Below are 127,500 nucleotides of genomic sequence, written 5' to 3' on the forward strand. Positions count from 1 at the left end.
TCATCACGCGATTTATGGTATTAACGGCTTAGTACACAAGGGGATGCCCAAAAAATACTCTAAATTGCCCATTGGGCATCTATTACCAGAATGCTAAAAAAATTAGCACAATTACATGCGAATTTCAACGGTGGCTGATAGCTAAATATGCTAAGGAGCATACTGGGGCGGCAGGGTAGCTTAGTGGTTAGAGCGTTGGACTAGTAGAAGGTTGCAAGTTCAAACCCCAGAGCTGACAAAGTACAAATCTGTCGTTCTGCCCCTGAACAGGCAGTGTTCCTAGGCCGTCATTGAAAATAAGAATTTGTTCTGTAATATACAAGATCTGGGACCTAGTTAAATAAAGGTTAAATTAAAAAATATATATATATATCCACCTGAGTTTGTGGGATCTTGTTTTCGGTTTAGTTTTTTTGATCTGTGCGCTTTCGTTTTCACTTTTGTTATTTTGTTTGAGTGTTTTTGCATATTAAAATCATGAACACTTCAGACGGGGCGAAGGTTCACCTTCCAAAAGGACAAAGACCCTAAGCACACAGCCAAGATAAAGCAGAAGTGGCTTCGGGACAAGTCTCTGAAGGTCCTTGAGTGGCCCAGCCAGAGCCCGGACTTGAACCCGATCGAACATCTCTGGAGAGACCTGAAAATAGCTGTGCAGCGACGCTCCCCATCCAACCTGACAGAGCTTGAGAGGATCTGCAGAGAAGAATGGGAGAAACTCCCCAAATACAGGTGTGCCAAGCTTGTAGCGTCATACCCAAGAAGACTCTATGCTGTAATCGCTGCCAAATGTGCTTCAACAAAGTACTGAGTAAAGAGTCTGAATACTTATGTAAATGAGATATTTCAGTTTGACATTTTTGATACATTTGCAAAAAAATGTCTAAAAACCCGTTTTTGCTTTGCCATTATGGGGTATTGTGATGCCATGATGGGGTATTGTGATGCCATGATGGGGTATTGTGATGTCATGATGGGGTATTGTGATGTCATGATGGGGTATTGTGATGTCATGATGGGGCATTGTGATGTCATGATGGGGTATTGTGATGTCATGATGGGGTATTGTGATGTCATGATGGGGTATTGTGTGTAGATTGATGAGGAAAAAAACAATTTCATGAATTTTAGAATAAGGCTGTAACGTAACAAAATGTGGAAAAAGTCAAGGGGTCTGAATACTTTCCGAATGCACCGTAGGTAGGAGCTACCGAATGTCATTTTTGGTGAGTTTAGATATTTACAAGCGTATGTGAATCAGAGGCATTGTGCAAATGAACAAAGTTTCGATGCATGCTTGTCTAAAGGAACAACAGTTCTGGCTCCGTGTGTGTACACTCTGGATCTGTGTGGAGTCGCTAGGGCAACAGGCCTGACTGATCTGTGGGAGGTGCAGACAGGCCAGAACAGAGGAGAAAAAAAATCAAGAAAATCAAGAAAATCAAGATAGCAGTGTCAGCTGTACAGATAACTGATCCAAAGGGCTTTAACTTCTCAAACACGGCAGAAAGCTAACCCAATATGATGCCCCGTCCTTTATAGCCAACCTGGTCCCAGATCTGTTTGTTCTTTATAGCCAACCTGGTCCCAGATCTGTTTGTTCTTTATAGCCAACCTGGTCCCAGATCTGTTTGTCCTTTATAGCCAACCTGGTCCTGCCTAACCTGGTCCCAGATCTGTTTGTTCTTTATAGCCAACCTGGTCCCAGATCTGTTTGTCCTTTATAGCCAACCTGGTCCTGCCTAACCTGGTCCCAGATCTGTTTGTCCTTTATAGCCAACATGGTCCTGCCTAACCTGGTCCCAGATCTGTTTGTGCTGTAATATACAAGACCTGGGACCAGGCTATAGTCTAAGCCTCAATAGGCAGCCATCCATTCCTATAGCCGTCATCATCTTATAGCTAGCTATATCTGTCTCAGGGACCATAGGCCTATAAGCCTACACTGCAGTCCAATACCCATATAGTCATTCTATAACTAAAAATATTCTTCCGTCTCTTAGATGGCTGAGCAGGTCACAGACTTCGGCTCCCCTGGCTTCTGTGATCCCCTAGTGAATGTCAATAGAACGTGTAACAGTAGACAACAGGCTAAGTATAGAGGAAGGTGTAACAGTAGACAACAGGCTAAGTATAGAGGAAGGTGTAACAGTAGACAACAGGCTAAGTATAGAGGAAGGTGTAACAGTAGACAACAGGCTAAGTATAGAGGAAGGTGTAACAGTAGAGAACAGGCTAAGTATAGAGGAACGTGTAACAGTAGACAACAGGCTAAGTATAGAGGAAGGTGTAACAGTAGACAACAGGCTAAGTATAGAGGAAGGTGTAACAGTAGACACCAGGCTAAGTATAGAGGAAGGTGTAACAATAGAGAACAGGCTAAGTATAGAGGAAGGTGTAACAGTAGACAACAGGCTAAGTACAGAGGAAGGTGTAACAGTAGAGAACAGGCTAAGTACAGAGGAAGGTGTAACAGTAGACAACAGGCTAAGTATAGAGGAAGGTGTAACAGTAGAGAACAGGCTAAGTATAGAGGAAGGTGTAACAGTAGACAACAGGCTAAGTATAGAGGAAGGTGTAACAGTAGACAACAGGCTAAGTAGAGAGGAAGGTGTAACAGTAGAGAACAGGCTAAGTATAGAGGAACGTGTAACAGTAGACAACAGGCTAAGTATAGAGGAAGGTGTAACAGTAGAGAACAGGCTAAGTATAGAGGAAGGTGTAACAGTAGACACCAGGCTAAGTATAGAGGAAGGTGTAACAATAGAGAACAGGCTAAGTATAGAGGAAGGTGTAACAGTAGACAACAGGCTAAGTACAGAGGAAGGTGTAACAGTAGAGAACAGGCTAAGTACAGAGGAAGGTGTAACAGTAGACAACAGGCTAAGTATAGAGGAAGGTGTAACAGTAGACAACAGGCTAAGTATAGAGGAAGGTGTAACAGTAGAGAACAGGCTAAGTATAGAGGAAGGTGTAACAATAGAGAACAGGCTAAGTACAGAGGAAGGTGTAACAGTAGACAACAGGCTAAGTATAGAGGAAGGTGTAACAGTAGACAACAGGCTAAGTACAGAGGAAGGTGTAACAGTAGACAACAGGCTAAGTATAGAGGAAGGTGTAACAGTAGACAACAGGCTAAGTATAGAGGAAGGTGTAACAGTAGACAACAGGCTAAGTATAGAGGAAGGTGTAACAGTAGACAACAGGCTAAGTACAGAGGAAGGTGTAACAGTAGACAACAGGCTAAGTATAGAGGAAGGTGTAACAGTAGACAACAGGCTAAGTACAGAGGAAGGTGTAACAGTAGACAACAGGCTAAGTATAGAGGAAGGTGTAACAGTAGACAACAGGCTAAGTACAGAGGAAGGTGTAACAGTAGACAACAGGCTAAGTATAGAGGAAGGTGTAACAGTAGACAACAGGCTAAGTATAGAGGAAGGTGTAACAGTAGACAACAGGCTAAGTACAGAGGAAGGTGTAACAGTAGACAACAGGCTAAGTACAGAGGAAGGTGTAACAATAGACAACAGGCTAAGTATAGAGGAAGGTGTAACAGTAGACAACAGGCTAAGTATAGAGGAAGGTGTAACAGTAGACAACAGGCTAAGTATAGAGGAAGGTGTAACATCAGTATAAGTATAGAGGAAGGTGTAACAGTAGACAACAGGCTAAGTACAGAGGAAGGTGTAACAGTAGAGAACAGGCTAAGTATAGAGGAAGGTGTAACAGTAGAGAACAGGCTAAGTATAGAGGAAGGTGTAACAGTAGAGAACAGGCTAAGTATAGAGGAAATTGTAACAGTAGACAACAGGCTAAGTATAGAGAAAGGTGTAACAGTAGACAACAGGCTAAGTATAGAGGAAGGTGTAACAGTAGACAACAGGCTAAGTAGAGAGGAAGGTGTAACAATAGAGAACAGGCTAAGTATAGAGGAAGGTGTAACATCAGTATAAGTATAGAGGAAGGTGTAACAGTAGACAACAGGCTAAGTATGGAGGAAGGTGTAACAGTAGAGAACAGGCTAAGTATAGAGGAAGGTGTAACAATAGAGAACAGGCTAAGTACAGAGGAAGGTGTAACAGTAGACAACAGGCTAAGTATAGAGGAAGGTGTAACAGTAGACAACAGGCTAAGTACAGAGGAAGGTGTAACAGTAGACAACAGGCTAAGTATAGAGGAAGGTGTAACAGTAGACAACAGGCTAAGTATAGAGGAAGGTGTAACAGTAGACAACAGGCTAAGTATAGAGGAAGGTGTAACAGTAGAGAACAGGCTAAGTATAGAGGAAGGTGTAACAGTAGAGAACAGGCTAAGTATAGAGGAAATTGTAACAGTAGACAACAGGCTAAGTATAGAGGAAGGTGTAACAGTAGACAACAGGCTAAGTATAGAGGAAGGTGTAACAGTAGACAACAGGCTAAGTAGAGAGGAAGGTGTAACAGTAGAGAACAGGCTAAGTATAGAGGAAGGTGTAACAGTAGACAACAGGCTAAGTACAGAGGAAGGTGTAACAGTAGAGAACAGGCTAAGTATAGAGGAAGGTGTAACAGTAGACAACAGGCTAAGTATAGAGGAAGGTGTAACAGTAGACAACAGGCTAAGTATAGAGGAAGGTGTAACAGTAGACAACAGGCTAAGTAGAGAGGAAGGTGTAACAGTAGAGAACAGGCTAAGTATAGAGGAAGGTGTAACAGTAGACAACAGGCTAAGTATAGATGAAGGTGTAACAGTAGACAACAGGCTAGGTACAGAGGAAGGTGTAACAGTAGAGAACAGGCTAAGTATAGAGGAAGGTGTAACAGTAGACAACAGGCTAAGTACAGAGGAAGGTGTAACAGTAGAGAACAGGCTAAGTATAGAGGAAGGTGTAACAGTAGACAACAGGCTAAGTATAGAGGAAGGTGTAACAGTAGAGAACAGGCTAAGTATAGAGGAAGGTGTAACATCAGTATAAGTATAGAGGAAGGTGTAACAGTAGAGAACAGGCTAAGTATAGAGGAAGGTGTAACAGTAGACAACAGGCTAAGTATAGAGGAAGGTGTAACAGTAGACAACAGGCTAAGTACAGAGGAAGGTGTAACAGTAGACAACAGGCTAAGTATAGAGGAAGGTGTAACAGTAGAGAACAGGCAAAGTAGAGAGGAAGGTGTAACAGTAGACAACAGGCTAAGTAGAGAGGAAGGTGTAACAGTAGAGAACAGGCTAAGTATAGAGGAAGGTGTAACAGTAGACAACAGGCTAAGTACAGAGGAAGGTGTAACAGTAGACAACAGGCTAAGTATAGAGGAAGGTGTAACAGTAGAGAACAGGCTAAGTAGAGAGGAAGGTGTAACAGTAGACAACAGGCTAAGTACAGAGGAAGGTGTAACAGTAGAGAACAGGATAAGTATAGAGGAAGGTGTAACAGTAGACAACAGGCTAAGTATAGAGGAAGGTGTAACATCAGTATAAGTATAGAGGAAGGTGTAACAGTAGACAACAGGCTAAGTATAGAGGAAGGTGTAACAGTAGAGAACAGGCTAAGTAGAGAGGAAGGTGTAACAGTAGAGAACAGGCTAAGTATAGAGGAAGGTGTAACAATAGAGAACAGGCTAAGTACAGAGGAAGGTGTAACAGTAGACAACAGGCTAAGTATAGAGGAAGGTGTAACAGTAGACAACAGGCTAAGTATAAAGGAAGGTGTAACAGTAGACAACAGGCTAAGTATAGAGGAAGGTGTAACAGTAGACAACAGGCTAAGTACAGAGGAAGGTGTAACAGTAGACAACAGGCTAAGTATAGAGGAACGTGTAACAGTAGAGAACAGGCTAAGTATAGAGGAAGGTGTAACAGTAGACAACAGGCTAAGTATAGAGGAAGGTGTAACAGTAGACAACAGGCTAAGTATAGAGGAAGGTGTAACATCAGTATAAGTATAGAGGAAGGTGTAACAGTAGACAACAGGCTAAGTATAGAGGAAGGTGTAACAGTAGAGAACAGGCTAAGTATAGAGGAAGGTGTAACAATAGAGAACAGGCTAAGTATAAAGGAAGGTGTAACAGTAGACAACAGGCTAAGTATAGAGGAAGGTGTAACAGTAGACAACAGGCTAAGTACAGAGGAAGGTGTAACAGTAGACAACAGGCTAAGTATAGAGGAAGGTGTAACAGTAGACAACAGGCTAAGTACAGAGGAAGGTGTAACAGTAGACAACAGGCTAAGTATAGAGGAACGTGTAACAGTAGAGAACAGGCTAAGTATAGAGGAAGGTGTAACAGTAGACAACAGGCTAAGTATAGAGGAAGGTGTAACAGTAGACAACAGGCTAAGTATAGAGGAAGGTGTAACATCAGTATAGGTATAGAAAAACATTAAAACCACTTAAAGTGCCACCACTAATACCACACCATTTGACAGAATAGGACATGACAGAACAGGACATGACAGAACAGGGCATGACAGGACAGGACATGACAAAACATGACAGAACAGGACAGGACATGGCAGGACATGACAGAACAGAACAGGACATGGCAGGACATGACAGAACAGGACATGACAGGACAGGACATGACAGAACAGGACATGAAAGAACAGGACATGACAGAACAGGACATGACAGGACAGGACATGACAGAACAGGACATGACAGAACAGGACATGACAGAACAGGACATGACAGGACAGGACATGACAGAACAGGACATGACAGAACAGGACATGGCAGAACAGGACATGACAGGACAGAACAGGACAGGACAGGACATGACATGGCAGGACATGACAGAACAGGACATGACAGGACAGAACAGGACAGGACATGACAGAACAGAACAGGACATGACAGAACAGGACATGACAGAACAGGACATGACAGAACAGGACATGGCAGGACAGGACATGGCAGGACAGGACAGAACAGGACATGACAGAACAGGACAGGTATTGACAAATTTGGAAATTACAGAACAGGACATGCCAAGACAGAACAGGACATGACAGTACATTACAAAACAGGACAAAACAGGCCATGACAGAACAGGACATGACAGGTATTGACAGAACAGGACAGGACAAGACAGAACAGGCCATGACAGAACAGGTCATGACAGAACAGGTCATGACAGAACAGGACCTGACAGAACAGGACATGGCAAGACAACACAGGACCTAACAGAGTAGGAACTGACAAAAAAAGGACAGAACAGGAAATGACGGCGGCAGGTTGCAGGTTGCAAGTTCAAACCCCCGAGCTGACAAGGTACAAATCTGTTGTTCTGCCCCTGAACAGGCAGTTAACCCACTGTTCCTAGGCTGTCATTGAAAATAAGAATTTGTTCTTAACTGACTTGCCTAGTTAAATAAAGGTAAAATAAAATTTAAAAAATGACAGAACATGACAGGACAGAAGAGGACATGACAGGTATTGACAGAACAGGACATGACGGAACAGGAACTGACAAAAAAGGACAGAATAGGCCATGACAAATCTGAACATGACAGAACAAGACATAACAGAACAGGAAATGACAGGACAGGTATTGACAAAACAGGAGATGACAGAACAGGACATGGCAGGACAGGACATAACAGGACATGATATGACAGAACATTTTATGACAAGGCAGGAGAACACAGGACCTAACAGAACAGGACCTGACAAAAACGGACAGGACAGGACATGACAGAACAGGACAGAACAGGACATAACAGGAAATGACAGGACAGGTATTGACAGAACAGGACAGGACATGACAGAACATTTTATGACAGAACATGGAAGGACCAAACAAGACCTGACAGAACAGGACCTGAAAAAAAAGGAAAGAACAGAACAGGACATAACATGACCTGACAGAACAGGAAATGACAAGACAGGACAGGTATTGACAGAACAGGACAGGACAGGAAGTGTAAATCAATAATCCCTCCACAGCCAACGAAGGGCCACCAGAATTACACTAAAATCTCTCGCTATCTCGCTCTCTCTCATAAAACACATCACACACAAACGTCACCTGTGTCTACATTCCACAGAGGCATGACGGCTTAGACCCAACTAGTGTTATGAAAAACAGACAGGCTGATAAACCCCCCTCTTCACTCTACGACCTTCAAGACCACACTGTGGCCTTTATAGCTGCTGTGTCCTGATTGAGTGTCAAGAGGACACTAGGCTATGCAGCCGTGATGCACATAGGCCAAGCTGCCAACCAGACGAATCCATGTGAGAGGAACAGTGTAACAGCAGGGATGGTGAATTGTGTTTTCAGATGGCATGTCTTTCTTTTAGCGTCAAAACATGGAGAAGACAAGGCCAAATGTCAAGGACCCTGAGAACTCAACTGCCCCGAGACAGGTAGGCACCGTTAACAGACCTGAGACAGGTAGGCAACGTTAGCAGGACTGAGACAGGTAGGCAACGTTAACAGACCTGAGACAGGTAGGCAACGTTAACAGACCTGAGACAGGTAGGCAACGTTAGCAGGACCAAGACAGGTAGGCAACGTTAACAGACCTGAGACAGGTAGGCAACGTTAGCAGGACCGAGACAGGTAGGCAACGTTAACAGACCTGAGACAGGTAGGCAACGTTAACAGACCTGAGACAGGTAGGCAACGTTAACAGACCTGAGACAGGTAGGCAACGTTAACAGACCTGAGACAGGTAGGCAACGTTAACAGACCTGAGACAGGTAGGCAACGTTAGCAGGACCGAGACAGGTAGGCAACGTTAACAGACCTGAGACAGGTAGGCAACGTTAACAGGAACCGAGACAGGTAGGCAACGTTAGCAGGACCGAGACAGGTAGGCAACGTTAGCAGGACTGAGACAGGTATGCAAAGTTCAATTTGGAGACATTTGCCTGTGTCATGACGTTGGCCTCTTTGGGTATAGCAAGCCCCATCCCCCTCTCCCTGCCTCCCCCTTTCCTCCTTCAACTAGGTTGCTGTGGTCAGAGAGACGTCGTAAATTCCTGAGGATCTCCTCATGGACACACAGTATAGAGAGAGTACATTTTCATAGAGCACAAAGCAATTCCTTCCACCTCACAGAACTTGAGGTACGAACAAATTTCATGTTCCGGAGAAAGTATAAAAGATCGGTGAAGAATCCAGCTATGAACTGGTCCGTTTGTCACAACTTGGGGAAGCTCATGGGAGATAGTGTGGCAACATTACCATTAAGCTGTTTATATAATAGCCTCAGATTTGAGGTTTACATCTAATTGTTGTATAAGATGAATGAGTGAGTATGATACTGTTTGTAGAATTGTGTAATATGATTTTGGACTGTTTAATGAAGGAAAACTCAAAAGGGGGATTGGAGTTAACTAAATCAGAGGACCGCCCCTGAGCCCAGTTAGGGTCAGACATCCTGGGACAGCCCTTTTCTGCCTTCCGAATAAAACCCCCAATGGGGTTTTCGATCAGCAAACCGAGCTTACCTCAATTACGAGATGGGTAAAGGTTGCAGACCATGTTTTTCTCCATTAGGAGGACAAAGGTTGTAGACCATTGCTGAATCTTTTAACCATACCACGTGGTTAAACTCTTAGACTATCGATACCGACAGAATAAGAACAAGTCTATAACAAATGAATGAATGTCACTCTGAACTATCCACTATAACCACGACAGAGAGAGAGGGAGAGAGACGGACAATTCTACGAAAGACGATACACTGAGCGTAAATATACAGTGCCTTGCGAAAGTATTCGGCCCCCTTGAACTTTGCGACCTTTTGCCACATTTCAGGCTTCAAACATAAATATATAAAACTGTATTTTTTTGTGAAGAATCAACAACAAGTGGGACACAATCATGAAGTGGAACGACATTTATTGGATATTTCAAACTTTTTTAACAAATCAAAAACAGAAAAATTGGGTGTGCAAAATTATTCAGCCCCTTTACTTTCAGTGCAGCAAACTCTCTCCAGAAGTTCAGTGAGGATCTCTGAATGATCCAATGTTGACCTAAATGACTAATGATGATAAATACAATCCACCTGTGTGTAATCAAGTCTCCGTATAAATGCACCTGCACTGTGATAGTCTCAGAGGTCCGTTAAAAGCGCAGAGAGCATCATGAAGAACAAGGAACACACCAGGCAGGTCCGAGATACTGTTGTGAAGAAGTTTAAAGCCGCATTTGGATACAAAAAGATTTCCCAAGCTTTAAACATCCCAAGGAGCACTGTGCAAGCGAAATATTGAAATGGAAGGAGTATCAGACCACTGCAAATCTACCAAGACCTGGCCGTCCCTCTAAACTTTCAGCTCATACAAGGAGAAGACTGATCAGAGATGCAGCCAAGAGGCCCATGATCACTCTGGATGAACTGCAGAGATCTACAGCTGAGGTGGGAGACTCTGTCCATAGGACAACAATCAGTCGTATATTGCACAAATCTGGCTTTTATGGAAGAGTGGCAAGAAGAAAGCCATTTCTTAAAGATATCCATAAAAAGTGTTGTTTAAAGTTTGCCACAAGCCACCTGGGAGACACACCAAACATGTGGAAGAAGGTGCACTGGTCAGATGAAACCAAAATTGAACTTTTTGGCAACAATGCAAAACATTATGTTTGGCGTAAAAGCAACACAGCTGAACACACCATCCCCACTGTCAAACATGGTGGTGGCAGCATCATGGTTTGGGCCTGCTTTTCTTCAGCAGGGACAGGGAAGATGGTTAAAATTGATGGGAAGATGGATGGAGCCAAATACAGGACCATTCTGGAAGAATGATGGACCTGATGGAGTCTGCAAAAGACCTGAGACTGGGACAGAGATTTGTCTTCCAACAAGACAATGATCCAAAACATAAAGCAAAATCTACAATGGAATGGTTAAAAAATAAACATATCCAGGTGTTAGAATGGCCGAGTCAAAGTCCAGACCTGAATCCAATCGAGAATCTGTGGAAAGAACTGAAAACTGCTGTTCACAAATGCTCTCCATCCAACCTCACTGAGCTCGAGCTGTTTTGCAAGGAGGAATGGGGAAAAAAGTCAGTCTCTCGATGTGCAAAACTGATAGAGACATACCCCAAGCGACTTACAGCTGTAATCGCAGCAAAAGGTGGCGCTACAAAGTATTAACTTAAGGGGGCTGAATAATTTTGCACGCCCAATTTTTCAGTTTTTGATTTGTTAAAAAAGTTTGAAATATCCAATAAATGTCGTTCCACTTCATGATTGTGTCCCACTTGTTGTTGATTCTTCACAAAAAAATACAGTTTTATATCTTTATGTTTGAAGCCTGAAATGTGGCAAAAGGTCGCAAAGTTCAAGGGGGCCGAATACTTTCGCAAGGCACTGTATATATTGATTGCAATTGTTCCCGATTGAGTGAGCGTTCATGTGCAAAGGATTAACATTTCAATTGTTATAATTATCACTTTGTAGTGACTTCTTAGTCGACCCCCACTTCCCCTTTTGTCTAACAAGCCGCCATGCTGGTTTAGCCCACATTCTCCTATCATTGCTTGTAACCACATTTACCTTGTTTGTTTGTTTGTTTATGCATTTCTGTGAATTACTTAGTTAGTAATAAATAAATGATTTAAGACAATTGATGTGTGGATGACTCATAGTGAAGACTGGGTTCGTGCAGATAACCAACAATTTACGACGTTTGGAATGAGACTAACGTGAGGTAAAGTAAATAATTAATTAATTCAAAGACTAATTGATCAGATAAAATATCTGAAAAGTTATTTTAGGAAATGATAACTTTGTAATCTGAATATTTTTCCTTGGTGCCCCGACTTCCTAGTTCATTACAGTTACATGATTAATCAGTCTAATCGCGTAATAACTAATTACAGAGAATCTTTGATAAAAACTATCAGTCTTCAGTTAATGATAGTAAAGACATGACACCTGCATCACAAATCTAATTCCCTTTATGATGTACTAAATCTGTCGTTCTGCCCCTGAACAGGCAGAGAACCCACTGTTCCTGGGCCGTCATTGAAAATAAGAATTTGTTCTTAACTGACTTGCCTAGTTAAATAAAGGTAAAATAAAATTCAAATTAAAAACTTGTTTTGACCAGGGCTCGTTGGGCTGTACAGACGTTCTAAATGTCAGGACATTACTTCAAAACGAGCAAGAAAAATGTTCTTGACCAGTCAGTATGGATGTGCCAAATGTCTCCGTTTATCGCTACTTTCTCTCAGTGTTAAATTACTCCTACGCTGATAGTCAAAACACTGTGTGAGCAGCATAGCACTGCAGCACGACACATTCAGTACTGTGTGAGCAGCATAGCACTGCAGCACGACTAGGGTCGGAAAAAAAATTCTGGTAACTGTCAATAAATTCCATGGTTTTTCAGAAATCCCGGTTGGAGGATTAGCGGAATCAGGAAGGAAGAAGCAGGAAATCCGGAAGCCTCCAACCAGGATTTCTAGAAAATCAGGGAATGTATTGAAAGTTCCCATAATTTTCCAACACTAAGCATGACACATTCAGTACTGCTGGTAATGGCAGACATAGAGAGGTTACTCAGCGGAATTGGTTCCAGAATAAACATTTCTATAAATAGAGTTACTGTGTGGTATCAGTGTACGAGGCACCAGAACCTTGCTCTCATTAAAGTTTCAAGTTCCTCAGTGTCTACATCACCAACAAACTAACATGGTCCAAACACATAAAGACAGTTGTGAAGAGGGAACGACAAAGCCTATTCCTCCTCAGGAGACTGAAAAGATTTGGCATGGGTCTCCAGATCCTCAAAAAGTTCTACAGCTGCACCGTCAAGAGCAACTGGTTGCATCACCGCCTGGTATGGCAACTGTTCGGCATCTGACCGCAAGGCACTACAGAGGGTAGTGCGCACGGCCCAGTACATCACTGGGGCCAAGCTTTCTGTCATCCAGGACCTCTGTACTAGCCAGTGGCAGAGGAAGGCCCCAAAAATTGTAGAGGTACCAGAGCGCCAAGTCTAGGTCCCAAAGGCTCCTTAACAGCTTCGACCACCAAGCCACTAGACTGCTGAACAATTAATCAAATGGCCACCCGGACTATCTACTCACTGTTTATTTTCTATGCATAGTCACTTTAATAACTCTACCTACGTGTACATATCTCAATTACCTCAACTAACCGGTGCCCCCACACATCGACTCTGTACCGGTACCCCCTGTATATAGCCTCACTATTGTCATTTTATTGCTACTTTAAAAAAATAAAACAAATATTGAAAATATAACGATATTTTCTTAAAACTGCATTGTAAGTTAGCATTTCACAATAAGGTCTACCTACACCTGTTGCATTCAGTGCATTGTGACAAATTGAATGTTGATTTGATACAAGACCAACAGAGACAATAGAATAGACTGTACATTAACATAACATCTCTTTCTATGGCTATATGGTAGTCCATTCTGTGTGTTCTTTAAACACATGTCAATTACATGTAATTGTAATTAATAAAAATGTATTAACTGTATACTAAAATGTCCTGAACTTGACCTCGACATAAACCAAAGTGCAATGTACCATACGATTCTATCACCAAATAAAGTAGGTTGAACGTTACAGAAATTGTTACGGCTTTCTTCCGTCCAAGGAGAGGCGGACCAAAATGCAGCGTGGTTATTTCAATACATCTTTTAATAAAAGATAATAAAGACAAACAATACAAAAAAACATAACGTGAAAACCTAAACAGCCTTATCTGGTGCAAACAAACACTGAGACACGAACAATCACCCACGAAAACACTCAAAGAATATGGCTGCCTAAATATGGTTCCCAATCAGAGACAACGATAATCACCTGCCTCTGATTGAGAACCACTCCGTAGACTTTTCTAGACAACCCTACTAACCACAATCCCATACCTACAACAAACCCCTAGACAAAACACACCACAAAAATAACCCATGTCACACCCTGGCCTGATCAAAATAATAAAGAAAACACAAAATACTAAGACCAGGGCGTGACAGAAATCTAAATGTCGGAGAACATTTCCTAAGAGGTCATCTTTCATGATAAGTGACAACAAAAGACAAAAGCATGAATAGATGTAATATAATAATGAATCCATTCTCGGTCACCTCCCAGGAGGTGTGTTGTGTAACTATAGTGGGTAGATTAATAAAGAGGAGGGAGTGCTATTGTGTGCACACAACACGCACACACGGACACACACACACACACACACACGTACACACAGACATGGACACATAGACGGACACACACACACACACACACACACTGGAGATTCGGTGGGTGAAACTCAATTCCATGTTGTGGCTAGTGACAGTGTAGTGACAGTGTAGTGACAGTGTAGTGACAGAGAATACACTAAATATGCCTAGAATTACACTCCCAACTTGCATAACTGTCCAATTTACTGTCATGTGGTATGGAGAGAGAGACCCCGGTTGGTATGGGGAGAGAGACCACGGTTGGTATGGAAAGAGAGAGAGACCACGGTTGGTATGGAGAGAGCGAGACAACGGTTGGTATGGAAAGAGAGACCACGGTTGGTATGGAGAGAGAGACCACGGTTGGTATGGAGAGAGAGAGAAAGAGACCACGGTTGGTATGGAAAGAGAGAGAGAGACCACAGTTGGCATGGAGAGAGAGAGACCACGGTTGGTATGGAAAGAGAGACCACGGTTGGTATGGAGAGAGAGACCACGGTTGGTATGGAGAGAGAGAGAGAGACCACGGTTGGTATGGAGAGAGCAAGACAACGGTTGGTATGGAAAGAGAGACCACGGTTGGTATGGAGAGAGAGACCACGGTTGGTATGGAGAGAGAGAGAGAGACCACGGTTGGTATGGAGAGAGCAAGACAACGGTTGGTATGGAAAGAGAGACCACGGTTGGTATGGAGAGAGAGACCATGGTTGGTATGGAGAGAGAGAGAGAGACCACGGTTGGTATGGAAAGAGAGAGAGACCACGGTTGGTATGGCGAGAGAGAGACCACGGTTGGTATGGAGAGAGAGAGACCACGGTTGGTATGGAGAGAGAGAGAGAGAGACCACGGTTGGTATGGAAAGAGAGAGAGAGACCACGGTTGGTATGGAGAGAGCAAGACAACGGTTGGTATGGAAAGAGAGACCACGGTTGGTATGGAGAGAGCAAGACAACGGTTGGTATGGAAAGAGAGACCACGGTTGGTATGGAGAGAGAGACCACGGTTGGTATGGAAAGAGAGACCACGGTTGGTATGGAGAGAGAGACTACGGTTGGTATGGAGAGAGAGAGAGAGACCACGGTTGGTATGAAGAGAGCAAGACAGCGGTTGGTATGGAAAGAGAGACCACGGTTGGTATGGAGAGAGAGAGACCACGGTTGGTATGGAGAGAGAGAGAGAGAGACCACGGTTGGTATGGAGAGAGAAAGAGAGAGAGAGAGAGAGAGACCACGGTTGGTATGGAGAGAGAGAGAGACCACGGTTGGTATGGAGAGAGCAAGACCATGGTTGGTATGGAGAGAACGAGACCACGGTTGGTATGGAGCAAGAGAGAGAGAGACCCCGGTTGGTATGGAGAGAGAGAAAGAGAGAGAGAGAGAGAGAGAGAGAGAGAGAGAGATCACAGTAGGTATGGAGAGAGAGCGAGACCACAGTTGGTACGGAGAGAGAGAGACCACGGTTGGTATGGAGAGAGACCACGGTTGGTATGGAGAGAGAGAGCAAGACCACGGATGGTTTGGAGAGAAAGAGAGAGAGACCACGGTTGGTATGGAGAGAATGAGAGAGACCATGGTTGGTATGTAGAAAGAGACCATGGTTGGTATGGAGAGAGAGATACCACGTTTGGTATGGAAAGAGAGACCACGGTTGGTACGGAGAGAGAGAGACCACGGTTGGTACGGAGAGAGAGAGACCACGGTTGGTACGAGAGAGAGAGAGAAAGGCCACGGTTGGTATGGAGAGAGAGAGACCACGGTTGGTATGGAGAGAGAGAGACAACGGTTGGTATGGAGAGAGAGAGAGACCACGGTTGGATTGGAGAGAGCGAGAGACCATGGTTGGTACGGAGAGAGCGAGATCACGGTTGGATTGGAGAGACCACGGTTGGTATGGAGAAAGAGAGACCACGGTTGGTACGGAGAGAAAGAGAGAGTCCACAGTTGGTATGGAGAGAGAGAGTCCACAGTTGGTATGGAGAGAGAGAGACCACAGTTGGTATGGAGAGAGAGAGACCACAGTTGGTATGGAGAGAGAGTGTCCATGGTTGGATTGGAGAGAGCGAGAGACCACGGTTGGTATGGAGAGAGCGAGATCACGGTTGGATTGGAGAGAGAGACCACGGTTGGTACGGAGAGAGAGAGACCACGGTTGGTATGGAGAGAGAGACCACGGTTGGTATGGAGAGAGAAAGAGACCACGATTGGTATGGAGAGAGAGACCACAGTTGGTATGGAGAGAGAGACCACAGTTGGTATGGAGAGAGAGACCACAGTTGGTATGGAGAGAGAGACCACGGTTGGTATGGAGAGAGAGAGAGAGAGACCACGGTTGGTACGGAGAGAGAAAGAGACCACGATTGGTATGGAGAGAGACAGACTATGGTTGGATAAACAAATAAATATTCTATTGGACATGTCTTTTGTTTTAGAAAACCATAACACTTATTTATCTTCCCTCCTCACTACAGCAAAATAATGATTTTTTTTAAATAATTGCCATAATCCATGTTCAACTTCAGTGTTTTAGATAGTCTTATTCACTATTTTGACCCCGTAAATCCATCTTCTTACTCAAGACTTTAACACTCTACAGGTGTCACAGTTTGACCACAGCAGGGAGCCCTGGCTCTCAGCCTCTCACATGAATTCATAACACAGAGATTTATTTTCCATAAGAGTCGAGACCACATTCCTCCCATATCCAGTGTGTTTAAAACCCGTAATCACAAAGAACATCAGAGCAGGAATGCTGATCTAGGATCAGATCCCCACTGTTCATGTAATCTTATTTATTATGATCTAAAAAGGGAACATTTATCCTAGATCAGCACTCCTACTCTCCCTGCAGACTGAGGCTCTGGGAAACTCAGTCCACATATTGCCAGGTCTAAGAGGGGCTCTGCAGCAATAAGTTCTGGGTTGTATAAGGCTCTGTGATGTGTGTGTCCCAAACAGCAGCCTAGTATTCCCATATGGAAGCCCTGGTCAAAAGTAGTGCACTATAACAAGGGAATAGTGTGTCATTTGGGACGTATCCCTGGCTGTCATGCTACAGTATAAACCAAAGACTTGGGTTGTATACATTCTTGGGATACTAATCATTCAAATCCAAACAGTGCAGTACAGTGCACCTCAGTCAGTGCAATTGGCAATTAGAAAGTACTCAGTCCATATATTGTCATGGCTAATCAAGAGGTTTCAACTCTCAGCAGTGATATGTTCTGTTTTTAATGAATCCAAACCCAGAACTAGGTCTAAATCTTACGTGCGCAGGCTCCAGAGTGGCGCAGATGTCTAAGGCAACTGCATCTCAGTGCTAGATGCGCGTCCCTACAGACCCTGGTTCGATTCCAGGCTGTATCACAAACGGCCGTGATTGGGAGTCCCAATAGGGTGACGCACAATTGGCCCAGCGTCGTCCGGGTTTGGTCAGTGTAGGCCGTCATTGTAAAATAAGAATGTGTTCTTAACTGACTTGCCTAGTTAAATAAAGTTTAAATAAAATGTTAGATAAATGTTAACTAAATGTTGAATAAAGGTTAAATAAAGGTTAAATGTTAATAGTCTATCACAGTATGCATCGTAAATGGCTCCTTTTTGGCCATGGCCCATAGTGCTCTTGGGGAAATGCCATTTGGGACCCGGATACAATCGAGAGTTAAATAAGCTCAGTGCACCTCAGTCTATTGTTGCAATGCACATCCCTCCATGATATTGAAGCGAGTGTTTCCTCCTATAGCAGCCTACTGTCCTCCCTTCACTATACTGGCTCTGTCTTTACTGAAACACTCTGGGGATTCAACTACTTAGTCTCTAGCGGTTGTTGGCAGAGTTTTAAAACCATTCCAATCCTGATTAAAAGACAATAGCAGTTTAACATATTAGGGCTGGCTTTAGGACCATGCAGATGCCTTAGAGCAGGCAGGAAGGATCAGCAGGACTTTCCCTTCGAAACAGTGCAGAGGTTAAAGATGGCTGTAAAATGGCTAGGTAACTGCTGTTTGACTTGACATGAAACGAAACTAGAGTTTTTAATCCCAGTGCAGAGCTAGTGTTGTAGCAGCTAATTGCTGTAAAACATGTTGTCGTGGGAATGTTATTTATGTCCCTTATCAGCTAATTGCTGTAAAACATGTTGTCGTAGAATGTTATTTATGTCCCTTATCAGCTAATTGCTGTAAAACATGTTGTCGTGGGAATGTTATTTATGTCCCTTATCAACTAATTGCTGTAAAACATGTTGTCGTGGGAATGTTATTTATGTCCCTTATCAGCTAATTGCTGTAAAGCATGTTGTCGTGGGAATGTTATTTATGTCCCTTAGCAGCTAATTGCTGTAAAACATGTTGTCGTAGAATGTTATTTATGTCCCTTATCAACTAATTGCTGTAAAACATGTTGTCGTAGAATGTTATTTATGTCCCTTATCAACTGAGGTGAATTCATTTACAGCAGCCAAGGTGATCATAGCTGAAGTCAATTGTGATTGTTTTTGCTGTTCTCTGAATAGTATTTTAGAGTTTTTAAATTGTGTAGAAATACAGTAAATGAACTTCAACACTGTCATTTTGCCATACCCTAAGTTTATGTGAACTGACCCCACTTTGCCATACCCTACATTCATCTGAACTGACCCCACTTTGCCATACCCTGTTCAGCTGAAATCATGTCCCAATTTAGCTGCATTTCAAAAATAACTGGCCAAAACAAACTGGCTACAATTGAGAGCAGGGGTGCAACTTTCCCTGGCCACATGGGAAAGACCATCTCAGAGCGGTCGAGTAGGCTGTTTGGTTGTTTCAGCCACCTGGATTTAGGACCACGTGGACACCACAGAGCATGCAGACAGGCTGTGCAGCTTCTGACCAGCACGGTGCTGCTGTCTGTGTGTTGCACTTTTCCTCAGGGTTGTAAAAGCAAGCAGAGCAGAAACTGGCTAATCTTTATTTGGCTGATGTAGCTGGCAAGGTAACAGCTGTTTGACTTAATTGGGGAAAAAAAGTATTTATTCCCAGTGCTGAGCTAGTAGTGTAACTAACATGAAACGTTAGCGGATGAAACATGGCTAACGTTAGCTAGCTAGCTCACTTACTTTAGGTATTATTTAACGTTAGAGGATGAAACATGGCTAACGTTAGCTAGCTAGCTCACTTACTTTAGGTATTATTTAACGTTAGAGGATGAAACATGGCTAACGTTAGCTAGCTAGCTCACTTACTTTAGGTATTATTTAACGTTAGAGGATGAAACATGGCTAACGTTAGCTAGCTAGCTCACTTACTTTAGGTATTATTTAACGTTAGAGGATGAAACATGGCTAACGTTAGCTAGCTAGCTCACTTACTTTAGGTATTATTTAACGTTAGAGGATGAAACATTATCTCTCGACTAAAGTTCTCTCTGAAGAAAATGAACTAGCTAGCTAGCTAATAGCTACCACAGCCAGTTCAGCTCTAGCTATCGGTCAGTGTTGTAGCCTTTTTGTCCCGTTTCAACAAAAGTAAATTAACTTGGTTAGTTTTCACCAGTAGATGTATCATTAGAGCTAGCCAAAAGTTGGCTAACGTTAGCTAGCTAGCTCACGTACTTTCGGTATTATTTATGCCTCAATCACACCACAGTAGACTTGAATCAAACGATGAAACCTGAGGTCAAACGATCAAAGACCGATATTCAGACGTTTTTTTGACAGCGCAATGTGAGTTTTTAATTAGATTCAGTATAGCATTGTAATGTTATTGATCTGTCAGTTTCCCTAGCTAATTCCCTAGTTTTCACACTGACACGGCATAAACAGCTCTACAGGCTTCACTGTCATGGTGCACAGTCAGTACACAACGCAATATTGATGATGATGAATGGATACAGATACTGTATGTTTGAATGCCCAGTCCTGTTCATATAAATTCAGACATCAAAGACTGCAGTTTCAGGCCATCCATAGAACATACTATAAGCAAGTGAAACTGCATATCATGCCCACAGAAATGTTATTCCTCTGCTGGAAGTGTAAAACACAAAAGGGGACATGCTGTATTTGCATTATGTGAAGGCTGGAATATTTGTTGTTGTTGTAGAGCAGTACCAAATAGATACACACCCCCCCCCCCCCGACCCCATGGCACACGAGTCACCCGTGGGATTTTGCCCCTGTCCATTGAGGAGGCCCGCTGGGGATGCCACGTTCCAAGGAATATGGGGTTTGTGACCCTAGATGCACAAGGCACGTCTCTCTCTCTCTCTCTCTCGCCTCGAATGAGCTCTCTCCCGCCATTTCATGGCTATTCATTGTTTCATGACATTCATTGTGTACAGTGTTTTTTGCTGTGTCTGTCAAATCACCAGTAGTGAGTCTACATTTACCGTTAATTCCCATCATTTATCATCTGCCATGCTTGTTTGGTTATGGTAATTTATGTTAATGCATTCAATATAGTACTAGTACAGTCATTTACAGATGTCATTGTCGGGAGTAGACATGTATTCAGCAGATGTTAAATGATACCCTCTTGAGAAACACGTTTTGTTTATTTCATTTAATTTACAAGTTTTGTCAATTTATTTATTCATTTTTTTTTGTTTGAAACGCGCCTGTCATTGTTGAGTAAAGACGCACACCTGATTATGCATATAGAAGTAGGATTAGTCTACCTGGCCTGTGTGCAAATGCAGGCCTATAAATGTGCCCATTTGAGGATGTCTGACAGTATTTCTAACTGTCTTGACGAACCAACACTAATGAGCTGTGGAACTTCTCAAAGTCATTTTTTCTTCACCTCAAACAGCAAGTTAACAAAGTCTGTTTTTAGAATGAATTGAGAATGACAATAGTTTCGAACTCTCTCCCTTTTGATAACCCCTCTGCATAAAAAGGGAAAAATGTAATGTTCTGATCCAGTGGAAACGTCATAAAATACCTGATTACCTCTTATCCTTTGCACAAATAGTCTACAGCTGTGTCCTGCCTCAAGCTCACTGGAGCTGGAAACTGAAGGCCCAGAATATTTGATATAATGTCTCAAGATTGCTAGTGCTAGTTTTGGGGCCACCCAGTTGATACAATGTTTCAAGATGGTTGAAACATTGGTTATTTTCTACCTGCTGGCTGAAATGTTTTTTGTGTTGGCTTTATGTAGGTTATTATTACATAGTTGGCAATGGCAATAAAAATTACTTTTAGATTTGGTATCATTTTCATTTAGATTTTAGATCGTCTGTGGTTAATCAACGTCCTGTGATTTCGAGATACAAAGACTATTATAAATTAAAGGAAACTGTTCCAAGAAAAAGTACATTATGCAAATCATAACTGGGCGAGCAGATGGATAAAAATGGCGAGATAAATTGACACCGCAGATGGAAAAGGTTGCCGACTGTTGGTGTAGCCTTTTAACCGGCAACGTCAGGAGCAACGAGAGGGTTGGGAACAGGTTTTTTTTTTTTCTGTTTCTGGTTAGGCTATCTCGATCTCTGGCTCCCTCGAGTCATTTGTGTGTCGTCATTATTTAATCAAACATCGTGCTTAAAGCATCAGACAAGGTCAGTACAAGTTCAAACACACAGGATGTGTCTATATAGGCCTGTGGGAAAAAAATAGACATTTTAAACTTTTGACTAATCGGTTGGAAAAGACTACACTTGGTGGATCAATATTTATTTTATTCAGGGACAGTCCTAGTAGAAATGCAGGAAATTAGCTTGAGACAATTCTGAACCCCCCCTGAGAGATTCTGTCCCGCCCAAAACCAAAGTTACATGCCTGATTAGGAGTATTGTAGAGTTTGGTCATTGTTTTTGAAGTAGCCTACTGATGAATAATGCAGTTAATTAATTACAATTATGCAGAGGATTAGCTTGTCTATCTGGGTCTGAGTAATAGATAGATCAAGATGCTCACTGCTCAGCTGGGACACTGACTGGTAGCACTTGCATGGGTCTTGAATAGCCTTATATCTCAAATGGATTCAATTGTTTTTCTTTAAACTCATCAATCAACACATAATACCCCATAATGACAAAGAAAAAAAAGTGTTAGGAAATTTTTGCAAATGTATAAATAAAAAAAAATAAAAAAAACAGAAATACCTCATTTACATAAGTATTCATACCCTTTACTCAGTACTTTGTTGAAAGCACCTTTGTCAGTGATTACAGCCTCACATCTTCTTGGGTGACGCTACAAGCTTGGCACACCTGTATTTGGGGAGTTTCTCCCATTCTTTGCAGATCCTCTCAAGCTCTATCAGGTTGGATGGGGAGTGTCGTTGCACAGCTATTTTCAAGTCTCTCCAGAGATGTTCGATTGGGTTCAAGTCCGGGCTCTGACTGGGCCACTCAGGGATATTCAGAGACTTGTCCCGAAGGCACTCTTGCGTTGACTTGGCTGTGTGCTTAGGGTCGTTGTCCTGTTGGCCGTTGGCCTGCCAGCTCCAAGAATAGTCTTGGTGGTTCCAAACTCCTTCCATTTAAGAATGATGGAGGCCACTGTGTTCTTGGGGACCTTCAATGCTGCATATTTTTTTGTACCCTTCCCCCAGATCAATTCCTTTGACCTCATGGCTTTGTTTTTGCTCTGTCATGCACTGTCAACTGTGGGACGTTATATAGACAGGTGTGTGCCTTTCCAAATCATGTCCAATCAATTGAATTTACCACAGGTGGACTCCAATCAAGTTCTAGAAACATCTCAAAGATGATCAATGAAAACATGATGCACCTGAGCTCAATTTCATGTCCCATAGCAAAGGGTCTGAATACTTATGTAAATAAGGTATTTCAGTGGTTGCTTTTTTATAAATTTGCAAACCTTTCTAAAAGCCTGTTGTCATTATGGGGACTTGTGTGTAGATTGATGAGAATTTCTGTTCATTTAATCCATTCTAGAATAAGGCTGTAACATAACATAATATGGAAAAGGGGGAAGGGGTCTGAATACTTTCCGAATACTGTACATTATAAGAATAATGGTCCTGCTATAAATTCAGGGGATTTCCCAGTAAATAAATAAAATATTTATCATTGGGTGACATCAGGTGAAAAATTAATAAAGTTAATTTTTATTTGATATTTTAGAAGAAACATTAGTCACTATGGTACAGCAGGCAGATCCTGCACCCATCCATCCATAATACCGCATAGATGCAGTTTTCCTACAATTATCCTATACTGTACTGAATGTTGATGACGGTGCTCAGTGCTCACGCTTTTGGCAGTCTTACCTTCTTGACAGATTTGAGAGTGGGCACCGCAGTGAATGCGGCGGACTGCAATTCACCGACATTCATGTTCATGTCGCTGTTCTTGCTAACGGTCATCGCAGAATATTTTTCCGCGACGTTCTCGGTCTCTTTTACATATTTCGTTGCCTGTTTCACCAGCTCCAATTTACCGTCTACGACCGCGTCTGTCATCTTCGCATTCAAGTGATTCCGACCTCTTGATTGAGAATTGTGATAATGTCCGACTTGGTAGGCTAGTCTTCTCTCTGCTGCTCGCTTTTCGTTGACCGGTGAGCTTTACTGCTTCGTGTTTGGATTTTCTGAACCGAAACAGTCTGCTGAGCGCAAAATCAAGAGATGGACTATGTAACGTTACTATACTGAATATTATTAGTTGGCATGTAAGCACTGAGCAGTGGAGAGTGTGTCGTCAACTGTTGTTCTCGGTCATCCGCCGGTTTACCAGTTACAGTCGGTTGTCTCAGTCACAAGCTCAGCATCCGATGTGGGCGTCTTTTTAGAATCAGTCACCTGAATGAGTGGGCGGGATGTGGAAGGCTCTCGGCCAATGGCCAGCCGAGAAGGTGTGAAGGGACCGCACGTGTGCCCAATGAGAGCTGGACTGGACCCGTCTCACTTTTGAAAGCATCATGACCACTGCTAACCCACAGTCAATTTTGTTCAAGTTAAGATTTTTTGTGTATTGATGATCAATGAAGTGTATCAATAGCTACACACCATGTTAGTATAATTTAATGAACAGATGTTACCCGAAAGAGTTCACAGTCAAATAATTTGTTATCCAAAAACGTGAATCTCCTGTGGACAGATTCAGTGTAAATTACAAACTTTAGCAATAATTTTACTTTTTGAAAGCCGAGATTAGTTAACCACAATTTGTTTGATCTATCATCCCTGAAGGACTGCATCAAAATATGACCAAAAAAATACCCCTTAAATTAAAACACGTTTTTTCTGATTGATGAGATAAAGATGGTGAAGAGTCGGTCCTCTTTTACTCCATCACAATCGTACACTGACTCGTTTATAGCATAAGGTGGTCATAGCAACGGGCAGTAGGGGTGCTGCAAAACAGTAGTTGTATAGTTAAGAACAGTATCTTGCAGGATTCAACCGTTGGAATTGTAAAAGTGGTTTCCCCTGTTCCTTTTCTCTTGTGATGTCATTCTAATGGAATCCAGAAAGAACAAAACCCTGTCCCTTTCTCTGTGATGTCATTCTAATGGAATCCAGAAAGAACAAAACCCTGTACTCAAAACGTTTACATCAAAAGGTGTAAAGTTAAGAGGCAAAGACACAAAACATCCACATTAAATTAAAGATGTTTCTTTGATCAAATAGCATGGAAAACAACCACTTTTTGTGCATTATTAATTTACCATCCTTACAGACCACTTAATGTATTGTGCACAGGCTGGTCATCTAGGTTTGTACATGTATACTTTCTATCACCATGGAGATAAAGCAATGTACAATACAGTAATTTAGTACATTGCGATAATGTGATGATGTGGCTCAGTTCGTAGAGCATGAAAATGTATGCACATGCTACTGTAAATTGCTTTGGATAAGAGTGTCTACTAAAAAGGAATGAATAGCTGGCAGCACCCCCCAAACAGACACCTTCACATGTAATATCATAAAAGGACAAAAGTTTACAACAATTGCAAAGGTGTGGGGAAACCTCTTCTATAGTAGTGATGTGTTACTGACTGGGTCAGAGAATAATGAGTGTTCCTTATTCCAGCTGATCTTCTGGAGGGGAGTTACTGTGGGTCTTGTGGTACATGTTTGAAAAGTGCATCATCATAATATAACACAAAACAAAATACACCCGGATCCACCCCCCAAAAGTCACTGGTTCTCTTCCTCTTGACAGACCATGTGACCACACCCAGGTGCCAGTGTATGTTCTTCCACTTCTCAGCTGTGTCCCCTGAGTTAAATCCCTAAGAGCACAGTACACGCTCAAGGTAATCAAACCTCTCTGTGTGTTGTCGGGAAGCTGCTGTCTCTCAACACTGGTCAGGTCCTCAGACAGGTTGGCAGTGTTGGAGTCCAGAGTCACAGAAGCTCAAACAGAAAGAATAGAGGATCTCAATACTAGACAGTACCAGTCAAAAGTTTGGACACACCAACTCATTCCAGGATTTGTCTTTATTTGACTATTTTCTACATTGTAGAATAATTGTGAAGACATCAGAACTATTATTAGGGGTTTCTTTGCAGCAATTAGACCATGAATGCCTGATTCACACAGTCTCCTCTGAACAGATGTTGAGATGTGTCTGTTACTTGAACTCTGTGAAGCGTTTATTTCGGCTACAATCTGAGGTGCAGTTAACTCTAATGAACTTATCCTCTGCAGCAGAGGTAACTCCGGGTCTTCCTTTCCTGTGGCGGTCCTCATGAGAGCCAGTTTCATCATTGTACTTAATGGTTTTTGTGACTGTACCTGAAGAAACTTTAAAAGTTCTTGACATATTCCGTATTGACTGACCTTCATGACCTTCAAGTAATGATGGACTGTCATTTCTCTTTGCTTATTTGAGCTGTTCTTGCCATAATATGGACTTGGTCTTTTACCAAATAGGGCTATCTTCTGTATACCACCCATACCTTGTCACAACACAACTGATTGTCTCAAACGCATTAAGAAGGAAAGAAATGCCACAAATTAACAAGGCACACCTGTTAATTGAAATGCATTCCAGGTGACTACCTCATGAAGCTGGTTGAGAGAATGCCAAGAGTGTGCAAAGCTGTCATCAAGGAAAGGGTGGCTACTTTGAAGAATCTACAATTTTTGGTTACTACATGATTCCATATGTGTTATTTCATAGTTTGTCTTCACTATTATTCTACAATGTAGAAAATATAAAATAAAGAAGAACCCTGGAATGAGTAGGTGGTTCCAAACTTTTGATTGGTACTGTATGTTTAAGCATGAAACTCTCTGTCTCCCCTCCTGTACCTCAGACCCAGCTGAAGCTCTCTGTCTCCCCTCCTATACCTCAGACCCAGATGAAGTTCTGCCTCCCCTCCTGTACCTCAGACCCAGCTGAAGCTCTCTGCCTCCCTCCCTCAGACCCAGCTGAAGCTCTCTGCCTCCCCTCCTGTACCTCAGACCCAGCTGAAACTCTCTGTCTCCACTCCTGTACCTCAGACCCAACTGAAGCTCTCAGTCTCCCCTCCTATACCTCAGACCCAGATGAAGCTCTGCCTCCCCTCCTGTACCTCAAACCCAGCTGAAGCTCTCTGTCTCCCCTCGTATACCTCAGACCCAGATGAGGCTCTGCCTCCCCTCCTATACCTCAGACCCAGATGAAGCTCTGCCTCCCTCCCTCCCTCAGACCCAGCTGAAGCTCTGTCTCCCCTCCTATACCTCAGACCCAGATGAAGCTCTGCCTCCCCTCCTGTACCTCAGACCCAGCTGAAGCTCTCTGCCTCCCCTCCCCTCCTGTACCTCAAACCCAGATGAAGCTCTCTGCCTCCCCTCCTATACCTCAGACCCAGATGAAGCGCTGCCTACCCTCCTGTACCTCAGACCCAGCTGAAGCTCTCTGCCTCCCTCAGACCCAGCTGAAGCTTTCTGCCTCCCTCCCTCCCTCCCTCAGACCCAGCTGAAGCTCTCTGCCTCCCCTCCTGTACCTCAGACCCAGCTGAAGCTCTCTGCCTCCCTCAGACCCAGCTGAAGCTTTCTGCCTCCCTCCCTCCCTCAGACCCAGCTGAAGCTCTCTGCCTCCCCTCCTGTACCTCAGACCCAGCTGAAGCTCTATGTCTCCCCTCCTGTACATCAGACCCCACTGAAGCTCTCGGTCTCCCCTCCTATACCTCAGACCCAGCTGAAGCTCTGCCTCCCTCCCTCCCTCAGACCCAGCTGAAGCTCTCTGCTTCCCCTCCTGTACCTCAGACCCAGCTGAAGCTCTCTGCCTCCCTCCCTCCCTCAGACTCAGCTGAAGCTCTGCCTCCCTCCCTCCCTCAGACCCAGCTGAAGCTCTGCCTCCCTCCCTCCCCCAGACCCAGCTGAAGCTCTCTGCCTCCCCTCCTGTACCTCAGACCCAGCTGAAGCTCTCTGCCTCCCTCCCTCCCTCCCTCAGACTCAGCTGAAGCTCTGCCTCCCTCCCTCCCTCAGACCCAGCTGAAGCTCTGCCTCCCTCCCTCCCTCAGACCCAGCTGAAGCTCTCTGCCTCCCCTCCTGTACCTCAGACCCAGCTGAAGCTCTCTGCCTCCCTCCCTCCCTCCCTCAGACCCAGCTGAAGCTCTGCCTCCCTCCCTCCCTCAGACCCAGCTGAAGCTCTCTGCCTCCCCTCCTGTACCTCAGACCCAGCTGAAGCTCTCTGCCTCCCCTCCTGTACCTCAGACCCAGCTGAAGCTCTCTGCCTCCCCTCCTGTACCTCAGACCCAGCTGAAGCTCTCTGCCTCCCCTCCTGTACCTCAGACCCAGCTGAAGCTCTCTGCCTCCCCTCCTGTACCTCAGACCCAGCTGAAGCTCTCTGCCTCCCCTCCTGTACCTCAGACCCAGCTGAAGCTCTGACTTCTATCATACAAAGACCTAACCACAGGTTTCTTTAAGACCAGGTCACAGGAAGGTCCATTGAAAATATTTTCTGAAACACTGGAAATTCCTGAGATTTCTTCTGTTTCCAGAATTTTCCGCAGACAAGACTTTACAGATGCTGTGGGTACATGGTAGGAAAACTAAATCCTTGAAGCTGTTACAGCACACAGGACAGGAGAAATAGTCTTCAGAGAGAGCAGGTTCAGAAGGTGCCATTTTGTCGCCACCTTCCCTCTTCTGTAATACGATTCTGAGAAGACGATTATTATTTTGAGAAGTTGTAGCAGTGGAGTCAGTAGCTAGAGGGTTTGATGTTCTTTAATTGTTGTTTTGAATCTTTAGAAGGATTTTAATAATGACAAAAAAAAAAGTTATTTCACCTTTATTTAACTAGGCAAGTCAGTGAATAAGAACAAAATCTTATTTAGAATTGACGGCCTTCCCCGGCCAAACCCTAACTTGGACGACGCTGGGCCAATTGTGCCCCGCCCTATGGGACTCAAAATCACGGCCAGTTGTGATACAGCCTGGAATCGAACCAGGGTCTGTAGTGATGCCTCTAGCACTGAGATGCTGTTGCCTTAGACCGCTGAGCCACTCGGGAGCCCGATAAGTCATATGTTGTGTTCTGTACGTCGAATGCTGAATAGCTGAATGTTAGTGCTGTTCTGAACATCCTTCCTGCTAACAGGTTTGTCAGGGTTGGAGCTACCTGGAACGTATGAGACTGTGTACATGTACAAGGGTCACAAGGATACAGTAGTTCTCTGCAGTTGTTTTATCTACTGTTAAAAGTGCTAAGATACTGTGTGTGACCACTGGCCACCAATTACGTGCCTCTCCTGTCACCTGCCGGGCGAGACAGAGGAGAGGAGCATCATTGGTGGCCACCGGTCAAGGTTCGCAAGTATAGTTCTCTGTGACTGTGTTATCTACTGATAAAAGGTGTTAAGATACATTGATAAATTCATCCTCACTAGAACCTAAACAGGAGGAAATCAACCAACACACACACACACTAGATAAAATATGATCAATGAAAACATACAGAACCAGAAAAGTGACTTCAAGTCAACGTAATAGAATTTAATGAACAGATGAGCTCTTTGAAACAATGGCGTCAACCACACAAAAAAAACAAAAAAAAATAATGTTTTGGAGGACTGCTTCAGAAGAATAGAAAACGTACTCTTCAAAAAAAAAAAAAAAAAAGACGCCCTAAAGTAAATCAGACAAAGTACACGGGTCACTCAGACGTCGTGTCAACATCAATGTGTCTATTAAAAAAAAAGGCCTATAAAATACACATTCCCTGTACAGACAATAACTGGGGGCTGGATATTGCAATCACATCTGAAATGCAAGACTAAGGGGTCACTTCCATTTCAATTCAGGAAGTAAACTGAAATTAAAATGTTCCTCTATGAGAACATTTTGAAATTGGACCCTGCTGAGAAGTGCTTACAAAAAAAACGTTCTAACTAATATCCATTTTGGAGACAATATTTGACAATCCTTATGGACCAAGGCTGGGCTTCTATGGTGTTGCATGTTTCAACAAAATACACATACAGGGCAACAATAAAGTGTTCCATCATTTTGACTCTTTTACAGCTGAATTTGTAAACAGTTTTTTTTTTGCATTTGTGAAACACACCGACAACAACAAAAATTAGCTGCTTTTACGACCAAACAAAATGTATTCTGCAACTAACTACCGTCAGTTATGACTTCGTCAGCAAACATGAAATCATTGACCGGTGGTATTATGCAGGTGAAACATCTCATCGTTGTCTTAGTTTCCAGGACAGAGCGCTACAGTCCCAGTAAATCTTAACTTTCACATCTTACTGAATACCTCAGGCACTGCGGTCAGTCACAGAGCCAGGCCTGGAAGACCATGGAGTTGGGAGGTCAAGGGTTAAAGTTAACTCATAGTGAGCCATCATGGAGGACACCAGTCATAGGGATATCATATTGTTGAGTATAGGGGCAAGAGGTGGTGGGAGAATACAGGTTTATGTCTGCCATGGCATTATCCGGATAGGAGCTACATATTTGTAGTTCTTGGATGAGTTTCCTCCTTACATTGTAAAGAACTTTGAGTGTCTGGAGAAGTGCTCTATCAATCCAATCCAATTATTATTATTCTTAGGAGATGAGAGGTGTAGCTGGGTGCTGTCTAGCTGGGTGGGGGGGGGGGGGGCTCAGAGGGCCTCGACTGGCTGACGGAGGGGTGGTCGGGGGTTGTAGGTGCTAAGAAACTCGGACCATCTGTGCTACATCGTCTTCTCCTGCCTGGGCGGCCAGCTCTGCCTGTTGCTGAGGAAGAGAAGGCGAGAGAGAGGAAGGATGAAGGTACCAGTCAACCTAAACATGTATCATGTACATTCTATAACATCATGTACAGAAAGTATTCAGACCCCTTGACTTTTTCCCTCACATTTTGTTACGTTACAGCCTTGTTCTAAAATGGATTAAATAGCAATGAACCTACACACAATACCCCATAATGACAAAGCGAAAACAGGCTTTTAGAGATTTTAGCAAATGTATTAAAAATAAAAAAAAACAAATACCTTAGCTACATAAGTATTCAGACCCTTTGCTATGAGACTCAAAATTGAATTCAGGTGCATCCTGTTTCCATTGATCATCCTTGAGCTGTTTCTCAAGTCCACCTGTGGTAAATTCAATTGATTGGACATGATTTGGAAAGGCACACACCTATAAGGTCAAACAGTTGACAGTGTATGTCAGTACAAATACCAAGTCATGAAGTCGGAGGAATTGTCCGTTGAGCTCCGAGACTGGATTGTGTCGAGGCACAGATCTGGGGAAGGGTACCAAAAAATATCTGCAGCATTGAAGGTCCCCAAGAACACAGTGGCCTCCATCGCTCTTAATTGGAAGAAGTTTGGAACTGCCAAGACTCTTCCTATAGCTGGCCACCCGGCCAAACTGAGCAATCGGGGGAGAAGGGCCTTGGTCAGGGAGGTGACCAAAAACCCGATGGTCACTCTGACAGAGCTCCAGGGTTCCTCTGTGGAGATGGAGAACCTTCCAGAAGGACAACCATCTCTGCAGCACTACACCAATCAGGCCTTTATGGTAGAGTGGCCAGACGAAAGCCACTCCTCAGTAAAAAAAGGCATATTTTCAATAGGCACCTAAAGACTCTCAGACCATGAGAAACAAGATTCTCTGGTCTGATGAAGCCAAGATTGAATTCTTTGGCCTGACTGCCAAGCGTCACATCTGGAGGAAACCTGGCACCATCCCTACGGTGAAGCATGGTGGTGGCAGCATCATGTTGTGGGGAGGTTTTTCAGCGGCAGGAACTGATAGACGAGTCAGGATTGAGGGAAAGATGAACTGAGAAAAGTACAGAGAGATCATTGATGAAAACCTGCTCCAGAGCACTCAGGACCTCAGACTGGGGCAAAGGTTCACCTTTCAAAAGGACAACGACCCTAAGCACACATCCAAGACAACGCAGGAGTGGTTTTGAGACAAGTCTCTGAATGTCCTTGAGTGGCCCAGCCAGAGCCCGGACCTAAACCCGATCTAACATCTCTGGAGAGACCTGAAAATAGCTGTGCAGCAACGCTCCTCATAAAACCTGACAGAGCTTGAGAGGCTCTGCAGAGAAGGATGGGAGAAACTCCCCAAATACAGGTGTGCCAAGCTTGTAGCGTCATACCCAAGAAGACTCTAGGCTGTAATTGTTGCTTCAACAAAGTACTGCGTAAAAGGTCTGAATACTTACATAAATGTGATATTTAATTATTATGATTTATTTTTAATTTGCAAAAATGTATTGCGTGTAGATTGATGAGAGGGGAAAAAACTAATTAATACATTTTAGAATAAGGCTGTAATGTAACAAAATGTGGGTCAATGGGTCTGAATACTTTCCGAATGCACTGTACATTACAGCATTTCCCATTCTAAAAGCTATTATTATTATTATTATTATTATCATTATCATCTATGTGTATTTTTATAAAACCTGAAAAGACTGGCACTAGTAAGGATTCTTTAAATTGTATAATGGCGGTTATAGTGAGGAAGCAGCCAGTAGAACCTCAACTCGTCCCCTCCTGAATGTCTGGTTGTGGTTCCCCTTCACCAGCTCTCTTACCAGGGCCAGGGCCATCTCCTCCCTCTCCTTGGGAGAGAAGAAGCGTCCTCCGTCTCCCCTCTTGCGCTGCATGGCGTGACGGTGACGGGACTCGTGCAGGTATTTCTGCAAAACAGAGACAGACAAATGTTAGTCATTAACAACACTGTTTTTTTTCAGTCCAGCATCAGAAGAACATAATCAATTCCCATACTCCATAGTGACACCCCTTCAGAAAAGCGTGAGACCATTCTGACTCATCCTCTTCTCTTTGGGGGGTCTTTCTCTCAGCCTCTAGCTTGGCGCTGTCATACTCTACTACGTCAGCTGACGCTCGCAACTATCACAGATAACAAAGAGAAACACTGCCGCAAGCTGCCCAGTGACGCGAGCCTACCAGACCAGCTAAATTCCTTCTTGCTTCGAGGCAAGCAACACTGAACTGTGCATGAGAGCCCTAGTTGTTCTGGACGACTGTCTGATCTCACTCCCCATAGCCGATGTGAGTAAGACCTTTAAAACAGGTTAACATTCACAAGGAAATACGAAATAAAAATGTGTTCACAAAATAAAAAAATACATTCAAAATGCCGCGGAGCCAGACAAATTACCAGGACGCATACTTAAGAGCATGCCCTGATCAGCTGGCAAATGTCTTCAGACATTTTCAACCTCTCCCTGACCCAGTCTGTAAGAACTACATGTTTCAAGCAGACCTCCATAGTCCCTGTGCCCAAGAACGTCAAGGTAACCTGTCTAAATGATTATCGCCCCGTAGCACTCAACTCTAGCTATGAAATGCTTTGAAAGGCTGGACAGGGCTCACATCAACACCATCATCCCAGAAATCCTGGGTCCAATCCAATTCGCATACCGCCAGACCACAGATGATGCAATCTCTATTGCACTTCACACTGCCCTCTCCCACCTGGACAAGAGAAACATCTACATGAGAAAAGCTGTTCATTGACTATAGCTCAGCGTTCAACAACATAGTGCCCTCCAAGCTCATCACTAAGCTCAGGACCCTGGGAATGAACACCTCCCTATGCAACTGGAACCTGGACTTCCTGACAGGCTGCCCCCAGGTGGTGAGGATAGGTAACAACACATCCGCCATGCTGACCCGCAACACGGGGGCCCCTCAGTGGTGAGTGTTTAAGGCTTCATCATCCTTCAGTTGGCTGGTGCCTTGCCAAACTCGGCTAGCCGAACTGAATGAGCGTGCTCGCATACTCCCGTAAAAGACCTTCGCTTGAAAAAGCAATAGTACTGTTTTGAGAAGCTGTAGCCAGTATACACTTCCTCAAAAGTCAGAATTTATCTAAAATAACTCACTCAATAAATCTGTCATTAACTTTGATGTTTTTGCCAAGGAGAGCTTAGCCTCGCAATTTTACATCTAACTAATTTATTATGAACCGTTTTGAGTAGATGTCCTGGATGGGTGGAAGCACGGTCCCAGTGATGTATTGGGCCGTCTTTACCACCCTCTGGAGGGCCTTGCGGTAGTGGATGGAGCAATTCCCTTACCGGGCCATGATGCAACCAGGACACTCTCGATGGTGCTGGGATAGTATTTGGAGGACCTGGGGCGGCATGTCAAATTTCTTCAGATTGTGCAAAGCCTTCATCAAGGCAAAGGGTTCTTTGAAAGAATCTTTGAAGAATCTCAAATATGTTTTGATTTGTTTAGCACTTTTTTGGTTACTACATGACTCCATATGTGTTATTTCATAGTATTGATATCTTCACTATTATTTTACAATGTAGAAAATAGTCAAAATAAAGAAAAACACTCTGCATATAGTGGGGTCGCCATTTTAGCATCAGAAACTCCAGGACGAGTGAACAGCAGCTCGCAATGTTTTCATCTTCGGTATGCTAGGAACTGTTTATGAGGAAACATTCCCCGACCGACCGACTCTTACCAGAAGCCACTGTTCGAGTCATTGGAAATACGGAGAAGACATCTGGTTGAATAGCAGAGTCGAGTGTGTTGTCCGTAAGACACGCCTCAGTAAAAATAAAGACATCCCTGATGTCCCTTTGCGTTTGAAGCCTTGCTCAGAGTTCCAGTGATTGGCCATCAGAATATGAGGAAGACGAGGCCGTGTAGCCCGTCTTTTCAGCCTAGCTTGGAGTCCCGCTTTTCTTCCTCGTCGGCGTTGCCTTAGGTCATCAGAAGGAATTATCATGGTCCACATATACAGTCTCGAAGATGGCACGACAACGCCTATCCCCCCCTCAGGAGGCTGAAAAGATTTGGCATGGACCCTCAGATCCTCAAAAATGTCTACAACTGCACCATTGAACGCATCTTGACTGGCTGCATCACTGCTTGGTACGGCAACTGCTTGGCATCTGACCGCAGGGAGCAACAGAGGGTAGTGCGTACGGCCCAGTACATCATTGGGGCCGAGCTCCCTGCCATCCAGGACCTATATACCAGGCGGTGTCAGAGGAAGGCCCTAAAAAAATAAAGTCAAATACTGCAGTCACCCAAGTCATAGACCGTTCTCTCTGCTGCCGCAATGCAAGAGGTACCGATGCACCGAGTCTGGAACCAACAGGACCCTGAACTTTTACCCCCAAGCCATGAGACGGATAAATAGTTAAATAGTTAATCAATAACAAACTGGACTATCTGCATTGATCATTTTAGCAATAACTCTGGACTCATCACATACGCTGCTGCTACTGTTTATTATATATCCTGTCGCCTAGGCACTTTAACCCTACCTATATGTACATATCTACCTCAATTACCTCCTTTCCCTGGTACACTGTGCAAGTTATTGTTAAACCAAAGTTAAACCCTTGAATGAGGAGGCGTGTCCAAACTTTTGACCGGTACTGTAGCCAAGTTCTTGTTACTCATTGTGTATTTATTCCTTGTGTTAAATGATGTATATTTTCTTTTTTCTCTCCTCATTGTTGGGAAGGGACCTTAAGTAAGCATTTCACTTAGTCTACACCTGTTGTATACTCACTCTCCTCATTGTTGGGAAGGGACCTTAAGTAAGCATTTCACTGTTAGTCTACACCTGTTGTGTACTCACTCTCCTCGTTGTTGGGAAGGGACCTTAAGTAAGCATTTCACTGTTAGTCTGTTGTTTACGACGCATGTGACAAATAACATTAGATTTGAAGCCCTACCCTAACCAAAGCTACTCACCCTCCTCTCCTTGGGGATCTTGCCCTCTGCCTCCAGCTTGGCGCGGGCCTGTCGTCACACACTAACCCTAACCAAAGCTACTCACCCTCCTCTCCTTGGGGATCTTGCCCTCTGCCTCCAGCTTGGCGCGGGCCTGTCGTCACACACTAACCCTAACCCAGGCTACTCACCCTCCTCTCCTTGGGGATCTTGCCCTCTGCCTCCAGCTTGGCGCGGGCCTGTCGTCACACACTAACCCTAACCCAGGCTACTCACCCTCCTCTCCTTGGGGATCTTGCCCTCTGCCTCCAGCTTGGCGCGGGCCTGTCGTCACACACTAACCCTAACCCAGGCTACTCACCCTCCTCTCCTTGGGGATCTTGCCCTCTTACTCCAGCTTGGCGCGGGCCTGTTGTCACACACTAACCCTAACCAAGGCTCCTCACCCTCCTCTCCTTGGGGATCTTGCCCTCTGCCTCCAGCTTGGCGCGGGCCTGTCGTCACACACTAACCCTAACCCAGGCTACTCACCCTCCTCTCCTTGGGGATCTTGCCCTCTGCCTCCAGCTTGGCGCGGGCCTGTCGTCACACACTAACCCTAACCAAGGCTACTCACCCTCCTCTCCTTGGGGATCTTGCCCTCAGCCTCCAGCTTGGCGCGGGCCTGTCGTCACACACTAACCCTAACCCGAGCTACTCACCCTCCTCTCCTTGGGGATCTTGCCCTCTGCCTCCAGCTTGGCGCGGGCCTGTCGTCACACACTAACCCTAACCCAGGCTACTCACCCTACTCTCCTTGGGGAACTTGCCCTCAGCCTCCAGCTTGGCGCGGGCCTGTCGTCACACACTAACACTAACCCAGGCTACTCACCCTCCTCTCCTTGGGGATCTTGCCCTCTGCCTCCAGCTTGGCGCGGGCCTGTCGTCACACACTAACCCTAACCCAGGCTACTCACCCTCCTCTCCTTGGGGATCTTGCCCTCTGCCTCCAGCTTGGCGCGGGCCTGTCGTCACACACTAACCCTAACCCAGGCTACTCACCCTCCTCTCCTTGGGGATCTTGCCCTCAGCCTCCAGCTTGGCGCGGGCCTGTCGTCACACACTAACACTAACCCAGGCTACTCACCCTCCTCTCCTTGGGGATCTTGCCCTCTGCCTCCAGCTTGGCGCGGGCCTGTCGTCACACACTAACCCTAACCCAGGCTACTCCCCCTCCTCTCCTTGGGGATCTTGCCCTCTGCCTCCAGTTTGGCGCGGGCCTGTCGTCACACACTAACCCTAACCCAGGCTACTCACCCTCCTCTCCTTGGGGATCTTGCCCTCAGCCTCCAGCTTGGCGCGGGCCTGTCGTCACACACTAACACTAACCAAGGCTACTCACCCTCCTCTCCTTGGGGATCTTGCCCTCTGCCTCCAGCTTGGCGCGGGCCTGTCGTCACACACTAACCCTAACCCAGGCTACTCACCCTCCTCTCCTTGGGGATCTTGCCCTCAGCCTCCAGCTTGGCGCGGGCCTGTCGTCACACACTAACACTAACCAAGGCTACTCACCCTCCTCTCCTTGGGGATCTTGCCCTCTGCCTCCAGCTTGGCGCGGGCCTGTCGTCACACACTAACCCTAACCCAGGCTACTCACCCTCCTCTCCTTGGGGATCTTGCCCTCTGCCTCCAGCTTGGCGCGGGCCTGTCGTCACACACTAACCCTAACCCAGGCTACTCACCCTCCTCTCCTTGGGGATCTTGCCCTCTTACTCCAGCTTGGCGCGGGCCTGTTGTCACACACTAACCCTAACCAAGGCTCCTCACCCTCCTCTCCTTGGGGATCTTGCCCTCTGCCTCCAGCTTGGCGCGGGCCTGTCGTCACACACTAACCCTAACCCAGGCTACTCACCCTCCTCTCCTTGGGGATCTTGCCCTCTGCCTCCAGCTTGGCGCGGGCCTGTCGTCACACACTAACCCTAACCAAGGCTACTCACCCTCCTCTCCTTGGGGATCTTGCCCTCAGCCTCCAGCTTGGCGCGGGCCTGTCGTCACACACTAACCCTAACCCGAGCTACTCACCCTCCTCTCCTTGGGGATCTTGCCCTCTGCCTCCAGCTTGGCGCGGGCCTGTCGTCACACACTAACCCTAACCCAGGCTACTCACCCTACTCTCCTTGGGGAACTTGCCCTCAGCCTCCAGCTTGGCGCGGGCCTGTCGTCACACACTAACACTAACCCAGGCTACTCACCCTCCTCTCCTTGGGGATCTTGCCCTCTGCCTCCAGCTTGGCGCGGGCCTGTCGTCACACACTAACCCTAACCCAGGCTACTCACCCTCCTCTCCTTGGGGATCTTGCCCTCTGCCTCCAGCTTGGCGCGGGCCTGTCGTCACACACTAACCCTAACCCAGGCTACTCACCCTCCTCTCCTTGGGGATCTTGCCCTCAGCCTCCAGCTTGGCGCGGGCCTGTCGTCACACACTAACACTAACCCAGGCTACTCACCCTCCTCTCCTTGGGGATCTTGCCCTCTGCCTCCAGCTTGGCGCGGGCCTGTCGTCACACACTAACCCTAACCCAGGCTACTCCCCCTCCTCTCCTTGGGGATCTTGCCCTCTGCCTCCAGTTTGGCGCGGGCCTGTCGTCACACACTAACCCTAACCCAGGCTACTCACCCTCCTCTCCTTGGGGATCTTGCCCTCAGCCTCCAGCTTGGCGCGGGCCTGTCGTCACACACTAACACTAACCAAGGCTACTCACCCTCCTCTCCTTGGGGATCTTGCCCTCTGCCTCCAGCTTGGCGCGGGCCTGTCGTCACACACTAACCCTAACCCAGGCTACTCACCCTCCTCTCCTTGGGGATCTTGCCCTCAGCCTCCAGCTTGGCGCGGGCCTGTCGTCACACACCAACACAAACCAAGGTTACTCACCCTCCTCTCTTTAGGGATCTCGCCCTCTACCTCCAGCTTGGCGCGGGCCTGTCGTCACACACTAACCCTAACCCAGGCTACTCACCCTCCTCTCCTTGGGGATCTTGCCCTCAGCCTCCAGCTTGGCTCAGGCCTGTCGTCACACACTAACCCAGGCTACTCACCCTCCTCTCCTTGGGGATCTTGCCCTCTGCCTCCAGCTTGGCGCGGGCCTGTCTTCACACACTAACACTAACCAAGGCTACTCACCCTCCTCTCCTTAGGGATCTTGCCCTCTGCCTCCAGCTTGGCGCGGGCCTGTCGTCACACACTAACCCTAACCCAGGCTACTCACCCTCCTCTCCTTGGGGATCTTGCCCTCAGCCTCCAGCTTGGCGCGGGCCTGTCGTCACACACTAACACTAACCAAGGCTACTCACCCTCCTCTCTTTAGGGATCTCGCCCTCTACCTCCAGCTTGGCGCGGGCCTGTCGTCACACACTAAGCCTAACCCAGGCTACTCACCCTCCTCTCCTTGGGGATCTTGCCCTCAGCCTCCAGCTTGGCTCAGGCCTGTCGTCACACACTAACCCAGGCTACTCACCCTCCTCTCCTTGGGGATCTTGCCCTCTGCCTCCAGCTTGGCGCGGGCCTGTCTTCACACACTAACACTAACCCAGGCTACTCACCCTCCTCTCTTTAGGGATCTTGCCCTCTGCCTCCAGCTTGGCGCGGGCCTGTCTTCACACACTAACACTAACCCAGGCTACTCACCCTCCTCTCTTTAGGGATCTTGCCCTCTGCCTCCAGCTTGGCGCGGGCCTGTCGTCACACACTAACCCTAACCCAGGCTACTCACCCTCCTCTCCTTGGGGATCTTGCCCTCTGCCTCCAGCTTGGCTCGGGCCTGTCGTCACACACTAACCCTAACCCAGGCTACTCACCCTCCTCTCCTTGGGGATCTTGCCCTCAGCCTCCAGCTTGGCTCAGGCCTGTCGTCACACACTAACCCAGGCTACTCACCCTCCTCTCCTTGGGGATCTTGCCCTCTGCCTCCAGCTTGGCGCGGGCCTGTCTTCACACACTAACACTAACCCAGGCTACTCACCCTCCTCTCTTTAGGGATCTTGCCCTCTGCCTCCAGCTTGGCGCGGGCCTGTCGTCACACACTAACACTAACCCAGGCTACTCACCCTCCTCTCCTTGGGGATCTTGCCCTCTGCCTCCAGCTTGGCGCGGGCCTGTCTTCTCTTCAGGATGCGATGGTACTGTTTAGCGTTGACGTACAGAGGTTCCTCCTCTAACATCTCAGCCCCGGGTAGAGGGATACGCTGCATAGCAGGCACCGCACCTCCACTAGGCATCATCTAGCAGGGAGAGACAAACTAGTTAGAGGGACAAACACACACATGGCATGTGCCTGACAAGAGACAATTCTTTCCAATAAAACACCCCCATACCATAGAGATTGTGTAATATCTAATTCACTGGCAAATACCTTACTGAGTCTAGGTAAGAATTATGTGTGTGCGAATTCAGTTTGGGCTCTAATAACCAGGAAATGACACACTACAGACTCTGTAATAACCAGGAAATGACACACTACAGACTCTGTAATAACCAGGAAATGACACACTACAGACTCTCTAATAACCAGGAAATGACACACTACAGACTCTGTAATAACCAGGAAAGAGCACACTACAGACTCTGTAATAACCAGGAAAGAGCACACTACAGACTCTGTAATAACCAGGAAATAGCACACTACAGACTCTGTAATAACCAGGAAATAGCACACTACAGACTCTGTAATAACCAGGAAATGACACACTACAGACTCTGTAATAACCAGGAAATGACACACTACAGACTCTCTAATAACCAGGAAATGACACACTACAGACTCTGTAATAACCAGGAAATAGCACACTACAGACTCTGTAATAACCAGGAAATAGCACACTACAGACTCTGTAATAACCAGGAAATAGCACACTACATACTCTGTAATAACCAGGAAATAGCACACTACAGACTCTGTAATAACCAGGAAATAGCACACTACAGACTCTGTAATAACCAGGAAATAGCACACTACAGACTCTGTAATAACCAGGAAATGACACACTACAGACTCTGTAATAACCAGGAAATGACACACTACAGACTCTGTAATAACCAGGAAATGACACACTACAGACTCTGTAATAACCAGGAAATGACACACTACAGACTCTGTAATAACCAGGAAATAGCACACTACAGACTCTGTAATAACCAGGAAATAGCACACCACAGACTCTGTAATAACCAGGAAATGACACACTACAGACTCTGTAATAACCAGGAAATGACACACTACAGGCTCTGCAACGACACACTACAGGCTCTGCAATGACACACTACAGGCTCTGCAATGACACACTACAGACTCTGCAACGACACACTACGGGCTCTGCAACGACACACTACAGACTCTGCAACGACACACTAGAGACTCTGCAACGACACACTACGGGCTCTGCAACGACACACTACAGACTCTGCAACGACACACTACAGACTCTGTAATGACACACTACAGGCTCTGCAACGACCAGGAGATAACAGACCCGGTGATCCAACCCCCTCAGTGATCTAGGTAACAGGATGTCTGGGTGTATCTGCTGGTGCGGGGGGCCTTACCATGACCATGCCACCGGTGTTCATCATGTTGCCTGAGACCGGCAGGGTGACGGTCACGGTGCCCTGCTGTCCACTGTTGGTAGTGGTGGTGTTGGCGCCCCCTGTCTGTACCATCTGGGCCCCCGTCAGACTGCCTGCTGGGATGGTGATCATTCCTGGGGAGAAAAAGCCTCCTTATCACCACCACCATCACCGTTACTATAGTCATCAGATTGACATTTCACTCACGGCACCAGAAGGTACAGTATGTGACGGCATTTAACTAACATCTTGTGAGAATGTACAGAACGTATATTACTGGAAGTGTGTGAGTGTGTGAGTGTGTGTGTGTGTGTTGCACACGTTCGTATCTGTGCAAATGTAATGGTCGCGTACATAGATTTACAGATGTTATCACAGGGGCAGCGAAATTATTGTGTAAAGTAAATAAAGTGTGCGTGTGTGTGTGTGTGTGTGTGTGTGTGTGTGTGTGTGTGTGTGTGTGTGTGTGTGTGTAATGTAATGTAAACAAACCCTGTTGCAGGACGGTGCCGTCTGCGTTGACCGGTTGATAGACGATGGTCTGCCCGTCAGCCGTCTGAGCCAGCTGCTGGCCCTGCTGCAACTGGATCTGCTGGCCCTGTAGGAACACACCGGAACACACAGGACTGGGTCATATAATGACTACTGGACTACTGCAACTGGATCTGCTGGCCCTGTAGGAACACACCGGAACACACAGGACTGGGTCATATAATGACTACTGGACTACTGCAACTGGATCTGCTGGCCCTGTAGGAACACACCGGAACACACAGGACTGGGTCATATATGACTACTGGTAAAGTACGTAGCATGAGCCTTGGCTTGTGCGAACTGGAACGGCTCATAGGAGTAAGAACCCGTTTCCTGTTTCCTGTTTCTGTAGCGTGAGAGACAATTTTTTACATCTGCGTGTGTAACGGATTTGAAACGGCTAGCTTAGTTAGCGGTGGTGCGCGCTAAATAGCGTTTCAATCGGTGACGTCACTTTCTCTGAGACCTTGAAGTAGTAGTTCCCCTTGCTCTGCAAGGGCCGCGGCTTTTGTGGAGCGATGGGTAACGATGCTTCGTGGGTGACTGTTGTTGATGTGTGCAGAGGGTCCCTGGTTCGCGCCCGTGTATGGGCGAGGGGACGGTCTAAAGTTATACTGTTACACGTGCAATTTGAAGGGAGTTGCCAACTAGCGTTAGCATAATGACTGTAAGTCTATGGGTAACGCTAGTCAGCATTGGCTCACAAAACGACCTCGAACTTCCTTCTGGGGAAGTAGATAGTGGGCTTTGTTGCCAAAAATCCAGAAGAATCCCTATAAATAACGCCTCAATTGGAAAGGAATTACAGAAAGAGCCACTCCTGACCCAACATACAGGAACTCACAGTACGGAGCCACTCCTGACCCTACATACAGGAACACACAGTACAGGGCCACTCCTGACCCTACATACAGGAACACACAGTACAGGGCCACTCCTGACCCTACATACAGGAACACACAGTACAGGGCCACTCCTGACCCTACATACAGGAACTCACAGTACGGGGCCACTCCTGACCCTACATACAGGAACTCACAGTACGGGGCCACTCCTGACCCTACATACAGGAACACACAGTACATGTGTGTGTGTGTGTGTGTATACCTGGTTCTGTCCGGCTGTGATGGCTTGTTGTGGCTGTTGGATGATGATCTGTTGGGTTTGACCCTGCTGTCCCCCGAGCTGTAACATCTGTCCACCCTGCAGCTGGATCTGCTGTCCCCCTAGATGGATCGTCTGACCGTTCTGCAGCTGGATCTGCTGTCCACCCTGCAGCTGGATCTGACAGTGAAACATGATCAGATGATAGCTTTGTGTTCACAATATCGTTCCAACTCCTGAATCTGGCTCGAAGAAATATGATTACTAGAATGGGAAAAGCCACTAAGACCACTGCAATTTGACTGCATCCTCATTGAATGGGTTCTAGTAAATATATTTCTATATGTTTTTTCTTCTTCATCCCATTCCTCACCTGTTGTAGTCCCTGTCCTCCAGACACAGGCACTTGCATGATGGTCTGTCCCTGTCCCCCACCCATAGCCTGCACCATGATGGGTTGCCCTGACGACGTGATCAACTGCCCTCCGCTCACCTGCACCATCAGGGGCTGACCCTGGACCTGTGTGGGGAGGGGGGGGGGGGGGGGGGTTAAGTTCATTGCTTAATTTGTTTTTTAAATTGTCAATAAAAATCATCCAATGTATAGCTTGATATAAAGTAACCGTTTCATGGCACAGCCAGAGTTCCATAGAATGACATGCATGCCATTCAGGCGTATGAATTGACATTTCTGACAAAGCATTGCTGCTTATAGGAAATAAAATGATAAATACACACACAGAATGGAGCCAGCTCTTTGAGTTGACACTACGAGGAAAACAGAGTCAAATACGATGAACAACAAGATGGCCCCGAATTATTGTTTCCAAAATGTTGATACCTCCATTAAAAAAGGAGTTACAACGCAGTTCAGAACAGCGATAGCCTAATTAGCATGCTAGCGGTGCTCAGGGCACTGAGATGGGTGGGTGGACGAGGGTCATGCAAGTACACTGTGACACTGAGTGACAGTCAGGCCGGCGGTCACACCACTACCTGGAGTGTCTGCACCTGCTGGCCAGAGGCCGTCATTACGGCCGCCTCCGTCTGCAGCTGCACTGCCGTCACTGTGCCCTGAGTCTGCAGACAAGGCAGCATACAAAGCACACCGTTGGATCACTTTGAGCAAGGCGAGGAGCAGAATCGCTCATCTTGATCACATCACCGAGTAGATATATTTGGGGAAGCAAGGCGATGTTGATATCAGTGATTCTCCATAACAAGAGACGCCTCATCCCAGAGAGGTGTAACAAGAGACGCCTCGTCCCAGAGAGGTGTAACAAGAGACACCTAGTCCCAGAGAGTTGTAACAAGAGACACCTCGTCCCAGAGAGGTGTAACAAGAGACACCTCGTCCCAGAGAGATAACAATTGATTGATAATATAAGCAGTATAATTGCATTTCCATGTAAAATGTCCGTTGAGCAATAACAAGTGAAATTCACCAAATTGGGTGTCAAATGAAAGCTAATATATATATTTGTTTTTTATTAAGGCATATATTCATTTTTTTTTATACCACTTTCCATCCTAAAAATGAGGACTAAGCAAAAGCTTTGATTTCTGGTCAAACAGATGAAAAAGAGCCTTAGAAAACTAGCATCTAGCATAACATTCAGCATCTAGCAAAACATCTAGCATCTAGCATAACATCTAGCATAACATTTAGCATCTAGCATAACATTTAGCATCTAGCAAAACATCTAGCATCTAGCATAACATCTAGCATAACATTTAGCATCTAGCATAACATCTAGCATTATACATCTAGCATCTAGCGTAACATATAGCATTATACATCTAGCATAACATCTAGCATCTAGCATAACATCTAGCATCTAGCATAACATTTTTGGGTGACCCGACCAAATTCACATAGAAATGTGAGTTGTAGATCTGTCATTCTCATTGAAAGCAAGTCATGAGGTGGTAGATCAGTTCTGTGTGTTCTATTTCTATGCTTCCCATTCTTAAAAAGTTTTTTTTTTGTTGCATCTTTTACTTTCGGGTTTTGTCCACCAGGTACAAACAGCTAAAGATACAATATTTTTGGTTATTGAAAATATATTTCCCAGCAGTTTAGATGGTACAATGAATCTACACTATACATGCTTGTTGTGTCACATAACCTGAAATTAGGCAAACTACTAGAATTTCAGCAACCAGGAAATGGCGGTCAATATTAGAATACATTTTTTTATTAAAGTTCTAGAAGACAATCAATCACAGTACCAATAATTGCTTCTATTACACTCGAGGTGTGTACACTACATGACCAAAAGTATGACCGAACATCTCATTCCAAAATCATGAGCATTTATATGGAGTTGGTTGTTCCACACCGATCTCGACAAACCATTTCTGTATGGACTTTGCTTTGTGCACAGAAATGGAAATGGACTTCCACAAACTGTTGCCACAAATTGTAAGCACAGAATTGTCTAGAATGTCATTGTATATTGTAGCGTTTACATTTCCCTTTACTGGAACTAAGGGGCCTAGACCGAACCATGAAAAAACAGCCCCAGACCATTATTCCTCCTCCACCAAACTTTACAGTTGGCACTATGCATTCGGGCAGGTAAATTTCTCCTGGCATTCACCAAACCCAGATACTTCCATCGGACGACCAGATGGTGAAGCGTAATTCATCATTCCAGAGAATGTGTTTCCACTGCTCCAGAGTTCAAAGGCGGCGAGCTTTACACCACTCCAGCTGACGCTTGGCACTGCGCCTGGTGATCTTAGGCTTGTGTGCGGCTGCTCGGCCACAGAAACCCACTTCATGAAACTCCCGACAAACAGTTGTTGTACTGACGTTGCTTCTAGAAGCAGTTTGAAACTCGGTAGTGAGTGTTGCATCCTATGATGGTGCCACGTTGAAAGTTACTGAGCTCTTCAGTAAGGCCATTCTACTGCCAATGTTTGTCTATGGAGATTGCATGTCTGTGTCCTCGATTTTATACACCTGTCAGGAATGGGTGCTGCTGAAATAGCCGAATCCACTAATTTGAAGGGGTGTCCACATACCTTCGTATATATAGTGTACTTGAACCAATTATTTTATTAAATAATGTAATTGTAAAATATATATTGTAAAATATATATATAAATCGCACACAGAAGAAGTTTGAAGGATAACTTAGTTGCTAATGGCAGCCTGCAGTACCCTGGTCAGCCTTCAACTTGAGTAACTCAATGAGAGCGGGCAGCACAGAGCTACCCTACAACGTCATTTCCTGGAGTAGAGCTACCCTGCAACGTCACTTCCTGGAGTAGAGCTACCCTGCAACGTCACTTCCTACTCACTTCCTGGAGTAGCACTGCATGAAACAGAGGCGTGCTTCAAAAGAGTTCATAAGAGTTCATAAGAATTAAACTGTTCTACCTTGTTAGCGAGCAAATAGATCCAAGTCGGAATAAAGATTAGCTGGCTACTCACTAGCACATGAGCTTATGCTTGAGAGATTGTTTATGAGACCTGTGTTAATTTTCTATAATGCCTGCTACACAAAGTTGGTAATTATTAGTGAATATGCATTAAGCATGGTTCTGGTTAAATTTGGAACAAAAAGGCAGTTTTCAGAGACCGACTTGAAAGCCAGATCAGTCATTATTGCCAAAAAAAAAATCTGGTTAAACTGTTACATTATTAGTGGGTGTTATGGTTGTGGAAGGCTTATATTTAGCCTAGGTGTACATTTCATCAGCTCCAAATTCATTAGATTATTGCGGACTGTTTGAAATGCAGTGTATTTGACCTTTTAAATTGTACAACAAATTTGATTTAGAGGTCAAGATATATATTGTTAAATCACCCATAAATTTGAAAGAAAATCTAGATATGATTTTAAGGACCAACTGATTGAGATGTTTGAACATGAATTAATTCAAACCAGCAGCAGCTCATAGTAGATAGTTACCCACCTGTTGTTGTATCTGTCCATTGGATGTCTGCACGACTATCTGCTCCCCAGTCGAGGTGGTGGCGGTGGTGTACTCCATGGTCAGCTAGTCACTTCCTGTTATTGTCACTTCCTGTTATAGCCACTTCCTGTTAAGTACAGAGTTTTGTCAATAAAATGTGAAGCAGGTTGGGATGTCAATACCAAGGTTAGGGTCACAAAAGCAATAATAGCCTATGACAGTGTTTTCCCAATATTAATTTAGCAGCAGAGGCCTCATTGTTCCCACTGCTGCATTTTTTTTAAAATTTAGTCATATATGTTTCTGCCAAGACTCGCTTAATTTGATAGTTGTTGGCTCAACGACTGGAAGTCTATAGGAACAGGTAGCATGTAATTGCTAACATTAGTGGCAATGAAACACCATTTTCCAACAGCATGCTAGCAATAGATAGAACAATGAGCCAGATATTTCACCGGAAAATATAAAATGTGCTTCCGGTTGCCGTTTCCACTCACTACCAAATATGGGGATGAGGGGAAGCCCAGTGGCCGGCAGTGGGAGAAGATGGACTTGGGTTGACATTTAGCAAATGTTCTCCTCAATTAAATATTTTGATGTCAATGCAGTTTTCAAAAAGTGGACTACATTTTGTAGACTTTACCAAAGTTTAAAAATTGTTTTTTTTTAAAAAGGATTGTTTAAAAGGAGTGCAAGGGTGAATTGAGTTATTGCACACGTGCACTTCACAGAGTAGGCGTTCTCTGATGGAAATATGCACATAAAATGCTAGAAAATGCCAAAAACATCTCGCTAGCTCGTGCTTGGCTCTGCCCACCTCCTTGCTTGTTCTGCCCACTATGTTTCATTTGCTCCCATTGGAAACTCCAGGCTCTGGTCTATCTTGGGTTAGTCCCGGATGTTGTGTATAGACTACCACAGTATGAGTCATAATACCCATAAAAACCTAGTGGTCAAACAGGGAAATGGTTGCGATCGTTTTTTCCCCCCCATCATTCATTTGTCCCCATAGGGGATTTTAGAAACACTTAAAATAGGGGCTGTTTCGTGTAGGCTTTACCCTGGCGTGCCGTTTTTATAATCGTGTAAATCCATCTAAGCACAACGTGACTTTAATCAATATATTTGCCTCTATTTACCCCCCAAAAATTAGATGCTAAAGTGGCTGCCATAAAGAACTAAAAATGCCATGATAATCTGGACGAGACTGCCGAACGGACGGAGGCAAAGGTTAAACAAAATCTCTGGATAATGTTAGCTACATGTAGTAATGAATAAATTGGCGAAAAAAAAAAAGAATGGACAATTGTGTGAACTGTCTTGTGCATGTTTTTAAATTTACAAAATACCTGTTTGCAAAGGTGTCCGCTAGAGATGACGTGCAAGAGCTGGCTGGGAGTTGTAGTTTTGCATTTACATGGTCATCAAAACATCACGCCAGGGTAACCTCGTCTGGCATTTCTAATTGCCTTGTTATGTCTGCCAAGTTGCTCTCTCAGAATATCATAATGGACCTGCAACTTTGACTTTCTCCAATTCCGCTCTACAATCTCTCTTTAATGGATGAGGTGAGGAAACAAATACAAGGGGCTCTCTGTTTGGATGTGGCCATTTTCAACCTTACTGGAGATCTGGCATCGGTGGTTTCCCTTCATTTGTTATTAAAAGTTATCAACTAAATCCTCACAAGAGGAAGGCAGAATAGGTGATGGTGTATTGTTCAGACACAATAATAAAATCTGTAGCAACTTCAGAGGTCAGATAGTGCTTCTTAATAATGTGTTCAGGTACGTAAAAAAGTTTGTAAAAAATACAGTGTTGATCAGATAAAGCAACATCAACAATAGAGGATATGTCAATAGAAATACCCTTGGTAATAACCAGGTCCAGAGTATGGCTGTGGTTATGGCAGGGCCCAGTAGAAAGCCCCTTGGTAATAACCAGGTCCAGAGTATGGCTGTGGTTATGGCAGGGCCCAGTAGAAAGCCCCTTGGTAATAACCAGGTCCAGAGTATGGCTGTGGTTATGGGTGGGCCCAGTAGAAAGCCCCTTGGTAATAACCAGGTCCAGAGTATGGCTGTGGTTATGGGTGGGCCCAGTAGAAAGCCCCTTGGTAATAACCAGGTCCAGAGTATGGCTGTGGTTATGGCAGGGCCCAGTAGAAAGCCCCTTGGTAATAACCAGGTCCAGAGTATGGCTGTGGTTATGGCTGGGCCCAGTAGAAAGCCCCTTGGTAATAACCAGGTCCAGAGTATGGCTGTGGTTATGGGTGGGCCCAGTAGAAAGCCCCTTGGTAATAACCAGGTCCAGTAGAAAGCCCCTTGGTAATAACCAGGTCCAGAGTATGACTGTGGTTATGGCTGGGCCCAGTAGAAAGCCCCTTGGTAATAACCAGGTCCAGTAGAAAGACCCTTGGTAATAACCAGGTCCAGTAGAAAGCCCCTTGGTAATAACCAGGTCCAGTAGAAAGACCCTTGGTAATAACCAGGTCCAGTAGAAAGACCCTTGGTAATAACCAGGTCCAGTAGAAAGACCCTTGGTAATAACCAGGTCCAGTAGAAAGCCCCTTGGTAATAACCAGGTCCAGTAGAAAGCCCCTTGGTAATAACCAGGTCCAGAGTATGACTGTAGTTATGTCTGTCAACATGAATATTAAAATCACCCAACACAATGATTTTTATCATAGTTCTCAAGGACAACATACAATAATTCAGAGAAATCAGTAAAGAAAGTGGGACAGCGCTTTGTTGTCCTATACAGGGTTATAGTCAGTATAGCATGATGCTCAAAATACCCCAAGTTGCCAAATGAAATGTCCTTACAGCGGAGAGCATTAATACCTGTTTTCCGATCGAGTATGAAAAGCTGTAGTCCAGGGGGAGGCTTCAATAAGAGCAGCACTAGTCGGATGACAGCCATGTTTCAGTGAGAAACATGCAATCAACTTTGCGCTCGGTAAAGAGGTCATTCACAAGAAAGTTTTTTTTTTACTTGTGATTCCTCTAACATTTAAAAAGCACCACATTCAAATGAGTGTGGGCCACTCCCTCGAGGTAACCAATGGAATACCAATCAAATAATGAAAGTTACAACCACATTTTCTGACAGTCTCCAATCTTTTAGAATGGTAGGAGATGAGTTTGTATAAACTCACTAGAGTTAGAGGAACCTAAACTAGGTTACTCACAATAACCAAAGTGCCATTTCTACAGGAGTCCATATGCTTTCCAAGTCCTCTGGTTGCTTATTCTGACAGGGAGAACTGGAGCACTACCAGGCCCTGTCTGTCGTCAGTCTCTAAAAACAGTTTGATGTCGCTGGAAATAATCCAGGAACTCCATGCGGTTAGTGTGAATCCTGTCTCTTTTAACTTTAACCTCCCTCTCCTAAACCCTTGGAGAAATGAATTAGAGAAAGACGTTGAGGAAAAAGTAACTAAAACACGTTTTATTATGAACTGAAACCTTCACTCTTTGTTTGCTACTGTTGTGAGCAAAGCGTTTCCCTAGGTACTGTACATCGCTAACGACAGTTAGCTTGAGAAAAGGCCAAAATATGATCTTACTGGATAGTTTACTAACTAGCAAGAAAACACCTGAAACTGTCTTGAATGAAAAGGTCATATTTTTGCAATTTCCCAAAACCAATGCGATCTCTGAGGAGAGACTGTCCATCTTGCATTAAACACTACAATTGTCTGTAGTGGGGCACTACTCAGTTTACATGTTGATGTACAGAGTAATTAAATCATTTAGCAGCATTTGGTTAGGGGTGAGAGAAAAAATACTGCTGCAACCAGACTGGCTAAACATTCAGGATTAGCATTTAGCCACAGGTGGTTGAAAAGTGTGTTTCATAAGGAAAGCATGCATATTTTGTCATATTAAAAGGAGGAAATCGAAGCTTATCCAGCCTGAATGGATAATGTTTTAGATACGAATGTATTGCCGGCTGCAATACAATGAGTTTAGACAGCAAAATGAAACGACTCAGCATCGCCATCTGCCGACCATAGAATGCAGAATGGCCTGCATACAACAAACACCATGCAGCAAATCAATACAAAAGATAGCCACGTTTGTCGAAGGGCATATTGTGGCGCCGAGTTTTGTCTCGTCTTTGTTCTAGCTAGCTAACAATTACTGTAGCCTACCAAACCTTCAGTCTTTGTTTGATACTGTTGCTAGCAAAACGTGTCGCTAGGTACTGTACACCGCTAACGTTAGTTAGCTTGAGAAAAGGCCAAAAATATGATCTTAGTTGGCTAACTGGATAGTTTACTAGCTAGCAAGTAAAACAACTACGGTAGTCTGTAGAAAGTCTCACATACAGAGCGGAGGCATGTTGGAAATGCATGAATGTTTGGGTATATCACTAGCTTGCTTACAAAAAAACGAAACCATTAATTATTGGCTTCATTCAAACGCAACGTTGCATTCATCGTGCAACTCTTATCTCGGTCGCGCCAGTTGACTAGCAAGCAATTAGTTTCTATTAACATCACACTGAAATCATTAAGAGTTCGTAATTTAAACATTCGATTCCTGTATTTTGTAGCGTTTAGTAATTTGGTTGGTCAATGACAAACCAATCCGTGCCTTCAATCGGACTTCTCTTACCGTGTCTCCGCTGTCCGGTATCCTTCTGATTGGCTCCAGTACAGGGTTCTAAAGCCCAATCACCAAAGTGAGCGAACAAAATGGCGCAAATGGAAAAACAACAGCGATGCCGAAGAGACTCATGTGATCTTTTAGACGAAGATAGACGAAAATGGCCGATCTATCACCCGGTATTTATTTTAGTATGTTATCTCTAACAAGCGTTACAACTGCATAAATTAGTTTTTTTTTTTAAATGCATCAATATCAATGCATTTAGGAAAATAATGGTTTGTGGTCTGGTATTTTCGACCAAGTAGAGACTTTTTTTTACATTTATTTTTATATTCCTCTCCAGTAGATGGCAGTGTGTGCAGATGTAGGCTGTAGAATGTTTGCGGAAGTGCCACATTGTTTCCACGAGATAAGCAAGCATAGCCAGATATTTTTAAGCAAATTATATCTGGTCTAGCATGAGAATCTTATTTGGTTGAATAAAACGGTTATTCTGTCTATCCATGTTAGCTAGACACCTGGTTGTTGAACACGTTGTGATATGTTAAATGGATGTAAGTTAGCGGAAAGGAGTATGCATCTAGATATCTAAGGCGTTCGGCTCTGTATACTAGCTACGGTTACTTTCCATTGCATTGGGGTTACCTTTTTAGCTAGATCTAACCAGGGGGAAATAAATCTGCCAGATTTAGAGTTTTGTTCAAGTAGTTTCTGGTAACCAGTGGTGAGCCTTCAGGTCTCCCTGATATCCTCCAAGCTTGGCACCCTGAAGAACTGGAGGAACTAATGCGGTCTACAAAGCCCTGGCCTGTGCTACAGAATGGAAAATAGTTAATTTTCTTCTGAGGGAAACTTCCTGTACAGAATCTGAAGTTGAGATGTTTATAGTTTGAAGATGTAATGCAGTAATATGCAACCTTTATTTAAAGATGACAGACTGATAATGTCACTTTATTCACCATTCATCTGTTAAGGTTTGATTTTACATTCTTGTATCAAGTTGTTTTTCTGAACATTAACAAAATAAAATCTACTCTTATGCAATAATAATATATATATATATATATATATATATATATATAGAGCAGAAAACTTATCAAAGGAACAAGTTGATTTATTAGCCAATAACCCAAAGCAAAATCACCTCAATAATATTGAACTACACAGCAGATACAAAGATGTAACGATTCCAGAACTTTCTCACATTGTATTATAACTTTATACAGCCATTTTAAAATGTAATAAAGATGTCACCTTTCAAATCTCAATACATAAAACCTTCATGATTTAAATATGAATGAATCATTCAGAACAAGTGTCTTCCTCGTGTTTTAGCAGCTACAGTATGTGTTGGCTTGGTTCTGCCAATTGAGATTTTGCTAATTCTTTCAATCCTGTGCAAATGTGGGTACAGTAATGTACAAACCAAACACCAAATATAGGTTGGATGAAACATTGCATTTGTCTGTTTCACAATGGACAAATAAAGCTGTATTGCATGATCAGGAAGTAAAATTAAATTGGGTTATGTTATGTTGTTCAAGGATTAAAATTGCTCTTACATAGTTAGCCAATCTAGGGGTGTCTCCCCCCCCCAGGACAGACCCTCCTAGACAGACCCTACCCCTCTACTAGACAGACCCTCCTAGACAGACCCTACCCCCCTACTAGACAGACCCTCCTAGACAGACCCTACCCCCCTACTAGGCAGACCCCCCTAGACAGACCCCCCCCCACACACACACACACACAGGACAGACCCTACCTCTCTACTAGACAGACCCTACCCCCCTCCTAGACAGACCCCTCCTAGACAGACCCTCCCCCCTCCTAGACAGACCCCCCCTCCTTCTAAAAAGACTACTAGACAGACCCTCATAGACAGACCCCCCCACACACACACTGGACAGACCCTACCCCCTCTACTAGACACTTTACAAGCATTTGTGTATGTGACCAATAAAATGTGATTTGTATAACCATCCACACAATAAGTTACATTACTGCACTCCGAATCAATCAGATCATTCTAAATAAATACCAGTTCACCATGTAAAGGGGCGTAGAAGACAACAGAAGAGAGGAAGAGGAAAGGATGGCGCAACAAATGTTTTAAAACGGCAAACTATTGAGAGAGAGAGAGAGAGAGAGATCATGTGACTCCACAGTATTTAAAGTAGCCTAGTTCAAATGGGAAGCTATCATCAGCGCCTTGTTTTTCCAACATTCAAGCCTACAAGAACTGTTAATTTAGCTTCTACTCTCTACATGTATTATTCTAAAAACAATTGTATCTGACTATAGTATTAGGAACAAATGGAAACCGCCTGTCAGGTGCATACTCCCAGTTAGAAGGACCCTAGTCTCCCAAGGCCATCGTTCTAAATGGGTTTCTGAGGCTAGAATGACCCTAGTCTCCCAAGGCCATCGTTCCAAATGGGTTTCTGAGGCTAGAATGACCCTAGTCTCCCAAGGCCATCGTTCCAAATGGGTTTCTGAGGCTAGAATGACCCTAGTCTCCCAAGGCCATCGTTCCAAATGGACTTCCGAGGCTTGAATGACCCTAGTCTAGGTGAAACTTAAGTCAATGACATTTTTCAGGTAATGTGGTGACCACAATAAAAATGTGTAATTCAGTAGTATTAGCTCATCATATTCAGATAGGAGCGTACAGTACATACAGACAAGAGGTCTGTTCTACACACTGAACACAGACACGCCAGTGGCAAAACTGCTAGACATCCATACAACGTTGTTAAGCTTTATAAAACAATTTCTTCTAACAAAAATGGTTTCGTTAAAGATGTCCAGATCTATGTGACTGTTATTACATTTCTAAAAACAAAATGTGGCCTTAGCGCCTGTGTTTACGTTCGATTGATTCCTATAGTCCTTCCTTCACATTGGGGTCTACTCTCACTAGTGTAGGATTAGCTCAACATATTAAACATCATTTGTGTAGAGAAATGAGGAGGCATGAGGTGAATACCTATTTGTATACTACATTCCCCCCCCTCTGACTCAAACTAAACACGTTTTTTTTACTGCTTTAGGCAGTCACAACTGCATACAATGTTTAGATAGACTTATTCTATTGTTCTAATATAGCCAAATCATAACTTGAGTTAAAAAAAAATTAAAAAATAATTTTCACACCATTGACATCAATGCATGATTTAGAAGGTGAATGTTTGAGTTAGGTACACAGTTCTCATGTTAGGATTAAATCCCTTTAGTTTAGAGGAGGAGGTTGATTCCTGCTATGAAAGCTTAACGTGTTGATACAGTGGATCAAAACATGTTATTGCTATCCAACTTTAAATGCTTATAAATATTTCCACTTGCATCTTGTCATTTAGGCAAAATAGTTAAAAATAGTTAAGAATAGGGTGGCTTGGTAGAATAATTTTACCAAGCCACAGTAACTAACTACAACCTATTTACCATAGTCCCAACCCCGAATCACATCAATGAAAAATGAAAGATCTTTATGTAAGTGCAGGGGAGGGGGAAAAAAGGACATGTCTTCAATAGAAACGTATACGTAATATTTCCCAAGATCCCCAGTCCCAAGCAATGGGAGAGGCATGTATAACCCGTAATGTCATCATGGTGCTGTTTACATTCACTTATTTTGAAGAGTCTAGCTACAGTAGATATTAAGAGAAGCTCCCAAAGACCATAAAACAGCTTCTAAAACAACAGTTCCATGATTCCAGATTCACCAGCATTCCAGAACCATCACACCATTCCATCCCAACAGAAAAGGAACTTGGAGAATACATTTTTTTTTTAATCAACCACAAAAACCCGACTGGACCTCTGGTCTCCTGCTGAATTCTGGCTGTGTCTCACTCAGATCACAAAGCCTCATTGGATACCTCACTGATGAGAGCTGCACTGGAACAACTCTCCGCCAGGCGCTAGAAGGTCAGGGGTTAGAGGTCAAGGGTCATGGTGGAGGGAGGGAAGGAGGAAGTAGCAGGAGGCGAAGAAGAGAGCAGCAGCAGCGAGCCTCTGGTTGTACAGATAGAAGAAACATGTTCTTCGATGTAGAGCAGTAAGCCTCAGGACAGACAGGAGACTAGATTCCTCTTGTAACTGCAGGAGTCTCTGAGTTGTAAATTACAGACAGGAGACAAGTGGGTCCTCTTGTAGCTGCAGGAGTCTCTGGGTTGTAAAGGACAGACAGAAGACTAGATTCCTCTTGTAGCTGCAGGAGTCTCTGGGTTGTAAAGGACAGACAGGAAACTAGATTCCTCTTGTAGCTGCAGGAGTCTCTGGGTTGTAAAGGACAGACAGGAGACTAGATTCCTCTTGTAGCTGCAGGAGTATCTGGGTTGTAAAGGACAGACAGGAGACTAGATTACTCTTGTAGCTGCAGGAGTCTCTGGGTTGTAAAGGACAGACAGGAGACTAGATTCCTCTTGTAGCTGCAGGAGTCTCTGGGTTGTAAAGGACAGACAGGAGACGAGTGGGTCCTCTTGTAGCTGCAGGAGTCTCTGGGTTGTAAAGGACAGACAGAAGACTAGATTCCTCTTGTAGCTGCAGGAGTCTCTGGGTTGTAAAGGACAGACAGGAAACTAGATTCCTCTTGTAGCTGCAGGAGTCTGGGTTGTAAAGGACAGACAGAAGACTAGATTCCTCTTGTAGCTGCAGGAGTCTCTGGGTTGTAAAGGATAGACAGGAAACTAGATTCCTCTTGTAGCTGCAGGAGTCTCTGGGTTGTAAAGGACAGACAGGAGACTAGATTCCTCTTGTAGCTGCAGGAGTCTCTGGGTTGTAAAGGACAGACAGGAGACGAGCAGGTCCTCTTGTAGCTGCAGGAGTCTCTGGGTTGTAAAGGACAGACAGGAGACTAGATTCCTCTTGTAGCTGCAGGAGTCTCTGGGTTGTAAAGGACAGACAGGAGACGAGTAGGTCCTCTTGGGAGCTGCATGTTCAACCTGTTACTCCAGAAGATCCTACAGAAGCACAGAGAACAAAAACATTTCTATGGAAGTGGACTTTTCACAGAAAGGACTAGAGAAAACACTGAGGCAATGGAGAGACGGCCATTCCCATACCCAAGTATTGACCTATATTGTATCTGTTCAGTACGTGCTAAGGACACACAAATAACCTAACAAAAAGGACGTGTAAGTGTTTTTATGGTAACATTACCTCGTCTGAATCGTCGTGGAAGTCGGCCATGTTTCTGGTCTGAGTGTAGTTGCTGTCTAGGGGTTCGTCTAGTCCCTGGGCCTCAGCATGCTGCTGTAGGACAGAGTAGCTGTGTACCAGGAACCTGGGGGAGCCAATCAAAACACAGATACACTGAGCCCCTTAAACCCCTTTCACATGATTGTTGTGCCAGAAACTAGGGTGCATGAGTAACGGCTTAGTATAGTGTAACAGATGTGAAACGGCTAGCTTAGTTAGCGTGGGCGCTAAATAGCGTTTCAATCAGTGACGTCACTTGCTCTGAGACCTTGAAGTAGTAGTTCCCCTTGCTCTGCAAGGGCCGCGGCTTTTGTGGCGCGATGGGTAACGATGCTTCGAGGGTGACTGTTGATGTGTGCAGAAGGTCCCTGGTTCGCGCCCGGGTATGGGCGAGGGGACGGTTTAAATTTGTACTGTTACAATAGCTTGGGTCAGTATAGCTTGGCTCGGATCATTAGAAGCTCTCTACAGCTCTCCCCTAAACTACTGATCAGCCTCTTTGCTCTGCACTTCTTTGTGCACTTCATACAGTACTAAAACAACATAATGAATCAGAAAAACAGCTTCGGGAAGTATTCAGGCCACTCAAGGACCTTCAGAGACTTGTCCAGAAGCCACTCCTGCATTGTCTTGGCTGTGTGCTTAGGGTCGTTGTCCTGTTGGAAGGTGAACTTTCACCCCAGACTGAGGTCCTGGGTGCTCTGGAGCAGGTTTTCATCAAGGATCTCTCTGTACTTTGCTCCATTCATCTTTGTCTTGATTCTGACTAGTCTCCCAGTTCCTGCCACTGAAAAACATCCCCACAGCATGAATGCTGCCACCACCATGCATCACCGTAGGGATGGTGCCAGTTTTCTTCCAGACGTGACGCTTGGCATTCAGGCCACAGAGTTCAATCTTGCTTTCATCAGATCAGATAATCTGGTTTCTCATGGTATGAGTCCTTTAGGTGTCTTTTGGCAAATTCCAAGCGGGCTGTCATGTGCCTTATACTGAGGAGTGGCTTCCGCCTGATTGGTGGAGTGCTGCAGAGACGGATGTCCTTCTGGAAGTTTCTCCCATCTCCACAGAGGAAATCTAGAGCTCTGTCAGAGTAACTATCGGGTTCTTGGACACCTCCCTGACCAAGTCCCTTCTCCCCCGATTGCTCAGTTTCGCCGGGAGGCCAGCTCTAGGAAGAGTCTGTGGTTCCAAACTTCTTCCATTTAAGAATGATGGAGGCCACTGTGTTCTTGGGGACCTTCAATGCTGCAGAAATGTGTTGGTACCCTTCCTCGGATGTATTGCCTCGATACAATCATGTCTCGGAGCTCTACGGACAATTCCTTCGAACCTCATGACCTGGTTTTTGCTCTGACATGCACTGTCAACTGTTGGACCTTATATAGACAGGTGTTTGCCTTTCCAAATCATGTCCAATCAATTGAATTTACCACAGGTGGACTCCAATCAAATTGTAGAAACATCAAGGATGATCAATGGACACAGGATGCACCTGAGCTCAATTTCGAGTCTCGCAGCAAAGGGTCTGAATACTTATGTAAATAAGGTATTATTATTATTATTTATACATTTGTAAAAATAAAAAAAAATAAAAAAAACAACCTGTTTTCACTTTGTCATTATGTGGTTTTGTGTGTAGATTGATGAGGATTTTATTTATTTATTATTTATTAGAATAAGACTGTAACGTAACTAAATGTGGAAAAAGTCAAGCTGTCTGAATACTTTCCGAATGTGTACCTGGCTACAACTGGACATACAGTACTAAAACAACATAATGAATCATAAAAACAGCTCTACTGTCCTGATCTAAAACAACATAATGAATCATAAAAACAGCTCTACTGTCCTGATCTAAAACAACATAATGAATCATTAAAACAGCTCTACTGACCTGATCTAAAACAACATAATGACTCATAAAAACAGCTCTACTGTCCTGATCTAAAACAACATAATGACTCATAAAAACAGCTCTACTGTCCTGATCTAAAACAACATAATGACTCATATAAACAGCTCTACTGACCTGATCTAAAACAACATAATGACTCATAAAAACAGCTCTACTGTCCTGATCTAAAACAACATAATGAATCATAAAAACAGCTCTACTGTCCTGATCTAAAACAACATAATGACTCATATAAACAGCTCTACTGACCTGATCTAAAACAACATAATGAATCATTAAAACAGCTCTACTGACCTGATCTAAAACAACATAATGACTCATAAAAACAGCTCTACTGACCTGATCTAAAACATAATGACTCATATAAACAGCTCTACTGTCCTGATCTAAAACAACATAATGAATCATAAAAACAGCTCTACTGTCCTGATCTAAAACAACATAATGACTCATATAAACAGCTCTACTGACCTGATCTAAAACAACATAATGACTCATATAAACAGCTCTACTGACCTGATCTAAAACAACATAATGAATCATAAAAACAGCTCTACTGTCCTGATCTAAAACAACATAATGAATCATAAAAACAGCTCTACTGTCCTGATCTAAAACAACATAATGACTCATATAAACAGCTCTACTGACCTGATCTAAAACAACATAATGAATCATAAAAACAGCTCTACTGTCCTGATCTAAAACAACATAATGAATCATAAAAACAGCTCTACTGACCTGATCTAAAACATAATGAATAATAAAAACAGCTCTACTGTCCTGATCTAAAACAACATAATGAATCATAAAAACAGCTCTACTGTCCTGATCTAAAACAACATAATGAATCATAAAAACAGCTCTACTGTCCTGATCTAAAACAACATAATGAATAATAAAAACAGCTCTACTGTCCTGATCTAAAACAACATAATGAATCATAAAAACAGCTCTACTGTCCTGATCTAAAACAACATAATGACTCATATAAACAGCTCTACTGACCTGATCTAAAACAACATAATGAATCATAAAAACAGCTCTACTGTCCTGATCTAAAACAACATAATGACTCATATAAACAGCTCTACTGACCTGATCTAAAACAACATAATGACTCATAAAAACAGCTCTACTGTCCTGATCTAAAACAACATAATGACTCATATAAACAGCTCTACTGACCTGATCTAAAACAACATAATGAATCATAAAAACAGCTCTACTGTCCTGATCTAAAACAACATAATGAATCATAAAAACAGCTCTACTGTCCTGATCTAAAACAACATAATGAATCATAAAAACAGCTCTACTGTCCTGATCTAAAACAACATGATGAATAATAAAAACAGCTCTACTGTCCTGATCTAAAACAACATAATGAATAATAAAAACAGCTCTACTGACCTGATCTAAAACAACATAATGAATCATAAAAACAGCTCTACTGTCCTGATCTAAAACAACATAATGACTCATAAAAACAGCTCTACTGTCCTGATCTAAAACAACATGACTCATAAAAACAGCTCTACTGACCTGATCTAAAACAACATAATGACTCATAAAAACAGCTCTACTGACCTGATCTAAAACAACATAATGACTCATAAAAACAGCTCTACTGACCTGATCTAAAACAACATAATGAATCATAAAAACAGCTCTACTGACCTGATCTAAAACAACATAATGAATCATATAAACAGCTCTACTGACCTGATCTAAAACAACATAATGAATCATATAAACAGCTCTACTGACCTGATCTAAAACAACATAATGACTCATAAAAACAGCTCTACTGACCTGATCTAAAACAACATAATGAATCATAAAAACAGCTCTACTGACCTGATCTAAAACATAATGAATAATAAAAACAGCTCTACTGACCTGCCACCGCAGACATACTTCTTGACGATGAGGACCCCAGCTATGATTGCGAGCAGCACAATGATTAAAACAGTCACTATGATGGGTGCAGAGCTGGACAGATGGCCGTCTATCTGTAGGAGCGGAGAGATACAGACAGAGATAGAGAGAGCAGAGTAAGACTTACAGCAGCAAATAAGAAAGTCATGTTAACATTACTACTGACAGTGGTGCAGCATCACCTCCATAGACATGTTGCAGTGGTCAATTGTTACATAACAGGACCAATGAGATCCATTGGTAGTCTGGGGAGTTTTGACTCCACCCCCAGCAGGCTAAACTGGTTGATAGAACGTCATTATGACCCAATTCAACTGGATGTAATTGACTGCTTTTCTGCTTGGAGTCAAAACTCACCAGATTACCAATGGATTATGGTCCATCGTAGACCAGGACCAATGAGATTCACTGACATATATTTCTACTAACCAGTCGTTCCTGAGGTCCCAGCAGATCACTGACACACCTCTTACTGAGGTCGATCTCTTTTCTCTCCGGCTGTTTTCCTCCCTCACACTTATCCCCGGGGATCTTCCTATAGCTGTGGACCAAGAGGACATGCTTAGTGGTCAGTCGTGTATCTTAATCTTGTTTATTGTTTACTCCATGTGTAACTCTGTGTTGTTGTCTGTTCACACTGCTATGCTTTATCTCTGCCAGGTCGCAGTTGTACATGAGAACTTGTTCTCAACTAGCCTACCTGGTTAAATAAAGGTGAAATAATAAAATTAAAATAAATAAAAAATTGAGGTAATGGAGGTGGTTTGGTGAGCCACACTTGTGTGATGAGTAGCTCTGTCTTGAGACTTGGAATGCTTGTGTTAGCATCCCCAAGCTAATGCCTAGGCTTTCACTCAGTGGGCTAACACGGTCTCGTTATGCACAGGAGACCCAGGTTGGAACACAGAGACTAAAGCCTTACCCTCTGGTCTGCAGCAGCTCCTCCTTGCCTTGCAGACAGAACTCCAGAAGGTGGCCCTTCAGGTCCGGCTGCTCCACACACTCAGAGCTGTTCTCTTTACGATAGTACCCAAAGTCACTAAAGGTGGGGCAGCGTGGAGCAGGTTAAACAAGGACAGACCGAGTGAGACCGGGACATAGACAGACAGGGACAGAGACAAACAGGATGGGAGAGACAGAACGGGAGGGAGGGATAGACCGGGACAGACAGGGACAGACAACATTGTGAATTGTTTGTATGTTTCTGATGTGCTGACCTGAACAAAATAAATTAAGCTAGTCTTGTTGAATCTAGTCTAGTTTAATCTATTCTAATCTAGTCTAGTTGAATCTATTCTAATATAGTCTAGTTGAATCTAGTCTAGTTGAATCTAGTCTAGTTGAATCTATTCTAATCTAGTCTAGTTGAATCTATTCTAATCTAGTCTAGTTGAATCTATTCTAATCTAGTCTAGTTGAATCTATTCTAATCTAGTCTAGTTGAATCTATTCTAATCTAGTCTAGTTGAATCTATTCTAATCTAGTCTAGTTGAATCTATTCTAATCTAGTCTAGTTGAATCTATTCTAATCTAGTCTAGTTTAATCTAATCTAGTCTAGTTGAATCTATTCTAATCTAGTCTAGTTTCATCTAATCTAGTCAAGTTGGATATATTCTAATCTAGTCTAATCTATTCTCCTTTACAATACACAACTGCAATATGCCCATGAATTTACAGTTTACAAAACAACAGTTGAAGTAATTGAACCACTGACCACAGGAAGTCATCCAGGGTGCAGAGGCAGGGGGTGGGTTGTTTGTTGACCTCATAGTCCCGTCCGTTCCAGCAGACCGAGGCCTTCCTCAGACGCAGTAACTTCTCCTTGTAACCCAGCATACAGCCGTCGTTAGGGTCGCTGATGTCATCAGAGTGCGCCAGCCACTGCACGTAGTCCTGGTCCTCACCTGAGAAACAGACATGAGGCTTTTGCTCAGCGGGCCGACACAGTTCTTTGAGGTGTGAAAGACAACCAGGTTTGAACCCCAGTCAGTCCCATCTATATTACATCAGTTTCCTTTAGACTGGTTGTGCGGATGTGTAACCAGGCCAATACAGTGCATCTCAGGTTGGCTAAGTAGTGTGAAGTGTTTAATTGTATCTCCTGGTACTCACAGGTTCTAGTGAGCAGCTCTCGGAAGTCAACGGTGACAGATACCCAGTACTGACTGAGCAGAGAGTCTCTGTAGCCCCAGACACTGACGTTCATAGACCTCGCCCCCGGCTCCACCGCTAGCCCTGTGAAGTGGATGGGATCGCTGGTGAACTGGTGAACGTGCCAGCACTGGCCCTCGTCTGTGGAAAACCTGACAGGAAAGAACACATTACCCTAAGTCAGAACATTTGCCACAGGGTGTGTTAAATCGTAACGTGGTTTTCTATGGAAGCCCTAGCAGATGTTTCAGTTCTTTCTCTCTTTCTTTAGGTTTTTTCGAGGCCTCTGCATTCTAGCCTGGATACCAGTATTGTCTTACAGCAGAATAGCCTGAGACTGGGATCCAGGCTACCTGCATCGCCTCGCCCTCTGAAATGACTCCCTGGCCTATTCCCTATATAGTACACTACTTAGAACAGAACCCTTATTGTTCCTATATAGTACACTACTTAGACCACATAGCCCTTATTGTTCCTATATAGTACACTACTTAGAACACATAGCCCTTATTGTTCCTATATAGTACACTATTTAGAACACATAGCCCTTATTGTTCCTATATAGTACACTACTTAGAACACATAGCCCTTATTGTTCCTATATAGTACACTATTTAGAACACATAGCCCTTATTGTTCCTATATAGTACACTATTTAGACCAGAGCCCTTCTTATGGACACACAGACGCACTTGATGTCTTTGATGAGCTGAGCAGAGTGCTCCACGGCCACCAGGAGTCCACCAGAGTCAAGGATGGCATAGTGGTGAGGTCCCTCCAGGGCCTGTAGCCAGGTGTAACCTCCATCATCTGACACGAATACGTCAGGCTTCATCACAGAGATGGCATCGCCCACACTCCCTGAGAGGTTAGGGGGTCAGAGGTCAAGTAAAATAGACAGCAAGGTGTAGGGTGTCTATGCCCATGAGGCATTTACAAGTTATATTCTTCAAGAATCAATGGCTATACAGTATATCATATTTTTAAGGTACATTTTTTTTAACAAAAATGTATGAACCAATCCCAGACCGACCCTATAATTATATTCAAATATATTAATTATATGGTAAACCTTCAGCACCATTTGACCTGGAAGGAAAAACTCCCAACCATACCCATGACACATCCATAGTACACAACGTGGCATATAGGGGCGTGATATAGATTACATTTTGCATGTCAACATTTGCATATCGAGTGTGGTCCATCAATGTAAAGACACAGGCGTGTGTGTGTGTGTATGTGTGTGTGTGTGTGTGTGTGTGTGTGTGTATTGCAGCACTCAAGCATCATCTTGTCTATGTAATGTCTCCTCAACACCTTCCAGACCAGAGGAGAACTCCGTCCATTCAGGTGTGTTCCTTTTATCTCTGACACTGTCTAATGTAAGAAAGGGTTAGTTTTGTGGAATTTAGATGTATCAGATGTGATGAATAAGATGGGAGTTAATTTGATAACATATAATTTAGTTAATTCGATAACATATCATTTTGTGCTGCTAATATCGATTGATTTCCTGAATTGACTGAGTAGAAATAGAATTGACTCTTGATATCCTTTGATTGATTCATGTTTTACCGTGGCATTGCAATAGGACCGATGCTAGTAACAACTCTTTATCATTGTCGAAGCGTGTTGAAGCCCACAACACATTAACATCTCAGAGACAAACAGAACTTTCAGTTAGCTGACTTTTATGCACAACGGATTTTCATCAACACTTTCACTTCCTGTGAAATCAATCTCACCCTGAGTGTCCCCACCAATGGCTACTTCCTGTGGCTGATAGTGACCGGAGCGAGTTCTTCTTCTCTCAACCTGGCCGTGTGTCCGACGTCCTCTTCTACCCGTCTTCCGTTTTCTTCTGTTTTCAGCATACCACATCAAAACAACTGCAGTCTCAAGTCTTGCAGCGTTTGGTATGGGTCTCTTGTTCACTGGTCGACCCCCTGTTCCAGTGCTGCATCTGCGTGGAGCACAAACAGCTAGGGTGAGCTGTTGTGGCGTTGCCTGGCTGATAGTTCTGGGGGCCGGTTTGTTCGGTGTGCTTCTGATTGGAATGTCTACATTCAACTATGCTGACGTCTGTGATGTTCTGCTGCCTCTCAGTTCTCAGGGTTCTGAAACAACCTGGGCCCGGGGACAGGGAGGGGACAAATAACATGAAGATGAGGACGTTCAAGATCATTTCAATTATCCTGGTGAATATTTTGGTGAATTACCTCCCTGTGATTTTAAATGATGTCTTTGTCCATCGTCCTCAACCATGTTGAAGCGCAGTACGCACATTCCATTGGCTTGTCCATTAATGTAATCACCGGGTTTGTGCAGCCCCTGCTCTGCCCCACAGGGCAGAGCAGATCTCTTACAAAGGACTCAGCCCTGCCACTTCCACGCTGACAGATCGTAACCTCTGCTCAGTCAGTCTGCGGTTCAAGATGTTTGTTCCTGCATAGAGCTTGTTATCCTGTTGTGCCAGTTTTTCCCCTAGCCTGACGCTGCTTTTCTCTCCGCTACAGTTCCATCTGCTCTGACTCTGGTCCCTGTCTCCAGTCCCTTGTCTCATCAGTCCTGCTTCCTTACTCTACTGCTTCCTTCGATTCCGCTCTTGACCTGCTTACCCTGCCCCTACTCCCCTTGCCTCAGTTACTGGTTCCCTGCTACCCGCCCAAGTTTCCCCTGGCCTGCATCCATCTCCCCCCCCTGCTTTTCAATAAATACCTTAGTTACCTTATCCCTGTCTCCTAGTCTGAGTCTGCACTTGGATTAACCTGCTCCGCCCCGCCTAACAGTAAGATCTGGCCACAGATAGGAACCCAGCAGACTTAGATCCTCTCCACCAAACCCTCACCGGCCAAGGCGCCCCGCTCGAGCAACATGACCAAGCCCTGAAAACCCTTCTGGAGCACGTCAAGGAGTTTTCACTGAGCTTTTCTGACCTGCAGAGCAACAGCCCTACTCTTACGCTAGCGAACGGGCCAAGCTTTCCTTCCTGATTGGATGCCTCTGTGGAGCAGTGCTTTCCTGGGCCACGGTGTTATGGTAGAAACAGTCCCCCTTTTGCTTTCCTACTCCAGCTTCACAGAGGAGATGAAGAGTCTTTGACCACCCTGTCTGCAATAAGGATGCCGCTAAACGACTTCTGTCCCTCCGTCAAGGCTCCCATAGTGTCACTGAAATGGCAAATGAGTTTCGCACCCTCACTGCTGAGAGCGGCTGGAATGAGGCCCGCCCTTCAGGGAGCATTCCAGAATGCTCTCATGAGCTCATCTCTCTCGCCATCCGCATCCGACAACTGTCTCCGGGAGCGTCAGAGGGAGAGGGAAAGTAAGGTTGCATGCACCATAACATCTGCTTCCTTGCCTTGTTCTCCTTCTCCGACTGCCTCCCTCCCCAAGTCTCTTCCAGAACATGAACCCATGCAGCTCGGCCGGGCCCGTCTCTCTTCAGAAGAGATGCAGAGCCGAATCAGCACTAGGAGCTGCCTATACTGTGGCCAGGTTGGTCACTTTGTCTCTACTTGATCCCTGTGTCCAGCAAAAGAGGTGGCTCAGCAGTAGTGGGGGATATACTGTTGAGCCAAATCGCCTGCCGATCTCCCCCCGACCCGTGCTTGACGGCACCCTTGTGTGGTAGAGCCAGGCTTTTCCTCTGCCTGCTCTCATCGACTTGGGCGCCGACGAGAGTTTCCTGGACCGTGGTGTCGTTACCCAGTTGGGCCTGGACACTGTTCCACTCGATTCACCCCTCGATGCCAAAGCTCACAATGGACAGTTCCTCACCCGTGCCTGTGAGGGAATCGTCCCTGTCCTCCTGCGTCTCTCTGGAAACCACCAGGAAAGGATCAGTTTCCACATAATCGATTGCCCTCAGTTTCCTCTCGTTCTTGGCCTTCCATGGTTAAAGCTGCACAACCCACAGATCGACTGGACCGCCAGAAATGTACCCACTTGGAGTTAATTTTGTCACTCTAATTGTCTACATTCTGCCTTTGCCCCTCCCTTGTCTGTGCCCCAGTTCATTCCAGAACCTCCGGACCTGTCATCAGTTCCTCCCGAGAATAAACTTTCACCTGCAGAGAAAAATGTTGACATGGCATTCCCACTGACATCGTTTCCGACAGGGGACCCCAGTTTACATCAAATGTATGGAGATCCTTCTGTTCAGCTCTTTGTATCAATGTCTGTCTTTCTTCTGGATATCACCCCCAGACCAACAGCCAGACCGAACGGCAAACCAGGAGATGGAGACTGCCCTACGCTGCGTGACATCTGATAACCCTTCCTCCTAAAGCGCCCAGCTACCCTGGGTTGAATATGGTGTTTCCTCCGACACATTGGTGCGGCTGGCTTCGGGTTAAGTGGGCATTGTGTCAAGAAGCAGTGCAGTTGGGTTGTGTTTCGGAGGACGCACGGCTCTCGACCTTTGCCTCTCCCGAGTCCGTATGGGAGTTGCAGCGATGAGACAAGACTAACTACCAATTGGATACCACAAACGGGGTAAAATAAAGAGCGTCTGCTGAATGACCAAAACACATTGGGTATTATCACAGAGATTGTATCGCCCAAACTCCCTGAAGGCGGGAGTCAGAGGCTAGGGGTTAGGGGTCAGGAGATGGTCGCGCCTGGAACTCCGAGTGTTAACGCTTGATCAGACTCCGGCACGACGACCTGGCTTTTTTTTTGCTTAGTCAAATTGACAGAGTCATGAACAGGTGAATGACTAAGGAGATGTGTGCGATTTACCGTGAGCCATGATGAGTCCTACAGCGTTTGGTTCACTGAGAGGCAGCATGGGGACGTTCAGCTTCATAGCCGCGCTGTAAGCTGCGTGGATGTGGAGACTGCACTTGTCGGGGTCTTTGGCTGTGGAGTCACACTTGGTGTTGGCAGGCTTCTGCAGGGGCACCCATTCCCCTCCCTGGTCGAAGGACACCACGGACTGCACCGAGCCATCTGGACAACAACACAACAAGAGACATTTACACCCCCCCCCCCAACAATATTTATTTGGACAGCGAAGCTATTTTTTTTATGTTTTATTTGTCTCTATACTCCAGCATTTTGGATTTTCAATCAAATATTTAATGAGGCGACTGTAAACAAACGAAAGCAATTGATGTGTCGTGTCCCTCCATTTGAATAAGCATTGGGACAAATTCACATAGTGTAAGAACAAGGATCTCACCCCCCCCCCCCCCCCCAAAAAAAAATGCTATCCTCCCCTGTTAGTGGTAATACTGAGAGGTTAACATGTCTTGGGGGTATGATCTCTCTCTACCCCTTGTAACTTTCTCACTCATCATTATTCCCAATTATTTTCGCTAATCATGGTAGCATCCACTTTAAAATGTGTTCAGAAACACGTTTTATTCTTATGTACAATAAAACTGTGACTCCAAAATGACACAATACATTATTTACCATTCATTTCTATTGGGCGCACATGTAGTCATTGTACGCTAGGTAAAATGGGACCAAATGCTAAACTTTTGACTACATTATAATACACACAAGTGAATTTGTCCATATACTTATTACATATTCAAAATGGGGGGACTAGATACATAAAGTGCTTTCATTTCTAAACAGTAAAACAAGTATGCATGAAAATACCCTAAAATAAAAAGGTGACATTCTGTACTGTCGCCCTCATATGAAACAAATCCCAAATACTAGCGTAAAAAGAGAATAAAAGTTGTAGCTTCACTGTCCACATAAATACTTATTTCTTATATTTCACCTTTATTTTAACCTGGTAGGCCAGTTGAGAACAAGTTCTCGTTTACAACTGCGACCTGGCCAAGATAAAGCAAAGCATTGTGACAAAAACAACAGAGTTACACATGGGATAAACGTACAGTCAATAACACAAAATAAAATAAAAATATCTATGTACAGTGTGTGGAAATATAGAAGAGTAGGGATGTAGGCAATAAATAGGCCCTAGAGCCAAAATAATGACAATTTAGCATTAACACTGGAGTGAGATGTGCAAATAGAGATACTGGGGTGCAAAAGAGCAAGAGGATAAGTAATAATATGGGGATGAGGTAGTTGGGTGTGCTATTTACAGATGGGCTACGTACAGGTAGAGTGATCGGTAAGCTGCTCAGACAGCTGATGCCTAAAGTTAGATGGAGTGTATATATAACCCAGTGTATATATGGGTCCACTGGTCTTCCTGAGCTGCTGTAGACATGCAGCTGATCTCACACTGAACAGCTAAGGAGAGTCATACTGGGCCTCATAACTGGCATATAATACACAGGAGTCTGAGGACATAGGAGTCTTCGAGACACAGGAGTCTGGGGACACAGGAGTCTAAGTGCTCTGAGTGTTGGAGCATTTAAAGCAGGTGTATGTGTGTGTGTGTGTGTGTGTATGTATGTGTGTGTGTAGTCCCTACCCTCTGCCAGTATACTGGTGATGAAGACCCCTCGTAGAGAGGTAACGTTGGTGAAGTCAGTGTCTCCCCCTGTGGTGGTGTAGAGGTGACGCTCCAGAGACTTAGAGTACACTGTACCCCTGTCGTCTGACACGTAGATGCTGCCATAGCCTGTGTCTGGGGACATATAGGAGAGAGACAGTTCTATTACTGTATTAAGTGAAGGAGAGGAAGAGAGGAGGTGACGAGGAAAGGAAAGGAAAGGAGGAACAGAGGATGGGAGGAGTAGAGTAGAAGAGGAAGGGAGATTAACTCTCTAAAACAGATGGATTATAATGGAGATTTTTTTAAATTTAGGGACAGGAAGAGGACAGAACATTGGTCCTGTTAGGGTCATATCCAACATGGTTAACTAGAGGGACAGGAAGAGGACAGAACATTGGTCCTGTTAGGGTCATATCCAACATGGTTAACTAGAGGGACAGGAAGAGGACAGAACACTGTTCCTGTTAGGGTCATATCCAACATGGTTAACTAGAGGGACAGGAAGAGGACAGAACATTGTTCCTGTTAGGGTCATATCCAACATGGTTAACTAGAGGGACAGGAAGAGGAGAGAACATTGGTCCTATTGGGGTCATATCCAACATGGTTAACTAGAGGGACAGGAAGAGGACAGAACATTGTTCCTGTTAGGGTCATATCCAACATGGTTAACTAGAGGGACAGGAAGAGGACAGAACATTGGTCCTATTGGGGTCACAGTATGGGTATTGACTCACCTCCTGGTTCGTCCACGTGCATGAACACCATGTCCTCATTGGCTGCCAGGATGGAATAGAACTCCTCGTGGCCAACCGGAGGCAGCTGAGCCATGTTCCACTCCTCCCCCTGGTTAGTCGACACATGGATCCTCCTCAGAGTGCCCTGGGGGAGGGTCGTAGAAAAACAGAGAGAGAGAGAAACAGAGAGAGAGAAACAGAGAGAGTGAGAAGGGCCTTAGGCTTAGTGAACAAGCTTACATTCAAAGCAGGAACACAAACATTATGCAAACAAGTAGACCACACACACACACTTCCTCATACTTACAGTTCCAGTCATAACAGAGGCAAACAGAAACTTCCCCCCCAGGCCGAAAGAGAAGATCTTAGTGGCAACAGTCTTGATGGTCTTCCCATAGTCCGTCGTCCTCCTCAAGTCCAGCATCCCTCTGTCATCTGAGAGGGAGAGACAGATGTTCTCCTTATCTATTCTTAAAGTTAGATGTCAATTTATTTATCTTGCAATCCAGAACCACATTAACTATTTATGACAGTCTCTCACAAGAGGCTATAGAGACTACAACGACTAGAGAGACTACAACGACTAGAGAGACTACAACGACTAGAGAGACTACAACGACTAGACTACAACGACTAGAGAGACTACTACGACTAGAGAGACTACAACGACTAGAGACTACAACATCTAGAGACTACAACGACTAGAGACTACAACATCTAGAGACTACAACATCTAGAGACTACAACGACTAGAGAGACTACAACGACTAGAGAGACTACAACGACTAGACTAGTGACTAGAGACTACGACTAGAGACTACAACGACTAGAGACTACAACGACTAGAGAGACTACAACGACTAGACTACAACGACTAGAGAGACTACTACGACTAGAGAGACTACAACGACTAGACTACAACGACTAGAGAGACTACTACGACTAGAGAGACTACAACGACTAGAGACTACAACATCTAGAGACTACAACGACTAGAGACTACAACATCTAGAGACTACAACATCTAGAGACTACAACGACTAGAGAGACTACAACAACTAGAGAGACTACAACGACTAGAGACTACAACGACTAGAGAGACTACTACGACTAGAGAGACTACAACGACTAGAGACTACAACGACTAGAGAGACTACTACGACTAGAGAGACTACAACGACTAGAGACTACAACATCTAGAGACTACAACGACTAGAGACTACAACATCTAGAGACTACAACATCTAGAGACTACAACGACTAGAGAGACTACAACAACTAGAGAGACTACAACAACTAGAGAGACTACAACAACTAGAGACTACAACAACTAGAGAGACTACAACGACTAGAGAGACTACAACGACTAGAGACTACAACGACTAGAGAGACTACAACGACTAGAGACTACAACGACTAGAGAGACTACAACGACTAGACTACAGTGACTAGAGACTACAACGACTAGAGACTTCAACGACTAGAGAGACTACAACGACTAGAGAGACTACAACGACTAGACTACAACGACTAGAGACAACAACGACTAGAGACAACAACGACTAGAGAGACTACAACGACTAGAGAGACTACAACGACTAGAGAGACTACAACGACTAGAGAGACATTCTAGAATTTATTAGCTATTGAATGGGTGTCGGTGTCACTTACTGCAGGATCCATTGAGGCTGGTGGTGAAGAATATGTTACTGTCCATCCCCCTGGAAACAGAGAAGACGACAAGCTGTCACCACACATTACTAGCCTTTGTAAACATGTATTTTTAAAATGTAACGAGGCAAGTCAGTTAAGAACAAATTCTTATTTACAATGACGGCCTACCGGGGAACAGTGGGTTAACGTCCTTGTTCAGAATGACATTTTTTTTTTTACCTTGTCCACTTGGGGATTCGATCCAGCAACCTTTCGGTCACTGGCCCAACGCTCTAACCACTAGGCTACCCTGCCGCTTTACCCAAACCAGTTTAGTTGCTAGTACAACACCAAGATCACTGTTTTCAATGTATACTGGACTGATATAGTTTGGGACACACTGGTACAGCTGGAGATATGATGGAAGTTGAGACAGGCTGTAGAGACAAACAGCTGATCCTGCTGTCCTAAAAGGACCTTGGTGACTTGCGTTATCGTCTTGGTTACAGTTTAATCACACATTCCCTCCCACATACAGTACATACTGTACAGCCATGCCCTTCTCAAATATCTAATTTTCTGTGTTTGTCTTCAGAAAGTCTAGTCATGCCATAGTTAAGTTTAAGTTTGACCTATATTCCTGTGTTTCTATCAAGGTTAGGTCTTTAGGGACTGGGAGAAGAGGCTGGGTGGTGTGATATCGCTGTGTGTGTGTGTGTGTGTGTGTACTGTACACTACTTGTGACGCTCTGGGTGTCGCAGCGCTAGAAAATGAACCAGCGAGGGTAAACAAACACGCAACAGCTACTACTGACGCCCTTTCATCACAATGCAGGCAGAACCAGGAAATACCTCTGCAGAAAAATAGAGCTTGTGCAGGGTAGGGCTTGGCCCAGAGAACACATAGTCAAACACTAACATAATTGCAATTCCAGTTTACTGCCTGCTTTTACAGTGTGTGTTTTACGGTGTGCATGGTGCCCTGATAACAGTCGGGGCAATATGGATGTTTATTTAGTATGTTTATTCAACATATTACATCTAAAAACTAATCAGCTAGCTGATAGGTCTATTCATAGAGATCCTATTAAATGACTAGAGGGACTAAACCCTCAAAGTTCCATAAATGGGTGAAAATGGCAGCCATCTTGGTCAGGGAGAAATCCAAAACCAGTCAAATTGGATTGAATGGCAGTAGAGGCATTGGTGATGCAATTCACTGATGCAGGACAATACAAGTAAGGCATGTGATGTATCGCAAATTGTGTAATGGAATTATAGTCAAACTAGGATATTGTCATATAATTACAAATACAGTTCATACATGTTTTAAACACATTTTCTATATAAATAGCCTCTAAAAATATATATGTTAACAGACCATAAATGTCTCAGATTGTGTTTTCTTGGAAAGCTGCAAGTGCTATTATATGATACAATATCAGTACTTGTTGGATTTACAACTTTATACAAAATATATATATATATATATATATATATATCTTTCACTTTGTTGACTCAGGTTTTCAATCCAGTTAACTTTCAGTTACTGGCCCAATGCTCGAACCGCCAGGCTACCTGACCATACTGGCTACCTGCCAGTCTAAATCCTGTCATAAACTGAGTCGAGCCAGTGTATGGCTGTGTATTGACTGCATTGTTAGAATGGAATATTGGCATATTGGCAGTTAATTATAAATATTTATGGACTCATTCCTCTAGCTAACGTACATACAGTGCAGATACATTCTTCACATTCATTGTTTTAAACAATATCTTAGCACAGCACTGGCAGAACGTGGTCGACCATCTCCCTGACCAATATATCTGACCTTTGAACCCTCATAAGAAGGTTCATATCCATTTTAGCATTCAAATTCTATGGGTTTATTCAACATCTACAACTAGCTGCCCGAGGGAGCAGAAGTCAAGCTAATATAATGCCACCAAATCAACCACAGGGACTGAGCTATAGTTAAGAGAGGGAATGAACATACAGTTCAGTCTACATAACAACAGTGGTCATTATAGGAACTCAAAACAGACCATGAGCAATGGGATAACTGGCTGCTAATAGTTCCTAACTTTTACAAACTCTTACCCTGTGGGCAGCCATGTAAGGATGGGTTCTTCTGCTACTCTAGTACTATATCTTTACCCAAAGTTGATGTCTCTTTGCTATATATCTTTACCCAAAGTTCATGTCTCTTTGCTATATATCTTTACCCAAAGTTGATGTCTCTTTGCTATATATCTTTACCCAAAGTTGATGTCTCTTTACTATATATCTTTACCCAAAGTTGATGTCTCTTTACTATATATCTTTACCCAAAGTTGATGTCTCTTTACTATATATCTTTACCCAAAGTTGATGTCTCTTTACTATATATCTTTACCCAAAGTTGATGTCTCTTTACTATATATCTTTACCCAAAGTTGATGTCTCTTTACTATATATCTTTACCCAAAGTTGATGTCTCTTTACTATATATCTTTACCCAAAGTTGATGTCTCTTTACTATATATCTTTACCCAAAGTTGATGTCTCTTTACTATATATCTTTACCCAAAGTTGATGTCTCTTTACTATATATCTTTACCCAAAGTTGATGTCTCTTTACTATATATCTTTACCCAAAGTTCATGTCTCTTTACTATATATCTTTACCCAAAGTTGATGTCTCTTTACTATATATCTTTACCCAAAGTTGATGTCTCTTTACTATATATCTTTACCCAAAGTTGATGTCTCTTTACTATATATCTTTACCCAAAGTTGATGTCTCTTTACTATATATCTTTACCCAAAGTTGATGTCTCTTTACTATATATCTTTACCCAAAGTTGATGTCTCTTTACTATATATCTTTACCCAAAGTTGATGTCTCTTTACTATATATCTTTACCCAAAGTTGATGTCTCTTTACTATATATCTTTACCCAAAGTTGATGTCTCTTTACTATATATCTTTACCCAAAGTTGATGTCTCTTTACTATATATCTTTACCCAAAGTTGATGTCTCTTTACTATATATCTTTACCCAAAGTTGATGTCTCTTTACTATATATCTTTACCCAAAGTTGATGTCTCTTTACTATATATCTTTACCCAAAGTTGATGTCTCTTTACTATATATCTTTACCCAAAGTTGATGTCTCTTTACTATATATCTTTACCCAAAGTTGATGTCTCTTTACTATATATCTTTACCCAAAGTTGATGTCTCTGTACTATATATCTTTACCCAAAGTTGATGTCTCTTTACTATATATCTTTACCCAAAGTTGATGTCTCTTTACTATATATCTTTACCCAAAGTTGATGTCTCTGTACTATATATCTTTACCCAAAGTTGATGTCTCTTTGCTATATATCTTTACCCAAATTTGATGTCTCTTTACTATATATCTTTACCCAAAGTTGATGTCTCTTTACTATATATCTTTACCCAAAGTTGATGTCTCTTTACTATATATCTTTACCCAAAGTTGATGTCTCTTTACTATATATCTTTACCCAAAGTTGATGTCTCTTTACTATATATCTTTACCCAAAGTTGATGTCTCTTTACTATATATCTTTACCCAAAGTTGATGTCTCTTTACTATATATCTTTACCCAAAGTTGATGTCTCTTTACTATATATCTTTACCCAAAGTTGATGTCTCTTTACTATATATCTTTACCCAAAGTTGATGTCTCTTTGCTATATATCTTTACCCAAAGTTGATGTCTCTTTACTATATATCTTTACCCAAAGTTGATGTCTCTTTACTATATATCTTTACCCAAAGTTGATGTCTCTTTACTATATATCTTTACCCAAAGTTGATGTCTCTTTGCTATATATCTTTACCCAAAGTTGATGTCTCTATACTATATATCTTTACCCAAAGTTGATGTCTCTTTACTATATATCTTTACCCAAAGTTGATGTCTCTTTACTATATATCTTTACCCAAAGTTGATGTCTCTTTACTATATATCTTTACCCAAAGTTGATGTCTCTTTACTATATATCTTTACCCAAAGTTGATGTCTCTTTACTATATATCTTTACCCAAAGTTGATGTCTCTTTACTATATATCTTTACCCAAAGTTGATGTCTCTTTGCTATATATCTTTACCCAAAGTTGATGTCTCTATACTATATATCTTTACCCAAAGTTGATGTCTCTTTACTATATATCTTTACCCAAAGTTGATGTCTCTGTACTATATATCTTTACCCAAAGTTGATGTCTCTTTACTATATATCTTTACCCAAAGTTGATGTCTCTTTACTATATATCTTTACCCAAAGTTGATGTCTCTTTACTATATATCTTTACCCAAAGTTGATGTCTCTTTACTATATATCTTTACCCAAAGTTGATGTCTCTTTGCTATATATCTTTACCCAAAGTTGATGTCTCTTTACTATATATCTTTACCCAAAGTTGATGTCTCTTTACTATATATCTTTACCCAAAGTTGATGTCTCTTTACTATATATCTTTACCCAAAGTTGATGTCTCTTTACTATATATCTTTACCCAAAGTTGATGTCTCTTTACTATATATCTTTACCCAAAGTTGATGTCTCTTTACTATATATCTTTACCCAAAGTTGATGTCTCTTTACTATATATCTTTACCCAAAGTTGATGTCTCTTTACTATATATCTTTACCCAAAGTTGATGTCTCTTTACTATATATCTTTACCCAAAGTTGATGTCTCTTTACTATATATCTTTACCCAAAGTTGATGTCTCTTTACTATATATCTTTACCCAAAGTTGATGTCTCTTTACTATATATCTTTACCCAAAGTTGATGTCTCTGTACTATATATCTTTACCCAAAGTTGATGTCTCTTTACTATATATCTTTACCCAAAGTTGATGTCTCTTTACTATATATCTTTACCCAAAGTTGATGTCTCTGTACTATATATCTTTACCCAAAGTTGATGTCTCTTTGCTATATATCTTTACCCAAAGTTGATGTCTCTTTACTATATATCTTTACCCAAAGTTGATGTCTCTTTACTATATATCTTTACCCAAAGTTGATGTCTCTTTACTATATATCTTTACCCAAAGTTGATGTCTCTTTACTATATATCTTTACCCAAAGTTGATGTCTCTTTACTATATATCTTTACCCAAAGTTGATGTCTCTTTACTATATATCTTTACCCAAAGTTGATGTCTCTTTACTATATATCTTTACCCAAAGTTGATGTCTCTTTACTATATATCTTTACCCAAAGTTGATGTCTCTTTACTATATATCTTTACCCAAAGTTGATGTCTCTTTGCTATATATCTTTACCCAAAGTTGATGTCTCTTTACTATATATCTTTACCCAAAGTTGATGTCTCTTTACTATATATCTTTACCCAAAGTTGATGTCTCTTTACTATATATCTTTACCCAAAGTTGATGTCTCTTTGCTATATATCTTTACCCAAAGTTGATGTCTCTATACTATATATCTTTACCCAAAGTTGATGTCTCTTTACTATATATCTTTACCCAAAGTTGATGTCTCTTTACTATATATCTTTACCCAAAGTTGATGTCTCTTTACTATATATCTTTACCCAAAGTTGATGTCTCTTTACTATATATCTTTACCCAAAGTTGATGTCTCTTTACTATATATCTTTACCCAAAGTTGATGTCTCTTTACTATATATATCTTTACCCAAAGTTGATGTCTCTTTACTATATATCTTTACCCAAAGTTGATGTCTCTGTACTATATATCTTTACCCAAAGTTGATATCTCTTTGCTATATATCTTTACCCAAAGTTGATGTCTTTTTGCTATATATCTTTACCCAAAGTTGATGTCTCTTTACTATATATCTTTACCCAAAGTTGATGTCTCTTTACTATATATCTTTACCCAAAGTTGATGTCTCTTTACTATATATCTTTACCCAAAGTTGATGTCTCTTTACTATATATCTTTACCCAAAGTTGATGTCTCTTTACTATATATCTTTACCCAAAGTTGATGTCTCTTTACTATATATCTTTACCCAAAGTTGATGTCTCTTTACTATATATCTTTACCCAAAGTTGATGTCTCTTTACTATATATCTTTACCCAAAGTTGATGTCTCTTTACTATATATCTTTACCCAAAGTTGATGTCTCTTTGCTATATATCTTTACCCAAAGTTGATGTCTCTATACTATATATCTTTACCCAAAGTTGATGTCTCTTTACTATATATCTTTACCCAAAGTTGATGTCTCTTTACTATATATCTTTACCCAAAGTTGATGTCTCTGTACTATATATCTTTACCCAAAGTTGATGTCTCTTTACTATATATCTTTACCCAAAGTTGATGTCTCTTTACTATATATCTTTACCCAAAGTTGATGTCTCTGTACTATATATCTTTACCCAAAGTTGATGTCTCTTTACTATATATCTTTACCCAAAGTTGATGTCTCTTTACTATATATCTTTACCCAAAGTTGATGTCTCTGTACTATATATCTTTACCCAAAGTTGATGTCTCTTTGCTATATATCTTTACCCAAAGTTGATGTCTCTTTACTATATATCTTTACCCAAAGTTGATGTCTCTTTACTATATATCTTTACCCAAAGTTGATGTCTCTTTACTATATATCTTTACCCAAAGTTGATGTCTCTTTACTATATATCTTTACCCAAAGTTGATGTCTCTTTACTATATATCTTTACCCAAAGTTGATGTCTCTTTACTATATATCTTTACCCAAAGTTGATGTCTCTTTACTATATATCTTTACCCAAAGTTGATGTCTCTTTACTATATATCTTTACCCAAAGTTGATGTCTCTTTACTATATATCTTTACCCAAAGTTGATGTCTCTTTGCTATATATCTTTACCCAAAGTTGATGTCTCTTTACTATATATCTTTACCCAAAGTTGATGTCTCTTTACTATATATCTTTACCCAAAGTTGATGTCTCTTTACTATATATCTTTACCCAAAGTTGATGTCTCTTTGCTATATATCTTTACCCAAAGTTGATGTCTCTATACTATATATCTTTACCCAAAGTTGATGTCTCTTTACTATATATCTTTACCCAAAGTTGATGTCTCTTTACTATATATCTTTACCCAAAGTTGATGTCTCTTTACTATATATCTTTACCCAAAGTTGATGTCTCTTTACTATATATCTTTACCCAAAGTTGATGTCTCTTTACTATATATCTTTACCCAAAGTTGATGTCTCTTTACTATATATCTTTACCCAAAGTTGATGTCTCTTTACTATATATCTTTACCCAAAGTTGATGTCTCTTTACTATATATCTTTACCCAAAGTTGATGTCTCTTTACTATATATCTTTACCCAAAGTTGATGTCTCTTTACTATATATCTTTACCCAAAGTTGATGTCTCTTTACTATATATCTTTACCCAAAGTTGATGTCTCTTTACTATATATCTTTACCCAAAGTTGATGTCTCTGTACTATATATCTTTACCCAAAGTTGATGTCTCTTTACTATATATCTTTACCCAAAGTTGATGTCTCTTTACTATATATCTTTACCCAAAGTTGATGTCTCTGTACTATATATCTTTACCCAAAGTTGATGTCTCTGTACTATATATCTTTACCCAAAGTTGATGTCTCTTTGCTATATATCTTTACCCAAAGTTGATGTCTCTTTACTATATATCTTTACCCAAAGTTGATGTCTCTTTACTATATATCTTTACCCAAAGTTGATGTCTCTTTACTATATATCTTTACCCAAAGTTGATGTCTCTTTACTATATATCTTTACCCAAAGTTGATGTCTCTGTACTATATATCTTTACCCAAAGTTGATGTCTCTTTGCTATATATCTTTACCCAAAGTTGATGTCTCTTTACTATATATCTTTACCCAAAGTTGATGTCTCTTTACTATATATCTTTACCCAAAGTTGATGTCTCTTTACTATATATCTTTACCCAAAGTTGATGTCTCTTTACTATATATCTTTACCCAAAGTTGATGTCTCTTTACTATATATCTTTACCCAAAGTTGATGTCTCTTTAATATATCTATATATATATATATATATACAGCAACATCATCTTTACCCACAGTTGATGTGTATATATATATATATATTTACCCAAAGTTGATATATATATATATATATATATATACATATATACATCAACTTTGGGTAAATATATATACACATCTCTTTACCCACAGTTGATGTATGTATGTATGTATGTATGTATGTATGTATGTATGTATGTATGTATGTATGTATGTATGTATGTATGTATGTATATATATATATATGTATGTATGTATGTATATATATATCTCGTAGCCTCTTACCATTTGAACAGACACACCATGTCATGGATCTTCCTCCAGTTCTCTCCAAAGTCCTCTGACAGCCAGAGCTCGTTCTGTAAAGGGGTTAAAAGGTATTATAAATACGTCAACTGGGCCTCCCGAGTGGCGCAGCGGTCTAAGGCAATGCATCGCAGTGCTTGAGGCGTCACTACAGACCAGGGTTTGATCCCAGGGTGTCACAACCGGCCGTGATCGGGAGGCTGAATGCAGAATGTGCCTGGGGTTGTTCTGAACAGAATGTGCCTGAGGTTGTTCTGAACAGAATGTGCCTGGGGTTGTTCTGAACAGAATGTGCCTGGGGTTGTTGCACCTACCCCACATTATCCAGACATTCTTATCATGCTAATGAATGTATTCAGACAATTTTCAGATTTCTATATCAACAAATGCAGTAAAAAGTACAGTAAATGTAAAATCCTCCCCAAATATAAAGTGTAACGTTTGTATTCAGTCTTGTCTCAGGTGAACTGTTGTGTCCTCAACTTTTCCCATGATCTCCAAACTGTTCCCATTCACTTGCTACCACGCTCATGTATATTGTTTCTCATATTTCTTCTGTAAAAAAAAAAAAACATTCCAATTTAGCTCTAAAATAAAGTGATTTAGACAGAGAGGATCGGAACAGCTCCTATCAACCCTGAGAGGTAAATGATGAGGCTGACTAGACCACTGGTGTTGTAAAAGTACTGATGAGTTGTGTGTGTCGATGGGTCTGGGTTTTAGGAGAAGTAAGAACACTTTATAGTACTCCTCACCCCCTCCACACGCCCCCTGACCCCCCCCCCCCGACCCTCCTGACCCCTCCTGACACCCCCCCTGACCCCCCCCTGACCCCCCCCGACCCCTCCAGACTCACAGTGTTGCCGATAACCAGGAGAACGTTGGCGTCTCTGGGGTTGTATGTGATCTGCATCAGGGGGTTGAAGGGAAGGTCCTGCTGCTCAAAGCTGTTCCCAAAGTCTCTGGAGATAAAGATACGAGATCCCAGGCTGCCAGACACATCACCTGTCAGGATCACCTGAGAAGAGCAGGACGGGCAAACCAAATGATGATATGTCCCATTGAACTCATAGAACTATTCTGAACATTGGTCTACAACATCACATGTCTTTTGATACATTAGGTACATATAACATATTATAGGCTTTGATACGTGACAGTAAACGTTTATACATGCTTAGAAAACAAACAAAGTTACACCTGCAGTCTTTCCTGCAGTGTTGCCATTATTTTCAGAGGCGTTTCTTCTAGAACATGCCATTAGCACATAAGATAGTTCCCAGGCTCTAAAAAGGCATCTTACCTTCCCAGAGTTCTCTGGTCCGATGGCGATCCCGAACTCTGTCCTGATGAAAGTGTTGTTGATGAGGTTTGTGACGTCCTGGAACGACTTCCCATAGTTCTCACTGAGGAAGCGCACTTAATATTCAACAACTCATCAGCTCAAATATTATCTGGCTATATTTTACCACAGAAAATCTTTGACACAACTGGTGATGAATCAGTCTGTTCTTACCTTCGATAGAGTTTGGACTGGGCGAATCTCAACATGAAGAATGGAACCTGGAATGTTGTCAAAGCCAGGATGACCTGTACAGAAAAAGTCTAGCTTTAAGACTAGTATAGAGCGCCCGTGAGGACTGGTATAGAGCGCCCGTGAGAACTGGTATAGAGCGCCCGTGAGGACTAGTATAGAGCGCCCGTGAGGACTGGTATAGAGCGCCCGTGAGGACTGGTATAGAGCGCCCGTGAGGACTGGTATAGAGCGCCCGTGAGGACTGGTATAGAGCGCCCGTGAGGACTGGTATAGAGCGCCCGTGAGGACTGGTATAGAGCGCCCGTGAGGACTGGTATAGAGCGCCCGTGAGGACTGGTATAGAGCGCCCGTAAAGATAATTATATTATACTTATATTCCATCTATAAGTTTGAGAGCCGGTTTGACATAACGATCATTTAGTTATATCGGTACGTAACAGAATAGAACATAGTAAAACTCACCCCGGTGGCGTCTCCAACCCAGGCCAGTGACACGGACCCACTCAGGTCATTGAAGGAGTACTGAGAGGAAAAGAGAGAAAAGCAGACATGTTCTGGTTATTGTTCACAGACTGATATCCATCACAACATCATGTATAAGAGGCAAGCCGTCACATTACTCACGCAGTGTGTGAGTCATCCAGAAATGGTTTAATTCATACATGAACTTTAATATTAGCAGCAGTGGATCTGATAATGTAGGCCTCATATAGTAATAAAGGATAATGCAATAAAGTAATTCCCCTAATCTGATTTTAAAGTGTCTACATACCTAAAAGTGTTCACATACAAGTAGCTCCAGTAGAATGTGTTCACCCAGCCGTGAAGCTAATGCTGTACCGTACCTCTCCCTCTCCCAACCTTATGCTGTACCATACCTCTCCCTCTCCCAACCTAATGCTGTACCATACCTCTCCCTCTCCCAACCTAATGCTGTACCATACCTCTCCCTCTCCCAACCTAATGCTGTACCATACCTCTCCCTCTCCCAACCTAATGCTGTACCATACCTCTCCCTCCCTAATGCTGTACCATACCTCTCCCTCTCCCAACCTAATGCTGTACCATATCTCTCCATCTCCCTCTCCCAACCTAATGCTGCACCATACCTCTCCCAACCTAATACTGTACCATACCTCTCCCTCTCCCAACCTAATGCTGTACCATACCTCTCCCTCTCCCTCCCTAATGCTGTACCATACCTCTCCCTCTCCCAACCTAATGCTGTACCATATCTCTCCATCTCCCTCTCCCAACCTAATGCTGCACCATACCTCTCCCAACCTAATACTGTACCATACCTCTTCCTCTCCCTCCCTAATGCTGTACCATACCTCTCCCTCTCCCAACCTAATGCTGTACCATACCTCTCCCAACCTAATACTGTACCATACCTCTCCCTCTCCCTCCCTAATGCTGTACCATACCTCTCCCTCTCCCAACCTAATGCTGTACCATACCTCTCCCTCCCTAATGCTGTACCATATCTCTCCCTCTCCCTCTTCCAACCTAATGCTGTACCATATCTCCCTCTCCCTCTCCCAACCTAATACTGTACCATACCTCTCCCTCTCCCTCTCCCTCCCTAATGCTGTACCATACCTCTCCCTCTCCCTCCCTAATGCTGTACCATACCTCTCCCTCTCCCTCGCTAATGCTGTACCATACCTCTCCCAACCTAATGCTGTACCTCTCCCTCTCTAATGCTGTACCATACCTCTCCCTCTCCCTCCCTAATGCTGTGCCATACCTCCCCTGTCCCTCCCTAATGCTGTACCATACCTCTCCCTCTCCCAACCTAATGCTGTACCATACCTCTCCCAACCTAATGCTGTACCATACCTCTCCCTCTCCCAACCTAATGCTGTACCATACCTCTCCCTCTCCCAACCTTATGCTGTACCATACCTCTCCCTCTCCCAACCTAATGCTGTACCATACCTCTCCCAACCTAATGCTGTACCATACCTCTCCCAACCTAATGCTGTACCATACCTCTCCCTCTCCCAACCTAATGCTGTACCATACCTCTCCCTAATGCTGTACCATACCTCTCCCTCTCCCAACCTAATGCTGTACCATATCTCTCCCTCTCCCAACCTAATGCTGTACCATACCTCTCCCAACCTAATACTGTACCATACCTCTCCCAACCTAATACTGTACCATACCTCTCCCTCTCCCAACCTAATGCTGTACCATACCCTCTCCCTCCCTAATGCTGTACCATACCTCTCCCTCTCCCAACCTAATTCAGTACCATACCTCTTCCTCCCTAATGCTGTACCATACCTCTCCCTCTCCCAACCTAATGCTGTACCATACCTCTCCCAACCTAATACTGTACCATACCTCTCCCTCTCCCTCCCTAATGCTGTACCATACCTCTCCCTCTCCCAACCTAATGCTGTACCATATCTCTCCATCTCCCTCTCCCAACCTAATGCTGTACCATACCTCTCCCAACCTAATACTGTACCATACCTCTCCCTCTCCCAACCTAATGCTGTACCATACCTCTCCCTCTCCCTCCCTAATGCTGTACCATACCTCTCCCTCTCCCAACCTAATTCTGTACCATACCTCTTCCTCTCCCTCCCTAATGCTGTACCATACCTCTCCCTCTCCCAACCTAATGCTGTACCATACCGCTCCCAACCTAATACTGTACCATACCTCTCCCTCTCCCAACCTAATGCTGTACCATACCTCTCCCTCCCTAATGCTGTACCATATCTCTCCCTCTCCCTCTTCCAACCTAATGCTGTACCATATCTCTCCCTCTCCCTCTCCCAACCTAATACTGTACCATACCTCTCCCTCTCCCTCCCTAATGCTGTACCATACCTCTCCCTCTCCCTCCCTAATGCTGTACCATACCTCTCCCTCTCCCTCCCTAATGCTGTACCATACCTCTCCCTCTCCCTCTCTAATGCTGTACCATACCTCTCCCTCTCCCAACCTAATGCTGTACCATACCTCTCCCAACCTAATGCTGTACCATACCTCTCCCTCTCCCAACCTAATGCTGTACCATACCTCTTCCTCCCTAATGCTGTACCATACCTCTCCCTCTCCCAACCTAATGATGTACCATACCTCTCCCAACCTAATACTGTACCATACCTCTCCCTCTCCCTCCCTAATGCTGTACCATACCTCTCCCTCTCCCTCCCTAATGCTGTACCATACCTCTCCCTCCCTAATGCTGTACCATACCTCTCCCTCCCTAATGCTGTACCATACCTCTCCCTCCCTAATGCTGTACCATACCTCTCCCTCTCCCAACCTAATGCTGTACCATATCTTTCCCTCTCCCTCCCTAATGCTGTACCATACCTCTCCCAACCTAATACTGTACCATACCTCTCCCTCCCTAATGCTGTACCATACCTCTCCCTGTCCCTCCCTAATGCTGTACCATACCTCTCCCAACCTAATGCTGTACCATACCTCTCCCTCTCCCAACCTAATGCTGTACCATACCTCTCCCAACCTAATACTGTACCATACCTCTCCCTCTCCCAACCTAATGCTGTACCCTGTCCCTCCCTAATGCTGTACCATACCTCTCCCAACCTAATGCTGTACCATACCTCTCCCTCTCCCAACCTAATGCTGTACCATACCTCTCCCTCTCCCAACCTAATGCTGTACCATACCTCTCCCTCTCCCAACCTAATGCTGTACCATACCTCTCCCTCTCCCAACCTAATGCTGTACCATACCTCTCCCTCTCCCAACCTAATGCTGTACCATATCTCTCCCTCTCCCAACCTAATGCTGTACCATATCTCTCCCTCTCCCTCTCCCAACCTAATGCTGTACCATACCTCTCCCAACCTAATACTGTACCATACCTCTCCCTCTCCCAACCTAATGCTGTACCATACCTCTTCCTCTCCCTCCCTAATGCTGTACCATACCACTCCCTCTCCCAACCTAATGCTGTACCATACCTCTCCCAACCTAATACTGTACCATACCTCTCCCTCCCTAATGCTGTACCATACCACTCCCTCTCCCGCCCTAATGCTGTACCATACCTCTCCCTCTCCCAACCTAATGCTGTACTGTACCTCTCCCTCTCTAATGCTGTACCATACCTCTCCCTCCCTAATGCTTTACCATACCTCTCCCTCTCCCGCCCTAATGCTGTACCATACCACTCCCTCTCCCGCCCTAATGCTGTACCATACCTCTCCCAACCTATTGCTGTACCATACCTCTCCCTCTCCCTCCCTAATGCTGTACCATACCTCTCCCTCTCCCAACCTAATGCTGTACCATACCTCTCATTCTCCCTCTCTAATGCTGTCCCATACATTATCTCAATCTCTTCATTCAAAGACTCAATCATGGACACTCATACTGACAAATTGATGTAAAATGTTTATCACTAGCCACTTTAAACAATGCCACTTAATATAATGTTTACATACCCTACATTACTCATCTCATATGTATATACTGTACTCGATACCATCTACTGTATCTTGCCTATGCCGTTCTGTACCATCACTCATTCATATATCTTTATTTACATATTCTTCATCCCTTTACACTTGTGTGTATAAGGTAGTTGTTGTGAATTGTTAGGTTAGATTACGCGTTGGTTATTACTGCATTGTCGGGAACTAGAAGCACAAGCATTTCGCTACACTCGCATTAACATCTGCTAACCATGTGTATGTGACAAATAAAATTTGATTTGACAGTTGTGGCAGCTTCGTGTGATGTATTGTCGTCTCTACACTCTTGCCCTTTGTGCTGTTGCCTGTGCCCAATAATGTGTGTATCATGTTTTGTGCAGCTGCCATGTTGTTGTCATGCTGTGTTGTTGTCATGTTGTGTTGCTGCCATGTTGTGTTGCTACCATGTTGTGTTGCTGCCATGTTGTGTTGCTACCATGTTGTTGTCATGTTGTGTTGCTACCATGTTGTTGTCATGTTGTGTTGCTGCCATGTTGTGTTGCTGCCATGCTGTGTTGCTGCCATGTTGTGTTGCTGCCATGTTGTCATGCTGTGTTGCTGCCATGCTGTGTTGCTGCCATGTTGTTGTCATGTTGTGTTGCTACCGTGTTGTTGTCTTGTTTTTTTGCTACCATGTTGTTGTCATGCTGTGTTGCTACCATGTTGTTGTCATGCTGTGTTGCTACCATGTTGTTTTGCTACCATGTTGTCATGCTGTGTTGCTGCCATGTTGTGCTGCTACTATGTTGTTGTAATGTTGTGTTGCTACCATGATGTTGTCATGCTGTGTTGCTGCCATGTTGTGTTGCTACCATGTTGTTGTCATGCTGTGTTGCTGCCATGCTGTGTTGCTACCATGTTGTTGTCATGCTATGTCATGCTTGGGTTATATCCTTCCTGTTTGGCCCTGTCCGGGCCACAGTGTCTCCTGACCCCTCCTGTCTCAGCCTCCAGTATTTATGCTGCAGTAGTTTATGTGTCGGGGGGCTAGGGTCAGTTTGTTATATCTGGAGTACTTCTCCTGTCCTAATCGGTGTCCTGTGTGAATCTAAGTGTGCGTTCTCTAATTCTCTCCTTCTCTCTCTCGGAGGACCTGAGCCCTAGGGCCATGCCCCAGGACTACCTGACATGATGACTCCTTGCTGTCCCCAGTCCACCTGGCCGTGCTGCTGCTCCAGTTTCAACTGTTCTGCCTTATTATTATTCGACCATGCTGGTCATTTATGAACATTTGAACATCTTGGCCATGTTCTGTTATAATTTCCACCCGGCACAGCCAGAAGAGGACTGGCCACCCCACATATGCTCTCTCTAATTCTCTCTTTCTTTCTCTCTCTGAGGACCTGAGCCCTGATTATTATGATAATTTTTTTATAAACACACAGAAGAAGTTAAGGATAATTGAGTTACTCCCGGCAGCCTTCAGTACCCAGGTTGGCCTTCAACGTGAGATCCTCAATGAGTGGGGGCAACACTGAGGTAGCCTTCAACGTCACTTCCTGGACTAGCTCAAAACTGGGCATGTTATGTCTTGAAAGTATTCTCCACGAGATGCCATCTTTGTTGGTAAAAATCTACTTCCTTGATTTCAAATGCGCCATTGAGTCATAGGAATGAATGGTGTGACGTCAATGGGTTTATTCATTTATATACTGAACAAAAAATATAAAACACAATATGTAAAGTGTTGGTCCCATGTTTCATTAGCTGATCCCTCTCAAATGTACACCTCGTGCTGCAGACAATAAAAGGCCACTATAAATGTGCAGTTTTGTCATTGCAAAGCTGTCAAGGCAAAGGGTGGCTACTGAAGAATCTCAACTCTAAAATATATTTTGATTTGTTTAACACTTTTTGGGTTACTACATGATCCCATGTGTTATTTCATAGTTTGGAGGTCTTCATTTGTAGGTTATCCTACAAAATATAGAAAATAGGGGGGGGAAAAAAATAGGTCAAATAGGCTAAATATTTTAATTCAACCACAGATGATATTTTTTGGGGGGGGATTAAGTTATCAGAAGCACATACAGGTTTCTGCCAAAACTAAGGAGAAGCCACAAAGCGTCTTAAAACGGGTGTTGTGATGCCACAAGCGGTCTGAACAGCATCAATGCACCTTGGAATAGACTTATTTTCCTCTTTTTACACGTTGTTACATTACATCCTTATTCTAAAATGGATTCAATTGTTTTTCCCTCCCCCCACATCAATCTACACTCAATACCCCACACTCAATACCCCACAATGACATCACAATACCCCATAATGACATCACAATACCCCATAATGACATCACAATATCCCACAATGACATCACAATACCCCACAATGACATCACAATACCCCACAATGACATCACAATATCCCACAATGACATCACAATATCCCACAATGACATCACAATACCCCATAATGACATCACAATACCCCACAATGACAAAGCAAAAACAAGTTGACATTTTTGCAAATGTACTACAAATAAAAAAACTGAAATTTCACATTTACTTTTTAAGTATTCAGACCCTTTATTTATTTATTTCACCTTTTATTTAACCAGGTAGGCTAGTTGAGAACAAGTTCTCATTTACAACTGCGACCTGGCCAAGATAAAGCAAAGCAGTTCGACACATACAACAACACAGAGTTACACATGGAATAAACAAACATACAGTCAATAATACAGTAGAAAAAGTCTATATACATCGTGTGCAAATGAGGTATGGGAGTAAATAGGCCATGGTGGCGAAGTAATTACAATATAGCAATTAAACACTGGAGTGATAGACATGAGGAAGATTAATGTGCAAGCAGAGAAACTGGGGTGCAATGGAGCAAGATACATAAATAAATACAGTATGGGGATGAGGTAGTTGGATGGGCTACTTACAGATGGGCTATGTACAGGTGCAGTGATCTGTGAGCTGCTCTGACAGCTGGTGCTTAAAGTTAGTGAGGGAGACATGAGTCTCCAGCTTCAGTGATTTTTGCAGTTCGTTCCAGTCATTGGCTGCAGAGAACTGGAAGGTACTCCGTACTTTCTTGAAGCACCTTTGGCACCAATTACAGCCTAGAGTCTTCTTGGGTATGACACGTCAAGCTTGGCACACCTGTATTTGGGGAGTTTCTCCCATTCTTCTCTGCAGATCCTCTCAAGCTTTGTCAGGTTGGATGGGGAATGTCACTGCACAGCAATTTTCAGGTCTCTCCAGAGATGTTAGATCGGGTTCAAGCCCGGGCTCTGGCTGGGCCACTCAAGGACATACAGAGACTTGCCCCGAAGCCACTTCTGTGTTGTGTTGGCTGTGTGCCTAGGGTCATTGTCCTGTTGGAAGGTGAACCTTCGCCCCAGCCTGAGGTCCTAAGAGCTCTGGAGCAAGTTTTCATCAAGGATCTCTCTGTACTTTGCTCCATTCAGCTTTCCCTCGATCCTGGACTCGTCTCCCAGTCCCTTCCACTGAAAAACAACCCAACAGCATGATGTTGCCACCACCATGCTTCACCATAGGGGATGGTGCCAGGTTTCCTCTAGATGTGACGCTTGGTATTCAGGCCAAAGATTTCAATCTTGGTTTCATCAGACCAGTGAATCTTGTTTCTCATGGTCTGAGAGTCTTTTAGGTGCCTTTTAGAAACTCCATGTGTCTTTTACTGATGAGTTGCTTCTGTCTGGCCACTCTACCATAAAGGCCTAATTGGTGGAGTGCTGCAGAGATGGTTGTCCTTCTGGAAGGTTCTCCCATCTCCACAGAGGAACTCTGGAGCTCTGTCAGAGTGACCATCGTGTTCTTGGTCACCTCCCTGACCAAGGCCCTTCTCCCCCGCTTGCACAGTTTGGCCGGGCGACCAGCTCTAGGAAGAGTCTTGGTGGTTCCAAACTTGTTCCATTTAAGAATGATGGAGGCCACTGTGTTCTTGGGGACCTTCAATGCTGCAGAAATGTTTTGGTACCCTTCACCAGATCTGTGCTTCGACACAATCCTGTCTAGGAACTCTACAGACAATACCTTTAACCTCATGGCTTGGTTTTTGCCTTTCCAAATCATGTTCAATCAATTGAATTTACCACAAGTGGACCCTGCTAAAGGAAAATCCCCATGTGGAAGTCCTAAAAACACCTCTACTAAACTGTAGTAGTCTATGCCACACGGCAACAATTAATATGATTATATTATAAAAGGGTATTTTTCTCCAACAGTAAATTTGCATCGAATTGCATCTTGGTGCACAGATTTGTTTACAGAAAACCTGTGTCAGAGGTGGTGACACTGCTCTTTTCCCTCAGGTCCTGGCGTGCCATTCGGGGTCTTTAGTCCTCCTCCTCTGGCGCATGTCGAGCTGGCTGATGTAATTATCATGACATCATGCACAGTCAGACATAGGAGGAACATATTATTTAGAAGGACATATTATAAATAAAAAGGTACTAATTCCAACTAAATGTTTATACTAAATGCAATTTGTTGCTACTTGCTACAAGGACATCAAGAACTTGACATACACAAATTCTTAGCAGGAACTACGAACTAACTCAACGAGTTGTCTGTGGGTATGCTGTTTGTTTGCGGAGTAGAATGCGGATGCATTGGATAGGACGTTGTTAAGCTGGTCTATCTGTCCAGTGTTGACACAGCCGGATAGTAAGATAACCCTGCCTCCAAAAGATATCTGGTGATCCTAAATTACACTATGTCCTTAGTTAGAGCACAGTGGTTGAGGACAACATCATTAAGAAAGACAGTCAGTCAAATTTATTTATAAAGTCCTTCTTGCATCAGCTGATGTCACAAAGAGCTGTACAGAAACCAAGCTTAAAACCCCAAACAGCAAGCAATGCAGGTGTTGAAGCATGGTGGCTAGGAAAAACTCCCTAGAAAGGCCAGAACCTAGGAAGAAACCTAGAGAGGAACCAGGCTATGAGTGGAAAGAACTTCATAATCTACTCCCAATTTTAAAATCACTTCTGCCTACAGTATAGGCCTACTGCATAGTCTACATGTTAAGAATGTATAGTCAAAAACATAGCAATATGGGTCTAGCCCATAATGCATCTGTTCTACTGTATAGTCTAAATGTTAAGAATGTGCTCTCAAATGCAGAAACACTTTGCATGTGTGTATCTTGTAACCTAATTGCCAAACAACCAAACGCGCACACACACACACACTTCCCTTACAAAGAAACACTTCCTCTATACACACAGGCAATAGAACTTCATGAAAAACCAGATTGCCTTTTTAAAACCACCCATAGGCCTCCAGACACACGGAGGCAGATCACGAACACTAAGAAGTCAGGCCAGGCCTAGTCAGAAGTATAGGTGGCAGAATTCTATGAGTCACCTAAATTGCCAAACAAACACTAGGTTTCACCTGTTCTCTTATTGAAAAATAATGCTAATTTCCCCCTCTGTACACACTGAAGCAGAAAAAATTAAAAAGCAGGCAGTTAGGCCAGGCCTAGTATGAAGGACAGCAGCATCATCATCATGCCTAGGAGGAAATATAGGGCAGACTCCTAACCACTAGAGAACAGGTGAGAGACACATACAGCAGGGTCTGAAATTATTGACACCCTTTGATAAAGATAAGCAAATAATGACTGTATAAAATAAACAATTCAAATGCTTAGCTATTGTATGCTCAAATCAATGTGGAAATGATATTATTTTATACTGATACAATTTCTCTGAGAAATATATTTTGTTTTAACAAGTAAAAAGGTAGGGGTCCAAATTATTGACAGGCTTAAAGATTCTTATAAATAAAGTAGTCAAAAGTTTAGTATTTGGTCCCATATTCCTAGCACGCAATTACTACAATCAAGATTATGACTCTACAAATTCGCCTAAACACTTCTACATTAATGTGGATACTACCATTATTATTAAGGAAAAATAGTGACTCCAAAAAAATGACACGATACATTATTACCATTCATTGCTAAGCAAGCACAAACTTCTGAAACACGACCAAAACAAAACTGCCAATGCATCCAACAAGTTTGTAGATTCACAAGCTTGATGTCATCATTGAGCGCTAGAAATACGGGGCCAAAGTACTCCACTTTGGACTACTTTATTTCAGAAGAATCTTTAGGGGTGTCAATAAATTTGACCCCTAACTTTTGGAGAAAAAAAACCCAAAACTGACTTGTTAAACAATACCTCTTTCTCTGAGCAATTGAATTAGTATAAAATAATAATTTCCCCCAAAGATGAGCATACAATAGCTCAGTATTTTAATTATAAATTTGACACATTATTGTTCATCAAGGGTGTCAATATTTTCGGGACCCCACTCCAAGTATGTGTGTACATACACTAGACTGACTAGATAATGGCCTCAATGCAGTTAGGGCAAGATACACCATTAGAATTGATCATTGTATAACTATAGCTACTGTATTACAACCATATTACAGACCAACTGGATGCGAAACTCACTAAAGATTAAACTTGATAAATGACTTACAGGTACCCTTAAACAATTAGCTACAGAGATGCTAAACTGAATATTAACCCGTAATCCTGCTCTGTATGGGGTTGAAGTAATCTTTAAATACAGTAGCCTACTTGTGTCAGTATCAACTGGCTTGACTACAATTGAGTGAGCTGTGAAACATGACAGATTGGTGTCATGCAAGAAGCTGGCGAATAGATCATGTGTGGTGAGTTGCATGTTAACGGTTTTTTTTAAAAATCAGCTGTACTGTTAAAACCCAAGTAATTTTCTTATTGTGAGGATAATTGTCCAGGTAACGTGTCACCTGCAGGACATTAGCCTATTATACCGGTGAGAAGAGAAGTCAAACCGGACCTGCAGGGTTAACTTACGGTGTGGGTGTTGTTAGTCAACTTGGTGTCGAATCCCTGGAGACTTTTACAGTCCCCTTGATCAGCGCTTCTCCTGCTCCGAATGTGTTCGGATGATTCAGAGTCAAACTGGAATAATTCTACATCTGCAGATCTCTTTTCGATATTCAAACTAGGATCTTTCACAAATGCATACTGTCCGTTGTCTAGTTCTTCTTTAAAATCATAAGCGGACGTCAAATGCTGGAATAAAAAAAGTAAAACACAGCGCGTTAGAATTCCCATATTCACTGTGCGCACAAAAAAAAACCTAGTTACTTTTTTATTGTAGGCTTTATTTTGTTATTCTAGTAATCCTGACTATAAATTGACGGTCGCTCCGGTTCGAACACGGCTACCGATGACATCAACAAAAAACCAGTAGCCCTGACAGCGAATGGTAGCCTACTGCGGCTCTGTATCCTCTCCACCGACCGGTCATAAACTCCGTTTCTAAAAACAAATCAGGCGCATTAATTTGCCGAGATGCATTACGTCCAATTGTCCACCGTGCAACTGCTTGGCCAGAAATTGTGTCAATGGCATTGATATTGGATAGCCCTTTGCAGACAGCCCACTGTGATTGGCTTTTGCTGTGTTTGACACGAGAAATTCGTCTTCTGATTGGTCAAGACCTCAATAGCACATCCCACCTCACAATAGCTTTCCCATGCTTGGTTGAGGGCACGACAGCTATTATATTATGGAATGATTTGTCCCTTCAGTGAGCTTGATCAATATTTGTTAATATGTATGATTCCGAATATGTACAATTATCAAATTAAATATACATCAATAGGAATACATGTTTATAAGCATGCAAAACATGAGAAAAATAAATATGATGGCATAGCCAGCCTAGTTGTGTCAGGTTCTTTAGATATCAGGTGTAGTTTATATGATGGCATAGCCAGCCTAGTTGTGTCAGGCTCTTTAGATATCAGGTGTAGTTCATGTGACCATGTTGGATCAGTGGGTGTAGTAGTAAACCTATAGGGGGACTGAAATCGATAAATCAATTAAAAAGGATGGTTGAGAAAAAGCCAATTAAAAGGGATGGTTGAGAAAAAATTGTAAAGGTCATGTTAATATCCTTGCCTTTGATGTTTGCAAACTGAACCAAGTGAGTCAAATAGAATCCAAGGCTCTCAACAACAACATAACCACAATTCTTGTGTCATTTCCCCTTCTCAAATGCTTCAATGGTTCGGCATTTTTAAACAACAAACACAGGCGTGGCACGTGCCTTCCACAGATCAAAAGAGTGTAGAGCCCATGGCATGATGAGTGACAGGCTGAGAGAGGATGAACATTTGGACATAGCCAGAGATTATCAGATATACTCAGCTTGAATAAACCCTCAGTAAACAGCAAACAGGCCTGCCCTGTCGGTCTGTCTGTCCGTCTGTCTGGCCACTCGCCTGTCCTGTCGGTCTGTCTGTCCGTCTGTCTGGCCACTCGCCTGTCCTGTCGGTCTGTCTGTCTGTCTGGCCACTCGTCTGCCCTGTTGGTCTATCTGTCTGGCCACTCGCCTGTCCTGTCGGTCTGTCTGTCTGTCTGGTCACTCGCCTGTCCTGTACTGTCGGTCTGTCTGTCTGTCTGGCCACTCGTCTGCCCTGACGGTCTGTCTGTCTGGCCACTCGCCTGTCCTGTCGGTCTGTCTGTCTGTCTGCCCTGTCGGTCTGTCTGTCTGGCCACTCGCCTGTCCTGTCGGTCTGTCTGTCTGGCCACTCGCCTGTCCTGTCGGTCTGTCTGGCCACTTGCCTGCCCTGTCAGTCTGTCTGTCTGGCTGGCCACTCGCCTGCCCTGTCGGTCTGTCTGTCTGTCTGGTCACTCGCCTTCTCTGTCGGTCTGTCTGTCTGTCTGGTCACTCGCCTGTCCTGTACTGTTGGTCTGTCTGTCTGGCCACTCGCCTGTCCTGTCGGTCTGTCTGTCTGTCTGGCTACTCGACTGCCCTGTCGGTCTGTCTGTCTGTCTGGTCACTCGCCTGTCCTGTAATGTCGGTCTGTCTGTCTGTCTGGCCACTCGCCTGCCTTGTCTGTCTGTCTGTCTGGCCACTCGTCTGCCCTGTAAGTCTGTCTGTCCGTCTGTCTGGCCACTCGCCTGTCCTGTCGGTCGGTCTGTTTGTCTGGCCACTCGTCTGCCCTGTCGGTCTGTCTGTCTGGCCACTCGCCTGTCCTGTCGGTCTGTCTGTCTGTCTGTCTGCCCTGTCGGTCTGTCTGTCTGGCCACTCGCCTGTCCTGTCGGTCTGTCTGTCTGGCCACTCGCCTGTCCTGTCAGTCTGTCTGTCTGTCTGGCCACTCGCCTGCCCTGTCTGTCTGTCGGTCTGTCTGTCTGTCTGTCTGTCTGGCCACTCTGTCTGGCCACTCGCCTGCCCTGTTGGTCTGTCTGTCTGGCCACTCGCCTGCCCTGTCGGTCTGTCTGTCTGGCCACTCGCCTGTCCTGTCGGTCTGTCTGTCTGCCCTGTCGGTCTGTCTGTCTGGCCACTCGCCTGTCCTGTCGGTCTTTCTGTCTGGCCACCCGCCTGTCCTGTCGGTCTGTCTGTCTGTCTGTCTGTCTGTCTGTCTGTCTGTCTGTCTGGCCACTCGCCTGCCCTGTCGGTCTGTCTGTCTGTCTGGCCACTCGCCTGCTCTGTCGGTCTGTCTGTCTGTCTGGTCACTCGCCTGCCCTGTCGGTCTGTCTATCTGTCTGGCCACTCGCCTGTCCTGTCGGTCTGTCTGTCTGTCTGGCCACTCGACTGCCCTGTCGGTCTGTCTGTCTGTCTGACCACTCACCTGTCCTGTCGGTCTGTCTGTCTGTCTGGCCACTCGCCTGCTCTGTCGGTATGTCTGTCTGTCTGGCCACTCGCCTGTCCTGTCGGTCTGTCTGTTTGTCTATCTGGCCACTCGCCTGCCCTGTCTGTCTGTCTGTCTGTCTGTCTGTCTGTCTGTCTGTCTGTCTGTCTGTCTGTCTGGCCACTCGCCTGCCCGTCTGTTTGTCTGGCCACTCGCCTGCCCTGTCGGTCTATCTGTCTGTCTGGCCACTCGCCTGTCTAATGGGCTGCCTGTCCATACGCCTGTTACTTACATCATTCCATAGGCTAAATTGATAGAGGTGCTGGCAAGGGTGGGTCATTCAGATCAAACGTTAAACCTTGCCTATTTGACCCTACTATGCTCTCCTGTTTGTTCCTGAAATAACTCACATAAGAGCGTCATTTGTTCACCGTACGCAACCTTAAATTAGATTTAATTCATTTTACGAGATGGAGTGGGTCAGAAACAGATTTTAAATGTGCCATGTGATGAGACACCCCTTGTGCCAGGGTGAACCCATGACTGGATATCATGTGGTGTTGGAGAGAAAGAAAGGACTGGAGTCTCTCGCCAGCCAGCTGGCTTTAAAATTCAGTGACCACCACAACCACGGGACCTTCACCAACACCTATCCCTCTTCCCAGGCAGCGGAACGTCGAGCCCGATGGAAGACATTCTAGAGTCGCCCAGAGTTTTAGAATGCTGAGTCAGGCAGCGGAACGTCGAGCCCGATGGAAGACATTCTAGAGTCGTCCAGAGTTTCAGAATGCTGAGTCAGGCAGCGGAACGTCGAGCCCGATGGAAGACATTCTAGAGTCGTCCAGAGTTTCAGAATGCTGAGTCAGGCAGCTGAACGTCGAGCCCGATGGAAGACATTCTAGAGTCGCCCAGAGTTTTAGAATGCTGAGTCAGGCAGCTGAACGTCGAGCCCGATGGAAGACATTCTAGAGTCGTCCAGAGTTTTAGAATGCTGAGTCAGGCAGCGGAACGTCGAGCCCGATGCAAGACATTCTAGAGTCGTCCAGAGTTTTAGAATGCTGAGTCAGGCAGCGGAACGTCGAGCCCGATGGAAGACATTCTAGAGTCGTCCAGAGTTTTAGAATGCTGAGTCAGGCAGCGGAACGTCGAGCCCGATGCAAGACATTCTAGAGTCGTCCAGAGTTTTAGAATGCTGAGTCACATTCCACTCCTGGAATAGTTCCACAACAAGTCACTGAGAGGACATTCACACTACCAGTGTTGTGTATAGGAGTTGTGCCGCAGAGCATCATGGGAGTTGTGTGTGTTGAGATGAGCGTGTTCATATAAATGGTTGAACTGAATTCCTGTCTCCCGTCTCATCGTTATTTAATTGGTATAAAGACGGGGTTATGAAACCCACAAGACGTAACAACCAGGATGATGACAACTCTAGCCAGCTGATGTTAGAGGAGCTAACATCCATCCAATCCCCAACAATAGTTTCAGGCAGATGTTACACGTTGGTTTAAACTGTTCATTTTGATCCCATGTTGTCACGCCCGCAAACATGTGTATCGTGAAAACATAAACATAACAGTTCCAGAACTCCAAATGGTCAACATAAACAACATGGGTCAGACAAACCTGTTTGGCTACCCGACTCATTTTCTGACCCGTTCTGTAAACCTGATCCTAACCACAGTCTCTTTTGAGAATTTAGATGACAGTGATGACAACCCTGCTACAGCCTGTGTGACCTGTTGTCCAAAAACACTGCAACATCCAAACAGTCAGAGAGGATCCACACAATCCCCACCCGTAGATTGAGTGTAATTTTCCCCAAATTGTGTTGGACTCTCGATACCATATCTATGCCCACTATTTACCATCTGCTGGTGACAATAGTTTCAGAACTAGAGACAGGAGGACAGACACACGGTAAACAAACAACGAGAGCCAGATATACAGAAACTGTTGAAGTTGGCGAACCAGAACCAAAACTTGACCCTAATAGTCTATTGAAGTAAGGTCACACAGTGTCTCTGTGTGACCTACTGTCAAAACATTGGCCACGTGAATACATTGTGGTGAGTTATCCGGCGTGGTGAGTTACTTCTCTTTCTGAAAAACAACCCCAACCACTCTGTAGTGGTTACCGGCTACGTATTCCTCTCTCACTCTCTCTCTTTCTCTCTCTCTCTCTCTCTCTCTCTCTCTCTCTCTCTCTCTCTCTCTCTCTCTCTCTCTCTCTCTCTCTCTCTCTCTCTCTCTCTCTCTCTCTCTCTCTCTCTCTCTCTCTCTCTATTCGACCGAAGCTCACAGCAGCACAATGATCTGCAGAGCAGCATTCCTGTGAGATGGAACTCATATCCCAAATGGAACCCTATTAACTACAAAGTGCACTACTTGTGGTCAAAGGTGGTGCACTACGTAGAGAAAAGGGTGCCATTTGGGACGTATCCCCAGAACTGTACAATACACAGGCAACGCCTCCCCCACGGCCCCAGAATGGCCGCCCAGTCAACTGTCAGAAGGTGGAGAACAAATAAACCCTTATTCCTTCTTGGAGATGTGCTCCACGATATGAAGACTGTGACTGTGCACTTTCTAACAATAATTCCTGGTCTGGCCACAAGGTGGGCTAGGCTTTTGTGTTCAGGGAGAAACCAGTGAATTGAGTCATAGATATTAGAGGAAGGAAGGTTCGTCACTGAAGTTTGTCGACTTGTTCAACAAAGGACATAGTGATCAATAGTGTGAATCACGTTTTATTGTCTTGCATCTGTCTTTAATATGTCACGAGTAAACCGATTAGCCTACCTACTTCATAACTGACTAACTGTCAAGAACTGGAAAGAGTAGATATGGGACAGAACTGTTAGAGGCTAGTTATAAAACACTCTAATCTTCTGATATGAATGAGATAGGACAATTTCATCAAATACATTTGCCTTGCTGTATGTAGAAATAGCGCCCCCTTGTGATGAAGAGCCGCCTGTCCCCTTGACATTATTTAGTGTGGTAACACAGCACACCTAATCACCATTGTGATCAAGGGCATTTCCAATTTAAATTCAGTCATATCAGGCATTTAAATCCCATGCAAAATCCTAAATTCTAGTCAAATTGAATGTGTTTATCTCCTAGATTGGCTGAATTGAAATTATTATTAAGAGTTGAATAGATGCCATGCAATTTAATGTCTGTTCATGTCACAGCTGTTCATAACAGTTGTCCCCAGCTGCTCCTAGTGGGATGATTGAATAGAACAGCCAAGTGGTCTGAGGCAGTCGGCAGATAACGAGGGTTTTCAAGTGCAACTTTATTAATGGTCGTTTTGGGAAACAGCTCGGAGATTTAACGATGCATCTATGAAGGTTCTAAGGATGAACTTAGCCTTAAGATGCTTTTGGGAAACTGGGCCCTGGACAATAAATTATGTGAGACAAAACCATCTTTTGTTTATTTTATTTTTTTTTACCAAATTTGAAGCGCAAATGTAATTTTTGAAAGACACAAAACTTTTTATAATCACCATCCAGTGTAAAAAACATGTAAATGAAAAACATAATACTGTGTTTTAAGTGAAAATTTGGCATTGGCCTGAAGCCAAAAAGTAAAGGAAATTCACATGAGCGCTAAAATGCGTACCATGCTCTACCAAGGTTTTCCAGCACACAGCTTTGACCTATTACAGTAGCTATGTTGGTCTATTGTACTTCAAACGATGTGTATGCAAGTTGCTATGGATTCATACTTTCTAAAACAGCCTAATTCATACTCTTCAGAGGGGGAAATCTGTCCTTTGGTCTGATGAGTCCAAATTTGAGATTTTTGTTTCCAACCGCCATGTCTTTATGAGACGCAGAGTAGGTGAACGGATGATCTCCGCATGTGTGGTTCCCACCGTGAAGCATGGAGGAGGAGGTGTGATGGTGTGGGGGTGCTTTGCTGGTGGCACTGTCAGTGATTTATTTAGAATTCAAGGCACACTTAACCAGCATGGCTACCACAGCATTCTGCAGCGATACGCCATCCCATCTGGTTTGGGCTTAGTGGGACTATCATTTGTTTTTCAACAGGACAATAACCCAACACACATCCAGGCTGTGTAAGGGCTATTTGACCAAGAAGGAGAGTGATGCAGTGCTGCATCAGATGACCTGGCCTCCACAGGCTTCTAATAGTAAAGTTTGACCAGCTGGAGAGGAGGGCATTACAGTAGTCTAGCCTAGATGAAACAAATGCATGGGCCAGTTTCTCGGCATCTGGGGCGACAGGTAGCCTAGTGGTTAGAGCATTGGGCCAGTAACCGAAAGGTTGCTAGATAGAATCCCCGAGCTGACAAGGTAAAAATCTATCGTTCTGCCCCTGAACAAGGCATTTAATCCACTGTTCCTAGGTTGTCATTGTAAATTGCCTAGTTAAATAGAAGTGGAATTTTTTGGGGGCTGAGAGATGAAGTGTGTAATTCTGGAAATGTTCCTGAGATGGAAATATGCTGTTTTGGATGTGCTCTTTATGTGGTTGTCAAACGTTAGGCCGGGGTCAAAGGTAACACCAAGGTTTTTAACAACCATGTTTGGTGTAATGAGGCAACCATCAATGTTGAGCGTGAGGTCTGACACTTTGTTTGTAAGTTTCTTGTGGCCAGGTTGCATCATTTCCATCTTATCAGAATGTAAAAGCAAGAAGTTTGGTTGGCATCCAGTGTTTAACATCTTTGATGCAAGTCACAAGGTGGGCTGACTGTAAAACATTGTCTGGTTTAAAAGATAAACACAATTGGGTATCATCAGCGTAGCAACCAAAGTGCATGTTGTGCTTACTTAAAGGCATTACCAAAATGTAGAATGTGCAAGGAAAATAAAAGGGGTCCAAGCACAGAACCTTGGGAAACGCCACTTTGAACCTTGGAGCGTTCAGATGAATTGTTGCCCTCCTGAACAAATTGATACCGCTCAGAGAGGTATGATTTGAACCAGTTGCGAACCTGTCCTCGTAGATCAACCAAGTCTTCTAGTTTCACTCTATTTGAAACCCATTATGCTGCTATGCAGGGTGGCTGGTGACAAGGTGGCTACTTTAAAGAATCTCAAATATTTGTTTAACACTTTTTTGGTTACTACATGATTCCATATGCTTTTTCATAGTTTTGATGTCTTCACTATTATTATACAATGTAGAAAATAGTACAAATAAAGAAAAACCCTGGAAGGAGTAGGTGTGTCCAAACTTTTGACTGGTACTGTATATTCCCCATGTACCTTTTGTGTGGATGTATTCTTGTTAATACAAACGAATACAATTAGGTGGACGTGTCACTTTAAGAACGTCGGTGAACACGTGTGCAGCGCTCTTCACTTGGAGAAAAAAAAATTTGACATAAGTTTCTGAAATTACCAAGCAAGTCATCCAATTTCTCCCCCCCTACCAACAATCGTCTAAAGAGAAAGTACTGCATACTGTCCGAGAAAATTGACTTGCGACAGTGGGACAATGGACGGGATATCCCAGGTAAAAACAGCGTTAGAAAAAAGTGTTTATGTTTGCTAAATAACATTTTCTATTGCGCAAAAGAATTGCGTGGTATTTCTATTTGTGTATTTGGTTGCATGCCTATCCTCGAATGACAACTCCACTTTGTCTACTTAGTCAGCTAATAAACTGTTTACATTTTTTGTTTCTTGAATCTCAAAAGAACATTCAGACTTCAGGATTTACCCTGGACTTGGGACCCCTGAAAGAGCCCTTGGCATTTATTAGAGTGCTCGAATGGGTAAGTTTTGTTTTTCTAGATACTTATTATGCTATGTAGCCCAAATGTAATCTTAAGGACCTTAACTAGACGATTACTCCTTATAAGGACCAATGATGGGTAGTCGGTCTTTGTAAATAAGAACGTGATCTTAAACTGACTTGCCTAGTTAAATAAAGGTGTGTATCAATTGAACGTTAAGTGTTTTTATATAATTCCTTGCTGATATGAAAGATAAGGTTTTTAGGCAAGAAAACCCGTACCGCAAGCAGTACGTGTTAATGTTCAGTCCCAGTTTCTAGCTCTTAAAACACCCCCGTACAGAAGATTTAGTCCAATTACCCTTATGTGTAATGTAATGTAATTGATCAAGGGCTCACTATCATCTGGCATGTTATGGGGAGAACTTCAATGCCTTGAAATTCATGTTTTTTTTTTTTTTTTTGCATAAATATATAGTGGTAGTCTGCTTTAATCGGACTGTAATACACAATTAATTGGTAAATGCAGCGTGAAAATAAGACTGTAAATGTTCTTTATACGTCAGATGGTCGAATACAGTTACATTTGAAATTACTCTACTGGTTGTCTGTGGCGTTTTGTCCAGATGGCTGAAATTTGAGACAAAATATCCAAAGGAAAGCATTGTTATGTTTACCCAACTTTTTTTTTTTAGAGTGCTGGTATGGATGTTGAAATTTCTTTCACTTCCAACATGTTTCAAACCAAGTAAACACCTGCTGACTTCAGTTTGTATCACTACGGTATGGTTAGTATGTGTGCATGTACTTACGTCTAGTGCACATACCTTCAGTCACGAGCAAACGTGTGCACGCGATGCACTAACTTAAAATCAGCAGGTATTTAATTTACATGGTCAAGGTTAGAGAAATGTCAACTTCAATGCCGGCACTCGAACAAGTTGGGCAAACAATACTTTCCTGTGGATATTTTGTCTCAAATGAAATATTAAAATGCCTAGATGATTGGTAGAGTAAGTTCAAATGTAATTCAACTCATCATTCTGGTTTGTAAGGAACATTTGCATGACTTTGCAAGTCATTTGATTCAGGATGTGTGTATTACAGCCTGATTAAGCAGACTAATGCAGACGGTGAATGGCTGAATGGCTTTTATTTACCTTGGTATCACAGTAACTTTATACAGTAACTACTAACATGACCCCCATTTTAATCCAAAACACAACACAATAGAGGCAGGATACTTGTCCACATGATTGTCCACATGATGTTCTCAATGTAGCAAAAAATGACTAACACATTTTTGACCAAATTACCAGTTACTGCCTTTTTTTTTTTGGGCTTGGTAGGCCAGCATAGTCACATGTTTTAATCTGCACTGTTTGGACTGAATGTCATTTCAGAAAGAGGTGTGTGTATGTATGTATATATATATATATCTCTCTCTCTCTCTCTATCCAGTTATAAGCTGTCAACTGTTTCTTTAATTTCATTGTGTCATGTTCTTACTTGGCTTTGTCTTTTTGCAGATCTTCTCCATATTTGCCTTCGCTACGGCGTCGGGTTACGCCGGCGCTACGAGCATCAACGTGCAGTGCCAGGGTCGCAGCACCAGCCAAGAAATCACTGCCGTCTTTAACTACCCGTTCAGGTAAGCAGAACAGGAGTCAACGGGTGAATTGTATGGATGTGTGATGTTTCGTACGTAAACCTACCGAACATGACCCTGTACTACATGTGACTACACTCAAAAGATCATGTGTTCTTATTGGACAGTTTCTGGTAGTACATCCCTGTTTCACTTTTTCCCCTTACTGAACACCACCCTCTCTCTCTACATATCTCTGTTCTCACAGGCTGATGGCCCATCCATACATCGTCCCCTCCTGTAACAACGACTCTAGTACTATCCAGCTCTATCTGACCGGCGACCACTCCTCCTCAGCTGAGTTCTACGTCTGTATCGGGGTGTTTGCCTTCCTCTACAGCACCGCCAGCCTGGTGATCTACCTGGGCTACCAGCACGTCTACAGGCAGACCAGCCGCGGCCCCATTGTGGTGAGTTAACTGGGAATTGTTCTGTTCATGCTCTTTGTAGTGTTCAATGGAAGGTGTTGATGTTAGGCGTTGAGCAAAATCCCAGTCTATAGAATGACTTGGAAGGCTGTTGGGTTTTAATGCTGAGTTAAAAAACTCGACCGACACTATGAAAGCTCAAAGCAAGTTTATTCTTCCCAGAGTGTCAATACAGCTGCATTAGACAGACATTTGTTCACACAAACACTGATATTTAACCCTTTCTCCTAGGCTGAGTCTCCTCCTACACATCTGAACAGCCAATGCATCTCTGTTGCTAGACAGAACCATAGTGATATCTGTTCTTCCTCACTTCATCTAACCAGACCTCTACCCCAAAGTGCTCATTCCTCCCCAACTCAAGGCTGTCATGGTGATTGGTACCAGACTGTGTCTCTTCTCCTCCCAGAGGATCCCTGATGGCTAACAATAACATATTCTGACATAATGTAAACTTTATACATTACCCTCTCTCCCTCAGTAACGTGAATAAGTTTATTTAATATTCTCAGAACCCAACAAGGCTAAAGAGCTTGAGCAGTGGCACGAAATAGACACTTGACATCTGCTTGTGATGGGCACTTAACGAGAGAAAGGGCACTTAACAGATGGTCTGTAAATGAAGAACCAGAACTGGGTAGGGTCAGGGGTAGAGGTCTACCGATTAATTGGAATGGGTGATTTTAAATTAGTGCCGATTTCAAGTTTTCATAACAATTGGAAATCTGTATTTTTGGATGTCGATTTATAAAAATAAATAATAGTAATATATAGATTTTTTTTTTTTTTTTTTTTACAACTTTATTTAACGAGGCAAGTCAGTTAAGAACACATTCTTATTTTCAATGACGGCCTAGGAGCGGTGGGTTAACTGTCTTGTTCAGGGGCAAAACGACAGATTTTTTTACCTTGTCAGCTCGGGGGATCCAATCTTGCAACCTTACGGGTAACTAGTCCAATGCTCTTTTCACCTGCCTCACGAGGAGCTTGCCTGTTACGCAAATGCAGTAAGAAGCCAAGGTAATTTGCTAGCTAGCATTAAACTTATCTTTTATAAAAAACAATCAATCATATTCATGAGTTAAGTACACATGGTTGATGATATTACTAGATATTATCTAGCGTGTCCTGCGTTGCATATAATCTGACTAAGCATATAAGTATCTAAGAATCTGACTGAGCGGTGGTAGGCAGAAGCAGGCACGTAAACATTCATTCAAACAGCACTTTCGTGCGTTTTGCCAGCAGCTCTTCGTTGTGCTTCAAGCATTGCGCTGTTTGACTTCAAGCCTATCAACTCCAGAGATGAGGCTGGTGTAACCGAAGTGAAATGGCTAGCTAGTTAGCGCGCGCTAATAGCGTTTCAAACATCACTCGCTCTGAGCCTTCTAGTAGTTGTTCCCCTTGCTCTGCATGGGTAACGCTCCTTCGAGGGTGGCTGTTGTCGTTGTGTTGCTGGTTCGAGCCCAGGGAGGAGCGAGGAGAGGGATGGAAGCTATACTGTTACATTGGCAATACTAAAGTGCCTATAAGAACATCCAATAGTCAAAGGTTAATGAAATACAAATGGTATAGAGGGAAAAAGTCCTATAATTCCTATAATAACTACAACCTAAAACTTCTTACCTGGGAATATTGAAGACTCATTTTAAAAGGAACCACCAGCTTTCACATGTTCTCATGTTCTGAGCAAGGAACTGAAACTTTAGCTTTCTTACATGGCACATATTGCACTTTTACGTTCTTCTCCAACACTTTGTTTTAGTATTATTTAAACCAAATTGAACATGTTTCATTATTTACTTGAGGCTAAATGGATTTTATTGATATATTATATTAAGTTACAACAATACTGAATGAACACTTATTTTATCTGTCATCATTACAAATAAATGTAAAAATCGGCCGATTTTAATTGGTATCGGATTTTTTTGGTCCTCCAATAATCTGTATCGGTATAAGCGTTGAAAAATCATAAACGGTCGACCTCTAGTCAGGTGTGTGTTCCTCTGGAACTGGGTAGGGGTGTGTTCCTCTTGAAGGATCAGGGGTGTGTTCCTCTTGAAGGATCAGGGGTGTGTTCCTCTGGAAGGATCAGGGGTGTGTTCCTCTGGAAGGATCAGGGGTGTGTTCCTCTGGAAGGATCAGGGGTGTGTTCCTCTGGAAGGATCAGGGGTGTGTTCCTCATGAAGTCAACTCTAGCAATAATGAAGCCACTAGTCATGTTCAATGACAGTTTCTTGGTATATTTTGGTTGGTTGATCTGGGTCAAGTACGTTGTCAGATATTTGAGGTGCACTTGATTTCGTTTTTCCCAGTACAATGGAACCAATGTATTAGTTCCAAAAGTGCAAAATCGAAGCTGAATCAAGCAAACATCAAATACTTTCAAATCTTTGACGTTCACTAATTCAAGTTTCACACACTCGGATGCATAACAATTCAAATCAAAAAGTGTGCTGGGTAATTATTTGGATTGGGTGGTGGGATGCAGGTGTTACCAACACGTGAGGTTGTTTATATGGGCTCTTTCCATACTGTTTGTTTGTATGCGTGTTTGTCTGATTTTTATGTTCCAACTTTCCTCTTGAACCTGCATTTTATATACTTTTATTTACAATGTCTCGTGTCCTTTCAACAGGACCTGCTGTTGACAGCAGCTTTTACCTTCCTGTGGCTGGTGTCCTCCTCTGCCTGGGGTAAAGGCCTGACTGACGTGAAGTGGGCTACCAGCCCCTCTAACCTGGTAGGCTTAATCTCCACCTGCAAGGACGTCGGTAACAAGTGCACACCAGGAGCAGTGCCTCACATGGGGCGACTCAACTCCTCTGTGGTAGGCTATATTACCTGTAGTGTTGTTAATGGTGGCTACGTATAGTGCCCTCCTGAATTATTGGCACCCTAGATGAATACGAACAAAAGTCTGTGGAGAAAAAAAGTATTTGTTGATCTTACACTCAAAATATCATATGAATCTAACATTTTAATTGAGTTAGAATGATTCAAACATGATATGTCATCAACAAATGTTTAAAGGATACAGTGAAATAATCTGTGCAAACAATTGTTGGAAAAATGACTTGTCATGCAATAACACAATTATTTTTGGAAGATTTTTTTTTTTTAAATTTGGTACCCAGAGAGCCAATAATACAGTACACTCCTGAATTATCTGTACATGCTTGGAATCGGGGAAATCACCCTGGGATCTCGACTCAAAAACACGTTTTACATGTCGACCTGAGCTTTAGCTTGAGAACCGAATTCCCATTGTGTTTTCCCCCAATTACAACCCTGGCTACAGAATTGACTCCATGTATCTTACACATACCCTCAATTAATTTTCAAGAAATTGTAACGTGGAGCCATTGAGAAATGTGATTGTTCTTTACTGAGAAACATTATATATATATTTTTTTGTCCTGTCTAAAATATGTGTTTTTGTCCCCCTCTTATGGCAGATCTTTGGATTCCTCAACCTGATATTGTGGGGTGGTAACTGCTGGTTCATCTTTAAGGAGACGCCCTTCCACAAGTCAGCCAACCCCCTTGGTGACGCCGAGGAGGGTTTAGGTGTCAAGCCCATGACTTCCTAACTGGGCAGCAGTTCCCTGCTGTCAACGGCTACGTTCCAGACTGCATGCAAAGCAGTTGCACTGCACAAATTAACCAATCTTGGGGGCGAATCTTAACTTTGACTCAAATTTGCGCTTAGTCATATGCATCGATGCCTATGGTAGACAATGTGCCTTTTGTGGAAGTGAAGATTTGCCCCTAATGTGATTTCTGACTTGTTAAACACTGGTGTCTTTTGAGGTGTGTTTTGAGATTTCGTTGTGTGTGCTTTTTTGCTGCCGATCTGTACCCGGGCCTGAAATTCCCTCCAACCAAGTAGTTCCTACATTATACCGTTTCCAAATGCCTTGTAAAGTCGCATGTCTCATTCGGTGCAAAACACTGCTTAGAAATGTCTTCTAGTAGGTTATTAAGTTGGAAACCGTTTCTTTTCATGCATTGACAGCGCCACATGTATTATTACAAAGTGTTCGAAGTGGTCCATTTTTAAGTTCTCTAAATGGGTACAAAACCGAACCCAAGCTATTACGGAAGGGGGAACGCCATACAATTAGGTCAGAACTAGTTTTGGTTCATGCAGGTAATTGTTTAGTTTCACAGTAAATCCAACGATCAAATGCATCCCTCCGTTTTATTCAGAGTCAAAACGTGTGAATTTCTTTTGTTGATCAGAAACTTTTTTTTTTTTTTTTCATTTTATGCTGTTACTTTGAGGATGGTTTAGTGTTTTTGTTGTGTATTTATATATATATATAAAAAAGCAGTGCTTATATCAATGTTACAACAAGATTAACAAACTGTTATTCTCTCTCTCTGCTTGTTATTTGGCAAATTAAAATAAATATTCACTCTGTTTTTTTTTAAATGGTTTGACATTTCAAGGGATGCCAAAAGCCAGGGATCATCAACTAATGTAGATTCAGCTGCAGGCTGATTTATTTTTATGTAAAAACATTTTTTTGTGGATGATGAAGGGGGGGGGGGGCAGGAGAACATTAATTACAAATAATTTATAGAAATCCAAACAGATGTATTTGACTGAAACATTACAAACCTTGCTTACATTTGAAATTCGATCACATATCTCTCTGATGCGTGGGACTACTTTAAAAAGATGTTCCAAATTAAAAGCACTTGGTGCTGATTCGCTGGTGGTTTTTTTTTTAGTCTTATGTCCAACAATTTAGATCAATTGCTCAGTAAGCTTTGCAGGCCAAATAACATCAATCTGGCCCGCAGGTCACCAGTTGGGGAACCCTGCCATCAGCAATCCTACAGTACTTCCTGCCATCAGCAATCCTACAGTACTTCCTGCCATCAGCAATCCTACGGTACTTCCTGCCATAAGCAATCCTACAGTACTTCCTGCCATCAGCAATCCTACAGTACTTCCTGCCATCAGCAATCCTACGGTACTTCCTGCCATCAGCAATCCTACAGTACTTCCTGCCATCAGCAATCCTACGGTACTTCCTGCCATCAGCAATCCTACGGTACTTCCTGCCATCAGCAATCCTACAGTACTTCCTGCCATCAGCAATCCTACAGTACTTCCTGCCATCAGCAATCCTACAGTACTTCCTGCCATCAGCAATCCTACAGTACTTCCTGCCATGTCTTTGAAATGTGCCTTTTTGTCCCTCTGTTGTGCAGCATGGTTTGCCATATTGTTTTAACAATGTTGTAAGAAAATAAAGCCATCAAAACTCCTGTTTTTTCACGCTGACCTCCCAGTATTGATGATAAATCCCTTGGTCACCTGACCTCCCAGTATTGATGATAAATCCCTTGGTCACCTGACCTCCCAGTATTGATGATAAATCCCATTGTCGCCTGACCTCCTGACCTCCCAGTATTGATGATAAATCCCTTGGTCTCCTGACCTCCCAGTATTGATGATAAATCCCTTGGTCACCTGACCTCCTGACCTCCCAGTATTGATGATAAATCCCTTGGTCTCCTGACCTCCCAGTATTGATGATAAATCCCTTGGTCACCTGACCTCCTCACCTCCCAGTATTGATGATAAATCCCTTGGTCACCTGACCTCCCAGTATTGATGATAAATCCCTTGGTCACCTGACCTCCTAGTATTGATGATAAATCCCTTTGTCACCAACCGTTTCTGTTTTTACCACTCCAGTTACGCAAAAATACTGAAGACTGGTTTAAGTTACTTGTATGTTTTTTGGTGCCTCTCTTCTACCTAAATGTGATGAGAAGGCAGAACTACTTCTAGTTGTCAATGAACTCCTGTTCTGCTTTTAATTAACCTTGTATTTCATGTTTCAAATGATCACCTTCTTTCACAAATTTTATTTGGAGAGAAAGGTCAAAGGTTATGTATCATTTTATTTGTTCAAATGCTATAAATTATTAAAGGGGAAAGAGTTGGTAAAGAAGGCCAAGGTAACCTGTCTGAATGACTATCGCTCCGTAGCACTCACATCTGTAGCCGTGAAATGCTTTGAAAGGTTGGTTGTCATGGCTCACATCAACACCATCATCCCAGAAACCAGCCTTTCATCAGCATTGATTAGTTACAGGTGTGAACGCTACAGGGAGATTGGTAATGTAAGCAGGTTACCTTTTGAGTTCTTAGGAACAGGGACAATGGTGGTCAGTTTGAAACGGGCTAGGACAAGGAGAGATCAGTTACATCATTTCAACACCAGGTGGCACTAAAACATTACGTTTTATACAGAGTAACTGGCCAGTATCAGTATCAAACCCCCTGAAATTAATCCATTGTCACTAGACTATGTCTAGATATATTTTTTAATTAAATTAAATATTATACTTAAAAAGGACAGATATTCAAATCTATTTTACTCTATACTGTACATGAACATTCTATAATGTTCTACTTTCCTGAACGAGGCCTACTGGTCTGGTGCATACTGTAGCACCAGTAGTTTCCCTGCCTGTCTGAGACAGTCTGCTACCATTTGGTCCATAGTGAAAACCATCTTAACGTCCCAGCATACACCTCACCAGACACAGTGTTCCAAAATAAAAACAGACCTGAAGGGATGAAGTTGCTAGCATCTCAAATTTCAGAGGCCGGATGTTTCTAACCATTATTATTATTATTATTATTATTATTAAAATCAGTAGTAGCTTCAAGGAGTTGGGAAAAGAGAAGGAAGCGAGGCTGAAACACAGCCTTCGTAATCCACAGAGAAGAGAGTTCAGCCAATCATTGAACATTATTAGCAGGGCGCTACAAAGGAAGGTGCAGGATCTTGGTCATCTCCAGAAGGCTAGAGAGGCCAATGTGAGTCAGCACCATGGACAGCTCTACAGGGCTAGAGAGGCCAAGATGAGTCAGCACCTGGACTGAGGGCTTGTAGGCCTGTTGTAAGACAGGTCCTCACCAGACATCACCAGCAACAACATCGCCTATGGGCACAAACACACCTTCGCTGGACCAGACAGGACTGGCAAAAAGTGCTCTTCACTGACGAGTTGCGGTTTTGTCTCACCAGGGGTGATGGTCAGATTTGCGTTTATCATTGAAGGAATGAGCGCTACACCGGTGGCCTGTACTCTAGAGCGGGATGACAGCATGACAATGCCACCTGCCATACTGCTCGTTCTGTGCGTGATTTCCTGCAAGACAGGAATGTCAGTGTTCTGCCATGGCCAGCGAAGATCCCGAATCTCAATCCCATTGAGGACGTCTGGGACCTGTTGGATCGGAGGGTGAGGGCTATGGCCATTCCCCCCCAGTGGGGTAACATCTCACAGCAAGAACTGGCAAATTTGGTGCAGTCCATGAGGAGGAGATGCACTGCAGTACTTAATGCAGCTGGTGGCCACACCAGATACTGACTGTTACTTTGATTTTGACCCCCCCTTTGTTCAGGGACACATTATTACATTTCTGTTAGTCACGTCTGTGGAACTTGTTCAGTTTATGTCTCAATTGTTGAGTCTTGTTATGTTCATACAAATATTTGCACATGTTAAGTTTATTGAAAATGTACGTGAGTTTACGTGCTCGTAGCTCGTCTATTTTATTATCGACTGATTGTACGTTGCCTAATAGGACCGATGGTAAAGGTAGATTACCCTCTCGGCGACGGATCCTTACAAGGCATTCGGACCGTCGTCCATGATATCTCAGTCTTTTCCTCCTGCGAATGACGGGAATTAGGGCCCTGTCGGGCATCGGAAGTAAATCCTTCCTGTCCGACTTCTTGAAGAAGAATTCCTCCAGTACGAGGTGAGTAATCGCTGCTCTGATATCAAGAAGCTCTTTTAGGTCATAAGCCACGGTGGCTGAAACATTGTGTACAAAATAAGTTACAAATAGCTCAAAAAAACAAAACACAATAGAACACAATTCCAGCATTGTCTGTCTGATATCTCCCTACTGGGCAGTAGGGAGACAGACAGGGGAGGAGAGACAGAGAGAGAGACAGACAGACAGGGGAGGAGGGTCAGACAGAGAGACAGACGGGAGGAGAGACAGATAGACAGAAACAGACAGACAGGGGATGAGGGTCAGACAGAGAGACAGACAGACAGACAGACAGACAGACAGACAGACAGGGGAGGAGAGACAGAGAGAGAGACAGACAGACAGAAACAGACAGACAGGGGAGGAGGGTCAGACAGAGAGACAGACAGGGGAGGAGGGTCAGACAGAGAGACAGACAGACAGACAGACAGGGGAGGAGGGTCAGACAGAGAGACAGACAGACAGACAGACAGACAGACAGACAGACAGACGAGGAGAGACAGAGAGAGAGACAGACAGGGAAGGAGAGACAGAGAGAGAGACAGACAGACAGAAACAGACAGGGAAAGAGAGACAGACAGGGGAGGAGAGACAGAGAGAGACAGACAGACAGAAACAGACAGGGAAAGAGAGACAGACAGGGGAGGAGAGACAGAGAGAGAGACAGACAGAAACAGACAGGGAAGGAGAGACAGACAGGGGAGGAGAGACAGACAGAGAGACAGACAGACAGACTTGCAGAGAGAAAAATAAAAACTCTGTCCTCGCTGCCGGATCCTTCCTTATCTTCTGAAACGTTGTTGTGTGATGGGTGAAATTATTGGAGAGTCACATGCTTTTTCACTGTCATTCTATTACATTATACATTCAATGATTGTCTGTCAGCCACTCGGTTCCTTGTTCCTATTCAGTACAATCTCATTCATACATTTCTCCATTACATCAGAAATAACTTACCGGTGTTACTATGACAACATCTGTTGTAATGTTTTCACTGGACAAGCACGTCACTGTTGAATAAAAGAAACGCCTGGTAAAGTCACTGTTCAATTCAAGATCAAAATGCTGTCATCACCAAAAGTAAATCCCAAACCGGTGAGCACAGTAGAGTCCTACAGCATCGCTTATCATGCCAACCCAGTCCCTTCTTCCTGTGTCTGTATCTCCCTCCAGTCCCTCCTTCCTGTGTCTGTATCTCCCTCCAGTCCCTCCTTCCTGTGTCTGTATCTCCCCCCAGCCCCTCCTTCCTGTGTCTGTATCTCCCTCCAGCCCCTCCTTCCTGTGTCTGTATCTCCCTCCAGCCCAGTGGAGACAAAACACATCCCTGAAGAGAGCCTGTGTTGGTGGTGGAGTAGAGACAAAACACATCCCTGAGGAGAGCCTGTGTTGGTGGTGGAGTGGAGACAAAACACATCCCTGAAGAGAGCCTGTGTTGGTGGTGGAGTAGAGAGAAAACACATCCCTGAGGAGAGCCTGTGTTGGTGGTGGAGTGGAGACAAAACACATCCCTGAAGAGAGCCTGTGTTGGTGGTGGAGTGGGGACAGAACACATCCCTGAGGAGAGCCTGTGTTGGTGGTAGAGTGGAAACAAAACACATCCCTGAAGAGAGCCTGTGTTGGTGGTGGAGTAGAGAGAAAACACATCCCTGAGGAGAGCCTGTGTTGGTGGTGGAGTGGAGACAAAACACATCCCTGAAGAGAGCCTGTGTTGGTGGTGGAGTGGGGACAGAACACATCCCTGAGGAGAGCCTGTGTTGGTATTGCGTATGTCCGACACGTGGGGACCTATTTTGACTCGCTGTGAGTGTTGGCTCAGGAAGTCCAACAGCCACTTAACCAGCCCACCATCTAAGGAGAAGTCCCGAATGAGTCTCTGTGCCAGAATGTAGGGCTGGATTGTGTTGAAGGCAGAAGAAAAGTCAACAAGCAGAACCCTAACATAACATTTGGCACCCTCTAGATGTCTATAGACCATGTTGAGGAGGGTAAGAATGGCATCATCAACTCCTCTGCTAGGCTGATCGGCAAACTGAAATGGGTCGAGAAGCTTCTGGGTGACACTGAGAATATGACTTTTCACAAGTTTCTCAAGGCATTTCATTACTAAGGATGTCAAGGCAACAGGGCGGTAGTCATTCAGCACAGAGGGATTAGAAGCTTTAAGAATGGCTGTAATTAATGAGGTTTTCCACGCTACTGGCACGTGTTGCTGGTCGAGTGAGGTTTTCCACGCTACTGGCACGTGTTGCTGGTCGAGTGAGGTTTTCCACGCTACTGGCACGTGTTGCTGGTCGAGTGAGGTTTTCCACACTACTGGCACGTGTTGCTGGTCGTGTTGCTGGTCGATGTCCCCTGTTTGAGGTCTCATTCTCTGGTTGGTTCTTCTCCATGCTACACTGATCATGTCATCATGTCATCTGTGATCATGTCATCATGTGATCATGTCATCTGTGATCATGTCATCTGTGATCATGTCATCATGGGATAATGTCATCATGTCATCTGTGATCATGTCATCATGTGATCATGTCATCATGTGATCATGTCATTATGTGATCATGTCATCATTTGATCATGTCATCACGTGATCATGTCATAATGTCATCATGTCATCATGTGATCATGTCATCATGTGATCATGTCATAATGTATGTCATCATGTCATCTGTGATCATGTCATCATGTCATCATGTGATCATGTCATCATGTCATCATGTCATCATGTGATCATGTCATCATGTCATCTGTGATCATGTCATCATGTCATCATGTGATCATGTCATCATGTCATCATGTGATCATGTCATCATGTCATCATGTCATCATGTCATCATGTCATCATGTGATCATGTCATCATGTCATCATGTCATCATGTCATCATGTGATCATGTCATCATGTGATCATGTCATCATGTCATCTGTGATCATGTCATCATGTCATCATGTGATCATGTCATCATGTCATCATGTGATCATGTGATCATGTGATCATGTCATCATGTGATCATGTCATCATGTCATCATGTCATCATGTGATCATGTCATCATGTGATCATGTCATCATGTGATCATGTCATCATGTGATCATGTCATCATGTGATCATGTCATCATGTCATCATTTGATCATGTCATCATGTGATCATGTCATCTGTGATCATGTCAAGAGAAACCAACACAAAGTGGAAATCATTCATTAGTGAAGCTGGAGTTGACAGAAAGGACAGATAAGTGATTAGAGGGAAAATAAATTGCTTTGAGGGATCAGATCAGCGTTGCCTCTGTGTGTATGTGTGTCTGTGAGTGTGTGTGTGTATGTGTGTGTGTGTGTGTGTGTCTGTGTGTGTGTGTGCGTGCCTGCCTGCCTGCCTGCCTGCCTGCCTGTCTGTCTGCCTGTCTGTCTGCCTGTCTGTCTGCCTGTCTGTCTGTGTTCGTGATAATGGTGACAGTGGAATGAAATGTAATCGTTATAATGACAGAGCAGTATGTTTAGAAACAATGATCCTCTTCTTCTCAGAAATGTCCAGACACACTACAGCGGGACCAGATTCATAGATGGGACTACAAGATTACTGAACCCCTTTAAATCCTCTACATCTCACCACAAGACTCCTCCCCTGGCACCAAGATTACTGAACCCCTTTAAATCCTGTACATCTCACCACAAGACTCCTCCCCTGGCACCAAGATTACCCTTTAAATCCTGTACATCTCACCACAAGGCTCCTCCCCTGGCACCAAGATTACCCTTTAAATCCTGTACATCTCACCACAAGACTCCTCCCCTGGCACCAAGATTACCCTTTAAATCCTGTACATCTCACCACAAGACTCCTCCCCTGGCACCAAGATTACCCTTTAAATCCTGTACATCTCACCACAAGACTCCTCCCCTGGCACCAAGATTACTGAACCCCTTTAAATCCTGTACATCTCACCACAAGACTCCTCCCCTGGCACCAAGATTACCCTTTAAATCCTGTACATCTCACCACAAGGCTCCTCCCCTGGCACCAAGATTACCCTTTAAATCCTGTACATCTCACCACAAGACTCCTCCCCTGGCACCAAGATTACCCTTTAAATCCTCTACATCTCACCACAAGACTCCTCCCCTGGCACCAAGATTACCCTTTAAATCCTCTACATCTCACCACAAGACTCCTCCCCTGGCACCAAGATTACCCTTTAAATCCTGTACATCTCACCACAAGACTCCTCCCCTGGCACCAAGATTACCCTTTAAATCCTGTACATCTCACCACAAGGCTCCTCCCCTGGCACCAAGATTACCCTTTAAATCCTGTACATCTCACCACAAGACTCCTCCCCTGGCACCAAGATTTCCCTTTAAATCCTGTACATCTCACCACAAGACTCCTCCCCTGGCACCAAGATTACTGAACCCCTTTAAATCCTGTACATCTCACCACAAGACTCCTCCCCTGGCACCAAGATTACCCTTTAAATCCTGTACATCTCACCACAAGGCTCCTCCCCTGGCACCAAGATTACCCTTTAAATCCTGTACATCTCACCACAAGACTCCTCCCCTGGCACCAAGATTACCCTTTAAATCCTCTACATCTCACCACAAGGCTCCTCCCCTGGCACCAAGATTACCCTTTAAATCCTGTACATCTCACCACAAGACTCCTCCCCTGGCACCAAGATTACCCTTTAAATCCTGTACATCTCACCACAAGACTCCTCCCCTGGCACCAAGATTACCCTTTAAATCCTGTACATTATCATTGAAGGAATGAGCGCTACACCGGTGGCCTGTACTCTAGAGCGGGATGACAGCATGACAATGCCACCTGCCATACTGCTCGTTCTGTGCGTGATTTCCTGCAAGACAGGAATGTCAGTGTTCTGCCATGGCCAGCGAAGATCCCGAATCTCAATCCCATTGAGGACGTCTGGGACCTGTTGGATCGGAGGGTGAGGGCTATGGCCATTCCCCCCCAGTGGGGTAACATCTCACAGCAAGAACTGGCAAATTTGGTGCAGTCCATGAGGAGGAGATGCACTGCAGTACTTAATGCAGCTGGTGGCCACACCAGATACTGACTGTTACTTTGATTTTGACCCCCCCTTTGTTCAGGGACACATTATTACATTTCTGTTAGTCACGTCTGTGGAACTTGTTCAGTTTATGTCTCAATTGTTGAGTCTTGTTATGTTCATACAAATATTTGCACATGTTAAGTTTATTGAAAATGTACGTGAGTTTACGTGCTCGTAGCTCGTCTATTTTATTATCGACTGATTGTACGTTGCCTAATAGGACCGATGGTAAAGGTAGATTACCCTCTCGGCGACGGATCCTTACAAGGCATTCGGACCGTCGTCCATGATATCTCAGTCTTTTCCTCCTGCGAATGACGGGAATTAGGGCCCTGTCGGGCATCGGAAGTAAATCCTTCCTGTCCGACTTCTTGAAGAAGAATTCCTCCAGTACGAGGTGAGTAATCGCTGCTCTGATATCAAGAAGCTCTTTTAGGTCATAAGCCACGGTGGCTGAAACATTGTGTACAAAATAAGTTACAAATAGCTCAAAAAAACAAAACACAATAGAACACAATTCCAGCATTGTCTGTCTGATATCTCCCTACTGGGCAGTAGGGAGACAGACAGGGGAGGAGAGACAGAGAGAGAGACAGACAGACAGGGGAGGAGGGTCAGACAGAGAGACAGACGGGAGGAGAGACAGATAGACAGAAACAGACAGACAGGGGATGAGGGTCAGACAGAGAGACAGACAGACAGACAGACAGACAGACAGACAGGGGAGGAGAGACAGAGAGAGAGACAGACAGACAGAAACAGACAGACAGGGGAGGAGGGTCAGACAGAGAGACAGACAGGGGAGGAGGGTCAGACAGAGAGACAGACAGACAGACAGACAGGGGAGGAGGGTCAGACAGAGAGACAGACAGACAGACAGACAGACAGACAGACAGACAGACGAGGAGAGACAGAGAGAGAGACAGACAGGGAAGGAGAGACAGAGAGAGAGACAGACAGACAGAAACAGACAGGGAAAGAGAGACAGACAGGGGAGGAGAGACAGAGAGAGACAGACAGACAGAAACAGACAGGGAAAGAGAGACAGACAGGGGAGGAGAGACAGAGAGAGAGACAGACAGAAACAGACAGGGAAGGAGAGACAGACAGGGGAGGAGAGACAGACAGAGAGACAGACAGACAGACTTGCAGAGAGAAAAATAAAAACTCTGTCCTCGCTGCCGGATCCTTCCTTATCTTCTGAAACGTTGTTGTGTGATGGGTGAAATTATTGGAGAGTCACATGCTTTTTCACTGTCATTCTATTACATTATACATTCAATGATTGTCTGTCAGCCACTCGGTTCCTTGTTCCTATTCAGTACAATCTCATTCATACATTTCTCCATTACATCAGAAATAACTTACCGGTGTTACTATGACAACATCTGTTGTAATGTTTTCACTGGACAAGCACGTCACTGTTGAATAAAAGAAACGCCTGGTAAAGTCACTGTTCAATTCAAGATCAAAATGCTGTCATCACCAAAAGTAAATCCCAAACCGGTGAGCACAGTAGAGTCCTACAGCATCGCTTATCATGCCAACCCAGTCCCTTCTTCCTGTGTCTGTATCTCCCTCCAGTCCCTCCTTCCTGTGTCTGTATCTCCCTCCAGTCCCTCCTTCCTGTGTCTGTATCTCCCCCCAGCCCCTCCTTCCTGTGTCTGTATCTCCCTCCAGCCCCTCCTTCCTGTGTCTGTATCTCCCTCCAGCCCAGTGGAGACAAAACACATCCCTGAAGAGAGCCTGTGTTGGTGGTGGAGTAGAGACAAAACACATCCCTGAGGAGAGCCTGTGTTGGTGGTGGAGTGGAGACAAAACACATCCCTGAAGAGAGCCTGTGTTGGTGGTGGAGTAGAGAGAAAACACATCCCTGAGGAGAGCCTGTGTTGGTGGTGGAGTGGAGACAAAACACATCCCTGAAGAGAGCCTGTGTTGGTGGTGGAGTGGGGACAGAACACATCCCTGAGGAGAGCCTGTGTTGGTGGTAGAGTGGAAACAAAACACATCCCTGAAGAGAGCCTGTGTTGGTGGTGGAGTAGAGAGAAAACACATCCCTGAGGAGAGCCTGTGTTGGTGGTGGAGTGGAGACAAAACACATCCCTGAAGAGAGCCTGTGTTGGTGGTGGAGTGGGGACAGAACACATCCCTGAGGAGAGCCTGTGTTGGTATTGCGTATGTCCGACACGTGGGGACCTATTTTGACTCGCTGTGAGTGTTGGCTCAGGAAGTCCAACAGCCACTTAACCAGCCCACCATCTAAGGAGAAGTCCCGAATGAGTCTCTGTGCCAGAATGTAGGGCTGGATTGTGTTGAAGGCAGAAGAAAAGTCAACAAGCAGAACCCTAACATAACATTTGGCACCCTCTAGATGTCTATAGACCATGTTGAGGAGGGTAAGAATGGCATCATCAACTCCTCTGCTAGGCTGATCGGCAAACTGAAATGGGTCGAGAAGCTTCTGGGTGACACTGAGAATATGACTTTTCACAAGTTTCTCAAGGCATTTCATTACTAAGGATGTCAAGGCAACAGGGCGGTAGTCATTCAGCACAGAGGGATTAGAAGCTTTAAGAATGGCTGTAATTAATGAGGTTTTCCACGCTACTGGCACGTGTTGCTGGTCGAGTGAGGTTTTCCACGCTACTGGCACGTGTTGCTGGTCGAGTGAGGTTTTCCACGCTACTGGCACGTGTTGCTGGTCGAGTGAGGTTTTCCACACTACTGGCACGTGTTGCTGGTCGTGTTGCTGGTCGATGTCCCCTGTTTGAGGTCTCATTCTCTGGTTGGTTCTTCTCCATGCTACACTGATCATGTCATCATGTCATCTGTGATCATGTCATCATGTGATCATGTCATCTGTGATCATGTCATCTGTGATCATGTCATCATGGGATAATGTCATCATGTCATCTGTGATCATGTCATCATGTGATCATGTCATCATGTGATCATGTCATTATGTGATCATGTCATCATTTGATCATGTCATCACGTGATCATGTCATAATGTCATCATGTCATCATGTGATCATGTCATCATGTGATCATGTCATAATGTATGTCATCATGTCATCTGTGATCATGTCATCATGTCATCATGTCATCATGTGATCATGTCATCATGTCATCTGTGATCATGTCATCATGTCATCATGTGATCATGTCATCATGTCATCATGTGATCATGTCATCATGTCATCATGTCATCATGTCATCATGTCATCATGTGATCATGTCATCATGTCATCATGTCATCATGTCATCATGTGATCATGTCATCATGTGATCATGTCATCATGTCATCTGTGATCATGTCATCATGTCATCATGTGATCATGTCATCATGTCATCATGTGATCATGTGATCATGTCATCATGTGATCATGTCATCATGTCATCATGTCATCATGTGATCATGTCATCATGTGATCATGTCATCATGTGATCATGTCATCATGTGATCATGTCATCATGTGATCATGTCATCATGTCATCATTTGATCATGTCATCATGTGATCATGTCATCTGTGATCATGTCAAGAGAAACCAACACAAAGTGGAAATCATTCATTAGTGAAGCTGGAGTTGACAGAAAGGACAGATAAGTGATTAGAGGGAAAATAAATTGCTTTGAGGGATCAGATCAGCGTTGCCTCTGTGTGTATGTGTGTCTGTGAGTGTGTGTGTGTATGTGTGTGTGTGTGTGTGTGTCTGTGTGTGTGTGCGTGCCTGCCTGCCTGCCTGCCTGCCTGCCTGTCTGTCTGCCTGTCTGTCTGCCTGTCTGTCTGCCTGTCTGTCTGTGTTCGTGATAATGGTGACAGTGGAATGAAATGTAATCGTTATAATGACAGAGCAGTATGTTTAGAAACAATGATCCTCTTCTTCTCAGAAATGTCCAGACACACTACAGCGGGACCAGATTCATAGATGGGACTACAAGATTACTGAACCCCTTTAAATCCTCTACATCTCACCACAAGACTCCTCCCCTGGCACCAAGATTACCCTTTAAATCCTGTACATCTCACCACAAGGCTCCTCCCCTGGCACCAAGATTACCCTTTAAATCCTGTACATCTCACCACAAGACTCCTCCCCTGGCACCAAGATTACCCTTTAAATCCTGTACATCTCACCACAAGACTCCTCCCCTGGCACCAAGATTACCCTTTAAATCCTGTACATCTCACCACAAGACTCCTCCCCTGGCACCAAGATTACTGAACCCCTTTAAATCCTGTACATCTCACCACAAGACTCCTCCCCTGGCACCAAGATTACCCTTTAAATCCTGTACATCTCACCACAAGGCTCCTCCCCTGGCACCAAGATTACCCTTTAAATCCTGTACATCTCACCACAAGACTCCTCCCCTGGCACCAAGATTACCCTTTAAATCCTCTACATCTCACCACAAGACTCCTCCCCTGGCACCAAGATTACCCTTTAAATCCTCTACATCTCACCACAAGACTCCTCCCCTGGCACCAAGATTACCCTTTAAATCCTGTACATCTCACCACAAGACTCCTCCCCTGGCACCAAGATTACCCTTTAAATCCTGTACATCTCACCACAAGGCTCCTCCCCTGGCACCAAGATTACCCTTTAAATCCTGTACATCTCACCACAAGACTCCTCCCCTGGCACCAAGATTACCCTTTAAATCCTGTACATCTCACCACAAGACTCCTCCCCTGGCACCAAGATTACTGAACCCCTTTAAATCCTGTACATCTCACCACAAGACTCCTCCCCTGGCACCAAGATTACCCTTTAAATCCTGTACATCTCACCACAAGGCTCCTCCCCTGGCACCAAGATTACCCTTTAAATCCTGTACATCTCACCACAAGACTCCTCCCCTGGCACCAAGATTACCCTTTAAATCCTCTACATCTCACCACAAGGCTCCTCCCCTGGCACCAAGATTACCCTTTAAATCCTGTACATCTCACCACAAGACTCCTCCCCTGGCACCAAGATTACCCTTTAAATCCTGTACATCTCACCACAAGACTCCTCCCCTGGCACCAAGATTACCCTTTAAATCCTGTACATCTCACCACAAGACTCCTCCCCTGGCACCAAGATTACCCTTTAAATCCTGTACATCTCACCACAAGACTCCTCCCCTGGCACCAAGATTACCCTTTAAATCCTGTACATCTCACCACAAGACTCCTCCCCTGGCACCAAGATTACCCTTTAAATCCTGTACATCTCACCACAAGGCTCCTCCCCTGGCACCAAGATTACTGAACCCCTTTAAATCCTGTACATCTCACAACAAGGCTCCTCCCATGGCACCAAGATTACCCTTTAAATCCTCTACATCTCACCACAAGACTCCTCCCCTGGCACCAAGATTACCCTTTAAATCCTGTACATCTCACCACAAGGCTCCTCCCCTGGCACCAAGATTACCCTTTAAATCCTGTACATCTCACCACAAGACTCCTCCCCTGGCACCAAGATTACCCTTTAAATCCTGTACATCTCACCACAAGGCTCCTCCCCTGGCACCAAGATTACTGAACCCCTTTAAATCCTGTACATCTCACCACAAGGCTCCTCCCCTGGCACCAAGATTACCCTTTAAATCCTGTACATCTCACCACAAGACTCCTCCCCTGGCACCAAGATTACCCTTTAAATCCTGTACATCTCACCACAAGGCTCCTCCCCTGGCACCAAGATTACCCTTTAAATCCTGTACATCTCACCACAAGACTCCTCCCCTGGCACCAAGATTACCCTTTAAATCCTGTACATCTCACCACAAGGCTCCTCCCCTGGCACCAAGATTACCCTTTAAATCCTGTACATCTCACCACAAGACTCCTCCCCTGGCACCAAGATTACCCTTTAAATCCTGTACATCTCACCACAAGGCTCCTCCCCTGGCACCAAGATTACCCTTTAAATCCTGTACATCTCACCACAAGGCTCCTCCCCTGGCACCAAGATTACCCTTTAAATCCTGTACATCTCACCACAAGGCTCCTCCCCTGGCACCAAGATTACTGAATCCCTTTAAATCCTGTACATCTCACAACAAGGCTACTCCCCTGGCACCAAGATTACCCTTTAAATCCTGTACATCTCACCACAAGACTCCTCCCCTGGCACCAAGATTACCCTTTAAATCCTGTACATCTCACCACAAGACTCCTCCCCTGGCACCAAGATTACTGAACCCCTTTAAATCCTCTACATCTCACCACAAGACTCCTCCCCTGGCACCAAGATTACTGAATCCCTTTAAATCCTCTACATCTCACCACAACGCTCCTCCCCTGGCACCAAGATTACTGAACCCCTTTAAATCCTGTACATCTCACCACAAGGCTCCTCCCATGGCACCAAGATTACTGAACCCCTTTAAATCCTCTACATCTCACCACAAGGCTCCTCCCCTGGCACCAAGATTACTGAATCCCTTTAAATCCTGTACATCTCACAACAAGGCTCCTCCCCTGGCACCAAGATTACCCTTTAAATCCTGTACATCTCACCACAAGACTCCTCCCCTGGCACCAAGATTACCCTTTAAATCCTGTACATCTCACCACAAGACTCCTCCCCTGGCACCAAGATTACCCTTTAAATCCTGTACATCTCACCACAAGGCTCCTCCCCTGGCACCAAGAATACTGAACCCCTTTAAATCCTGTACATCTCACAACAAGGCTCCTCCCATGGCACCAAGATTACCCTTTAAATCCTCTACATCTCACCACAAGACTCCTCCCCTGGCACCAAGATTACCCTTTAAATCCTGTACATCTCACCACAAGGCTCCTCCCCTGGCACCAAGATTACCCTTTAAATCCTGTACATCTCACCACAAGACTCCTCCCCTGGCACCAAGATTACCCTTTAAATCCTGTACATCTCACCACAAGGCTCCTCCCCTGGCACCAAGATTACTGAACCCCTTTAAATCCTGTACATCTCACCACAAGGCTCCTCCCCTGGCACCAAGATTACCCTTTAAATCCTGTACATCTCACCACAAGACTCCTCCCCTGGCACCAAGATTACCCTTTAAATCCTGTACATCTCACCACAAGGCTCCTCCCCTGGCACCAAGATTACCCTTTAAATCCTGTACATCTCACCACAAGACTCCTCCCCTGGCACCAAGATTACCCTTTAAATCCTGTACATCTCACCACAAGGCTCCTCCCCTGGCACCAAGATTACCCTTTAAATCCTGTACATCTCACCACAAGACTCCTCCCCTGGCACCAAGATTACCCTTTAAATCCTGTACATCTCACCACAAGGCTCCTCCCCTGGCACCAAGATTACCCTTTAAATCCTGTACATCTCACCACAAGGCTCCTCCCCTGGCACCAAGATTACCCTTTAAATCCTGTACATCTCACCACAAGGCTCCTCCCCTGGCACCAAGATTACTGAATCCCTTTAAATCCTGTACATCTCACAACAAGGCTACTCCCCTGGCACCAAGATTACCCTTTAAATCCTGTACATCTCACCACAAGACTCCTCCCCTGGCACCAAGATTACCCTTTAAATCCTGTACATCTCACCACAAGACTCCTCCCCTGGCACCAAGATTACTGAACCCCTTTAAATCCTCTACATCTCACCACAAGACTCCTCCCCTGGCACCAAGATTACTGAATCCCTTTAAATCCTCTACATCTCACCACAACGCTCCTCCCCTGGCACCAAGATTACTGAACCCCTTTAAATCCTGTACATCTCACCACAAGGCTCCTCCCATGGCACCAAGATTACTGAACCCCTTTAAATCCTCTACATCTCACCACAAGGCTCCTCCCCTGGCACCAAGATTACTGAATCCCTTTAAATCCTGTACATCTCACAACAAGGCTCCTCCCCTGGCACCAAGATTACCCTTTAAATCCTGTACATCTCACCACAAGACTCCTCCCCTGGCACCAAGATTACCCTTTAAATCCTGTACATCTCACCACAAGACTCCTCCCCTGGCACCAAGATTACCCTTTAAATCCTGTACATTTCACCACAAGGCTCCTCCCCTGACACCAAGATTACTGAACCCCTTTAAATCCTCTACATCTCACCACAAGGATCCTCCCCTGGCACCAAGATTACTGAACCCCTTTAAATCCTCTACATCTCACCACAAGGCTCCTCCCCTGGCACCAAGATTACCCTTTAAATCCTCTACATCTCACCACAAGACTCCTCCCCTGGCACCAAGATTACTGAACCCCTTTAAATCCTGTACATCTCACCACAAGGCTCCTCCCATGGCACCAAGATTACCCTTTAAATCCTCTACATCTCACCACAAGACTCCTCCCCTGGCACCAAGATTACCCTTTAAATCCTGTACATCTCACCACAAGGCTCCTCCCCTGGCACCAAGATTACCCTTTAAATCCTGTACATCTCACCACAAGACTCCTCCCCTGGCACCAAGATTACCCTTTAAATCCTGTACATCTCACCACAAGGCTCCTCCCCTGGCACCAAGATTACTGAACCCCTTTAAATCCTGTACATCTCACCACAAGGCTCCTCCCCTGGCACCAAGATTACCCTTTAAATCCTGTACATCTCACCACAAGACTCCTCCCCTGGCACCAAGATTACCCTTTAAATCCTGTACATCTCACCACAAGGCTCCTCCCCTGGCACCAAGATTACTGAACCCCTTTAAATCCTGTACATCTCACCACAAGGCTCCTCCCCTGGCACCAAGATTACCCTTTAAATCCTGTACATCTCACCACAAGACTCCTCCCCTGGCACCAAGATTACCCTTTAAATCCTGTACATCTCACCACAAGGCTCCTCCCCTGGCACCAAGATTACCCTTTAAATCCTGTACATCTCACCACAAGACTCCTCCCCTGGCACCAAGATTACCCTTTAAAACCTGTACATCTCACCACAAGGCTCCTCCCCTGGCACCAAGATTACCCTTTAAATCCTGTACATCTCACCACAAGACTCCTCCCCTGGCACCAAGATTACCCTTTAAATCCTGTACATCTCACCACAAGGCTCCTCCCCTGGCACCAAGATTACCCTTTAAATCCTGTACATCTCACCACAAGGCTCCTCCCCTGGCACCAAGATTACCCTTTAAATCCTGTACATCTCACCACAAGGCTCCTCCCCTGGCACCAAGATTACTGAATCCCTTTAAATCCTGTACATCTCACAACAAGGCTACTCCCCTGGCACCAAGATTACCCTTTAAATCCTGTACATCTCACCACAAGACTCCTCCCCTGGCACCAAGATTACCCTTTAAATCCTGTACATCTCACCACAAGACTCCTCCCCTGGCACCAAGATTACTGAACCCCTTTAAATCCTCTACATCTCACCACAAGACTCCTCCCCTGGCACCAAGATTACTGAATCCCTTTAAATCCTCTACATCTCACCACAACGCTCCTCCCCTGGCACCAAGATTACTGAACCCCTTTAAATCCTGTACATCTCACCACAAGGCTCCTCCCATGGCACCAAGATTACTGAACCCCTTTAAATCCTCTACATCTCACCACAAGGCTCCTCCCCTGGCACCAAGATTACTGAATCCCTTTAAATCCTGTACATCTCACAACAAGGCTCCTCCCCTGGCACCAAGATTACCCTTTAAATCCTGTACATCTCACCACAAGACTCCTCCCCTGGCACCAAGATTACCCTTTAAATCCTGTACATCTCACCACAAGACTCCTCCCCTGGCACCAAGATTACCCTTTAAATCCTGTACATTTCACCACAAGGCTCCTCCCCTGACACCAAGATTACTGAACCCCTTTAAATCCTCTACATCTCACCACAAGGATCCTCCCCTGGCACCAAGATTACTGAACCCCTTTAAATCCTCTACATCTCACCACAAGGCTCCTCCCCTGGCACCAAGATTACCCTTTAAATCCTCTACATCTCACCACAAGACTCCTCCCCTGGCACCAAGATTACTGAACCCCTTTAAATCCTGTACATCTCACCACAAGACTCCTCCCATGGCACCAAGATTACCCTTTAAATCCTGTACATCTCACCACAAGGCTCCTCCCCTGGCACCAAGATTACCCTTTAAATCCTGTACATCTCACCACAAGACTCCTCCCCTGGCACCAAGATTACTGAACCCCTTTAAATCCTGTACATCTCACCACAAGACTCCTCCCCTGGCACCAAGATTACTGAACCCCTTTAAATCCTGTACATCTCACCACAAGACTCCTCCCATGGCACCAAGATTACTGAACCCCTTTAAATCCTCTACATCTCACCACAAGGCTCCTCCCCTGGCACCAAGATTACCCTTTAAATCCTGTACATCTCACCACAAGGCTCCTCCCCTGGCACCAAGATTACCCTTTAAATCCTGTACATCTCACCACAAGGCTCCTCCCCTGGCACCAAGATTACCCTTTAAATCCTGTACATCTCACCACAAGGCTCCTCCCCTGGCACCAAGATTACTGAATCCCTTTAAATCCTGTACATCTCACAACAAGGCTACTCCCCTGGCACCAAGATTACCCTTTAAATCCTGTACATCTCACCACAAGACTCCTCCCCTGGCACCAAGATTACCCTTTAAATCCTGTACATCTCACCACAAGACTCCTCCCCTGGCACCAAGATTACTGAACCCCTTTAAATCCTCTACATCTCACCACAAGACTCCTCCCCTGGCACCAAGATTACTGAATCCCTTTAAATCCTCTACATCTCACCACAACGCTCCTCCCCTGGCACCAAGATTACTGAACCCCTTTAAATCCTGTACATCTCACCACAAGGCTCCTCCCATGGCACCAAGATTACTGAACCCCTTTAAATCCTCTACATCTCACCACAAGGCTCCTCCCCTGGCACCAAGATTACTGAATCCCTTTAAATCCTGTACATCTCACAACAAGGCTCCTCCCCTGGCACCAAGATTACCCTTTAAATCCTGTACATCTCACCACAAGACTCCTCCCCTGGCACCAAGATTACCCTTTAAATCCTGTACATCTCACCACAAGACTCCTCCCCTGGCACCAAGATTACCCTTTAAATCCTGTACATTTCACCACAAGGCTCCTCCCCTGACACCAAGATTACTGAACCCCTTTAAATCCTCTACATCTCACCACAAGGATCCTCCCCTGGCACCAAGATTACTGAACCCCTTTAAATCCTCTACATCTCACCACAAGGCTCCTCCCCTGGCACCAAGATTACCCTTTAAATCCTCTACATCTCACCACAAGACTCCTCCCCTGGCACCAAGATTACTGAACCCCTTTAAATCCTGTACATCTCACCACAAGACTCCTCCCATGGCACCAAGATTACCCTTTAAATCCTGTACATCTCACCACAAGGCTCCTCCCCTGGCACCAAGATTACCCTTTAAATCCTGTACATCTCACCACAAGACTCCTCCCCTGGCACCAAGATTACTGAACCCCTTTAAATCCTGTACATCTCACCACAAGACTCCTCCCCTGGCACCAAGATTACTGAACCCCTTTAAATCCTGTACATCTCACCACAAGACTCCTCCCATGGCACCAAGATTACTGAACCCCTTTAAATCCTCTACATCTCACCACAAGGCTCCTCCCCTGGCACCAAGATTACTGAACCCCTTTAAATCCTGTACATCTCACCACAAGGCTCCTCCCCTGGCACCAAGATTACCCTTTAAATCCTGTACATCTCACCACAAGACTCCTCCCCTGGCACCAAGATTACCCTTT

At 43.9% G+C, this 127,500-nt stretch overlaps 4 protein-coding genes across 6 annotated transcripts in view; 1 reads left to right on the plus strand and 3 right to left on the minus strand.

Annotated features, from left to right (window-relative positions):
- The window catches only part of LOC110532803 (S-adenosylhomocysteine hydrolase-like protein 1), a 59,141-nt gene extending 35,242 nt beyond the window's left edge, over nt 1–23,899 (minus strand). Inside the window, exon 1 of the mRNA XM_090185418.1 lies at nt 23,367–23,899. Within this exon, the coding sequence (XP_090041544.1) occupies nt 23,367–23,558 (192 nt within the window). The 5' untranslated portion in view covers nt 23,559–23,899. The remainder of the gene's footprint in view (nt 1–23,366) is intronic.
- A 5,110-nt stretch (nt 23,900–29,009) lies between these two features.
- On the minus strand, nt 29,010–51,347 carry LOC110531271 (nuclear transcription factor Y subunit alpha). Of its 3 annotated transcripts, none has more exons than XM_090185422.1 (10): nt 51,012–51,343; nt 46,393–46,519; nt 42,839–42,985; nt 42,469–42,645; nt 41,320–41,425; nt 40,807–40,961; nt 39,342–39,485; nt 39,227–39,256; nt 32,093–32,197; nt 29,010–30,270 (listed from the first exon to the last, which is right to left on the minus strand). In XM_090185422.1, exons 2-10 carry the CDS (start codon nt 46,468–46,470, stop codon nt 30,205–30,207), a joined length of 1,008 nt encoding a protein of 335 aa, XP_090041548.1. In that variant the 5' UTR covers nt 46,471–46,519; nt 51,012–51,343; the 3' UTR covers nt 29,010–30,204. The 3 variants fall into 3 exon arrangements, with proteins under 3 accessions (XP_090041548.1, XP_090041549.1, XP_090041547.1); XM_090185423.1 differs by lacking the exon at nt 39,227–39,256 and adding an exon at nt 43,459–43,545 and having other exon boundaries at nt 39,312–39,485; XM_090185421.1 differs by lacking the exon at nt 39,227–39,256 and having other exon boundaries at nt 39,312–39,485; nt 51,012–51,347.
- A 576-nt stretch (nt 51,348–51,923) lies between these two features.
- On the minus strand, nt 51,924–92,881 carry LOC110531272 (sortilin). The gene is made up of 19 exons (XM_036988931.2): nt 92,267–92,881; nt 81,422–81,481; nt 80,939–81,012; nt 80,726–80,828; nt 80,279–80,440; nt 79,402–79,475; nt 71,060–71,109; nt 69,696–69,823; nt 69,389–69,533; nt 68,628–68,783; nt 66,965–67,174; nt 62,912–63,080; nt 62,181–62,371; nt 61,783–61,972; nt 60,989–61,105; nt 60,496–60,607; nt 60,028–60,140; nt 56,169–56,292; nt 51,924–55,969 (listed from the first exon to the last, which is right to left on the minus strand). Exons 1-19 carry the CDS (start codon nt 92,528–92,530, stop codon nt 55,955–55,957), a joined length of 2,457 nt encoding a protein of 818 aa, XP_036844826.2. The 5' UTR covers nt 92,531–92,881; the 3' UTR covers nt 51,924–55,954.
- A 7,525-nt stretch (nt 92,882–100,406) lies between these two features.
- LOC110532806 (synaptophysin-like protein 2) lies at nt 100,407–108,141 on the plus strand. Its single transcript, XM_021616949.3, has 6 exons — nt 100,407–100,557; nt 100,742–100,819; nt 102,309–102,430; nt 102,636–102,837; nt 105,497–105,688; nt 106,317–108,141. Exons 1-6 carry the CDS (start codon nt 100,540–100,542, stop codon nt 106,449–106,451), a joined length of 747 nt encoding a protein of 248 aa, XP_021472624.3. The 5' UTR covers nt 100,407–100,539; the 3' UTR covers nt 106,452–108,141.
- The last annotated feature ends 19,359 nt before the right edge of the window (nt 108,142–127,500 follow it).

The sequence above is a fragment of the Oncorhynchus mykiss genome, chromosome 9 (assembly GCF_057628025.1).
Source record: "Oncorhynchus mykiss isolate SJ-2025 chromosome 9, ASM5762802v1, whole genome shotgun sequence".
Lineage (NCBI taxonomy): Eukaryota > Metazoa > Chordata > Actinopteri > Salmoniformes > Salmonidae > Oncorhynchus > Oncorhynchus mykiss.

Bases quoted from the DNA above. Each gene is read 5' to 3' on its own strand.
- LOC110531271 (XM_090185423.1), bottom strand. From the start codon at position 46,470: ATGGAGTACACCACCGCCACCACCTCGACTGGGGAGCAGATAGTCGTG. The intron at 40,962-41,319 runs GTTTGTTTACAT...TTTTCTCCCCAG, and splicing joins CGGCACCGTCCTGCAACAGG to GAATGATCACCATCCCAGCA. The intron at 39,486-40,806 runs GTAAGGCCCCCC...TCTCCCTGCTAG, and splicing joins ACACCGGTGGCATGGTCATG to ATGATGCCTAGTGGAGGTGC.
- LOC110531272 (XM_036988931.2), bottom strand. From the start codon at position 92,530: ATGGGAATTCTAACGCGCTGTGTTTTACTTTTTTTATTCCAGCATTTG. The intron at 69,534-69,695 runs GTAAGTATGAGG...ACCCTCCCCCAG, and splicing joins CCTCTGTTATGACTGGAACT to GGCACTCTGAGGAGGATCCA. The intron at 62,372-62,911 runs GTGCGTCTGTGT...CTTTCCTGTCAG, and splicing joins CAGCTCATCAAAGACATCAA to GTTTTCCACAGACGAGGGCC.
- LOC110532806 (XM_021616949.3), top strand. The intron at 102,838-105,496 runs GTGAGTTAACTG...TCCTTTCAACAG, and splicing joins CCAGCCGCGGCCCCATTGTG to GACCTGCTGTTGACAGCAGC. The intron at 105,689-106,316 runs GTAGGCTATATT...CTCTTATGGCAG, and splicing joins GGCGACTCAACTCCTCTGTG to ATCTTTGGATTCCTCAACCT.